This window comes from Apus apus, chromosome 1, assembly GCF_020740795.1.
Source record: "Apus apus isolate bApuApu2 chromosome 1, bApuApu2.pri.cur, whole genome shotgun sequence".
In the NCBI taxonomy this organism is placed as follows: Eukaryota; Metazoa; Chordata; class Aves; order Apodiformes; family Apodidae; genus Apus; species Apus apus.
The window spans coordinates 164,491,717-164,635,895 of NC_067282.1; the positions used below are offsets into that span (position 1 = coordinate 164,491,717).

Consider the following 144,179-nt stretch of genomic DNA (forward strand, 5'->3'; position numbering starts at 1 on the left):
CGCATGCAGGAGATGGCATCGATTGCCCTGTGATCTCACTGATCCATTGTGAAACCGTGTCCTGAGTGTCTGGGCTATTTTGATGATGTTGGCCTCAACAGCTTCCACTGGCTCACTTCCTCCCAGAGTCAGGGGTTTGGATTACCCAGCAATGCCAGCAGACCCTCCTTGCCAGTCATGTGATGTTTTTTTGGCACGGAAACTTTATTTGAATTGTATGTAAGCTGTGTGCAACACAAGGCCAGCCTCTGCTGACATATAAAGCCCAGCATTATTTTTGCAGTTCTTCTACACAATGTACTCTCTCTCAGTTTCCTAAATGTGTTTGAAAATCCTCTATATAGGTCATAAAGAAATATTTAAAGCTAGTAATAGAAAATCTGGTTTCATTTGGTTAGTTCTCTCTTCTTATAAATGAAACAACAAGGGATTTCTCACATAATTGTTTCTTTGGAAAGATGAACCTTTAAACAAGGGTTGTCAAAATATTGAGCTGACTTCTGTGTGGAATTTATTTTTCAGAAAAAGGAAAACACATTGTAAGGTGTTGAATATCAGTGGAATACAGTATTTATATATTTAACTAATACAGTATTCTTTTCTCCTAGGTATTTTAATACATGCCGTATCAAACATGTTGTTTACAATGGATTTTTGTTAAGTACAAGGTCCTTTTCATACAGACATTGGCTCTATTAACAAGGTTTCTTCAAGCTCATGTCCAAGTTTCAAATTCTTCTGGAATTGACACCAACTGTCCATTTTGACACTTGTTTATTCGTTTTCTCTCAATGGAGGCATTCTCCTTCTTTCAGCTGTTGTAGCAATTTTGTATTTCATAAAGTCTCCTTACAAGACCCTGCTGAATATTTTTCCTGGTTTTGGGGAAGAAGATAGTCCAAAGTATTTCCCAGCACCATTAAAGAAACATGCCATTTGTTCCAGTCACATTCAAAAAGAAAAGCTTCAGTCTGCAAGTTCATGTTTGTTTTTTTTAAATCAGAATCAATTACTTCTTTAGATCAAGACTTAATGGTCATGACAACTATCAATCCAAATCATGCTTCCCTTTGCTAACCTGAAGCAAAGTAGTCATACATGACCTGAATGATTTAGATGTCCCTTTGCTTTCAAGAGCTTGAATATCTGCTTGTTCATATGTGTGATAAAGGATGTGTGAATGTGATAGAACAGTGACCATAAGTTAGAAAAAAATGGCATCTTAAATAAATTAATTCTTGTAATTTTTCTGTTATTCCAGACAGAGACCCAAGAGGTTTTTTTCCCAAAGACTGAATCAGAAGGAAGATGCCTTTTGTGTCAAGTACCTGCTGTGCTCCTGGAGTGCCCATTTGGAACTTTTCCTAAAAGGTGAAATTCTCTGCAAATGCTCTCTCAGCTGGTGCCGTTCATACTGAGAGCCACTGCCTGCCACTAGTTCTTTGTTGTCAAGATGACAACAGGGATGGTGAAGACACACACATAGAGACATAGACAGACATACAGACATATAATAATCTGTCCAAAGCTACGCAAGATTAATTAAACTTTAACATAGAGGAAGATTTAAAGTGCTGATCTGGCCTCACCAAGGTATTACACCAAAGAAGAACATCACACAAATTGCAAATAATCAGTGTCTTTAGTGTTTAAGGTATAATGTCTAGATTGTAAAGGTGTATCTGTTTGCCTTACTATGTATAAGATTTTATCTAGTCGCAAGGTGGTAAGTGAAGGCTTCAATGACAATGTTAGCTCTAAATTTTCTAATTTACCTTTATCAGAGAAAAGTTGAGATTGAAATCCTACATATAAATGTCAGTCATCTTTGGGAATGTTTTCTGGACTCCCTGACTGGGACAGTGGCTTGTCAGATAACTATCCTGTTCTCAAAAGGGAGTAGGATTACATGCTAGGCAGCCAGTCACCTCAGGTCAATTCTTTGCCTGTGCCTGGAGTGCAGTATTGTTTTATTGCAGCTCATTTGAGAATTCTGTGCACAATATGCAACTCCAGATTTATATTGTGTGTATTGTCTAATATTTCAAAAGAATCAGTAGAATTGTGTAAGAAAAATCGTTAAATGGACCTACTGTGAATACCAAAGACTGGTTAAAAAAAGAGGCACACAACTGTTTTCTGCTTGATTCTGACAAGGGGATTACCAATGCATTAATAACATTAGAAGTGGGTAAATTTTATTTATCTGCAGTTATCCCTAGCTGGTGAGTACATGCAGACATCAGACTGGGGGAGAGACATACAGGTTTAATTTTTTTTTTTCCTTATGGCTTTATCAGTGGGGAAAAAAATCCTCTTCTCTGTCTACTCTGTCTGCCCATGCTCTACACTTGTGGTGTAAAATAATATTTGTTTATATATTTAAGATTAGCAAAATAATTTGCTAAATATAGTTCTTTTTGGTTCTTAACACTAACTTGAATCACAGAGAATGTTTCCTGCTGTCATGATAGGTGTTTTCTCTAGTTATGTTCTTCAGGTGAGCTAGGGACTTTTTACAGAAGAGCTTATTTACTTGTGTTCCTGCATGGATGGCAAGAATGCCCTGTATCTTGCAGCACTCAGCTCACAGGTTGTGTTACATTGATCCAAATATGTTCTGTGTGTTCTAGGACACGCTTCCTGCTTGGCAGACTTCATGGAATGCAACTGGGAATGGCAGAGCTTTAGTTGCATATTAGGTTTCCAGTATCCAAGTATGCTTTTTATATCATTCACAACTCCCATCTCCTGCAAAATATTTCAGGAACATCCTTGTAAAACTTCCTTCAGCTTATTATTGACTGTAAAGAGTACTGGAATGGTTTATTCATGATTACAGTGGATAGCTGGGTGCAGCTGTCATCCTGCAAAAAGATCACCCTGGTAACACCAATCAACAAGCAGAGTAAGATGATCCAAATATAACTGAACCGTAAATGTTGTCTTTCAACTGAAATACAGAGGCACAACTTCTTCATGACAAACTTTGCCTGATCATGTGGGATCTGTGAAATGTATCATAGACATTGTTATTTGGTGCTGAAAAACCATTGATTTTTTTAGTCTTGTTTACATAGTGGAATCTGAGAAAGGGCCCACATGATAAGGGAGCCGTGTGAATAAATAATTAAAATAAGTAATTAGTTCAGCATCATTTGGGAAAAGTTATTGAGAAAAGAGAATCACCATGCAAAGTATCAAACACTGGATCCATCTTCTTGTCTTCAACTGACACTGAACAATGACCAGTGCTAAAATTTATACTGTAATTCATTATAGCAGCAGGGGGAACTTCTGGATAGGAAGCCACTTTATCCTTACAATTGCATACAGTGCCTGTGCTGCAAAGACATGAAACTGACACGCCAGTTCAGGTCTGAGATCAGCAAAAAAAGTAGGTTTGGCTTTGTCTCATACCTCGTGACCACAGCCACAGAGAGGACAGGGCAGAAAATGTATTCTGGGCAAGAGCCAGTGCAAAATTGCAGCTGATATTCCATGATGTCATCTGGAAATCAACTCATAGGGAAAGGGATAGACAAAGGGTATGAAGTAAGACCACTACACACCTTACCCAATAATGATGTATGCCTGCAGTAGTGAATTCAAATGATCCATGTTGCTGTTTACAATTCCTTCTAATATAGTCACATACAGACAAGCAATCCAGCTTTAAAAAACAGAATCAAACATGAGGAACAGTGTTGGGAGGACTTGCCTTTTCACCACCATACTTTGATTCCTGACACAACAGTCATGGAAGAGTAGTGAAACAGTGGATCACCTTTCAGTACATTTTCTCTGACTCATTTCCTGAAAATCAACATTGGCAAAGGTACGTCCAACACTAAGTGTCAATGGCTTCCAGCTACAGTCTGCTGTGCTCAGTGCATTGCAGGTTTTGCAGCACCAAATGGGCATGTAGCTTAACTATAAAACACCCTTGAGCTCATTACTACCATATGGATATTCCCTAAACCAGATAGGTAACTGGATACTTTACATAGTTTTTAAAACAAAAATTAATTTGGATCTATTTTTATTGGTTCTTCATTTCCACAGGTAGACAGTGATCTTGTGTAAAGCTTAATATACTTGTCATACATACTCTGAAACAGGTATTTTTCAAGTTTGATTTTAACTTGCAGTCAACATATTTTCAGAAAAATCTCTTCTGTCCACAGAACTCACAGGGCTTTGTGTCCTGACTCTCTGCAAATTCATGACCACATCCAGGAGGCTTTGTATTTTCTGTAAGCAACCAGGAAAGCTCCCTGTCATGTTACCTTACTATGAAATGTGATCAACTCATGGCTCTTCACTGCTTTGTCTTAGCAACTGCGTATCAGCGTACTTTGCATTGCAGCAGTACATCAGTGGTACTACACAGATTAGTACACATTATTAATCTTTCACATAATGTTATGAAATGAAACTACTGAATAGCTCTCATGTATACAGTAAAAGCACATCTTTGAAAAGCACAATTATTTTATCACCTGCTTTAGCAGTATTAAAAAGCACTTTAACGTGAATATGAAGTTCAGCTGTCCTGTTCCTTTTGTAAAGAGATGTGTTTTTGAGGGCACTGACAGTAGCCTCTTCTAATGATATCTAACAGAACTGGCTATAAATATATAAAGACTGTTTCTTCTATGTATGGAGATACATCAGTCTCTATAGAAATTGCCCGCATATGTAATACCATATGACCTAATTTCAAGACAATCATAATAATCCTACAGAATCTGTATTCCTCTCCAGTTTTTATTGAGTTTCTAATTTTGATAGAGTACACTCTTGCTATGTTAGTAGCTCCATGAATCTGTAGAAGACTAAGTGTCTAAACTGAAAATTAAAATGGTGTGTCACTTTATATATATATACATATATATATACTTAAAAAAGCAACTGGACAAATTCTGCTTGCCTCCAGCTCTCCAGTTCTGTCAGTAGCACCACCACAGGTGTCATTGCATAGGGGAAGGAGGGCTGGAAGACAAGAGACCATGTGCAAATTCTTTCTTCAAGACTGAACAGAGGTCTGGGGGGGGTCTCTTGATACATAGGTGCTCCTGTATCCCTGTAAATCACTGGCAGACACACAAGAAGATCACTGAACTAATGCTGTATTTATACTGAAAACTAGTTCTTAGAGAAAATTTCCTGGAGAGACTTCTTTCCCTGACTATGTACCTTATGAGTTGTGTCCAGTTTACATAGAATATTGGCTTTTACCCTAAAGAAAATACAAACTGCATCAAGGCAGAATGTATCAGATTGCCTTCAGCCAGTTATACAATAAACTACTTGAATTACTTTTCAGTTTTTTGCTTTGTCTCTACAGGAAAGAGTGTCCCACTTTCAAGTATCTAAGTTATCAGACAAGCAGGCTACTGAATATAGTGTTTGACTGCAGGCGAGTCCCCTAAAGGAGGATGTAGGAATTTTATAAAAAGAAAAGACTTCAGCACATTTGTAATTTCTGGAGATCATCTGTAAGTTGCATAATGCTGCTTAGCTTTTTCCTCCGATTGCAAGAGCCACAGACAGACATTCCACCATAGTGGATATATGATTATACAAGACTATGACTCTATCATGGCAATTTATCACAGTGCTGCATGAACTGCTACCAAGTACAAATACAAATCATGAAAAACATCTGTAAGTCCCTATAAGCAATTTGTCAGAATACTTTAAAGTACATGTATAATAAATGAAGAACACATGTTTCATAGGAATGAAATGAAACTAGAGCTGTACCGAATGCTTTGCCAGAGACTTGAACAGCTGTGGACATCACCTCTTTCTCCCTCTATCCAGCTTTAAAAGGCATTGTTTTCTTTCTAGCTTGACAGGTGATGTTTACAATACCATCAGTCTTCCTGAAAGACAGATTGCCTGAAATATCTCTGTAGATCATTTCCATTGTCTTAAATGCTGTCTTTTGATTTTTATTTTAGATACTCAGCACTTTCTGCTAAATCACAAAGGGTCCTCACTGCACCATTCTTGCCAGCTTCTAAAAAGACATCAAAACACCGTCACTTACTTATAAAGAAGTATCAGGTTACATACTGTACAGCATTTTCTGTCTGGTAGCTACAGTTAAGAGATGGAAAGTTGCGTTCATTTAGTGTTCTGTGCAGAGTGTGCACACACACAAACACACCCACACATCTTTCAAGGTTCTAAAGAGGTCTGTCTTACTTCCCCAAGCCTGATGTCTCAACAAGCCTATGGATTTCTTCTGTCTAAACAGAATATAAAATGACACCTCCGAAGTCTCTTTGCTGTTATGTTTTGCATCTCAGATTAAGGTCATAGCTTTAGTATTATTCAGAATTGTACATTTCTTTACATAGAGAAAAACTTAGCAATCAACTCTTCCCTCCAATAATGTCAGTTTAATACTGTCATTCCACGTAAAACCAGGGCACACACTTTAATTATCTCTCTAGTGTTCCTACTCTACCAGTTTTTGCTTTGTTTCTCAGATAAGAGCTTCCTGCTTCTCTCATTCCTGTTTCAGATCTATTACCTATCATGATAATCAGTGTGAGTGGAAGATATATTTTTTTATTAAATCTCCAAATACCAGATCTCACATGTTTCAGTGTCTACAGTGATCTGCCAAACCTGAGGAAGGAGCAAAAACTTTTTTACTTGGCAACTCTGTTATAAAATATATTGCTATTACATTTTGAGTAACCCCTCAAAATACTGAACAGTGTTATATTCAAGAAATCTGAATGGATTAGAAACATTCTGTTATTCAAATCAATATAATATGCACAATAATGTATAACAAATTTATGTTTTATGTTGTTTCATCTGCTTGAAATGTAGCAGGAATGTAAAATGCTTTCTTCAGCACTGAACATGTGCAATAACCATTGCATATTTAAAAAAACAACCTGCTGATAATAAGATAGTTTAAATAGCCCCAAGTGTCCCTGTAGAGCTACTGTGTGCTGTGTAAAAGCTGAATAATCCTCCCCATGTCAGAAGGTGACTCTTCAGCTGTTCAGGATCATGAGGTGATATGCTACCACTTGTAAAAAAAGATTCAAAACACAAGAACATACAGTTAGGTAAAGATCACTGTGATGATATTGGAATTAATCTGCAAGAGGTGACAGCATTGAAATCAATCTAGCAAGAATGATTGAAGGAACTGTAGCTTTTACTTAAAACCAAAACACAAAGAACACAGCAAATTCACACCAAAAATAAGTTCAATGGGAATATGAAATTTTTACATAATATTTGGCTCATTTTTCTTCTTTTACAAAGATAACTGGGAAAAAAGGAATATGTTCAAACATACTTTCTATTTAAATACATACTGAATGCAGTATTCATCTAACTCCAGAAGTGCAGTCTGTGCAAAAGTACTCCAAATCAGTATTGCTCAGTGATCTAAATAAAATACTTTAACATATTTATGAAGGCACGTTGATAGAAGAAAAGATGTTTCAAGCATCTGTGTTTGTTTTAATAATCAAAATAGGGGAATTCGCTTTGGCCCCTGTGCTTAGAAAAATATGACTTTGACTTTCAAAACCTCAGTATCTTTAATATTTAGTATTTACATGGTGGTTTCTTCCCATTCAAGCTCTACATCACCTACAAAAGAAACAGACACATTACATTAACCTACCTTGTAAACAAAGAGTAACTAAGAGAAAATAACTGCTTTGGCTGAATTTAAAAGATCTTGTTGGGTAATCTTGAGCAATGATGATCACCATGAGGGAGACTAAAGGGCAGAAAAAAAGCTAGAAAATTACACTTCTGAAGCCAAAAAAATGCATGTCAAATATTTGTTTCTGCTTCTTAGTCTGGACAAGTCAAAGCACTTGCTATGCAAAAATAATATTTGAGACAATCTGTATCTCCTTACCTTCCATGGCATCCAGAGAGTCCATCTTTTGCAGTGCTGAATAATTTACAAAACATATGGGCTGGCTACTTCCTTTGCTTGCCAACAGATCCAATACACATTGATGCAAAAATATATATTGTGCCTGCAGGATTTGAATGTAAAGATGTTTGATTAAAAGAAAAATGTACTTCTAATAACAAAAAAGTTCTTGATTTTTTATATATAACATTTAGATGATCTCAAAGTAACTGCAGTTTAACCCAGAACTTCAATGATATCAAATATGCCTGATGTGATTTAATTAATTTAAGGCATAATGCCTTAAAATTTGTCAAAACATCTTAATTCTTATGCCCAATAAGATATCTAAAATTAGACTAATCCTAGCTGAGACTAACAGGCTTCCACAATTTTCTGTGAAGGTTTCTTGTCTGAAAAGTTGTTTCATTACTTTTTGCTGCTAGATTCAGGCTAAAGAAACTGAACCACACAAACGTAATATTTAGATAAGAAATTCTTCCTCTTTCTAGCATAGAGAAAACCAGCAGGGTGCACTCAAATGCAAAAGTTCAAGTAAGTCTGCATGTTCTAGGAGCATGCGGGATTGCTAAGAGCAAAAAAACACATTATTTTTAGTGATACTTAGATTGTAGCTTCATTTTTAACAGACTATAATGCAGAACGGGCAACTAAAGTTAATCTGACACTTCAAGGACATAAAGTAAATCTGGACAATGATTGCTGAAAAGAGAAAAATTAAATAAAAGCAATATAAGAAACAAATAAAGAATGAAATAAAAAAAATGAAAACAGATAGTACAAAATAAATGGATTAAACATATATTCACATAGGAGAAATACTGTGTGTGTAGATGCAGAAAATGAGCCAGGTCACAGTATCCCACATTTGTTTAGGTTGGAAGGGATCTCCTGCAGTCACCTAGTGCAACTCCCACTGCTCAAGCTGGAGTTAAAGCATGTTGCCCAGGATCTTGTCCAGATTGGGTTTGAACATCTCCACAGATGGAGATGACCAAAGTAACTTTAACTTCCTTGACTTTTGCATGGGTAAATAATTTAGTGTCATTTTTCTACTCAATAACTGCCATTTTGTTTAGAACTGCCATCCGTTTTCAATTTAAGTGTCTCAGATTTATAAGGTAATTTTGTTTCCATGGGTATGTTTTAGGGTCACAGCTCCAGAGCCATGGGTAATTAAAACAGAGTTTCACAGGCCCCTGAAGTACTGGGTACCAGTAGGTTTTTCAGCAGCTTGCTTACTGAAAGAATAGCACGGCATTACTTCAAACACCCCTTTGTACTTGGCTTGGTGAGATGATAAAACTTTCACAGATCCACTGGACAAATATGGATTTCTACAATGAAGGTCTTCCATTTCAGACGAGTTTAGATTGGTTATTCCAATACAGACTCTGAAAGCTTCATAATCTCTTGCATTCATACAGCTACTTGTAAGCATGCAGCAATGAAAATGTTTCTGTGTTTGCCTGGGAAGGGGGAAGCAGGATACCTGGGAATGTATGTATGACAAGTTATTTTCCCTGTTAGAGTGAGTGACATTCTTCATTATTTGAAAGTCTTTTTTATGGTTGGAAGTGGGAGAAAGAATTAAAAAGTTCACTAAAGATTAGGTTATGCCCTTTACCTGTAGTCCAGGAACAGGCTTTGGTAATGCACTGGCCACCAGGATATTGAAATTATATCTACATTAGGGAACGAAGCAGTTTCTGAGTATATTTCCAGCCAGTGGAACTTGATGAGCTGAACTACTACTACAAAATGTTTGGATAGTCCCTTGCATCATTTTGATCCACATGAACCAGCACTATCTCCAGTATTTTCCAAGGATGTTTCAGTAGTTACTGCAGACTATGGGTCACTCCCTGTAGGGAGCTTGTGACAGGAGTGGTAACTGCAGAGGTGTTTAATTGCACAGATGTGGGTCATTCTGTGCCCACAAGCTGCAGTAGCAGAAAGTGACTCTTGGCAAAAGGAAAACTATTTTGAAGTTATGATCAAGCAAAAAACCAAAACCAAACAGGTCTGAGAGCAACTGGGTGTTTGTTTTGTTTTGTGGTTTGTTTTTTTAAATATATTTTACTCACAGATTTATGGTTTCACTGAGGAATCTCTAAACTAAGTCTGGGGAAGGAATTGCTCCTCTCTGTATTTTCTGTGCAGCTCATATAAAATCTGAATTATAGACTACTAAACAGTATTTTACAACAGAACTGTCAGAATAGCTTGACTACTGAATCCCCTATAAAACTTTACAAGAATTGCTTCTCTTTGGGCAAGCTTTAGGGCTCATCTGCATTTTGTAGTCTTGCAAACACAAACTATAAATGGTCTGGACAACAAACACCCTATTTCAGGATTTTGCAATTAGCACAGGGAGCGATACTTGGTTTGTTTGGAAATCAGAACTAGGAGACCATCACCTTCTATTTGGCACATAATTTTCTTGCCTGTGCCAAAATATGCAAATGAAGAGGTATACAAAATAATAAACATTTTAAAAATGTTTATGATCTTATCAAATGTTTTGATGTTTTAAGATTTTATTTTGGGGGACCTCCCATAAAATTGTCTTCTAGACTTTGCTTTATTTACAGATGAGTCTATTTCTAGACAAAAGTATAAAACTACAAAAAAAAGTATTCCTAGAATTTGTCATCACAGGAAAGCCCTGGCAATTGTTTAGTTGCATTAAGACTTCAGAAGGAAAAAATGAAAGCAACTGGCAATTAGACAGCAGCTTATAGGAAGCAGCATGACACACTATCACCAGAATGTCTCACAAGGTCTTCTGAAGTGCAGTTTCTGAAGTTCACGTCTCTTTGTATGTTCTGACACACTTTTAATATACTCTGACATGACACAGAACAGCAGAATGGCATTCCTAAGGGAACAAGTGTCCTTACATTAAAATCAATTTAAATCGATCAGTTACGTGGAAGTTCATACTGAAACTGCTCACCCATACTAAGAAGTTGGTCAGTCATGCTGCAGACTCAGAGGCTTCAGCAGCAGCCTAGATCTGGCCTGCAGGAGGCTTATTCCAGAAACCTTATGCAAACACAGCTGGATTTCCTTTCTACTGGGCATTTAGGATCAGCTTTAAAAGGGGCTATTACTCCTTTGCATATACCCCGACCTCCAGATACAGCAGAGCTGTTCCTTGCCAGCAGGTCATCACTAATTTATACATACTCAATAAGACTGCCAGAAGTGTACTTTTGTAGACCCAAATCCCACTATCACATTGATTTTGCAAACTCTGAAGACTGTGCTTAACTCTGTTCATATGTGTCATTTGAAGCAATTTAAAAATAATTAAGGAATTAGTAATGAGGTAAAAGGTAAATGAATATTTAAAAGTTTGGAGGACCAGACTACCCATATATACACAAAAATATACAGTTAAGTAGTAAATAAAGTCAAAATAAATAATGCATGAGCAAATAAATTTTTTATTTAACACCTGTTAATCACCCAAAACTTGAAATTCACTTTCTCAGTGTCTGAGAAATTACTATTTAGGTTCTAAAACTGAATATCTCAGCACTCTTTTCAGCACTTGTCAAGACTTGTCTGGCCAAATATGCTTAAATAGATACAAAGCATACATTTGCACAATGCTTAAGATCCAAATAGAAGCAGGATCTGGCTGAAAATGTATTAGACAGCTGATTGTTATGAGCTTTCTAGTCTTGTTTTGTAGCAGATCAGATGATTAACTTTTTAACAACAGAAACATAGAATATACAAATATATATGACTTACCAGATTCTGTACCATACACATTCTTTCACTTCTTAACTCAGCTACAAGTCCATAGATATCCACAAAATCATGGTCATTTACATGTTGGGTTAAATGGTCAAGTGCAATATAAACACCTGTTCTTCCAACCCCAGCACTGCAAACATAACACACAAAATAAAATCATTTTTACGTTCTTCTTTTTTTAGGATAAAATATTTTCTTGGAATATTCTGGTTGAGTAATTGTTGTAAAAAGAAAACTTTGAAAAAAATCAGATATTTTCCAGTATTTATTTGTGTGTGTATCTATGTGTGTGCGTTTCTCCTTGGTGCATGGGATCAAGTAAAACCTGAATTTAAGCCATGTTCTGCTTTTGATTTTACAAATGAGCTGTAACTAAACCAAACCTGGATATGTGGAAAAGTGACCCTACAGCTTTTCTGTGAATTTTCTAGAGCTCAGTAATCCAAAGAAAAAAAAATAAAAATCATGAGATTTTGTGAAATCACACCTGGATTCTGTGATACTTTTGGTGTTTGAGTCAAAACATCATGAGATCCAGCAAAACATTTTAAAGGAAATACTTTTAAGAGGATGCGTGTGCACGACATGCTGGTAGCTAATACTGTTTTGTTTCAAGGTTTGAAAACAAACAGGATTTTCTCAAATTTCTATCAGACTTCTCTGATAAACGCAGAGTGTATCAGTGCAGATAATCAGGAAACGCATAGCAAAATTCTCTGCAAGACCAGAACCTGCAAGATCTAATGAGCAGAAAGTAATGAACAAGCTTCCTGGATATGAGAACACATACTGCTGCTTTACAACACCAGGAATTTTAAGCAGAGGTGGAGTATCTGGCCCATGCTGGGCCCTTTCTGTATCTATGTAGATAACGTAAAGGGGATGAGATTCGTTACAGAGGGGCCCCAGAGCACAAAAGTGCCCTCAGAACATGAAGACCATGTAGTTGTCTCCTGTAATAGTCTCTTTAGTCTCAGTAGAAGAGGGAAATGTCAAACTGTCAATGACAACAGTACCAAATAAAATGAGGATTTATCACCACGTTGTGTGTGGCACCTGTAGGACACTGAGGACAAATAAAAAGAACCCCCATGCATGATAACTGGACAATTAGGGAAGCGGTTTGTGGCATCAAATGCAGCTGTTCCTTCCACAGATTTCCAGTCTCACACCGAATGAGGATGACACAAAGAATCCATCACAGACCTCTGAATTCAGATCACTATTTTGGAGTGTGCCCACTCACTTGGTGGGAACACTCACCTGCATTTAAAATGCAGACACACACTTCACCTTCCTGAAGACTTTGCCTTCCCCACACATTTACTCTTTGATACAGGCTTTTCAGAGTGTTGAGTATGAAATCAGTGGGAACTATGACAGCTGAACACTCCTAACCACCAGACCATTTATTTAAGAGCATAAATATAGACTTTTAGCTGTTTACAGGCATCCAAACTTGAAATGTGGCATATGCAAACCCTTACTCCTATTTGTCATTCTCTGTGGCTCCCAAATAGTTTCTTCCTCCTGATAAGTGACACGTACATTTGAAATAGAATTTTTAATACTTACTTCTTAAGAAAAGCTATAATTGTAACAGAAGTAATTAAAACCAACACGTCAGTTGCTATTTCTCTTCTCACAAAAAAAGAGGAACACTGAGATAAAGTCAGCAATACCTTATGGTCATTGTTGAAGACACTATTTCCCTGACATCACCTCAGCAGTATTTCCAAGAACGGAAGAAGAGACACACTTTGGCATTTTACCTCCTAGAGAGGCCTCAGGAGCACTGCTGGAGAAACCCTCGCTGCTGCCCACACTAGAACCGTACCTGCGCACTCAGTTTTCATGGCTCTGTTGCTGGCAACTTCCCTGAGCGTTGATACACACTTGGCATTACAAGATGCTGAATAATGATTTGGTGGCTATTGCTTTACCTGCAGTGAACCACCATCGGTGTAGTATCATGTGATCGACTTGCACGGATAAGTTTCACAAAATGGATAATTGGTGCAGTAGTTTCGGGGACTCCATGTTCTGGCCAAGAAGTAAAGTTACACTGACGCACCATCATGCAGTCTCCATGCTGAAAAATAGAAAACAAGGCAGTTTTTGCAAAAGAAACGAGACAGAAGATCCAGTAAGCAACATGTAAATCTCTCAGCAATTTCATGTAAAAAAGAAAGGCAGAATAGCATAATAATTATAAGACGTATGAAGGGCGAATTTGTTGTGCATGGATCTAAAGGCAAGTTTTTGAAGAGATGGCATCAAATCCATATTTCAGGAAACAGTAATGATTTCAGCAGTCACTCTCCATTTGACTTCAGTCACTATTTCAGTGATACTGGTAGATCATGGGTTGAAGTTTCTATAGCTCATTTAGAGGTTCAGTGAACTGGGCAGACAAGTTTATTTATGGAGAAGCAACCATTCTAAGACTGATCTAATGCAGTCAGGGCAAACACATGTATGTTGGTAAACACAAATATATTTTCTAAGTGTCAGCAACAGCAACTCAAAGAAAAGACCAGCTTATGAGCTGATATCTAAATTAACTATGAAGGACATAAGAATAAAAGCACAGGATCATGCCAAAGACCTGCCTAGAGCAATATCCTGTTTCTAACAGTAGTCAAGGAAAAATCTTCGGAAAACTTATAAAACACAACAATGTATCTACAGTTCCACAGAATATCCTTAATAGTTTGTGACTTGTGAACTGTGTCAGAGATGGTATCTCAAAATTTAATAGTACTTCTCAGGATTTTCTTGTACTACTTTCTCCAGATTTTATGAAGCCCTGTAAGTTTTTAGAATTCACAGTATCATGCAGCAAGGACTACCAAAGTTTAATCAACTATTGTGCAATGAACCAGCTCCTTTTTTTTCTTTAATTTAGTTTGAACCTATTACTTTCTCTTTCATATTGCAAGAAACACTGAAAAACTGTGAACAATTATGTGTAGCAATGACTTTCAATCTATATTTTTAAAACTGATCAGCATAAAACCAAAAGACAAGAAACTCTGAATGCCATGTGGCAGTAACTGTGGATTATTTCTCCCACATATGCTTTTTATCTTTACTAGCAGATCATCAAGAATCCATCCGTTTGTGAATGGAAGAGGAAGTACAATCTTAAAGCCAGCAATATGGCACATTTAATGATATTTATAAAGGACATGGCTTCTCATGCAGTGTGGCTCAGCTACAATAAATGCATCATTTAGTCAATTCATCTTATGTTTTGTTTTCCTTTCAGTCTCATCCTGGTTAACACAACTGGTGTTGAATTTTGCTGTCATGCATTTTTACTCTAAATAGTCTCTTTTCTAGTCTTGTTTACTCTGTGTCTCCTTTTAGCTGAAAAAAAGTCTATCTTCTCTCAGCCTTTTTAGAATGTTGAATTATCCTGTGCAATGTGCACAACGTGTGCTTATAGGGTGACCACAGAGACAACTCGCTAACTGCTGTGTTCCTTTTGTCACAAGCACATGCCACAGGATGGTAATGCATGGATTGGGATTGCTGAGTTCAGGTCTTAGGATCTGGCTGCACTGCATACAACACAGGTCAGTGCTGGGAGTGCCAAAGAAGGCTGATATCAACTTGGGTCACTATGCCCAGATTGTTTTCTTAACCTACCTCCTGGCCTGACTAAAGGCTGGGGACTAATTTTTTCCAAAGAGTGGGAACTATAGTTGTGGATCATGACAAAGATGAATACCTATGCTGGACCCCCCACCCCCTCTCCCAGCGCAGAGTGGGAGTAATACTGATGATTCTCATTTATATTGGGTGAATCTCCTGGAGGTGGAGGCCGACATGGCTGGTGGTACAATGAAAAACAGCTGCACTACACTAGAGAATCTTGCCCTTTAATCTGAGAGGGACACATTCAAAGGGATTTGTCTGATCCCAGAATGGTTAGGATTACTCCTTTCTAGAAGAGACAACTGAGGTGTCCAAATAGAAACTTCACCTCCCACATGACCAGAGCTTCAGTAACCTTGATAGGCCCTTCATAGCATGTCAGCCACATATATGAGCTCTCTGTGACAGAAACTGGAGAAAATTCTCATGAAAAAAACCAAAGCAAAACCAAAACAAATAAACCAACCCAACAAAAAAAAAAACCCAACCCCCCAGAAAAACAACAAACCAGGAATAAAAACAAAATGCAGAAAACCCAGGTGGTACAATGCATTTGCATTAAAAGAATAAAAGAGTAATACTGAGGGTTAGTTGAGTGGGCTGGAGCACATCTGATGTTCTTTGAGGTGCTAGATGGGTTTTATTAAATCAGCTTCCAGTTCTGGCTTACCCTTTCAATTTTTAGATCTCTGATGGTCCAGTCTATTTGAATATCTTCCACCAGTTTAGTAATCACTATGTCCCCAAACACAGTAACTGGTTTATTATCTTCTGGCCAGTACTGATGACATCTTATCTGTAGGGAGATGATTACTAGATGATCACATTATAGTCTTGACAGAAACTACATACAGAATTTCCAGTGATACCAAATGCTGTTAATTGGCACACTGGTGACTTACCCGTCCTTTTTCAAAACATTGTGTAAGCATCACAAGTGTTTTTGCTCTTGTCTCCCACACCATCCTCCAGAAATCACCCACTGTTCCTGGTAATGGGCCCTGAGTTGCAATGAACTCATTTGGACATAAATAACCCTAAGAAAAAGAAAATAGTTAATATGTAATGTTTAGCAAGGAAAAAAAAAAAGAATTTGTATGTGACTTATAGTTGTGCCTGTAGCTACCATGTCTAAACAAACTGGTTAAGGCCTGGCTAATCACTGCATGGCACATGGCCTTGTAAACCTAAGAAGTGATGGCATTTTTTTCCACTGTGTAGATCAGTTATGAACTAATGATCTAATACGGTTTGGCAAATGCCATCCTATATAGAAATGCATTTAGCAGAGAAATTACAGAGACATCAGGTCAGTAATTCCCATTTAAATATATCAAAGCTTTCATATTAGCCTTACTTCAGATCCAGCCAGAGGCCACCATGAACAGTGTCAGGAAGTGGCCAACAAAGGAGAATTAAGTAGCACCAAGGAGCTGTGGAACCAGGGAAACAATGAAGGAGCAGTCTGAGAGTAGTGCAAGCTATATACACCGATGACCTTGTCCTTCCAGTCGTTGTCAGGATCTGCTGTACCTTAGGGATGGAACTTATTCAAATAAATGATCTCTGATAAAAGGTCTTTGAAAACCCTATTGTAGGTGTTGACTTTTATTTTAGTGTTGGCTTCTGCTTTTTAGTTAATTTACAAATTAATGTAAAATACGGGGAGAAGGAAGTTTGTTGAACACAATCTCTGTAACTGCTGCTAGTGCGTGGGTTCTCATGGATCTGTTTCTCCAAAGAAACCAAGCATTACCTTCCAGGAATTCTTACGTACATCAGAAAGTCTGAAATAACAACAACAGCAATAATAGCAATACATTTATGCTGTAGAGTTAGCAGCCTATAATATCACAGAGTTCTGTTTACTGCTCAAAGCAACTGACACAGTGGTTTATAGCACCACCGAAACTCCTTGTTGGAATTACAGCCCTATAATTCACATCTGCCTGTTACTTACTCCATCTATAATATATAGAACAGGTGGGAGTGAGAAATTAAGCTAATCCTCCCCAGTTTAAGAGTGAGGTGAGAAACTGTAATTCAGGGATGCAAAGCTCACGGTTCAGTAACTGACTTTTTCTTGTTTAACCAATGAAAATAAAAGTAGCAGCCAAGTTCCCATTTGTTAAAACTATATACAAAAACCTATCTTTCCTTCTCTTTATCTGTATGCATATGTATACACACCTAGATAAACAGGTATGTAAATACACACACACGCACATATGGTGTATTTACAGCTATGTGTGTTTACATATTTGCACATCCACAAACATGGAAAGTGAGAGCGTATAAAGGGGAAAGTTTTTAGCCCTGAGAAATTACATTATAGTTGTCTATTCACTGTTGAATGCTGACCTAAAGCGAGATGCCTTTATGCAGAAAAGACATGCAAAATCTCCCGCAGGGAACACTCTGCAGCTGGCTTTTGCTGAAGACTTTGGAAGCTGCTGTTAGTGTTCCCTGCCGAAGCCTTGGAATGTCAGCTAGTGACGGGAAAGTTAAAGACTAGGCCATGCTGTCTGGCCTCCTCAGTGGTTCTGTGCATAGTCCCAGCTGTCAGAACTAGGACATTCCATATAAAGGGGCGAGTAGCTTCTGCTAATGACAGAGGAAGATGCTCTCAGCTCTACTGCCTATTCTCTGAGAACAGTTACCTAGAAATAACCATTTCTCCTTGCCATTGTGGCATCTGTTTAGATGATAGGCTGCATGTCTTGCTATGTGTTTGAACAGTGCTTAGTGCAGATGAAGTCTTGATCTCATGTGAGATCACCAGCCACTGTTACAACAAATTATATGCATGATTTAAGTCACACTTTGACCTTCAACATGGATAAAAAATGAGATAAAAATATATATTAAGAATTTACTGAGAACACAATTAGAAATGGAAGGTCTAGGAAGAACGCTGAGGATGAGAAATACAGTATTAGTTTCTTCTTCAAGAAGCTTATTTGCATTTTCCTCCATCACAACTTACACAAAATAATAAGGGGCCTACCAATCCCACTCACCAAAATTATAAGCCATTTCTGTGAAACTTTTCAGCTCAATTACCTTTACATTGTCCTGTACATTCATATACAATAGCTTCAACTCCTGAACCAAGAGAACAAATAACACCAGTCTGAAAAATTGACCTCAGTGGGAGTTTCACTAGTGGTCTTTAATGATAATGGTATGACATGATTTATAGAAAGTAACTTGCTGGACACAGTTTTGATTATTACTGAAAATCATTGCTTAGCAATGAAAACAGCATAATTTATATTATTAACTAGTCAGGTTCCATGCCACAGGAGTCACTTGAACAATGCCATGGCAACAGTAGCTGTAGTCAATGAAAGAAAAATTAGAATCCCATTCTTCTTGCAAATTATTTTTTGACTCTGTCTTCTACTAGAAAAAAAATATAGTAAAAATATGAGAGACTTTCTACTTACAGACACATAGCTGGCATTAATGTAGTCAGATCCAGGAATACCAGCATCAGGCATCAGCTTTACTCTGTTGTTGTTGTCTATCATGGAAATAAAGTCTAGTTAACTAAAAAAATTGTTAAAAAACCACAGACACATCTAAGAAGTGTTCCTGAAGTGCTAAGAACTGTTTTTGTTGCTCATCTAACAATATATGACATAGTAGAACACTAAAAACAAAGTGAATTTAACCCATTTCCACTACTGTATGGTTATCCTTCAATGTTCCAGACATATTTAAATATAATACTTTTAAACTAAAACCATGAAAATGCTAAAACTTCCAACTTGATGTATGGGAGGGTCCTCTGCCTGAAGGTAGCTTTTGTACTTTAAGCCATGCTGTCCTAGCATGGACAACCTTCATGTGAATCAGACAGCAGGGTCAGGGGTCTGACTGTCTTTCCTATATGCTTGGTGCCCAGGTAACAGATTTGAGCCTGATCCTGATGCTTTTATATACTTTTATTTTTGTTACATAAGGTAAGCTCATTGTTACAGAAAAAAATAAATGATTGGGGGTTTCTGATTTGAGCCCATGGTGTCAATGCAGAAATTACAAAAAACAGGGAAGGTCATATATGAGTAAGTAAATACTGAAACCAAGCACTCCAAATTTTGATGTGTGGTCCTCAACTTAGCAAAAAAAAAAGATTAGAATACAAAGCTAAAGATTTATGAAATTCATCTGTTTATATTTCATTGTGTGTAATGAATATACACTTTTAGTGACTGTAACTTTGCGTTTGTCCTGAACAAGGCAGCAGATAGCAGGAACAGCTGCCCTGAAAAGTTAATAGCACAGAATGTAGCATTATTAACCAAGGAATGCCATGCTCCCCATCTCACATCACAGCTAATGCCTAAAATAATAATGACATTTCTTGTCTTATTAACTAAAAAATGAAGCAGTGTTGAGTACAGAGAGACAGACTCCTGTCTCCTGTGATAAAATCTAGCCTTGGCTTATATGTTATCATACAGTCACTCTGATCTTCTGTGGAACCTTTGCAGCACATGTAGACATATCCACAAGAAAGCATACCCATGCTCCTGAGATAGCTGAATGAACAAACATGTGGATTTTATATGTTTTAAAAAATTACTTTTCACTAAAGGGGAAAAAACCAAGGAAGAATGTTAAAGAGTTTGCTACCTGGCTTGAATTACAAAGCTAAAAAACCTACTGAGGCTACAATTTCTTGCACCTGCATACTAAAGCTTGTGAGAGCAAGTTGAAAGCTACTTGCAAATAAAACTGTCTTAAAAAACCACAGGGAAAAGACAGATTACTCGACAGAAAATTATTTCATAATATTGACACGAATGTACTGCCATTTCAAAGGCAGATCAAACAAAAAATACAGTTGCATTCCAAATATAGGCTGCACTATTGAAAGCAGAGAACAAAATAGAGGATTTCATTAGTGAACACACATACATGGCTTTATATTTGGGAAACGATTCTTAGACTTGTTCCAAGGCAGATCAGCATCAGTTGAAGCAAGGTCTTCAAGAAACTTGGGAAGTTCCTGTAATGGAACAAATGTATGTTGGCAAACCTTTGCATTTCACCTTCAATTAATACAAAAAATGACACTAATCATCCAGTAAGAGGAACAACTTAGCTCTGCAGCAGAGGGCATTTCTAAGAACAGCTGGAAGCATTACAGAGCATTCCACCTCACTGTCAAACCCCAGTTACACCAGCACTATGAGATGCAGCAGGGCAGACAATGCTGTCATGTTGAACAATTAAAGCTTACATGAACTTTCACCTTTACAAGGCTGGATAAAGTCAGCCCATCACCTTTTGCAGTTCTTTTCTGTCTTTTCATAGTCACAGGCTTGGTTACCATGCCCTACTGACTTAGCTTTACTCTACAATAATGCCTCTTCCTGACTCCTGTAGCTTGGGAAAGTTCTTGCCACAGCATGAGAACTGATGAGAATTTAATTAAGTTGAGACAACTGGCAATTAGCTATTGTTCATGGGACTGTGAAAGGGGTGGGAAGAGTTATTTTGGGTTGTACTGCAGTTTCATAACTGGTCACTAGTTCTGTTACTGAAGGGCAGAAGGTGGATAAATTGTTCATATTGAGGAACTTATTTGAGGGGTGTGTCTGTATATTTAAACAGGTAGAATTTCCAAAGCTGAGTAAAAGAGTGGAGGCAACATCACAACTTGTTAATGGAGAAAATTTATTAATGTGATTATCTCATAGTGGTGGTCAAGAGAATAGAAAACTCCGAAAAGCTGGAATTTACCCAGACTAAGTTAATGACCATATTAACTGTAAGGGATTTTCCCTTTGTTTGACAAATTTTATATGCAAGTTTGTTTCACCATTTAGCTAAGATACAAAGAGATCTACCTGTTGCTCTGAATGACAACGATAAAACATTTTGCTGTTTGTGCTGAGCAATCCCTTCAAATTTGTCCTTTAATATTAACAATTACTCTCTATATGGGCTACTTCCAAAATTGGGGCAGATAGCCCTACTATCAGATTAAATGTTAATTATTTTCAAGTGTTCTTCTGCCCAGTTATTTGAGACAGTTTGTCTTCTAGTAAAAAATTTAATAGACAACTATTAGCAAATAAATAAATGAAAGAGGTAATGAAAAACGGAAAAAAAATAGGAGTGTGTGTTATTCCAATGTTTTTCTTTCATTGCTATTTCAAATATTTTGTCGGCCATATTCGATGGGTTCAAATATAAAGAATAATTTAATATGAGCACTAGCAAAATGGGATAATTTACAAACTGATGCAATAAACCAAGTCAATGACATATTATTTTGTACAATGGATAATGCCTGACATATAAAAGAGAGCTCAAACCCCTTGAACTGTATAATATGCAATATTATCCCATGAGAAATTTGTTTCACCATCTGACAAAAATCCTATGGCCTGAAGCATGAGCACTGCTTCACTTCTATAATTACGTCCTTGATAATATGACTGCAGGAGCTTCTGAACAGGAAGGAAGAGACGTTTTCACTAGGAAAGCAAAAGACTTTCAGGCAAGGGATCTGACTTTTCTAGCTCTGACACATATTTCCTTGGGGAAGGAATTAGGGGAAGAATTGCAGAGAACAACTAGATGCTCATCTCCTTTTGATCCCATCCATGCCCTTCAAAATCTCTCTAAATATCTGTTTACTAGCGATGAGAAGTCTATTATTATGCCCCTTCTAAAAAGTTTCTGACTTAAAACCACCTTATAAAAATTGCTCACTTGACATTCACATCCATATGTTACAGAATTTAAAAACACGGTTAACATACATGAAATAAAAATGAAATGAAGAACTGTTATATCCTGTAGAAAAATATCTTTAAAGGCACTCATTATTTTAAAATCTTCTCTGTGAAGCAACCTCTGCCATACCCTAGGCACATTTCTTTTACCTAATCAGTTGCATCTGCCTTTTGTCTTGACAACATCTTAGAGAAGTAAAGCCTCAGTTCTGTAACTGAACCCATGGAAAGATCTCTGTTCTCAGACACAGCAGAGTGGCATCATTGCATTCCTGACAGGATTTTATAAGAACAGTAAAATAACAGCTAAGGGTTGAGATAAAACTTCTCTCATTCAGAAAGCTGAAACTCTCCCACAAAACTTCTGACTGAATTTTGCATGAAGAAAGAACACTGACAAAATGTCTTGGGATGCCACATCATGTGCATGACGTGAACTTCAACTTGCCTCATTTGCCTCACTCCTCTGAGTCTTCACTTGCCAGTTAACTCATATAGAAGCAGGACTGTTGTACAGTACTTGGCAGTAAAGAAGAAATAGAGAAGCAGATTATATTATTTTTGTAATGATGTTTTCATATCTGAACAAGAGCTCAAAAGCCTCGTACCAATCCTCTGCATCAGTATGGATTTCAGTCTGAATTGCTATTTTCAGAACTGCATAAAGACTATTTAGATTCCCAGATTCAATAACAAGCATTTGCAAACTCATAAAACGTTAAAATAATTAATTTGCTCTTTGTTTATTGTAGTACTTTTATGGTACTGTGGTGAGATTTGGAATTATTTCACTTCTTTAATTCATGAACAGAACTTACTGTAAAACACAGTAGTATTTCTGTTTCAGTAATTTGCCAGTTACTACAAAAACTGGATTTCCCAGCGGTACTCCACACAAATCATCTGGAAAGCTGGAAGTCTGAATATCAGCTAGGTGGAGCCCACCATCAATTACTGTCTCTCTCTACAGTTTCTTTAAACTTATTTTCTGACAAGACATGGATCCAGATCCCTTCCAAGGTGAAGATCTTGTCTTATGTTTACACACAGGCTATGTTCACATGTGGATTGAGACTGAACCCTGAAGATCTCCAGGCACAGCAGCTTCACCAATCCAGTAAACTGGGTAAGACCAGGAATGTCCCTGGATTCCAAGACCAAATGAAAGGGAAAGAGCCCCATTTATGCTAGAAAACTAGCAGAAACTGTAGACAACAAACTTGTTTGTTGTCTACAAACTGCCTATTGTATATGATGCCTAGACTACTTTACCTATCAAAACATATCTCAGAATTGTCCAGGAAGACTGCCAGCTGAAACAGTCAAAATTCCAGGCAAGGAATATACCAGCAGTGTAAATTATCATATCTCATGCCCAGTTCCTGGTATACTTGAACTTACAGAGACAACCAAAGAGCCCAGGCAAGCTCAGCACCATGCTTTTAGTTATATGCTTCATATGCAATGGTCCATGGGTTTGTTATCTTGAGCTCATCTCTCCCACACACATCATAGGAGCCTTGAGTCATTTATGTGACACTAAAATGATGAGTGTGGATGGAAACAATGCAGGTCATGAGGTCTGCTCATTTGTTGTGTGTGTTGCCTGTTTCTGTGCATTGTCATTTCTGATGTCATTTCAAGTGTGTCCTATTTTTCATCGGGTAGAACAGGTGCTACAGATACTATAGATACACTCTCAGTCAGGGACTGGACCTACCCTGCAATTCTGCCTGCCTTTGGACAAGTCTTCTGGGAAGATACCACTACACTCTGAAACAGAAGTTACAGCTCAGAGAGAAAAAAAAAAATATGGAAGCCCAAATGTCATATAAACCAGTTGATTATAGGTTGACTATCTGATTTACTGGAATGAGGCCTCAGCTACTTGTATTTCTCTAAATTTGAAATGAATTGCCAAGACTGTGATTCGATAAAACACTATTGTTTAAGTTTTAAGCCATTACAATGCTTTAAGACTTACCCAATGTGGGTCACACCTACAGAAATACTAGAAACTTTCCAGTGATGAACGCTAATATGTGGCAATGTTATTGCTAGTAAAACTTTTCATCTGTTCAGTCATGCATAATATAACTATAATCACTCTTGTTCAAGTGAAATAACAGTTCTGCTCTTGGAAAAAAAGTTCTTCTTACTTTTATTGCTCAGAGAATTTTATGGTGCTTTATATTATTAAATCCAGACCAATTTTACCTAAGGAGCATAACAAAAAAGCTGTAGGAAATATCATTAATCTTTTCACACTTCTGTTGGTTTTCCCTCAGAGACTGAAATATTATAATCTAGCAGAAGAAAAGCCAATTGTTGAGTCTTCATTTTTGTTAATCCAACTGCTAAGCAATTCATGGTAAATCTATGACACCAAAATAATGCAGTCACTGGAGACTGACAAATTATTTTTGTGAGGGCAAATGACTGTACTAAAATTCTAATTATAAAGATTCTGAAATAACAAGAAGAGGAACTATTGTTGAGAAAAAAATATGATAGCCGTAGAAATGTTACCTAATGAAAATAGTGAAAACTTTGAGATTTAAATTTGAAAGAATATATGCATTATATTATATGTAATGTATATTTTGAAAGCTGGTCTCCTTTCAGAAAGCAAGACAGGCTTGCTGTGTCCACCTACTCCCATAAGGAGATGGAGGCTACTCACATGCAGGCTATTCTCAAGAGCATGACAAGTATGGCCTATTATTTGTAGAGGAACAAAAAGCAAAGCAGCATACACAAACTTTATACTTTCTGCACTGAAACCTACAAAACAAAAAAATTTCTGAGTTCTATGGCAGTATGACTGGGGCCTGAACATTTCACAGAATAAATGAAAGCTCTGTTTTTGGGGTCATCTTCACCTAGGAAAACAAACTTATTTAAAGCAGTTAATATACCTATATATATGTTATAAAATATTTCTTAAAAAAATGTTTTCAGGTGAACTACATATGCATTGCTACAAATGTAAAAGCACAAATGTTATGGTGTTCTTGCAAAGATCAGAGTCTAAAGAAGATCATCTTCTGCTGACACTTACTTGAATAATTCTGATCAGGTTGCAGTGTAGACTGCAGAATCCAAATCAGTGTAACATTACTTTCTAAACAATCAACCTGGTAATTGGGTATTGATTATCAAGGCCAGAGTCCTTCACGGCCTTGCCTGCTTAAAATGGACATGAAATGTGACACATGAAACGACCGAAGGTCTTGCGATGTTGTGACAACTGCTAGCAACATACCGAAAATTCTTCCTGAAACTTTAGGTTGTTGTTTGTGCAAAGCTCTTCAACGTGTTGTAGGAAGGATTTCTTGCTTATTGGCCTAGAAGTAATGACAGAAGAATTAGAAGCCTACAGGGAATTTCTTTTTCATCCTTTTTCTTCTAATACAACTGCAGTTTATTAATAAACAATGCTTTTCAGTTCAATGGAACTGATACTTATAGGCAGAAGGTTAGAAATTGCTGACAGCATGCTTATTTGATTTGTTTTCAGTCACTTAAAATAGAAGCATTTTCTCACCTTGCTGTTCCCCCTCACTGAATTTTTAATGTTGCTAGTATTAGCAGTACTGTAGGGTAGGATTGTTTTTATAGGTAATGGCATTCCAAGGTGAAGTTTTGACATTAATGGAAATTATTGTAAAGCTATCATTACATTCCAAAGTACGTAATACTGCTTTGTTATACAGAAAACATTTTAGACATTGCAAAGTTTTAGATGTATAAAATACTGCAGTGACCTCATTCTCATAATGACATGGTTTTTAAACCCTGAGGAGTTTAAATATCCCTGAATTACTTCCCAAGCTAAAACACAGACATGCAGGCTTCACCCCAGAGAGAGAGAAAGCATTTCTCCAGTTACCATGCAATTAGTCATGCTTTTATGATTTATACGCAGCTTGGAGGTTTTTTTCTAATAAACATAGAGGAGGGAACCACACATTGAGACTCACCGATGACCACAATACAAAAATCTTTAGTCAACTTACTTGAGGGATTTTCTATAACTAAGTAACCTGCAACAGAGATTTTTGTTAAATGTAGCAAGCTGAGAGTTACTCAATATTGTGCATGTTAATAGGTTTTAAGAGGAAATACTTAAATAACTAAAGAAGTAAATTTATTTATCTCAGGGATAGAAATATTATGATATGTCAGATATCTTGGGTAATTTAGTCTTGCTTAGTTTTTATTTCAGGTATTGGCAGATATGTGTATGGTAGCTCCAGTTTCTATCATTCTCTTCAGATAATTTTACAGTGCTCTGGGCTCATATGGCCCCGGGAAATCCATACTTCCAGCACACCACTTCATACACATTGACAGGCTTTATTTTACACTATGTACTCGATATCATTCTATGGGCCATTTCAGAGCATAAGGATAGGATTCATCTGACTGAATACAGACACTGAGCTAGGCACTCAAGGTTCCTTCTAGAATCAATGAAGTGAAATACACGTGACTTCATCTCATTATAAGCAGATATCTAAATTAAGTCACAGGTGAATCATGCTATTGGTGTGCCTGCTTTCATGCTCATTTTTACATATTCACTGCTCCTTCTGCATCATCAGCCTGGTGATTTTAGAAACTGTGCTACATATTAAATCTTTAACTCGATCCATCAGCAGGTTTCATAAGTTACATGAGTGTCTATACTGAGGGGACTTTCAGATGACCTTGAAACTTGGTTGTCATCATCATCATCACATCTGAACTAATTTTAAGAACATCTCAGCATTATGGATTTATAAACCAAACTGTGGGCAATCACAAAGCTTGTCTAAAAGACCAAGCCAGAAAGTTTGAAGTAATACAGTTTAAAAGATAACTTGCATCTTCAAAAAAGCTCTAAGTATGCCTTTTATGTGTCAGTCTCTCAAAAAATCATACATTCTTGCATATAAATATTACAAAAACCATTCTATAATACAAATCTCTACTGCTGCCATAATTATAGTAGATTACATTAAAAGTTGCTTTAAAAGTAGTTTGGTTTATGAAATTATTATTATTTAAATTTTAAATTAGATTTTAAAATTAGATTAATAAAATTGTTGAATCACTTATTATTAAGCAACAGAGAAGCTGTTCAAAGCTACTGAAGCTGTCTGTGGTACATACTTTGTTATAACAATTCTCTTCAAACAAAGCAAGATGGCTAGGAAAGCCTTGGGTCAGTCTCACTGGAGTAAAAGCAAGTGTAAGAATTCACAGAAAAAGGCTCAGATACAAAGTGCTTACAGGACAACTGAAGGAGAGCTTTAGAATGAAAATGAAAGCAATAAAATGACAAAGCATGCAACTCCCTTTATTCAGAATGGTTAAGACATCTAGCCAATGCTTATTGCATCACTTATGTTGTTTGCATTACACGGCAGATGAAACCACCTTCTAGAAATATTGACATTATAGAGCTAAAGTTTCCTGAAGAAAAAGTATTAATAGCTGTGCCGAAGTGCTGCATGGGAATATATTTGTCTTTGACCAGAAAGCAAACTTCTTTAGGCCTTTTTAAAGCACTCTGCAAATAAATTACACTTTTTTTCCCCTCTGAATTCACCTGTCTTCACCATAGAACAACAGCAAAAAAGTCATTGCTCAGTTGACATCACAGTCATCTTTTGAATACTGTTGGTTTTCCTCCTTTCAAACTGATAGCAATTAGGGGCTTACTGCACCTAATTTGTGGTAAGCAAATGCAGTTTGGTCATTAGGAAATAAAAAGTATATTCATGCTGCACATAAGCAACCTGGGCATGTCATTTAGTGCTTCAGTGCTGAAGGCATGTGGATCCAAAAGCAAAGAACATAGGAGACAAGTAGCACCATTAACATAACCTAACTCAACAAGACTTTCTTTTGCTTACTTTCTCTCAAAGCAGGGAAGTACTGAAATAGCTCAGGAAATTAACTAATCAGTTATATATGCTGCTTTCTAGTTAATTTTGAATATTAATAACAGGTGATTGTTTTAAAGGGATAAATCATATATGACTTTCACAAGCAGTAAATATTTTTAAAGAAGTAAGGCATGCCCAGATTGACACTTTAACCTATCTGTGGGCATTTAACTGAAGAAGTTGATTTTTTGAACTACTGAACTCTCGTACTTCTGCTGGTAGCAAGTGCACATTGCAATGACCTGGCAGCTCAGAAAATGCAATTTATTTTAGATGCTTATATTAGAATTAATGTTTGACTTGAAGACCGTGGTAAAGATGTTGGCTTTTGTGTGTAAGAAACTTCAGAAGGGATGAATTTTGTATGCTTACTAAAGACTTCCAGCTATACTCAGTTTCAGCATCCTCAGGTTTCAAAAATTAGCCTTTTTTCCAAGTCTCTTGACTTGGAATATGTAATAATAATCTTACAGTATTTATCAATGAACAAAGACTCATCTACCTGTAATCTTGTTTTTCATACTTCCCAGTCTTTTTCATAAAACATAAGAATATTGATATCACTAGATCTTGATGTGCATAAATTACAATTAAACCATGAAGTTGCAAATTTCCCTATTTCAGCTGGACAATTCCAGATTCCCACTTGTCTGACTTTGAAACTAGGAAAGAAAAACATTCTCTACGATAAAGAATGCTTTATTGCTTTAAATCTGATTTTCTTTTAAAACAGTGTATTGTTTCATGTGTGGGATTTTTTTTGAAGTCTATCAAAAATCTGAATCCCACTCAGATTACTTATGATAGAGCTAGAAAGAAGCCATTTATTTGTGTTGGCAGTGGTAACTGAAGACCATATTGTCACACAGACTCGGCTTTCTCTCTGGGTCAAACATCTGAAATCCATAGGGAATTAAAACTTTGTCCAAATAGAAAACAACAGAAATGAGTATGTAGGCAAAAGGCTTAGCTCATAAGCACCATTGACACTTCCTAGGAACAATGAAGGAATTAATTTTTTGCAAGTTAATTGAAAGCAATATGGAGCTTAACCCTTTCTAAATATTGAAGGCTAAGGAAAGAGAACACATGGTCATTTTTTCCATTGTATCAGGACATGTACATTCATAAACCTTGTACTCCTGGGATACAAAGCTCAGAAAGCCTGTTCCTGATTGCTGATTAAGAAATGGAAACCTGTTGAAGAAAAAGGCAGGGCAGGAGTCATGCCTATCTCCACTCAAATAAAGGAGAAACAGGCTGGTCTAGAGCATGTAATGTGTGTGCAAAATTGTTGCCTTGAATAAAGACAACTACCAAATGCACAACATATAGGAAAGGTGAGATCAGACAATAATTTTATATACAATGCTTTTCTATACAGAAAATGCTTTTCCTGGTATTTGCAAGGGTTACAGTTTCTGTAATTCAGATGTGTGATCTGTGCCACACTGGCTTGGCTACCTGTCTCACGCAGAATGAAACAAGAGCCTCAAAGTATCCACCACAAGGTGCAACTTCTCAAGGAAAGATTTTAAGAAACTGGGACCTACATGGCTTTATCCTTGCTGCAGAAACCACTGCAATAGTAGGGTGTCAGAGAAATTGTCTCCTAGGTGAGCACCTGGAACAGAAGGGAGAGTTACCTGTCTCTCACCAAATGTGGTGTGCCCTGAAAATTTAGTGATGAAATCTGTTCACAGCAGATGAATGTCTGCTTTAATAAAAGACTTGCCAAACACCACAAACATGTTACAAAAAAGTATTTATGAGAGGCCCTAATACAAGTGTATTCAATGTGCTTTAATGAACCAATGCTTAATCCAGTTTAGACTGATGGACTAAATCTGTTTTAAGCAAGAGTTAGTTTTTTTTCTGTTATTACCTGTCTCATACCACCTTCACTGTCATGCAGATCAAATTACAAGATTTAAAGTTAGCATTTTGGTTCATAAAGCAGATCTCATTTTCCACTCAATTCAGTAGGACTTATCTCCCAGCATTCCCTCTGAAACTACATCCCAATTACTAATTACCTAACAAAGACCTGCTGAGAGATGATGTGTATGTATTAGCTAGTATTAATAGTTTTCAGACACTGAAGTTTTTCAAGTAATTTTTTTTTTCTGATGACCATTATGTTAAAAAATTATCACTGAGAACTGGGATTTGCCATGAATTTCCTAATTTGAAAAAAATGTTGACTCCAAGAAAAGTTTCAAAGTTAGCAAAATGGGATACTTGGTATTTTTAAATGTGATTTTTTTTCTGTTTAAACTGACTTCTGTAATGTAAAGTTCATACTAAAAACATTAACCAAAATATGTGAAATAAAATGTTTTTATTAACATATACTGAACATTTTACTGAGTGTTGGTTCCTTAAACTTTTCAAGCTTTTGATTTTTTGATCTGCTGAGAATGATATAAAAACATTTCCAGTCATATTCTTGCAGAACAGAAAAACCTTTTTCTGCTTCTTTTTATTTTTCATGTGCTACCAGCTGCACAAATTTTCTGAGAATATGAGCCAAGATCATAGGCCACGATCCACTAAGTATGAGACAATGTCTGAGAGACACTCAAGAGAGATCTCATGGAGTAGTCTAGAGTATCTTGATTCTGTGGATGAACTGTGTCAGCTGCAAGTCCGTGCCTTTACTGATTTATAGTAGCTAACATGATAAATAATACACTGGCTGAGAAATGACAAAACACCTGGTTTCCAAGGCATCTTCTCAAAATGAGCACTAAACAGGATGATTAGTAGGTACAGAAAAAAATCTATACTGCTCTTTTATCACTTAGAGTTTTCACACAAACGCCACATCACCCTAATCACCTAATTTTACGAAGTAAAATTTACTTTTACAAAGTAAAATTAGTTGGACCAGATTTCAGCTGATTTACTGCAATTCTAGAAATAAGACAAGCCAGCCTGGAAAAGGACTCTGCCCATCTATGTACTCCTCATAGAACTGTGAGATGCCACAAACTGAAATAAGCGTTCTGCAACACAGCAAACTTAGCAAACACAGCTGAGATAGCTAACTAAATGCAGCCAACATATGGCAGTAGGTTATGCAGATGCAGTGGTGCACAGTCCAATTTCAAACGCACGGTAAATCTGTGAAGGTTACACTGTAGTCATCAGCATGTACTACAGTGATTTAACATACTAACATGTCACTGCTTTAACCACAAATCATAGGAAAGATAAGGAGAACACAAGAACTGGGACTGTGATTGACTTCTACAGCTATTCCCCACAGGCAACATGTACAAGAGTTCTTTCATGGTGCAACTGTTGAAGTCTGAAAACAGGCAGCAAAAATATTTTATACGTTAGGTTTTGCAGTAAGCTGCCTTGGTGCTTGCTGCCATGCTTCTGCCAGCTTCTTGATACAACTCCTTACCAGGAAGGATGTATCTATGTGAAAGACAGCACTAGAGACAACTAAAATGTCTCTTTTGGTCACTGACATTGCCAGAACAGAATCTTACACATACTGAAACATTCTTTAAAGCTTAAAAAAAAAAAGCCGTAATAAAATAAAACGTTATAAGCAGATAAAGAATATCCTGCCCCTCACTGCTATATGCACGTTATCTAGTATCTAGTCAGCACATTTACTGACTTCCAGTTGAAAAGACTGCATGAATCCTGTCCTCAGGAACTCCCAGGTAGTGCCTGCACTTCAAACTTCAACAGTTTCTTGTAATGCTCAACAAAGGACTTAGGCAAGGAGCCTACTGCAGCTTCACTGCAGCTACTGTTTGAAAAATAATAATCCGAAATTTAACAGCTGCATCATATACCTTACAAGAATGGCAGAAGAAGCCTTTCCTTTTGGCCATTAAAATAGTGGGAAAGGAGGAAAGAAAAAAATACAGAGGGAAAGACAAAGCAAATGGCAAACCAAAAAGTGAGACTGACTCATTAAACTAAGGCTGATGTCAGTAAAACAGCTGAGGCACTGCTTGGTAAAGGCCTTGCTCTGCATAATTCACATCATGAAGTGCACTTCAGTAAGAAATATTATAGTTTGCAGTCACCGTATATAGTTTGAAACTGTACAAATCCAAACTACAAATAATTTAGACAGAAAAGAGGCAGAATAGTAGTCTGCAAACTGATAAAGGATTTGTGGATATTTGTGTGGATATATTGCTGAGATTGTAGTGGCATAGTACAAAGTTAGCAGTACATAGTACATAGTACAAAACAGCTGCAGTGCAGTAAGTACAAAAACAGCTGAGAAAAAAAGATAGCTTCTCTTAACTACATACATTCTAACTGCCAAAGAAAAGAAACAGCATGTTCCTTATGTCACATTTGCATCATGTTGCTTCTAGGATAGGTTGTATATATATCAGTGCTATATTGTCATAATATGCTAACATATATATGTAAAATTTGTCCTGATATAGTTCAAAATAGCTGTGGAACTGTTGTATCTTAACATTAGGGACAAAAACTCCCCATGATTTCATGATGACAAATAACACTGCTTGTCAGTAGTATAACTGCAAAGATTGATGGTTCATTTTGATCATTCAATACAGTATAGTAGCACACAAGTTAAAGAGAACAGAATGGAAAACACACCATGTTGCTTTAATAATACAAAAACTTACTGGATGACAAATATCTCCTTGCGTCTAAAGAAAAATGAAGAGCATCTGGAAGTAAAATCCATTAGCACTTTAGTATATAAACAAAATCAGTACTATTCTTATTCAGCTAACAGTTTGGAAACAAGGCTATTTTGAAGATCCATCAAGATCATTTATAGGAGTCACAGCTATCACAGTGCACTGGCAATGGTTCTGCCTTCAGGGAATGTTTTCTGCTGTTCTTAGCAGGTACTAAACAAATGCTGTCTGAATGATATGTGCCTCACACAGAACATACCACATCCACTACATCAATCATTTCCAGATGATTCATAGTATGTTTTCTCATCTGTTAGAAGCAGCCGTTCCTGTGTGCACTATTTTGAACAGGTTTGTACATGCAATCGACTTACTCTGTGCCACACACATAGAAGACACATACACATTCAAACAAAATAGGTCAACAGCTACAACCTTTCATCTTCCAGCTATTCCTAGTCTGCAACAGTAGGATGCCTGACTGCTAGGGCAAAACTATTTTAGGCTTCTCATCTTTAAGGAGACTGCCTACCACAGTGTTTTATCTGACACAGCAGGGAAAATACAGGTAGGTAAAGAATGTTGACCAAGCACTTCTAACTCAGCTGGATGTCATATATTATTGAGAATCATCATTATATTTATTTCCTGAATAATATCCATATTTCTGGCAGTTGGAAGGAACACTTCTCCTTCTGATAAATATATGTGACAAAATTCTTTGTTGGACAGAAAACATGAATAGGCTGGCATTGCTGTGTACAGCTTAAAGGAGCAGATGTCAGGATAGCCAGTGTGATGAGCTCCACAGAAACCCAGATGCCATGCGAATCCCTTTCTGAAAAAATGCTTTTTAAATGTCAATTAAACAATGACAGATTTGTCTTCAAATTAGCTGACTAGGACTTCTGGGAGTTTAACTCCTTCAATATGCTTATGCAGTTTTGAAGTCTACAAAAACTGCAGGCCATCAAAAAACCTCAGAAATTCTACATGTTTAAAAATATGTAGCCCTTTTTTTGCTAACACAATTAAACAGTGATTTGCACTTAGATCTTTATCTTGTTGCAAAAAGAGCTGAAGATTAAGTGATTTTCTAAAAGCCAGTGAGAAGTGTCTTGAGGATGGAGGTCATTCTTTGAAAGAGGATCTCAGTGACCTGTGTAAATAAGAGCACCACAAACACTTCCAAACAAGCAAAGGTCAGAAAGGGGTCATGGCTACAACCCCTTTGGACTACTGTTTTGCCTGAGGAGTACGCTTACCGTGTAAATCTCTCATCCTTCAGCTCCAGGTCTGCCACTGTGATCAACTGATCCAGTTTAAACTTAGTGTCAATAATTTCAGCATCTCGTGGAGAGTACGTGCCCCCCTCTTTTTGCTTTTGACGAATTCTAAACAGAAGATAATAGTGAAAATAAACACACAAACTATTTAAGGATGCGTATGTCAATACTTTCTTTAGACAGCCTGAAACTGAAAGAAGGTTGCAGGGAATCCTTCCTTGGCCTTTATTCTTCTCTCCCTTCCAACAATATAATTTAATCAAATATGGCAGTTACATTGTCTAGAATTCACGTGGAAAGAATCTAGCCTATATACTCTTCTAGTTTTCCTACATTAATTCTTTGGCAATGTCTGAATGATGCAGCTGAGGCAGAACAGAACTTCCAATGAATGAGCAAACTAACAACATATATGCAGTACTCAGTCTGCTTCTTCACATGGACATTTTGGCCACAATTTGAACTGGAAGTCAATTTCCCTTTCATATATGAGACTGCACTGTAGTTAACGTATAGCTTTATTAGCAAGACAAAACCTAGAATTTTGAGTATTTGGTTCATGTCATGCTGTCAATAGGGTTAGCCATCATACTAACTTCAGCCAGCTGACATTCTGATCTGTATCCCCAACTCAATAGAGAAGTGGCTCTGAAAGGGTAAGATAGGCCACTGCTCTGATTTACCCTCTGGAGAAGTTGTCTTTCCTCCATCTATGGAGGTTACCTGCACTAGACTAAATCCTTTGTGAGTCCCTCCCCAGGCTTCTACTGAAAGACAAAAAAAACCCCAACACAACAATGTATTTTGAAATTACAGATCTGTAGAACTGTTTCAATTCTTCTTTAGTTGAGCACTTTTTGAGTGCTTGCAAACATGGTATGCCAAAGATACATAAATCTCACCTTGCAAAAGCATAGACTGCAGCCACCAGAAGAATAACTGAAAGTATACACAAAGTAACAGCAAGGATAACTTCTACGGATCTTCCTGACGCTCCTTCACCTGCAACAGAAAGTGGAAATTCAGCATTTCATAGATTCATTATAATTTTTACATTTCTGACAGGGTGGAACTAGGGAGCAATGTGAGACAGACACTTCTATCTCTGTACAACTGCATCTCTTTTGTCAAAAAGCTGCTTAGGAAAGAAAAAGAAAAGAAAACCTGAAACAATGTATTTAAAGGTTCCTAAGCATTGCTGATCTATGTAAAAGATAATGCTAGTAGAACACATACATGGCTATTTGTGCTGCAATCCCCTGGAGCTTTTCAGTTTCACCTGCTAAACAGGTTAAGGTAGATCTACACTGCAGTAACATCAGTCTGAACACTAGATTGAGCTGAGCTCCTGCTTCAGCCTCTGTGCAGCCAAGAACAGACAGACTGCTCTAACAGCTGGGAGTAATCAGACTGCAGAGGTGGAAAAGGAAGAGCCACAACTAGGAAGCTATGAGGTTTGCAGCCGTCACTCACAGGCACAAAAAAAAAAAAAAAAGAATATGCTTTTTTGAAGATAATTCCCTAAGGGTGCTGAAGGAACTCATCTAAGTGATCTGATCTGAACTTTTTGGATTAATCTGCCTCACTGATCATTAACTCCTGCTCTTTATTTATGTGGGAATTGGTGATATTGATGGGAATAACCACCACGTTATTTTGACCTGGCCTTTATGATGAAAAGGCATTCTAATCAGTCCTTACAGGTGACAATGAAGGCTCACTCAGAGATTGACAAACCATTTAGATCTATAGTTTCTAGACCTCTTTTTTAAGCTCTTTGGTGCTAAATTTCTGAGATTCATGTAATCTCCCAACCTTCCTCATAATTCTGCCCTGTTTCAAAATCCTCGACCTCTTTTTTCCTTAGACACTCAGTGAAAATAAGAAAAGCAAGGGATTGCTACTACTAGTATTGTTCACCTATGCTGACACTCATCCCAACTCGTAGAGATGATTGTGGGTGAGGGAAAAGAGACAAAACAGAAGATATCATGTGGTATAACTCTGAGGTGCTGTAACTCAATACAAGATGATAAAAAACTGCAATAATAGAATATCACACGGCAGGTTTCTGTGCAAAAGCCAGTGTCACGAAACCCCATTCCAATTAGTTCCTGTGTCATCAGCTTTGCATTTCACATGGAAAAAAGTCTGCACTTAGACAGGACCACCAGCTGCCCCACAGTGATTTGCTGAACCACCTATGGGAGTTTATGAAAAGGTTGTAAGCTGCCTTGATGTGTTAGAAGTTTAAACAGTATTTGTCACCACATCTTAATTATCTCCTGGAAAAATTCTGACCTTTCACGCTAGTGTAGATGTTACTTTTGCAATGTCAATCATGGTTTATGAGGAAGAAACTCCACTTCTTTAGCTGAAGAAGAGAGTTGTGGTACTCCAAGTATGGTTGAGTGGGAGCACCATATTAAAATGTACCCTTTACTATAATTAAAAAATCATTATTGCAGCTTTTTCTGCAATTCCAGTGTTTTCTGCTTCTGTGTTCCTCCCTAGCATAATTCCTATTGTTTAACAAGAGCATTTGATGTCTGCCACTGGAAACTCTTTCATAGGTTTTCTATTTTTCTGCTTCAAACATATTTAACACACAGTAATTGATCACACAGATATAAGGTTAGCTGTTTTTCCAGATCAAAGACTACCTATTCTATAAGCAGACTTAGAAACCAAAATAATGTAGGGTTCTTCAAATGTCATGAGTACCTCTGCCAAAATTCTAGAGCAAGTCTGAAGTTCACATAAGCAAAGCATGTTCTATGAGGAATCACTTGAGTAAGGTTCCTCAGGTTAAGTGTCAAAAGAAATTGTGTTTGACAACATCTAATTCTGTTACTCCCTGAAGATGACATTGGAAATGGCATTGCCAGTGCTTTATCTTCAAGGCCATTCAACTGCAGTGCCTGCATCACTTGTGATAAATCAATTTAATGTTGATTTCACAACACTTGTAAGAAAGCATACGAGGATTTTCAGTTATGTGTTCCACTTAAGTTTCATTTCTGGTCAGACAGGCTCTGAAAATCAGAAGTTAAGGCCAGACAAGAGCTTGCTGTAGTGCCCATTTTAAAAGCAGAGCTTGCTGTTAAACTTTAGCACAGAAGGCAGTCGATGGGCATGGGGTGCCACAGATATCTGAGAAATCTATCAGGTCTATTTTTTTCCCATTCAAAACACAAACAGAACTTGCTTCTTTATGATCTACACCAAAGGAGAAAGCTTCACAAGTTTTCAGTAACAATAGAGAAGCGAATGAATTGCACCATCTCCCTGCCATTGAAGCATGATTCTTTTAAGCATTGCAGATTTTTCTGCTAGTAAGGAGAAAGTTGCCCAGAGGACTGGATACAGTCAGACTAATTTCCAGTAGACTTGTTTTCCCTGATTGGACACACTGTCATTCACCACTTCATTAACTTAGAACTTTAAAACTCAGAACCTATAAAAGCAACTTCTGTGTTGCACTTCCCAAAACATTCAGGGCTCAAGAAAGAGTGCCAGACCCTTTCAGAATATTCAGGTAGTTGAATTAGCATTTCAGGATCTTCAGCATCAGATCATGTAACAAATTTCTAACATGGATTAGATGAATAAGGGAGCTCATATCACAGATGATGAATGCCAAATGAAAAATATGTGCCCACTAAAATTCTTCTGGGTACTCATCCAGTTGTCTTGGGATCTCTTTTCAGAAAGTCAGGGCTAATGCTTAGCTAAGTAAGTTTTAGTTTACCAATATACTAAAAGAACTTACAGATCTTACTGTGATATGCTACGAGTCTTCATTCCCAATTTTGGGGGTAGATCAACACTGCCATGGAGGAATTTATGCTGGATTTGAGATCCTGTAACAGCTGGCTTATTAGCCAGTGATATCAGATGGATTCTATTAGACAATATTAATTTAATAATTAATATGGAGCTTTGTTTGCATCTAAAGGATGAAGGGCTAAAGGGTCATGTCCTCAGATAAGCTGCCACTGGAAGGAATGATCTGCAGCCACAATGTTTCCTATACTAGACCTTTAAGATCATTTGGTCTAACTGTTAAACTAACACTGTTGAGCCCACCACTGAACCATGTCCCTGAGCACCCATCTACATGTCTTTTAAATACCTTCAGGGATGGTGACTGCACCACTTCCCTGGGCAGCCTGTTCCAGTGCTTGACAACCCCTTCATTGAAGAAATTTTTCTTGATATGGAATCTAAATGTTCCCTGGAGCAACTTGAGGCCATTTCCTCTTATCCTATGGCTTGTTACCTGGGAGAAGAGACTAACATCCACCTCACTACAACCTCCTTTCAGGTAGGTTGTAGTGGTAGACGTTTCGATAAGGTCTCCCCTCAGCCTTCTTTTCTTCAGACTAAACAACCCCAGTTCCCTCAGATGCTCCTCATAAGACTTGTGCTTTAGACCCTTTGCTAGTTTTGCTGCCCTTCTCTGGACATGCTCCAGCATCTCAATGTCCTTCTTGAAGTGAGAGGCCCAAAAGTGAACACAATACTTGAGGTGCAGCCTCAGCAGTGCCACGTCCAGGGGTACAATCACTTCTCTACTCCTATTGGCCACACTACTCCTGATACAAGCCAGGATGCTGCTGGCCTTCTTGGCCACCTTGGCACAGCACTGGCTCATATTCACGTAGCTGTTGACCAACACCCCAAGGTGCTCTTCCTCTGGGCAGCTTTCCAGCCACTCTTCTTCAAGCAGGGGAAACGTTTTGCATGAGGTTGCTGTGATCTAAGTGCAGGACCCAGCACTCAGCCTTGTTGAACCTCATGCAATTGGCTTTGGCCCATGGATCCAGCCTGTCCAGTTTTTTATGCAGTGAAGAGCATACAATACTAGCTCTACATCCAATATATAGGGAAATGGCACAAACAGTGTAGCTTCTGGCAGTTCACCAAACAAGATGAGCCATCCTGGCAAAATTATATTTTTATTGATATAACTGAGTATCTGCTAACAAAGTTTGTCAATGCTGCTTCTTCATTTAACAGTCCAGGCTGAGGTAACACCTGTTGACAACCCCAAATGGACATACAAAGGAATGGATATGTTTCCTCAGTCATTCTGGTTAAGATAGGCCCAATGAAAATAGAGTTTCTTCATTTCAGGGAAAAGAACCATACAAAAAGAAAAGTGGACTTGTCTAGACTCTTTGGAAATAGAGAAATACTTTAGTATACAAAAAGAAACATGGACTTGTATATATTTTTGGAAATAGAGAAATACTTTAGTAAATGATACTCTCCTTACCTAACGTTTTGACAGGATCAGAATAATCAGAATCTGTAAATTGTCCTTTAATGTTAGTTGCTCTGAACTTAAACCTGTGAAAAGGAACCAAGAAAACTAATGAAATAAAAGTTAATATTTTTAAAAAAATATTATTTCCCTTAGAAACTAAAAACTATTGTTCCGTTTCAGTAGAATATAAGCTGGAATAATTTGTCACTTACTAAAGTGATGTTATGACACACGTCAAGGACTTAGTGTCAATATCTTAAATATCTAATCAAACTGTATTAATAATTTACCTTGAATTTAGGCTTATTTAAGAACTCTCTAAGAAGCTTTTGCTACCTGAAACATTTTTTTAAAATTCATCTCACAAATTTGTGCTCAGTCAACAAATTTAAGATTAGAGACACATGAAGATAATTTCAATTGCCACCCTTTTATAATTGAACTACAGATTTTGTATGTCTGTATAAATGTATATTTCATGTAAATCTCTCTGTTGAACAAAGACAAACGTACTTACAGATACTGCTTTCTTGGTTTTAGTGGGCCATTACATATTTTGTCTTGACCTCCTGGTATCATACATGTAGTATCAGAACCTATGACATATATCTCTTCTTTGCCACTGAGATCTTCTTTTCCTTCTATACACGGTGGGTTTGGAAAGCCTTCATTCGTAAAATAAGGCCTCGGTCTGTTGAAGTAGGCATCATGCCACTTGGTAACATTCCCCTCATGCTGAGCTATTGTCAAGAAAAGAAATTATCAGAAACAACACACATTTTAAACAGATTGCAATTAAAGAAGTTAAACAGAAATTTAATCCTTGAAGAGCTTAGCATGCTATTGGTGCCATTTAAACAGCTAAGTCTGTAACTGTCTTTGCACTTGAACCCGAATGTCCTCAATTACCCAAGCTATCTATATTTTGTTGACTCAGCATAAGTCAACTGAATCACAACTAGAAAATTTCAGGGGCAGCCTCTCACATAAGCTCTGCCTGTAGAGGATGTCACTTGTGCAAGCCACTTGACTTTGAAACTGATCACAGCGAGCAAAGACACTAAAAAGTGTTTACTATAAAGACAGCAAGACTGTTTCATAAATGAAATTACTACATTTCCATAAGTGGACAGTACGCAGCAACTCAGGAAAAAAATCTTCAAAATGTTGCTTAACACAGTATTTGTAGATCAGTTCAAGGGAATCTTCAAAGCAACAGATATGAAGAAAATGTCTGTAGTATTAGTTCTACAATGTAAAATTCAGAGAAAGGTAAGAGAATTAATGTGAATTCACTTAATGTGAATGCTTTACTTTTTTACTTGGAAAGCAAGCAAAAGAAGGGAATTAGATACTTGGAATTTTTCCTTCTTAGCTAAATCAAGCCTGACCATATGATGTCCTAACATGAAACTCCCACTCATGTTGGTAGGCAATTACTCAAAAGAGTGTCATGGAGCTGTTCATGTGAGTAAACGTTCATCAGTCCATACAAGAGAATACACATTCTAACTCACAGTCTACAGAAGGGATTTATATAAATCCTTCTGCCCCTGTTATGAAATGGAAATATCAACTGCACATGACCACATTCTTTTACAGGCAACACTAATGGCAACAGAAGAACAGCCTTGCAAAAAATAAGTTTCAAATTTATTTACCTTTCACAAAATGTGTTTCTTTTTAAGGAAATAGGAAATAAAGAAATGGAATTATAACAACAGGGCCAGAATAATATTGGTGACTTCAAAAAGCATGGATGACTCTTCTTTGGCAAGTGTTCCCAAAATCCAGTATCCAGCCCACAGGTATTGTGAAAGATACTTCACTCTTTGTACTGTTCCCATAGCAAAAGGGACTTTGATAGCTATTTCTGAATGTGTAGTTACCTCCAGCTTCCACAACAAGAACTTGTATCTTCTTGATAGGGCCGTGATCATCACTGTAATAACATATTGGCATTCTGATTGTAATTGTTGTAGCTGTGACGAGTACCGCCCCATTGGTATCATAAACTGGTGCTGGTTTCTTTTTAGGCCGTGGTGGTTCTGGTTTTAAACAAAGATATACAATAGAGCTTTGTTTTAAAATGTTTTAACTACAAGTACTTTGTTCAGGCACATAGCTCTGTTATGCCAGACAAATCTTCAGCTTATTTTCAGGGGAAACTTAATGTTCTACTTAATGCCTTTAGCCTCTAAAAACTGCACTCTAATAAATGCCTCTGCATATCAGTTTTCAATTAAAAGAGAAAACAATTTAAAAACTGAGCCTTAGATTTTTAAATTAATTTCAATAAATGACTGTATTTATTTCCACAACTGTGACCTGTATATTTAAATATATCTCTGTGATATTCATTGAAGCTGTTCATTGATGGTAACTAAAATACCAAGGCTGATATGATTACTTCACTGAGAGCATACATGGTTTACAGCATCATTCAGACACAAACAGCAAATGATCAGAGATACGCAGCAAAACTGAGCACTGCAATTCAAGGCTATCAGTCATGTGTTTCTATTCCTACATTTTGTGGCCTCTAAACAAGAGACAAAGGCACACAGCTGTGTACTCACAGGTAGAACAGCAATTTCTTCAGGATTTATAGAGATTTCAGCTAAAGGGCAATGTATGAGACATACCTTTGATATCCATGGTTATTTTCAATTGAATTTTTGGCCCTGCACCAGCACCATTAATTGCGTACACCTTAAAAAAATAAACGCTTGTTTTAATGAGTATTTGCAATAGCTTCAGGTTGGCCAAACTAGATATATTTGAAGGAATGGTGAATGCTGGAGCACTCCTTTTGTCATTCACACTTTGCTAGAATCTACTTCGTATTTCTTTACAAACCTAAGCACAGTAACACTTCATCTCTTGTAATATAGAACTTACACAAAGGAGAAAACCAAGCCCCAGTTATGTTGCCTCCCCTCACGTTCCAGTCTCTGATTATTTGACAGGACTTCGTGCACATACTTCTAGCAACGTCCCCTTGCTGAACTGGACCTTTTATCTGAGCCAAATGATCAATGCAAATAGTGGAATTGAGAGAGATTAAGTCTTGTACCTGTGAGGATGTGTAACAGGCTGCTTTGCTTGCACATGAAAGAGTACAAAGCTAATCATCAGTGATGTGTCCTGCTCCCACTCACTCCACCCTCTTCATTGCTCCCTTCATTCCTAAGACTTGTCTCTCTTCATAACCCAGCTAACATTCTCAGCATGAAAACCTCATATTCAGCCTAGGTTTGTGTTCCCTCTTCAGACTAATGTTTTACTCATATAAAAGAAAAAGTCCAAAGAAAAAGCATCAGTTCTTACGCTGACATTATAGGTATGTCCTCCTTTTAGCCCCTCTATCATGGCAGTGACTGACTGATCTGTTTTATCAATGACACTAAGGTTGTGGATCTGGATGGCAGCGGGATTATCTTCATTGTAAAACATAGCTTGATACACCTGAATATTTCCATTTGGTTCAGATGGTGGCACAAATGTTACTTGGAACTTTGTTACTTCATCAGGTATCTTCTGAAACGTTATGTTGTTGGGTGGATCTTCAGGCACTGAAATAAATATTTCAATGATCCACTTAATCAGTGTACTACTATTACAATAAAACCTGAAAAATTACAAATTATATTTTTTGCATATCAGTATTATTTCATGGGTATTTTCAGTTTATATTTAAAAATGCTCAAATACCTATTGCATATGTAAATATCTAAAAAGACATTAAAAAGTTAAATATTTTGTGACTTCCCAATCTTAATTACAGTATTTAATCCTACAAATATTAAGAAAAAAAAACAACTAGGTAACCCTCAGTAGCCTCTACGGAGATAAGTTTCTTCTGATTTTCTACTCTGAAAGCCTGAAGGCACCATTATACTTTGAAAAATATTCAGGGTAAACAAATCCTTGCACGAGTTGACAAGCAAGAAGCAAGTGTTAGTCTTGAGTATCCCTTTCTGAAAGCTCTCTGTCAACAGCAAGCTCACTCCCATCATATAAACAAATCACTGTGGTCCTAGGAGTCTTTGCTTCTCACAGCTAACTCTAGGCCCAGACACAAACACAAGATTCATTTTTCCCAAAGACATTTTGCCAAACGCTTGTTCCAGTAGCTTATTCTCCAGACAGCAAAGGTATAAATCATTTTCCTGAGGTCCCTATCTGAAAGAAAAGGCTACAACATTCTTTCCAGGCAGCTAAACATTTATTGCTCTACCTGAGCAGACAAGTATGCAGCATGACCTCTAAACAGTGATATCAAACAACTGAAGGTAAACACATTCTTTCAGCCAAGGATTTAGATGCAGATATCATACCTTCCAGGTTTTTTACGCCAGCCAACAAATGCTTACTCAGGCTTCTCTGAAGCCTGGGTAGACTGGTCCTAACTCAGCCATATGCTAAACTGTACAAACCAGGTGAGACCAGATGAGATGGAAAAAATTAACTGGTCCTCTCTAAGTTTGCTGCACCTCCTAATGTAACACATTTCTACATAAGAGAAAGGGCTACCAAAACAGATAGCACACAAGACAGATCCAGCTGCCACCTAATTTAATCTTCATTCTTTTTTCCACAGTAAAAGATTATTTCAGCTTTCAGGGATAGAAACAGGTCATGCAATTCTTACCATTTAACATATTAAAGACATTATATCTCTCTCTATACATATATATCTACACACACTTTCATATCATATCACATCACTAGGGACAGTGGATTTTTATACATCAAAGGAAAGATAAATGATAATCACTGTGCAGTATGTTTAAATCTGAAATTAACCTGAGTATATAGCTAAAAGAGCTGACCTGCAGCTAACCTCACTAGAGATAAGGCAACTGTAGCTTATGCACAGTTAATAATTAGTTTGAATGAAACAGAACTTCAATATCTTTTCAGCAAATTTTTTTTTGTTGGTTTGTTTGTTTAAATATCCTTAGTGAACAATTCAAAACCAGCAAAGAGCAGACAGAGCATAATCAGGAACTATGTATCTAAAGCTAGGACTCTATCTTCTCCACATACATTTGTTTCTATTGTCCTAAGCAAATCCTATCAACATTTTTCTCTAACGTAGCTGCTCAATGTCCTGACGTCCTTCATACGGTTCCTCAGTCTCATTTTTCAGTTTTACTTCTCTGAATAATTTAATAGTACCAGCAACTTTTGTCACTTTAGTATCTACCTCACTGAGTTGAGCACAGATCCCTGTGGGCCTTCACTAGGAACCTCCTTCCACTGAGAATACAGAGACTGCATCCTCAAGTCCGTACAGGTGCCATTTATAAATGGTAGGATTCACTTTGCTTAGTTTTTGTATGTTTAAATTTTGCATCAAAACTAAGGATGTTGTACTGACTTTTCAATAGGCACCTCCACTGGGGAGGGTCATCCCTTCCTAATACAGTTATCTTACATACACATCCTAATACAGATAGGACCTCTCTTCATTGACTATAGAAGCACTCTAGACAGCTGTGTTCTAGGCATCCATATTTTACATGAAGCAAGTTAAGATCTCTGCATCATTAAAGGTAAATATTAGTAATTCTTGTCACCATTACTTTTTTTTTTTTTTACTGTCACCTTCTTAAATATTAAAGAAAAAATGTTGTGAGAACAAATCTGCATTGGAACTGCACCATGTGTTCAAAGCTCTTATTTCTCAGATGAAGGGAAGGCTGCAAAGTTTGATACATACAGAGAAAAATACAAACCTGCTTCAAAAGTGGAGACAATGACTGGAGAACTAGCCTTGCCTTCAATGAGTGCAGCATTGACATCTCCCGTAAAGGCAATGATTACCACAGAATACCTTGTAAATGCTTTTAAATCAGAAATTTCTAAGACTTTATCCTCATCATTTGTCTTCAAAAATTGAGCTTCATAATTGTCATTATCTACCTGTAAGATAATAATTAAAAAACCCACCATGATTACAAGACTTGAAACAGCCAAATGCAGGACATTATTGTAGGAACACCTTATTTAAGTTTTATTTTTCCACTTTTCTAACAACTTACATAGAAGGCTTCACAAGAAGTCTCTAGCTAGCAAGAGCAGATACCTCCTCAAGGGAGCTCCTCACCCTTGTGTTGCCCCTTTAGCACTATGAGATTAAGGAAATGGGCTGTTTGCTTGGTGCTGTCCTTCATCAAGCAAACATGAACTGATTGGTAGACACTGCAGTAACCTGAAATGGGAGTCAAACTAGGCAGGGAGTCAAACTAGGCAGGGAGTCAAACTAGGCAGAGATCCAGAAGATGAGCAGCTATACAGCAGAAAATTGTTCTGAATTAAAAAAGAAAAAAAAAAAAAAAGGAAAAAAAAAATTTGGCAGCAATATGTAATGTTGATATGACTGCAGAAAAGTGCAGTTCCTCTTGGGATATATTAACAGAAGCATTACTTATAAGACAGTGGGGAGGGTGTCATTCTCTCACGAGAAAAGCTGGAAAGCAGAAGCAATTTGAGCACAATCTAGAAAAGGGAGGGTGGTGGAAGACAGAGTAACAGCTTCAAAAATACAAAAGGTTGCTACTAAATTGAAGATAATCCATTGTTTCTAGTGTTCATGAAAACTCAAATAGAAATTTTGTTTGCACCAAAAAAATATTAGAATTAACTATTACAAAACCTGTAATGTTATACCTAAATATGTAACCAAAACTGTGACAATAAATAATATTGCAAGCTAGAACAATCTATGGAGGTTTGCTGAGCAATTTTCAGCACTGGACTTTTTTAAGAACAGGATAATTAATTACTTGTGAGGAAGACTCTAGGTACACTTTTTCTCTGTTACAGCAGGATATGGACTGGATTACTTATCGGGATCCCTCATCCCTACATCTTAAATAATCTGTAATTTTATAGAAAAATCTACAGTGTTGAGCTCTATATCCAATTAATAAATTCTAATGTTAGCTTAAAAAAGGAGAAAAATGAAAAAATGAGAGCTTTCTAGTCTTTGATCAAGTATCATTTACAAGATTATTCTTATGTCTATTCCCACTACTTCATTTAATGATGTTTTCATGATTGTTTCTTCAGTGTGTAATTTGAAAAGAGGATTAAGTAGCTGTACAGTAGTTTTCCCACTGGATGAAATCTGTATTAAATGCAGCTGCTAAAACATAAGGACAGTTCAAGCATACCTTTTATTTGACAGATACTCATCTATCCCCACTGAGAATTAACCTGAACTAAACTTTCTGATGGACTAAACAGACATTCACTTCCTGGGATGGCCATGTAAAGCTGAAACACTTTTTCCTGTCTGACTATCAAAAATCTGGCATATAAATATTTATACAACAGCTAAAATACAATGACAGCACCACATCATCAAATTTATTTCTGTTCCTCCTGAAGTGTAACAGTTCAGTTCCATCTGCCTTTTACTAATTTTCAGTAGTATTTTATTCAGGACTACTTCTATTATAACAGACAGCAAGACAAACTAAAATAAGACTTGGATAAAATAACGAGGGAGTGCTTTTTAGTTTTCCTGATTTATAAAACTGCAAGGATCAACCTAGCAATTTAAACAGAATACTAATACATTCACTAATAATTACTAATTATTACCTTTTATGAATAAACACATAACAGAGTAGAAACCTGAAATGTTGCTGATATTCTGTTGATGTTCTGACTATTTTTATAAATTCTTAAAGATACCCACTTAAGAACTAAAATGTGTGAAGTTATACATACAGGAAATTCATGGAATTTGGAGACTTTGTAAAAATTTTCCCAGTAGGACAATAAAATAGATACTCAAATTTTCACTGAAAAAGATTGTGACAGCTTTATTGGCCTGTAAGAAAGAATAGATTTGTCTACTAATATGATTATCTACAGAACTGACCCCTGTAGTTACTGATCATTAGATAGACAACATCTGATTACAAGGAATCCCTAAACATAAAGCTAGCTGTCTGAAACATATTTGAAAAAAACAACCAAGCACTTGGTAAAAAGAAAACAAAAGCCCTCCAAACTGACCATTTAAAGTAGGTTTTTAAGTTCCTTCTGCATGCTGGCAGGCTCACATGAAACATTCATCTTACTTTAGGAATTTTACCACAACTTATATTAACAAGGTATTTATAACATTTTCATAGTGTAGAATCAGATTACACCTTGTTTATAATTTAGGAACAATGAGAAAGAGGAGAGATTGTTTAGATAAAAATTAATTAAATATTACACACAAAAACCCCAATAAATCAACTTTGAAAATGGAATTTGGAAGTTTTATCAAAATAATGAAAATAATTCTTTTCAGTTGATGCACTGTAACACTGCTTAGTCAAAGTGACAGGAACTTCCCATGATGAAAAATCTCTGATTTTAGTAAAGGAGAAGTAAACATTGTGTAGTTTCTCGTGACCTATCCAATAGGCCAGGGAACTATTCCTTCCCTCTTAGTATTCCCCTTGTTGGTGTACATCCTTCATCCTGCCAGGCTACTGCTTTCCTAAGTGTGTTCAGAACTGAACAGATCACACCCTACATATTGTTATAGTGAAGTTAGAGAAAGGGAAAACAGCAGGACTACACATGACTCTCTTTTGAGGAGAGAGTTTTTAATGAGGAACTAAAAAATATTTGCTACTTCTTTACTGATCTTAGAAACTTTGACTGCACAAAAATCTCAGAATTAATATTTTAGCATATCCGTAATTCTTATGACCAATTCAGACACACTGAAAACATGCGCATATAGTGCATCTCTTACCAGAATACTGAAATAACTTTACACAGAAAGCCTTTAAATAGCTTGAAGTAGTCTTTAATTTTTTCCTATTCTCTAGCAGATTGATTCAGGATTTTTGAAGCTGCAAACAGCAAGTTTTCCTGGGTAAAGTCTGGTAAACTGCTTCCCATTTTCACCAATAATCCTGTCTGCATAATTTCTGGAAGAACATGGAACACATATCCTACTTAAAGCTTCCCATGTGGTCAGACTTAGAAAGTTTCATATCTTGCCACAGGGCAGGAAATTAGGTTTATTAATGGTTGTTTTAAGGAGGATTGTAAGGGTAGTAGAGGATGAAAAGAGAAAGGGCACTAGAGCTTTTCTCTTATGTCAGCCTTTTTTTGCTTATAAAGATCAAGGAGAAAGAAGGGTTATTGCTGTGCTACCAAAATACAGCTAATCTGATGGACAGAGCATCAAGTGGAAATCTAGTTTGACTTTAAAGTTTAACCTCTGATGCACTGTGTAACTTTGTACAAGTCACTTCCTTTTGCTAGGCTCTCCCCTCTCATTTGTAAAATCATGATAATGAACTTTTCCTTCCTTCAAAGAAAAAACAGAAAAAAGTAATTATTATTTTAACTGGTAAACAGCATTGCTATTGTCAGAAGGAGGTGCACCTCTGCAAAGCTCAGCTACAATTTTCCTGTATACATAGAATCACCAAGGTTGGAAAAGACTTTCAAGATCATCAAGTATAACACATTATTACAGTATTACAGCTACACTTTCTTCACGGCCTCTTACTAGCACACATTTTTTAATACCAAGTGATTAAGAAATTCATAAATGTACAATTAATTCTTATGTGGAGTTTATGTGGAAAAAGACACAGTCATACAGCTTTTCAATCCAGTTTGTGTCCTGTCATGTCTATCAGAACATCTGCTGTGTTATTTATATCACATCTGTATTACTACCAACTATAAAACAGTTGCCTTACTGAGGTGATGTCTATGAGGTAGCACGTTGGTCCAGTAATGATAACAGGTTCACTCCAGCTGATATTGATACTGTGAGGAGATGTAGCTAAAACAGTCACATTTTCTGGAGGACCGTCTGGAGCTGTAGAGAAAAATATGCATGTGAATCACAGCCGAAGAAGTTCACAAGTAACCCAATAAATGTAGTGGCCAGTAGAGATTATTTTTCAATTTGAAAGTAAAAGGTTTTCACACATTTAACATTATGGACTGCCTAAATATTTTTCCTTTTTTTCTTTCTCATATATAAAGCAAGCAGTGTGATTTAGAAACCCACCTTTCATTACAATTACTGCAACTTTTCTAGGCTATGAGCTGCCTACAAGTTCATCTTAAATTGAAATTATGGGTGGTTTAAATTAGAAGTTATTTATATGCATTTTACATGACAAGTAAAATATATACAACCATTTAGACAAATAGACAAGCATAATATATTTATGTCAAATGAATCATTCAAAGAATAAGAAATTGTGAAAACACAAGGTCTTCTGCATGCTAGAAAAATTTTTTAGCAGTGCTGGAAAGTACTAATACAAATAATTTTATACATAAAAAATATTTTCTAGGTTTCATTTCAACTTACTCTTGACACATTGAGAAACTCTGGAAAACACACACAAAACAGTGATATGAATCGTAAGCTAGCAAGAATATTCACATTAAGAAATGGGATTTTCCTAAAATTTCCTTTTGTCAAGGTGATATGTGGATTAACCTAGTTAATTCTTATACATGAATAAGACATATGTTATCAAGTATTAATGTAATAATAAGAACAACACAGCAGTTCTCAGTAAGTGGCATTACTTTTTCATAATGACCATGGTAAATTTAATGAAAACAAAATTTGGAATAGAAGTGATAACAGATTTGTAGGTAATGTCAGAACTTGGATCCATGGTACCTTTTTTTTGGCCTGCTACAAAAAAAAGACAACTGTAATACATATCGGTGAACAGCCTGTTATAGAAGCAACAACAGATTTGTACATGTTTCTAAAATTTCATTTCATGATGCCTTTTTTTTTTCCATCTACCACCAAAAAATAGAGCTATGATTAACACATACCACTGAGCAGTTAAAAAAATTATAAAAGCAACCCTATCTATCCTAATCGAAGATGCAGTCTCTTCCCACAAATATGATTAATCCATTAATATGTATTTTTTTCTCCATTAATCACTAGGTACTAGGGCTTAATGAGGAAAACTGGAGTGCACAAAAGGCTACTTACTTTTATAGGTAGCAAAAAAATTAGGAACAGGAAAACAGCAGGGAATGAAGTACATAGCTATTGAAATTATGTGTGAAAAATTAATGAGGAGAAATTGTAAAATTTTGTACTGTGAAGGTGAAAATATTGCACTGTGGCTGCAGAATAAAACAGGAAGATCTGGGAGTTTATAAGGTGCTATGAAGAGTTTTAGGGTGTTGGATATAGGAGGTAGATTGCTGTGCTGGGATTAGCAGGAATATACTAAAATTTGTAGGCAGGATCAAATTCAACCATTGGAAACAGTCCCCAGAAACACCAAACAGCATGGAACAACTGAATGAAGAATTTAACTGAATGAACTATAAAAGTACATGAAGGGTGGTGCAAGGGGAGACTGCTCAGAGGAGGCTGCTGTCAGGTCAGGTGTTAGAACAGACAAAACTAAATACAAGGGCAAACATATTGCACTAGAATTATCGCAAATTGAGTTTATTTTGCAAGTAATGCATATCAGACTTGTTGCTGACAGAGTGTCCTTTAGTTAAAACAATGCTCTCAGTATCTATGGCAGTGGTATTACCTTTATTGCCAGCTGAAATTTCTGAAAAACAGTATAAAATTATATACATATAGAGCTTCTGGAGCCTTAGGGTCCAAACTAACCAAATTTCCAAAGACAATTTTCCATTACTTTTTTATAACATTAACATTATATAATGACAGTGTGAAATAATTTAAAGCATGATCTTTTTATTTTGATAAATTCTTAGATCTTTGCAAGAAAAATCTAATGGAATATGTTGTATTTAAGATAACTATCTAAAATATATCTAAGCATTCATACCTGGTTTACTTTAATCATGAAAAGCACAATATCAGACATTAACCAAATGATACTGAAATTCAGAAATGTTTTCTGAAATAACCTGTATAATTAGAAAGAAAACTAGAAAATGAAATGTTTCAAACATGTCCCGTTTCTTAGGAGAAACATCTTTTTAAAAACTGTTTTTGCTTCAGTGGGTAACTGCCACATTCTGATTTAGGTTTGTGAAATGAATCTAGTCAATACGAGGCCATGATATCACTATACCCTTTCTCTTATAAATCACAGCAATTTACTCAGTAGAAATGACCTAGTCTTATTCTCTCATTCCCCCATAATCCAATCACTTCCTCTCATAAGCACTTTTCTCCTGGTTTTCACAATAATGCATTTTCTGTAACTAATAACCATCATTTCCTGATTATCATGCTTCTATCCTTGCACAGGAATGTGGGTCTTATGGAGGTCAGGGTCATCTTTCCCATCCATCTGTGTCCTGATGCTAAGGCAGCAGTTAAGTGTGTTAGTCTGAAGATCAGTCTGGATAGCCCATTATTTAGCATAATCCTCAAAAATAAGACTGAATACTCCAGTCTTCTAATAGAAATTCAAGCTTGCCAGTTTGGTTAAGACCAGCTCTTCTTTTCTTTTTTCCCCACAAAAATTAAGTGTGAGGTTTAGTTACTTAATTTTATAATCACTTAGATTGCTTTTACTTGTACTTTAACATTCATATATTATAGCAGGCCTTAATTCTTTTTCAATGTTTAGTTCCGAGAGAAAGGAACAAAGAAAAACAAGTTCCCTCAGGCAAAACCTGCCAGAAGAGAGGGCATACAACATGAGATGAAATCTCATTGCTTTTCACCACACAGAGACATTTCCTTAAGTATACCAAGCAACTGGGTATCAGCAGGGATTGGGAAAGAAGGTGCTGAAAAGAGAAGCATAACCCTCTGCCCCATGCATCTATGTCCTAGACTCCATGGGACATTTGAACATCTGGGATTTTCCTTTGTATCTCAGTATATCCTGGCATTAGGAGACTTGGCAGTTTACCAAAATGCATTGCATTGTGTGACTGTACAGGATCCAAAATAAGGTCAGTGGTCTCACTGCCATTAATTTTCCACATAACACTGACCTTCCAAAGTGATTATTCTCTCAGAAAGCACAAGTCTGGCCAATCTAATTCTCCTTAAAACAGTGAAAGTGAAACTTGGGGTAAGTGCAGATGTGAGGGAACACAGTTTCCCCCAGCTATGGAAAACACTTCTTGCCCTTTCCCTTACTGTGACAAACCACTGTGATCTTCTGTGCTGGTAACTATATAAATCTATGTTATGTTGAAAGTATTTCATTTTGAGGAGCAGATTTGGCTCTTGAGTAATCCATCAGCTAAGTAATAACAGTGCCATCAAACTATTTTATGAGACAGTAGAACAACTCCTGTGAGGATAACCTGCAAGACAGAAGGCTGAATAGTTTATCTGTGTGATGTGAGAACTGGACTGTACTGAACGATCGATACAATCTTCCACGGATTAACACTATAATCACTTTCAGTGCAGAACGCAGCCATTTTGTTTTGTCTGAAACTTTCAGATGAGTTAAAAAACCTTAAAAAGAATTCCTATAGCCTTTAAATTTATCTTCATAATGAACAACTGAAATAAATACCTAAGATCCTTATCTTAGTCACTGGATATTCAGAATACTTATGCATTTCTGCTTTTGTACAACAGTCAAATCCTCAGTAATTGCAAATAATAGTTAGGGTTTCTGTTATGTAATTTTTGCTGTTGTTAATGTTTCATCTATTTATATTCTGGGAATGGATTCTAACAGTTTTCAGCTTGAATGCTTTAACTTCCTGAAGATGAGTATAATAATTATAGCCTCTTCATCAGATGCAAGAGAAACACGCATTTCGGAGAACCCGAATATATCTGTAGAAAAATAATTTCACTATTATTTCACAACCAAGGTAACTTTTCCTTTGACAGAAAAATGTCTTACAGAGGCACTTCTTGAAAACCAGAAACAGTGGCTAACTTCTGCCCTCAGTCTTCAAACACAACACCCATTGATTTTATGGGCTAAGTACTCAGACTATTTTACATAGCAGCTAAGTACCCTTAAGCCCTAACAGACCATGTATATTGGCTGTGCACCAGCAGGCTAATCCAGAGGATGCTTGGCCCAGTCCACGAGGGTAAGGAAAGGGGGATTGACACCTGTTCTCTGGATCCTCTCTGTGAGGCTGCCCAGAGTGTCAGGTCAGTTTCTGGTACACCCTCTATTTCTCTTCCCTGCTACAGGCAGTACTCTTTGTGAAAGAAAGAAGGGAACTAAGGTTTTTTTAGTCTGTTTAACTGTTTTTCTAAACACTAGTCTTTGACAAGTGTGAGGTCAGGGAGATAGAGACCTGCTCTTCCTCACAATCAGCCACTGCTCAGGGCAGCGCCCAGCACTGCTGAAGCAGATGGGAGCTGCCAGCTGGCTACCCAGCTGTGACATGTCACCTTCCTCATTTTTTCCCTCCTCAGCTGATTGCCATTACCCCAGGAAAAAGACAGCACCCAGCCATGATGCCTGGAACAGTGCCCATGACTTCCTTGACTCCAGGGTAGTGAGTTTTATAGGCAGCTCATCTCTTGATGTGTCAGTGCTTTAGCTCCTAGGAAATTTGCTGCTGCCCAGTGCCCTCACCACAGACACAGGCCAACAGCCAGACACTTGGGCTGGAAGAAATGGTGGAACTTTTTTAACTTTTACCCCACCACCGTTTTTTAAGTGGGCTAATAGAACACACAGAGGACCTGCTGCTAAGAACAACACTGTGTTGGTATGGAAGGGGCTTGTGCAGTCTACTGAGACTTTTATACTTTTAACTATTCTCATTGAGACTGATAAGAAACTAGGTCTCACTTAAATCAAATTACCACTCCTAGATAGGATCCTTATTTTATGTGATTATATGTGTTTTCATTATCTGCCTCTCTGTCCAGTTTAAAGCCCTAACTTTCCTAAACTCAGCAACAATTGCTTGAAGATAGGTATTTGTATATGTATATGTCAGCAGCTGAGATCTATCCATTTAACAGTAAGAAATCTCCCCAGGGCTGTTGGCTCAAGAATTGCATTACTTCTGTTAGCTATTTTCTGCTCTATCTGGGGTTATATTGTTTCCTGATTATTTATTTATTTATTTTTACAGGCATGGCATCCCTGTTAAAATCAGTGAACAAAGAGAGCCCATGCACTGCAGCTGAATCTGATTCCAGAACTTCTCAGTCCAAAGGAGTGCTTCTGTGTTTTACACGCAAAACGGGCTGTTGTGATGTTCACTATCACAGTGTCCAAATTTTTTAGCCCTTTGGGGCAAATTTCTTATCTACAAATAAAGATGACAACATTTCCTTACCCAGTAGAAAAATTGCAAGGCGTTTAAGGATAGATGGCTGTGTTACTGGACAGAGAGTGCACAGATACTATGAGAAGTGTTCTTTAAAAGCCTCCTGGATCCACAGGAGTGTGAAAACATGAATGGAACAAAAAAAGTATGTGAGCCATTTAATAGTCCTTGGTACACAGCTGCTTAAGTCCTTGGTATCTCTATTACAATTTCTTGGGAAGCGGAAAGGAGTGAAGGAGCTGTGATTTAATCAGGTCACTTGTGGTGGTTCTCTACATGAGCCAGAGGCCGGATCTCAGATGTGCTCTGACCTGGGTTGGCTGTGGACTGGAAGGGAAGGTCATATGTCAACATGACAACTTCCTAAATAATTTATGTTTCATGTCCCCTTCTCTCAAATATCTAGTGATGATTTATCTGTGACAACTAACTCTTCTCCTACTTGGAAACTGAAATCCTCAGCTGAGGCATGACAGTCCTGGAGGTGTTACATGGCTACTCTGATTTGTAATCTCTTCAGGTGGATATGGTACTGGACAGAAATCTGTATACCTCTGAAACTATTGCTTAAATTCTTTGCCAGGAACATACAGCAGAATTTCTTGTGACATAAGAGAACAGGCTTTTAGTCAAAGAATTGAAAACAGACTGCTTCTCATTGACACATTCCATATGTAGAGATAGACTGAAAAAGGTTTATCAACCCAAAGTAGCAAAATTCAGACTTCTCAATTCCACATGTAGACTAGGGCTGAGGAATGAAATTGCTGTTGGGTAAGGTGTAAATATAACAGACCATCCAAAAGGCATTAAAATCTGAAGTAGTGTCAAATACAGGTAACTACTACATGATTTATATAAAGATATTTTATATGTGAAGAGTTGCAACAAATCTTTATTAACTTCACCAATATTGTAGGTCTCTGAAGAAGTAACTTTTACCAAGTGTTCTTGCTTATTTAGGTGAACATCACATTTTTATAACATTATGACACACGGAAAACATCCTTACTTACAGCCAGGAAGTGTCTGCGTAGAAATCCAAGGTGAAGAACTGCCATAACCAACATTTGTACTGGCAGCAACTGCAAATCTGTACCATCTGTATTTTTTCAGTCCATACACTGTCTCTTCTATCCGGTCATCAACCACATTTTCATATAAATATTGATGCATCTCATATTCAATACATTCCTTAGCTTCCCAGCCACTGCAGTGGATGGACTGTAGCTGTGTAGTAATTTTGTAGTTTTGAAAGTTGCCAAGGATGGATTTCGGTGATCTCCAATTCAAGGTCACACTTGTTGACTGCACATTGGAAAAGACAATATCCCTGGGAGCACTAGGAACTACAAAGTAAAAAACCTGTAAGATATCTTCATTTGAATGTGAATGCAACTATAACCCTTTTATCCAGTGTTGAAAAAACATTTTAAAAAGCATGTCTGAAGACCAAGATTCATTTTTATATAGTTAATGAGGAGTAATTACATTGGTGTAAATCACACCATTCATATATAGGTGGTGTGTGTTTGCTATAGCTTTTGAAATAAAGAAAAATACTTCAAGGTGTGGCATGTAGGGGCAGCTCTGAGAGGTGTGACATTGCTGTTGCTACATTCAGGGCTGTCTCAACTCAAGGAGGGAGTATCAAGCAAATGTATTTTTGGCCTATCCATAGCACCCTCTACTGCTGTTGCTAACTGGGATTCCTCACCTCTTACTTAGAAATACTCATCTGTCTCCCTCTCTCTCGGTAGCATATGAAATCCTGAAGCAACACCGCAAGGTTTCATAAGTGTCCTGTTTCAGCTTCTAAATGGAAAGTATCAATACATGCAACATGTTTGTCTATCTTCATGTAAGTGCTTTACAAGCTGTTCCGTAAACAACAAATTAAAAGAACAGGAAAAGCTAAACAAAGAAAAAAAAAAAGAAACTTCCTATAAACTGTGCTTCCATGTATTTATATACATAAATACACGAGGGTATACATGTTGTACTTCTGTGCATGGAGACAGAAGTAGTGCATAGATGTACACATACACATGCACACACATGTATCTGTATCTATTTTAAGCCATCAGTGTACAACCAGCTCTCACAGATTGGATGCAACATATGGTTTTGTGCTATTCCATACAGTAAGACAATATTATCTCTAAGACTTTGTAAGGTAATACTAATACTCTCTGTGGCAAAAACTGCAGAAAAATCAGCTCAGAAATAATTTTGTGCACTTAGCTTTAAAGAGTGCTTTAGAGTCTTTGGGGGGAAGAAGTATTGCTGCTGAAAGAAAAACACATGATACATCCTCAAACTGAAACTGAAGAAGCACCAAGGCTTACATAAAGAATAAAAGGATCCCAGACCAACGTTATTGGGGAAGAAAGAGAAATCCCTCTTTTTCTTTCCAGCCTTGTGGGAATATCTGATCTCTGCTTTCATCTGCAACAATTTGTTTATAAAAATAATCATAAAAGAACAAGCTGAATCCTCTCCACTAAATATGAATGTTTAACAAGAAACGTAAATTCTGAGTCAAATCAAGCAGTGATGATGAAAAGGTGGAGGAATTAAAATCCTTTTAAATGAGCCCAAAGCAGGAGAGGGGCCAGGCACAGGAATTGTGGGCACTTCCCCTGTCCTCTCTCAGCTCTCACGCACTTTTACACAACCTTGCAGCACACAGCAGTCCCATGTGCTCCCACCCTGCTACACACTCAGCAGACACAGAACAAGAGCAAATGGTCTAAGAAAAAAAAAATCTTCACTAGATTTTGAACTTTCATCATCCAACCTATCAAAGTTGTTTTGCTCTGTTGTTATTAGCGTGAAAAGAAGAAAACTACAGGGAGTAGTAAATAAAAACAGAAAGGCGGCAATGTTCTTGCTTGATTACAGTCTTTGGAGGTGCAATACTCAGTTTGTCCACTTTCAAAAAAATAAATACTGCAATATTTTTATAAAAGCTCTGTAAACAGTATTTGCGACTTGCATTAACTATAAGAAAGTGCTTAGTTTGACCATTAGCGAATGGAAAATAAAGGCAGAGAAATGTTCAATGTTTACTATAAAAAAATCTGTATTTTTCCTTTAAAAATCCCCTACTCTGTTTTAATGCAAATTATTAATACCTGCAAAGATACTGCAAAGAATATTAATCTTACACACTCTATTTTGACGATGATAAAACGCGGGATAGCATGGATAAAACTACTACCCAGTCTCACTCTGAACTTTAATTGAAGTATTTTTAAGACCAAGCTGACTGGTGCGGTCGATATGCCAGAGGGACAGGTTGTTATCTAGAAGGACCTGGACAAGGAGTGGGCTCATGTGAACCTCATGAAGTTAATAAGGCCAAGTGCAAGGTCCTGCACCTGGGTAGGAGGAATCCTCATTTTCAACACAGGCTGGGGGATGATGTGATAGAGAGCAGCCCTGCAGAAAGGGACTTGGGGGTACTAGTGTACGAAAAGTTGGACATGAGCAAACAATGTGCAGTGACATCCCAGAGGGCCATTTGCATCCTGGGCTGCATCAAAAGAAGTGTGGCCAGCAGGTCAAGGCAGGTGATTCTGCCCCTCTACTCAGCTCTCATAGGACCCCACCTGGAGAGCTGTGTCCAGCTCCAGAGTCCTCAACATAAGAGGAACATGGACCTGTTGGAATGAGTCCAGAGAAGGGCACAAAAATGGTCAGAGGGCTGGAGCACCCCTCCTACAAAGACAGGCTGAGAGAGCTGGGGTTGTTCAGCCTGGAGAGGAGAAGGCTCCAGGGAGACGTTATAGTGGCCTTCCAGTACCTGAAGGGGCTACAGGAAAGCTAGGGAGGGACTGTTCACAAGGGTGTGTAGTGACAGGATGGGGGGCAATGGTCTTAAACTAGAGCAGGGTAGATTTAAATCAGACATTAGGAAGTTCTTTACAATGAGGGTGGTGAAGCACTGCAACAGGTTGCCCAGAGAGGTGGTGGAGGCCCCATCCCTGGAAATACTCAGGATCTAGTTAAAAAGGTCCCTGCACACTGCAGGGGGGCTGGACTAGATGACCTTTAAAAGTCCCTTCCAACCCCACACATTCAATGATTCTATGAAGATATATTCCAGGAATTAAAAAATTAAAGAGTCAGCAATTCCAAAGTCATCAGAACAAATACAAATTAAAAGAATTTAAGAAAACCAAATTCTCCTCCTTCTCACTCCAAGCAGATTAATCTTTTTTAGATAATGAATATGACCTCAGCTTCCCAGGCACACAACTCCAGGAATTCTTGCTGCAACAGGAAAAACCAGCATTGGCAGGTCTGGAATTGAAGTATGAAAGTACACAACATGGAGATGGAAGCAACTGGCTTTAATGCCTCTGAGTCTACCTTACTAACTTCATCTGCTGAAAACTGATTATTGGACTATACTCAAATCTAAATGAAAGACTTGATCAAAAACTGAAGCAGGGGCTTGGAATAAAGTAGATAGTAACTGGTTGCTTGCTTAGTACCAAGAGGGAGGTGGAATATATACCTTCCCTTGCTCAAATGTGCAGCTGGTAGAGCCATGGCTGGCACAACTGCTGTCTCTGTGCCTCAAACAAGGCAGGCTAAAGAGGCCAACCACAGGCAGAAAGATATGTGCCCATGTTCTAGTCAGCATGGTGGGCTTTACTTCTCAAGCAGAGTACCCTGTTTCCCCAGTTTCATCAAAAAGAACTGTAAGCTGGCAATATGGCAGTAAAGATGGAAAAGATGCTTGGCAGTTTCACAGAACTAGAAATTATATCAGAAAAAGTAACAGTGGATCTGATTTATGGGCTTTCAAACAGAACAACAAAAGTATAATAAAACCAGAATCTGTGAGTCTCCTTGTATTGGGGGAAAGATATAAGCTCCCACAGGGAGGGGGGAAGAACAGGGTGCAGGAAAATGATGTTTCTCTCCTCATCTGTTCCCTAGAAAAGTGTATTTTTTCCCTCTAACCAAAGAGGGAACCCATGCACATTACTCTCACAAGGCTGGAGACAGTCTCTGTGATCATCCTGGTCAGTAATGTTACATCAAAACCATCATTTTGAAAGAAAAGCGTGCAGATACCAAGACAACAGGCAGATTAGACAAGTACTACTTCTTTCCCGCAAAGCTTTTACTTCTGTTTTATGTCACCATGTTTTCAGTTTAGTAAGACCCATATATGCAAAATATTTCTATCCTACAAAAGAAAGGGTCAGTCGGCAGAAGATGTAGAAAAATTTTCTCCATCAGCACCTACACAGATATTTAAAATTGAAACAAAGCTTTAAACATTTGTTGGTTTAAAATCTCGTCCATTTTATTCATTGCTTGCATAGTCAAATAAAGTATAAATGTAATCTCTCATTAGAAAAAATGAGATCATATCAAAATCCAGAGCAAATGAGAGGTTTGCTCTGAGGGCCACAGCGAGGAGCAGTGACACCCAGTGGCACCGTGTCCCTTGCACTTGATGATTGTGTTCAATGAGACGACTTCAAGACAACTATGCTATTGGGTTACAGATACAAAGAGGATTACAATTACTCTAGCATGGAGAATCAGATTTCCATTCCTTAAGAATGAGTAAAATTCCCCAAACTTTTTCTGTCCACAGATGGTACCAATTTGAACAAACCATGCCATGCTTCCTAGAATAATCATGCAGCTTGTTTAAATTTTCTAAACATGACTCGACTATGATGAAGAGATCACTGTTCATAGTAAAAAAAAAAAAAAAAAAAAAAAAATTGAAGCAAAAAATTGCATCTTTGTAAAATATTCTTTCAGATTAAATTGGAACTGTAAGAAAGATTTACTAATCTGCTCTCACACACTGCTGCTTTGATACGTGCCTAACAGGAACTTTATTATTATTCTTGGTTTCCAGAGAGGTGCACTTTCTGGAAAAGGCATGAAGAAGGCTATGCCTGTGTTAGTGTAGAACATTAATTGTCTAATACTATGCTCTGATTAGCTAGCTGGCATTCTAGTGCTAATCCCATATTCAAATTTCCCAGGAATCATGGGTAGAACCCCTTAAGTCTCATATCTGACAGTCTTTATTGAATTGTATTGCATTTGGTATCATTCAGCTAGCTCTGGGAGTAGGGAGTTTTTCAAAGTCTGAAATTTTTAGTGCAATGTACTCTACTGTTTTCCATGTAAAAGCTTTTAATCCAGCTTCTGAAAGCCAGCCAGGGAGCTGGCAGAGAGGCTGGCCGTGAAATACTGATGAGTTCAATTTCTGAACTGGAGGAGGAATGAGGTATTTTCAGGTTCATCCACCATTTTTCACATGATGGCCAAACTCCAATGAAAAGTGCCTGAAGTAAAATCCACATGGGATTTTAAGCTCCTAAAAGCCTATTTACGTGCCTGAACTCCCACTGAAGTTGACAGGAAGCTGAGCACCTAAATAGAAGTTACTTTCATAGATCTTGGCCCTAATTTTATATGCTCGTCTGGCTGCTATGATAATTGGCCCTTTCCAAAGCTAGTGGTCTGCTCTGAGATTAAGTTTTCATTTAAGAACCAAATGAAAGGACATTCCTGGTAGAAAAAGCATGAGGATTGTGCAAAGACTTCAATCAAGTTGAACTGGGCCAGTGGAACTGGGTTAAATCAATAGAAATACTTGGTAGGAAATATCTTACTTGCAATGCAAAGATAGCCTAAGGGCAGCAAAGGACACACATTAAAAAAAACCTACTGAGAAAAGTTATGGCTTTCTGTGAAGACTTCTGTGGAAAGCAGTGACTACAGCTGCGCGGGCAGGGAACAGAAGATGGTAATGTGATACAGCATAGTTCCTAACAAAGTTAATAAAAAAAAGTCTGCCTACAGAACAGCTGCTTGTAGCTGGAGTTTGGATTAAAAGAACAGCGGCAGCCCAGAAGTCTGTTGGGTGGTATTAAGAGCATCAATAGGGGGAAAGTGAAGAACAAAGTAGAACAGAGAGGAGTGGGCACACAAGTCTTCAGAAAATGGAGGTATCTAGAAATAAAATGAATATTCTGAATTTATTATCTCTTTCAAGATATTTTTGAAATCTTAGTTACCCAAAGGAGTTCCCTGGGTTAAGCTGATATCCCTTACCACACTAGATAATACTCTAGCACAGACTGCTAATCTTACTTAGGGAGACTCATCATAATATAAAGTCCTACTCAGTACGAACAAAGACATCACAAATAGGTCCCAAATGATTTTACTAATATAAAAATGTAAAAACTGTAGACTATTTTTCCCATGACTTGGGACTGATACTATCAGACATGCTCTAAAGGAAATTGCACAGTTGAGAAAACATCTTTAAAAAGCCTCCTCGGACAGTGTCTCTTAGTCCTTAGCACTAGAACATTCAGTATCTATGGGATCTAAGCATGGAAAAATCAAATCCTACAAATCTAAAGAGAATTGCACACCTTGAAGTTAAGCTTACAAAAGTAGTGAAAAGCTGTTAGCATTCCAGTCTGAAATGAAATAAGAATGCTCAGCTTTCCAATAAATGGGACCACTGCCTACTTCTCAGCAGAAAATTTACTTGATCTGGAAATGCTTTCAGTGTCAGCTTTGTATGTATGTCACCACCATTTCTTATACATTAATCTAGAGTTATCCTAGTCCTTAAAAAATATTTATTTCATCCTACACTATACGATTCTTCTATTTTTATCTACCTGCTCATAAAAATAGCATCAATGCAATTTCATTGGCAGCAACGAAGTGATCATTGGATTTGTCTAGTGAAGATCTGCCATAAACATCAGAGCTATTAACTGACATTTGGACATACCAAATAATCAGAAAATCTAAAAAAAAAAAAAAGAAAGAAAAAAAAGAAAAAAAAGAAAAAAGAAAAAAAAAGTCCAAATTACATTAAGAAAATAGAAATCTGGCAAAAAAAAAAAAATGGTAAAAGAAAAAAGAAAGTGCTTCAAGGTGTTTTAGTCATTATTAACTCTGCAATTTTTGGATGCTCTTACTTTAATACGCTTTGGAAACACAGACTTGTGAACAGTTGTTCACCTGAAGATGTGAAACACCCTGCTCTTATCTGTCGTAGTGACAGGTACACCAGATCTCTTCCATTTCCAGTGCTGTGGCTCTACAGCAGGTTGATTCCTCTGGATAACCAGGCCAACACACTGCACTGCACAGCCCCTGCTTAGTGCCCTAAGGATGGCTTCAGGGTATGGCCCTAAATATTTCTTCCAGTGCACTATGGTCATCTGTAGTTCTCTTCACCAGTTAATGAGGAAATTCATATAATGCCAACTCATAGAGCTGCCATGAGCAGCCATGACCTAAGAAAATTATTTGTTGTGAAGGAAACAGAATGTTTCCTTGGGTGTGAAGACTTTAAGCCCATGCTGTGTTGTGCTCCCTGCAAGCCTCAATAGAAAAGAAGGCCATTTTCCCATAGGCTCCTCCATCCTGGAGGTACAAACCCAGAATTTTTAAAGGTTCTCCTGTTCAGAGATCAAAAATATTTTGTTCACAAGTAACAACAGATTATGACAATTTGCCACTTCCACACTGAAAGACCTAAGAAACATTCCAATTACCAATCCTTTCAGACACTACTCTCCCTCATGCACAAGACATACTTCTGTGTATAGCTACAGAATCATGAGGGTTGGGAAGGACCTCTACAGATCATCTAGTTCAAACCCCTGCTAAAGCAGGATTGCCTGGAGCAAGTTGATGCATTAATAACTGCTGTCTTTGGTAAATTCATGTCCCATCTTACATCTTTCCCTTAAAAGAAGAAAAAAAAAACCCACGTTTTCCTTGGTGTACGTTGTATTTTCCTGCAGCTTTTGTAGGGGTAATTTGATCCTGGCTTAGCCCAGGGGAGGCTGCTGAGGCTGGGAGCAAAGGGGGAAAGCAGAGCGGGAGCAGCAGAGCAGAGAGGCCACAGGGAGCAGGGAGAACAGTCTGAGCCCACCCATCAGTTCACTAACTACAAGTTAGTATTGGCCAGCAAAATCAAGATCAAATTATGTTTCCTGGACAAAGTACTAGACATATGTCTTTAAAATATAAGTTATGAAGGAATCTCTGTTTAGTAGAAAACAAATGGTAAGACCTATCACTGCAGTATAATGGGGGCCTCAGCTTGTTCCAAGACTCAGTGCTCAGTTATAATATTAAGTAGGGCTAGCAGTAAGGAAGGAAAGACTACTGTGCCTGTCTTAATACTATAATCAATATGATTAATATTTCCAGAGAAGAATAAAAAAGTTTATGAAGAAAAATCCTACTTTAAAAAATTGAAAGCAGCAGAACATTTCTTTGATTATTCATGCTCTGAAACCTCCAGGTAGCTTTTTAATGGTTTTATTTTTTTTCTTAACTGAATTACTATTACACTTATCTCAGAATTGTGAATTAACTGAATCTTCACAACTTTAGTGTGTCTTCTGGAGAAGTTTCCAGCCATTTTATGGCTCTTTCTCCTTTCTCAAAGCTCACTTAATGAAATTTCATTTTAATATGTGCATTTTCTTGAAAGTAATCCAAAGATAGCCATTCAGTCATAAAATCCTAACACATTTATGCATGCATACTTGCTGTATTATCTTTCATACCCTGCATAATATATTTAAACACGAAGTAATATTACCGCTACAAACTCGACAATTTTTATAACATACTGCAAGCTGGCAGAGCTACTAATCTTCCTATAAATTTAGTCTTCATGATTCATGTTTAATTGTACCTGGATACAAACAAATTTTATCTTTAAAAAAAGGCAAATAATCTTGCTAGGAATGTAAAGGTCAAAAACTATGCAGTGAGACACTGAGCCAAATTCGATTTCACTTTATGTCAGAAATAAATGCATTGTCAGTGACTCAGTGCTGGCTACATATTCTGTGACTAATCTTAGACCACCATAAATAAGAAGCTGACAACAGCTATAAAACTGTTTCCATTCCTAACCATGAATCTCCAATTCCTGGTACCCGGTCACCACAAAACAATTCATGCAAACACATAGTTAAGGAAATGTCCTAATAGTAACTAGTTTGTTGTAAATATGACTAAGCAACAACATGGATGCCTATGCTATATCAGCAAGAAAGGGTCTGTACAGTGTTTGTAGCAAAAAACCCACCATCTGTAGTACCATAAATCCTTCACTTAGGAAAACTCCCAGTGATAAGACGCATAAGCCCTATGTTGCTACAAAGTAAAATATGTTTTTTTCCTCCTGCTAGAAAACCCCATGTAACACAGATTATGACACACGAGCAGCCTCTCTTTCAAGCCCAGGCTTAATACCACAGGCACAGCTTCTCCAGGCTTTCCTCAAACACTAAATGGTAGCCAACACCAACTTTCTCAGAAATCCCAACAATTAACTTTCCCAGGTGCCAGGCTTCTTCAACACTGCTAGAAACCCTTCCCATGTCCTCCAGTAAGTGAAATGCCTGTGATACCTAATGAAGCCTCCTGATCTCCTATGTACCTGAGGATAACATGCCATCTGTTAAGACCCAAAACCTCCTAGAAACCTCCAAAAACCTTCAGGTTTTGGATGAGTACAGTTCTAATTGTGCATAGGCTGTCTGCACACCCATCTCCAGTTTCAGTTTCACTCGAGCTCTGAGCCAGGGCTGGCTGTTCACCAGCCCTGATTTAAAAGAGAGGGTGGAGAGTTACAACTGTAGTTAACAAGTATACTTAGATGCATGCTCACATGCATCCACACTCAGCACAGTAGGCATCACTACACTATTTCCAGCAAACACTGTTAGATACCAGTATGCTTATCTCTAATATTCAAACAAGGCTTCCTTCAGAAGTGGATTTTGAACTCTGTCAATGGACACAAGTTTCTGCACAAACCAAAGGTGAATGACCCAGGTAGAATTCTTAAATTACCACGGACCCAGTGTGGGAAACTGTTCTTCCCCACGTAAGTCTAAACAAAAACAGAGAGGACCAACAGGGATCAGAAAATGGCAGGATTTGTAGGAGGGCTGTTGTTGATCAACAAGTCAAATCAGAAATTACATTGTTAGCAGAAACAGCTATGAATATGCCACCTCGTTACTCAAACAGGGGATATAGCCTGGCTTTAGTGGGATGGACTGTATTATGATGAGGGGCAGTCATCAAAGTACAATGCAGGCTTTTTTCACAATGTTGGCCTCATTATGCCAGCAAGGGGCTGCTCTGCTTGTCCTCATTTGGAGCTCAGTCATTTGACCTGGAACCAATAGAGCAGTAGTTCAGCTGATGATACAGACGTGGTCCAGATTCACTCAGACATACACATCCACAAGTCACATTTTAAGAAGTGTGGAAATCAAAATTCAGAGTGGGGCACTAAGGCTCTGTGGATAGGAGAGATCCAAAGCTGAATCTAAGTGTAGGCAGCTCAGGAAGCTACCAACAGAAGTCTAAGCATAATACAGGTAAGTCTGATCTCCTCCAAATTTAAATGTCAGATTCAAGTCTGCATATTAGAGCTGCCCTCCTACACTTGTCATCCAGAACCTAAACCCCATCACTGACCTAGGCTCTTCTATCTATTATTTGACAGAACTGAGCAGAAATCATTCTTTCAGTTAAAGTATGTAGGTGAATGAATGCTGCCACTCATCTTTTAAGTTATGGAATAACTTAGTAATTAAAGTATTATGATAGTTATGTTTTGTTCCTAAACATTAGGAGATATAGTAGAGCCCTCCCCATCCCATCCCTAAATTCCCCAATGATCCAGCTGTTCTGAATTAAAAGACCTCCTCAACTCCACTGCATGCAATTGATGTCACTGAAGAAGAAATAGCAATAGGAAATAAATGCAGTAATTGCTCCTGTAACTCAGTGGGAAGGTGAAGTCTTGTTCTGGATGCTACTTGTTGAACAGTATTTTTTATTAATAAACTGAATTATCACTTAAGAAGAAAAAAAGCAAGTGAAACAATTCCAAGAGTAGAAATTGCCCCTAACTGGGAAAGAGAACTGAAACACGAATTTGCTTTCTGGAATGGGCATTGGGCTTCTTTCCAGTTCCAGTTCAGAAGCTAGGCACATAGCTATTTACACAGAAGCAAGATTGTACTTTGCACAGAATTTCATCTCCAAGTGAAGATAGAAGTTTCAGGTGCCAGATGAAAGCACAGCCAGGATTAGGTGAACTCTGAAGTGTGCAAGGAAGATAGATTTTAGGTGACAATTTTTTATTTCAATGCCAACAAACCTACCTATATTATTCTTTGGATTTAGCTCACGATTTTCTTTGTTGTTAAAAAATCCTGTTCATCAAGAGTTCTGACAACAGTCTGCTTGAAGAAGTTAAATGCTCCTTAATTGCACAAATTTTGAACAACTTAATGGTTCTCAGCACAGAAAAGGTACTCTCTCTGTGCTTTTTTAAATGGCAATTAATTCCATTCACATTACCAAGAATATTTCAAAACAGGAGAAAGAAGAAATCCTGTTTCTCCTCATCCACTATTAGCATGAAGTTTAAACAACAGGATTTAGTTGCCTGAATTGAAGAAGGTATTTCAGGCTTACTTGTTTCTTAGTCATCACTTAAATTAAACAAAATAATTGACTTGAGCAATTTGTTACCTTTTTCTGGAAGTGTACTGGAATTGCATATCTGTTCTTCTCCATCACCAGCAGATGTTGCAGCTTTTATTTTAAATTGGTAAGTATTATTGGAAAGTAGGTTTCTAAAGGTATACCGCGTATCGTAAGATGAAAAATTTGTAGAATTTCCTTCAACTGTTATGATGTAATGAGTAATTACACCATGGGGTGAAGCAGGAGGGTCCCACTGCACTAGGATCGATTGCCAACTTGTTGCAATACAGTGAACATTCTGGACAGCATCTGGCACTTAAAAGATACATATGCACCAATGATTAACATTTCCATACAATCAAAATGGTAATCACAGAACAATATAGCAAGCCTCAAACATACCAGGGGCAGAAAAATTGATACTGTAAAAGTAACACATTGAGACAACAAAAACACTTCTTTGTCCTCATTAGATGGTTAATTTCCAACTACTATGAACATGACTGATTCTGGTACTTGAGACAGAACAGGCCTTCTGTCTGGCTTATTGCTAGTTGCGTGCTCCGATTTTATTTTCACATCTGCTCGTATTTTACCCATGTTTTTTTAATCGAAGTGTAGTAAAACACACACAGCAGTGTGAAACCCATATACATACTCCATCACAGTATCAACTGCAGCAGTTTCTTATTTATGTTATGCTTTGTTTCTTTCAGGCACTGTATCCTATCTCTGTCATTTCAGCAGAGGCATGACCTGCACAGAAGTCACTGGACAGGTTTCAGAGCTGTCAAATCAATGCTATTACATTACTGTTCCCCACCTCCTTGCAGGTTCCAGCAGGAGAAATTTTTTTAAATGCTCATAAAAATTTATTAAAAGGTAGCAAAGTTTATACTCATGCTGAAAATAGAGCAATTATCTGTGAACAATTGGTTAAATAGAACAATGAAGTAAAATATCTCAGAAAGGGCTAAAGTGTTGGCTGTACCAGCTAAAAGAAAATTAATACATATGAGGGATGCTGCAACCTACTTCCTCTGCTAAAACTTGTCCAGGAATCTGTAAAATAGTGAAAAGACTATCAGTGAGGTACCAGAAATAGAGGGAAACGTGTTCATTATCGCTGCACACAGGTGAACAAACCTCTTTCAAATTAGTAGTTTTCACAGTTCAAAGATTTTTTTATTATTACTTTTTTTTTAAAGCAGCATCTGCAGAAGAAAGAAAATTACCTGGCACTTTTAATAAAGACTACGGACAGAATTCTTAGGTTAGCTCAATGAGGAACTGATCTAGCAGTTGCCCAAAATTTGGAATGGAGGGAAAGGAAACAATACTGCAACTTGCTGGCCAGAAAATCTTGGAAAAAGATGTAAAATGACTGGATGACACTCCAATAACTCTCCAGCAGTGCTGAAGAAAGTACCAGGAGCATGGAATGTCAATTATGAAATGAGACAACTGGCGGATGACGATGGCTGTTGGGCCAGACAACCTCCAGCTGCAGGGATCCAACAGCCAACCTGAACCAATTAAGTGATGGTTACAGTAACGGTGTAATTTTTACCAGAACCCCTGTTTTATCAGCTCTGGAAAGAATACTTCACTGGAATTGTAGTCACCATCTGGGATCTTCTGACACCTCATCTGCTCTCTTTGCTGCCAGTATAAAGCAACCTGGGAGTTCAGACACAACTCCCTAACCCATCCTAGTCCCCTGGCACTGACTGACCTTACAAAACACATGAGCCTGGGGACTGCTTTGACCTGGCAGAGGAGCAACAGTTTTGCACAAAGGCCAGTTTCACAAACCCACAGAGCTCCTTGGCTCTCATTAGTGAATGCTGAATATTCACTTTCATGTGATACAATTTTTCATTTTGAAACAACCTGCAACTTCAAAAGACATGTAGAAGGCCAAAGACAAAAATGAACATAATTAACTAAGTAAGCAATCTTTGTTGTGTAGTCCTCCCCAGCTGTCAAGAAGAATAAGATCTAACAAATTAGGGTATTTAGTTAGTGGGTAGCTTCCTTTCCTAAAATAAATTACAAAATGTTTAAAAATGTTACTTATTTAATACAATTTCCAGTTAATTTGCCAACCTTATGTCCTGCTGCTTTTGATACTGCTGAAGTTTCAGTTATTTTCACAGGGATCTGAATTATCGCTTTGATCTGCAAAGACTGGTATCTATCTGATTTTCCTCCCTTTATCTGTGATGCTATTAAAAGACTTATAGTAGCCATATAAGCCTTTCATTTCAGATGAGGACATTTCTAATTCTACACTTCCGACATGGAACTTCAAACCCAGCCTATCCGGTACAACAGGAATGTGAATTGGGAGTTCCACAGGCAGAAGACAATGAGATAGTGTTATGTTACATTCTCTTTGGAGGTAAGAGGAAGACTGCTGTTCAGCCATACAAGGAAAATACATACAAACAGAACTTAGAAAGGGTCACGTCTAACCTGATTCCATTGTTGTAAACTGGACAGCATTACTGAACTGATTGCCATTCCCAAGCTTGGTAAACGCAGAGACACTGATAAAATAGGGGCTGAATGGATCTAATCCAACAAGGTTTGCCTCATGGTATGAACCTGAAATATTCTTAAGGAAGAAAAATTTGTTAGTATGCAGTTGATCTGTGTAAACAATGTGGGCCTCACCATGAACCCACTGAAATTAATAGAAGTTTTAGAGACATAGTCTTGCCTCCTCTACTCTGAGTAGCTTTCAGTCAGTTGTCCCTGAGCTCAACGAAAAAGAATGCAGGGTCAAATTCTTCCTTTCCCTTCCCCTCTCCCTCTTTCCCTGTGGCTTATGAGGAAGATATGCCAAAGGATGGTATAATAATTACCATGGAGTTGTTGAACAAATTAACTCCATTTATGTCTTTTTTTACCAATACTGACAACTTTTGTCACCTCCACACCACCACATCAACTCCCTCTCACCTTCTACTTCCTTACTACACCTCTGCAGTGGAAGAATTCATGGGCTATAGCTTCCAACTTCTTTTGCTTTACCTGAGCCAGACACACAGACTCAAGTCAAGCTTCAAAAAAAAGCTAAAAAGCACAGTTCAGTTCCTAATAGCTGTTTTTTCCAGACCAAGGCATATTTTGTGCAAATGTTGAGAGGACTAAAGCAGCAGCAGGGTAAGAGCTGGATTTCAGCAAGAACACCTGCTGAGCATCTTGTGGGATCCATGTTATCTGATAATTATGGTGCCTCACTATAATATTTTCATGTAAATTGTTCTGGCTGGCTGGCTGCCACAATATAAATCTAATTTCTTGCCTATATAACATTACAAAATATGAAGAAACATAGGGCACGGAAGACGCATTCAAGGGCTCTGGCCAGTTTCCATAGTCTAACTGGGTTTTTGTCTGCCTCAGATGGACAATGGAGGATAATCTTTGGTGGCCTCCAAGAGCACCCAAAGAGTGTGTTTCCAAAGGCAGCTGTTGCAGAAGCCACTCTTCCATATGTGCATTGTGCTCCCCCTCTTCCCAAGATTTTGGAAGAAAGTGGGGTGATAACAGCACTATGTTCCACAATGGGAAAAAACAGCAGTCCCACACCTATTGTACAATACATGTCTCAAACACATCCTTCACTGCAACAATGCCTTTTTCCTGCAGCTTTTTACAAGTATCTCAGGTGAACAATATAGTTCCTAAATTATATTGTTTCTAAACCTGAGATACAATCCTGACCTCAGCTTGCTACCGTTACAGTTCATGGTACATTTCTTGATGCAGTCAGATTTAAGCAGATACAAATCCCTTGATAATTTTTTTTATATAATTTTATAGCATCTATTCAGATAAAATTTATTCCATTCCATTACTCTGCAAAAAGAATAAAAAAACCTAGTTTTAATAATTTATCAAGATGACTAGGAATGTTTGTATTTCTTCTTGATTCTTGAAAGTCTGCAGATACTAAATAGCTAAACAAAGGTAGCCACAAAACAAGTCTGCCATTTTCTAACACCAAATTTACACTGAAATATGAACTAAAGATTAATAAAGTTCATCATTAATGGAATATTAGAAGCTCACAGCAAACTAAAATTAAAAAAAAATAAATTAATATCTAATTTTAAAAACTGAACTACAGCCACAGTGGGAGGGTAAGTAAACTGTCTTAACAAACAAGAATTTAGGAGAGCTTCATAATTCTAGGAGCATAACAAACATTTAAAATATGTCATATATTTTGTTCCTAAAGTTTGAAAAAAGTATTTATTTGCCCTCCTTGCCCCCAAATTAAACACTTAATTTTAAACATACCTGATAAAACAGTTTTTCAGTGTTATTTTGATAAATCTTGAAACTGTATCTCATAATAACACCATTTGGCTGAGGACTGGGATCCCATTTTAGCCACACAGAATCCGCAGTGTAGTTGGTAATGGTCAAATTCTGGGGTGGAGCCAATGGCACTGCAAAAGAGAAATGCACTTGAGTTCCAAAATACATATAACCCAGGGAAAACAAAACACTTTGGAGAAGCAGGAGAACATATGTAAGATTGTCACCATTTTAACTGAACTTAACAGAACAGTACTTCATTGTTATTTTAATATTTTTCTCTTTTTTTGGCATGAAACAAATACCATTAATTGGAAATATGTTTATTCATCAAGGGATCTTCTTAGAGAGCTAAGAAATCTATTAATCACTTAAGCATCCTCACTGTCAGAACTAAGGCATTCAACAGAAGTTGTATTACATATATTACTGAAATGCGATATATGTCACTTCCCACATCATATATTGGGTGCAAGATATGTAATTTACCATGCAGGTGAGAGGAAGTCCATGAAAAGGAGCCCTGAGAATATGTAAGAAATATTTATATGTTTTATAATTTTTCAACTTGGGGGGATGAAGAGAGAGGTATTTTTGATTGCTTCGAAATCCCAGACACTTGGCAAACCGTAGCATATACCAAACGCAAAAGACATTTCTCTTTGGAGTTACTTTTTTGATAACATGACCTGCTCTTGCACACTGAAGAGAAATCAGAAAAGACTCCCCTTGAAGTGCTTCCTTCCTCTGAAAGCTCTTCATGCACACACCAATGGGAAATTAATACTCCACCTCACTTTTCTCAGGTCTGATGTTCAGATCTTAGAGAGATGCAGTAACACAGGGCCAAAATTTCAAAGTTACTTACAAATGAATTTGCTCACCTGACTCATGTATGTAGAATGGAAGCATGGCAGATGGACCAAGTCCTTTTATTGTTCTTGCAGCCACATAAGTGTTATATAATGTGAATGGCAGGAGGTCTTCCAAGATCATAAAATTATTGATGGTAAAGAATGAGTTATTCTTTTCTGGCCCAAATAAACTTAAATCATAACTTATTATAATACCACTTGGCTTAACAGGAGGGTCCCATGAAAGCAAAACTGAGGTTGTTGAAATATTGGAAAATGTTTTGATTATAGGTGCTGATTCTGGGACTAAAGGAAGAAATAAGAAAGGGAAAAAAAAAGGAAAACCTCAGAAAATATCAGTTACAATGAAAACTGTCTTAGCGATCCGTTAAAGTTGTGCTTTGAGTGGAAAATTCTATTTCATGGTCTCAACACAGAAATACATAGCAGTTGTTTGTGTCATTGTATAACAAACAAGCTTTAAGTAACAAGGAAGAAACAAACTTTTTTTTTTCTTTTAAACAGCTATTTGTTAGGGGTTTCTTCTATATTTCCTTAGCAATTAATAAAATATACTTCTTACCATCTTCATCCGTTCTTATATGCAGACTTAGAGCATGCAGCTCAGAAAATCCTTTATCCGTGGCTGGTGTGATTTTCAGAATGTAATCAGTGTATTTCTCCAGATTGTCAAAAATTATGCTTGTGTTGTAGGTAAGGAAAGACAATATCTCATTGGTTCCCAGTTGCAATGAACTTAGTGAAACATGAAAGAAGACCAAGCCATTTGGCTGGGATGGTGGAAGCCAGCTTACATTTACAGAAGAGGAGGAAATGTTTTGATAGACCAGATTTTCAACAGCACCATCTGGGACTATGAGAGATAATAAGCAAAAAATAAATGCATAGATTACAGTAATAAAGAATCCAAAACCAAAACAGAAACAAATGCCAAAGTATGATTAGTTTGCAAATCTCTTTTTTAACATTTTGTACCATTTAAAAAACATTTTTCGCTATCAGAAGCAAAATATTTTGAAGGCATATGTGAATAATCATCACATTTAATTTATTAATAAATTACTCCTAATTATGGTTAAAGAAAGTATTTTTATTCCTTCTATCTAAAGAAGCTTGTGAACTAAGTTCTTAGCATTACAAAGCAGAAACTCAGATCAAATGTCTTCCTTGAGAAGAGAAATACTGTAGCACTGAAAACAGTACTTACTGCATTTTTTTAAACTTTGCCATCGTAACAGTAAAGTCATGAGTAAGTTAGAGATTATTTAATAAGTAGAAGCACTGATATACAATGGACATTTAAAAAGTTATTAACTTACTATCTTGATCTGTATACACATCTATTATTTCACTGGTTTTGTTTCCATCTCCAAGAGCTGTGCTTGCAGTTAACCATAGAGTATAATGGCTGTATTTTGCCAGGTCATCTAGAACTGCAGACTGGGGCATATTGACCTCGCTGTCATTATTATAACTTGTGAAATTCTAAAGGGAAAAAAAAATAGTGTTGTAATCGAAAATGTTATTTATTAATCACCACTGTCAAGATTAACTTTCCTGAGATTTTTATACCAGTACCTGAACACATAGCTTTGCCTACAGTCACTAGTGCTCAGGGAACATAAGTAAACAGTTTGTTTGGCAATGAAAACATAAGCCTTTGTTTTGTCTGCAGAACAGAAACTGCATCAGTCAAAACAGTAAGAAATTCCACCTTAATATATTACTTTCTTTGAAACGTAGATGGAAGTTCACACTTCTTCACATAACTAACTGAAAAATGCTGGGAAGAGCTTTGCCTTCCACTTGAGTAGGGTAAAATACGGGAACCAGAGGACCAAATTCTAAGGTATTTAATTAAACTTTCTGATGCTCAAGCACAATATGACAGAAAATACCATCTGACTCAGAAGCATCATTCTGCTACCCTCCCGTTGCTATTATTATTACATATTGTAATTATCAATAATCAGTAATTTATAATAATAGCTAACAATAAGATTTTTTTAAAGGATCTTATATAATACTCTGAGTTTTTAAGTTAAAAATATCAAAAGTACCACATTCAGTTTTGATTTTACATTTCATGCATGAGATGTTATTGGTATGAACAGCTGAAAATCTGGCTCTTAGTCTAAAAAGCATACCTTTAAAATTTAGTCAGCTGTTTGGCAGTTAAGGACTCAGTGAAGCAACATAAACACCACAACAGGCTTTTTGGTGCTTCAATAAAAACTGTTTAAAGAGGTAGTCTCCTTACTATGAAGAACCCAAGGACTGAGAACTACCTCAAACTTCTGATACAACAAAATACTAGAAAAGAATGAACACATAATTAAGAGTAAGGGTGAGCAGGAAGAACTGTGTGGGTACAAACTGAGCAAAGATAAAACTTGCACTAATTGTACCCTTAGGATAAAACGCTATAGGAAGTTTTACAAGTAATTGTGGCTGCAGATGAAAGCAAACAGCTTAGGATCTCTGGCTACAGCTGAAGAAATTCTTCCTTCTGTCCCCTTCTTCATCCATACATGAAAGAAGTTTTGACATAGCAAAGTATCAGATTATTAAAAGCAGGCAAGTGTAAGCAATACACACAGGCCATGAAAGTGTCAGCAGAAAGTAGTATCTTCTTCACCTCAGGAAGCATAAAGCTGTAATTAGTTGTATACAGATAACACAGTCCTGCTGTTCTCCACTGTTAACCTTTTCTTCTTCTTCCTCTTCCATCTTTAGGTTCATTGTCTTGCACTGGTGTCTTAAATTAGAGTATCATACACTTGAGTCTGGTATTAGTTTGAGAGTGGTGACACTGACAGCTACTTTAAGCCACCCATCAAGGAGTGTAATGCACATTATTCCAGTACCAACCTAAGTGAAGACATTTCCTTTTTGTGTGCTGTACCATTCTGAGGCCATCTTCTAAAAAACTTGCAGTGTATTTTAGGGAAGTTCCCCTTTTATCCTTATTTTGGCAATAATGGTGAAAGAAAATTATTGTTAAGATGGCATATTGCTTGCAACATTTATCTGCATCCAAGGGGCAGACCAAGCCAAATTTCACTCTGTATCCAGTCATATTCACTTAGGTTGGCTTGAAGTAGAGGACTTAAATGATTTGGGGTCTAGTATTCAGTCTCTAGAAGGGGAGTGGGTTTTTTTTCTCTACATAGCTCCTGGTTCCCCTGTCTGGTATGGCAGCACAGCACAGCAGCCATCTGTACTGAAATTCCTACACTGGAGAACCTTCTTCAAGCATTCCTTTATATTTGTAATTAGCACCTTTCCCACATTCATAATAATCAAAACACAAGTCTAGAGAGATTGAACCAAAGAGTTTATTCAAGTCAGTATCTCTTACAAATCAGTATTCAGTAACGAGACAATTACTTCCATAGATCTGTTGACTTCTTTACTTGGTAAGACTGAGAAGGTGGGCGCTATGATTTCTTCAAGCTTCACATAAGGAAACTACAGAGCAAAATTTGCAAAGCTGTTACTGCAAACAGCAAAAGCTCAAACTGTAGGAATCCAGCAGTGTCACAGAGAAGTGATGTGAACAAGGTAAAACACCATGTCATGTGTATAAGAAGTGCCCTTTGTCAGAACACGTGCTGTACCTCTATTGCACCGGGGCAGAGTAGCGAACAAAAATCACGAAGTAGCATTTTCCCTAGACCTATAGCAGCAGAAGATGAAAGGATAAAGCTGAACTTCAACCCAGCTTAGTGCAAGCAATGTTTCCTTTTATTTGGCTACCAGTCATTCCTCTCTATGTGACACTTCTTCTTTTACATATTGTCAGCATCCCCACAGAAACAGCCCACTCATCTACTAAAATCCTCAGATCTAATCTCCATCACTAAATTTTTCCTCCTGCTGTTCTGTTTCTGAATCCTAGGTCTGAGCATCCCAGGACTTCTGACTGGACAGCCACAGTGTGGTTTTTCATGTACACCTGTAAAGTAAAGAGACGATACATTATTTTTCTGCCCTATGAAGGTATATAACTGAGTGGTTTTATTTTATTTTTAAAGGAAAACTATTTTTCCTGCAAGTTTCTGCATTGTATCAAAGAATAAACTGCATTCTTTATCTCAGGTCTTACACTTATTTCCTTCTCAATAAAATGCTTTACTCTGCAGCTATTGATTTACTGTTCATAACACTGCTATTCATAATCAATGCTTTATATTAATTAGGTTTTATTATGCCTGAAGTGTTTGAGAACATGAGAACGGTAGCAACAGAATAGTAGTTGTTTTAGTATGACTTTTGATTACAAGAGCAATGCAAGATGTTAAGTAGCATGAGATTCTTCAGTTGCGTTGCTTTTCAGGCACCTAGAAGGTATGCTTTAAGACTTGAACCTAAGTCATGACAGAGAAGCAGATGAAAGACTGGCAGAGAATGGCTGCCTACAGAAGTGTGTCTGGAGAAGGTCAGGTTGCCAGAAATGCGAAAAGGCCATCTACTTTTTTAATTCTCCTGTATCATTTCCCAAACTGAAAATACAGTTTGGATAAACACAAGCAGTATGGTGACCTAGATGCAGAATACTGCAGTCAAGGATCGTTTCTTCTATCTGTGTGCAATACAACAGATCCTGCAACTACATGGTTACACTTCTGTTACAGACAGTTGCAAGCTGTATGTGTACATACACTTGTACAGGTGACAACTGTCTATATGTGTCATATATATACACATATCAGGCTGGCTTTCACACATGCATTTATACATTGTAAAAAGACTAATACAAAATATGTGACAGAAGGGAGCAGGGGAGAGTTGTTTTCTCCTGTTTGAAATTTGTCTTGCACCTACAGGAATGCCAAGGTACAGAACAGGAGTTCAATGTAGATGCCATAGTTGCCATGCCAAACAGTGACCAGAGAGGCATGTGAAGGACAGAGGGAGTTAAGGGAAGCAGACAGATTAGGAGTGGATCATGATTTGAGAGATGAATGGTGATCTCCCATGGCCAGAGAAAGACAGATGCATCAGCAGCTGAAACCTATCTTCTTATAGCTTTCTGTAGATGGATGGGTTAAAAATCCAAGCTGAAAGGGCAAAAATGGGAGTTTCCACACATAGAAGTGGAGCTACTGTCAGCGCTTTTCTGCCATCCACTACATAATATGCCAAAGCAGCAATAACTTCCACCAACAGCACCATCCTGTCCTTTCCCAACTACATCACATGATAATCCAACTGGATCCTCACCTTGCTGGGCCAATGCTACCTTGCTCCATCTTCCCTATCTTGCTCCTTCATTTCCAGAGTCCTGGGCACATCCAGAAGGATTATAATGTATCAGGTTCACTTTACTCATTCACCTCAGAGTTCCACCTCCTAAAGGCAGGAATAGCCCAAGTCCATAGTCCTCCTCTAAAACTGAGTTGTCCAAGAACTAGATAAATGCAGACACTCTTCATAGGGTGGGTTGGTTCAGGTAATCCACTGCTGTAAAGGTTTCTCCAGGGATTTGTCAGGCTAAGAAAAATGCTGTTGGTGTAGCAGGATGTGTAAGCAGATTTTAATCTCATCAGAATGCAAATTCATGGCAGGGTCCTGCTTGCATCTGAAACTATGCAGACACAGCCTGGCAACGACACTGCTTCACAGAAGATAGAGAATTGTATACACTGAAGTATGTTAGCAACTTTTCAGTCACAGGTATTTGTATGCATACCTCACACTAGACATATCTTGAGCATAAAGTTAAGCAGTAGAGGTTAATTTTTCATACATTAGTTTCTTCATGAATTTACATTTCTTTCTTTTGTTTCACATACCAAACCCTGTAAACAAAACCCTGTAAAGGAAGCTCATTTCTTCTCATTATATTTCTGTATCATAATATATTCTTAGAAAAGAGGACAGAAAAGCTATACATAAAATTAATAAATGTGGTGCGTTTTTAGGGATGAAAGCAGCATCAAAAAGAACCAAAATGGAAATGTGTGGATCACAAAAAAATTATAAATAAAATTTGTCTTTTATGCTTTAACTTAGGAATCTCAGTATCTTTGTTTCAATATACTGAACAGTAATTTCCTTTTGAGAGCAATAAAAACATGAAATAATGTATTAATTATTTTGACATTATCTTCTTATTTTCAGTACTATAAAAAAAAGCATTAAAAAGTAAAAAAAAAGAACTTCTACAGAAATTTAAGTTAGATTGAAATAGACTTAAGGGTGTACAACGAATATAATGGGTCTTGTGCTTATCTGCCTACATATGTTATGCTTATATGTGTATTACATGCATGTGTGTGTATATACAAGTACACATAAAGTTTTTAATATGGAATATTCCATAAAACCTATTTGCTTTAATACTTAATGACACAAATGTCCAATGAGATGCCCAATGCAACACATACGATCAACAGATGTGCCTTGAACTTTTTGACCTGCCTCGTGAGAAAGGAAACATGAAAAAAATATTTATAACTATAAAATGTATTTAATCTTTAATGGATTATTAAAAACTTCATTGGATTCTACAAAAGAAGAATATAAAAATAAGCTTACCTGAATGAATATTCCTGAATTATTTTTTAAATAAACTGAGTAGTACAGTATATTTCCATTAGGCTTTTGAGGAGGAGACCAGAATAACCATATTGATGTGGAAGTACGGTTTCTGTACTCAACATCTTTTGGTGGATCACTTGGTGCTGGAAAAAAGTGTAAGCATATCTAACTCAAGGTTTTGTACATTTTAGTGCCCAAGAAACATCCACTATAAATTTGACAACATCCCATGTCAAATTAAATCTATTTCTGAGTATCTGAGAAACTGATTCATGAAATGATGAAATAAAATAATAGATGCGAATAATTTTTTTAAACCCTGCTTTTTGTCAGACCCATTTATGTTTAGCTGCATTTTTAAACAGATAGTCTTTCTTACAGAATTTGTCCTGTACTTACTAGTTTGGGCACATGGAAAGTCTAATTTGCAGACATGGAACTTGGCTGAGTTAGGCCTCTATCCTCCATATATAGTTAATAGGAAAAAAGAAGCATTGCTGATGCTAAACAGAATTTAGGCTCTCAACTCATGCAGGTAAACCAGATACTTAAGCTTGGACAGTATGATCAGTTCAGCTTTCTCCTCTTTCCTCAGCCTATTAAATGTGCAGGAAGGATTCTGTAAGTCTTCTTCAATTAGCCTCTCCTCCTATACTGTAATGAATAGCAGCATGTGGCCCTTCTCAGTAGCACAGTGATGTAGGAGATTCAAATTCTGTTCCTTAAGTCAGCTTAAGAGAATTTAAATCCATTTCTTACCATCCAAGAAAGTGTTCTACCCAATATGCAGCAGAGTACTTAACACTGTAAATTATCTCTCTTGCTTTGTGCGGTGCTATTTGTGTAAAACACTAAAATATTAATTGAAGGGAGAACTTCAGGATCAGTTTCTAAAAATCCTGCCCTAAAAAGTTTGTTTCCATAACAGTTTCAATAGCAAAAAGACCTAAAAAACCAACCAACCAAAAACCTACAACCAGATTTAGACAATATTCTGAGGGAGGGCTTGGATGGATGCTCATCCTGCCAGTGACTGTGTGCTGGGAAGTAATTTTAACTATGCAGGATGATTCTGAAATATACCGACATACTATCCATTTTGGAACTGATTATAGCAATATAATTGATGGGAAAACCAGAAACAATAATTAAGCTAAGTGACTTTCAAAGAACAGTATATAGTATGATTATTTGTAAAAGTCATCTACCATGCTGGAAGTATGAAATAACTAAATTAGAACAGATAAATCAGTATACAGTTATAGATTTCATTTTCTAATTAAAAACATTTCAGACTTGTGAGAAAGACTCTTAAAGAGTATTTTCCCTATCAGAAGTTGTGGCACAGCAAGATGAAGCAAAGAGCTATTAAAATATAGTTGATTTAATTTATTTTGGAATTTAAGTTATTTTAATCTTGCCTATCTTGAAGAGAAATACAAAGTTCTGCTCAGTAAACTACCAGAAATACTCATCATTATTTTACAGAGCCACAGATAGGTGTACGCAAAAAGACAGAGACATACAGAAACAGGGAGAATGTCTCGACTAGTCAAATGCCACTTCTACTTCAGTAGCTTCATTAACTTAAATGAGCCTGACGGAAATTTAAGGCTGAATGAAATTCAAGATTCATACTATGTATATAAGCTTACCTCCTTCAGAAGTTCTGAATGTTATAGTATCACTTTTTATGTTGCCATCTCCAAATCGTGTACTTGCAGTTAGGTAAGCATTATACTCATAGTTATTTTCCAGGTCTGAGAACTGCAGTGATGTTTCTGTTACATTAACACTCATTTTGGACATTTTATTCCTAAAGAAAAAGCATTTTATTAATTATATATACACCCCATTTCTGTATGTATACAACTGTGGCATGTGATATAAAATTGAAAAATGCAATATTGTGGCAAATACAAACACATTAGGCTTTAAAAAATGTCAGGGATTTTTTTGTCTTTTATGTTGAAAAGCTCACTTTTGTACTGCTGCATCACAACAGGGCTGTTAATTTTGCTTAAAAAAAACCCACAACAACAAACCCCAAAGAAATATATTTGTAAATTGCATTAGTAAAGACAATTATTATACGGGGTATCTAGAAAGAGCATGTCCATCTAGTAACTGCTATCAAATGGTTATGTGGTACCCTTGGGAAGGACACAGTAGGGCATAACTAAACTGTCTCCCTGGACAGGAATAGCGAAATATAAAAAGATTACAGCAGGGTGCATGCCCTACTGTGACTCTGTGAAATTGGTCAGAAGGCTGAAGTTATAAATGGAATAATAGAAGATGATATGGAACAGGAATTAGCTGGTGCTGAGTTAATTCTGGTGGAATGTAGCAGGGGATCAGAATGGAACTCTAGTCAGGTCAAAACCCGCCTAGAAAGACTGCAAGATGTAACATTAATAAAACGTTAGTGTTAGGATAGGTATGAAATTATTATCAGAAAGTAAAAGAAGACGTAGAAATAACTAACTTGAATTTTAAAAGTCTGTTGTTCCTCATGAATTAACTTAATCTTTTATGAAAAAAATAAAAAAAAATCAAGGAAAAAGGCTAGTTAACATTCCATTCCTGCAAAGATTTCTGTATTATTGAGTGCCCTTTGCCTTTGGTGGGATTTCATTCAGGGATGATAATTTGACAAGTAAAATGGAGTATGCTGCTCCAGAAGTCAGTGTAGAGATTTTAAAAATCAAGAGAATGAATTCTAATTTAAAAAAAAAAATAAAAAAAAAAAAGAAAGAATGCTTAAAAATAATTAGATGGGCTGATTTTCATCCTTGGATAAATGAATGTCCCATTAGCACAGATCACCACCTGATACTCCTGAAATAGAGTTACATTAACAACGAGTTGGAATGAGAATACCTGAGAATGAAAGAACTAAACTCTCCCTAGCCCTCTCAGACTTTGAGTGGAATGTCTCTTGATGTGGGAAATGCTCTTGGTAACAGAGGAATTTAACAGCATTTACATTTTCCCCAAACTTCTGACATTTTGAAAAGTCAGTAAAGAGATACAAAAGGCTGCAGCTGCATTATCATATTCTAGACAAAGACAATACATCTTTTCTTGGATCTTTGCCCAATATATTCTTAGTATGGAAAAACATAGTGGGTTATAATTTAAGTAAGAAGAAAATCCACAGCTAAGTGCTGCAAACACTTCTACTCTGAGTAATTCATTCCTATAACATATTATTTGCCAAAAAATGCTTTCACAATCAGGCACAGTTAGGAAGAAGAACAAAAGCCTGGGGTGTTTCAAGAAAAGTTGATTTTCTGCTTAAAAAAAAACCCTGAGATTGCAATAAAAATAATAAGAAAATACTGAACAAAGTGAGTGCAGACTTTAAGACAATGAGAAAAAATACCTAACAGAATAAACTCGGGCAAGGAATTTTAATGAACAATAATATTAGGTTTTAAATGAGAACTTTCAGAAACCCAGACAAAAGAGGTACTAAAAACTGCAGGCTTTCACTTGACAAAGACAGGCAACATATTTTCTTAAAAATCTGTTCCTCAAAGTAGATCTAGTAATAGTCAGTAATTATCTCACAAAATTTGCTGAACGAGGCGATGTCAAAAGACAGTAACTACATAAAAGTTCAGCAATTATATTAATATGCTTTAACACTCTAGAATTGCAGACTCGGGGAGTAGGAGTTTGTAGACTCAAGGCATGCAGAAAGTCGCTTGGCTACCTGCTAGCGCCCAAAATCACCTTGTCCTGTGACAAAGTCCATGAAAGGTAACAATGCGAACATTACAAATATTACCCTTTCTGTTCTACTTGTGGATTCTTGTTCCAAATCTATTCAAGAAAGTGTTCCAAATTCTCTACAACTGTTGCAATATATTTAAAAGAAGGAACTTTTCTTTAACATCTGTACTAAGCTTCCTCTTTCTGCTTTATTGAGACGCTCTCAGATTAACCTTCTCCTCTAAAATATACTGAATGCCTCCTAAAAGCAGCAACTATGGTACAGAAATTTGCCTCGTCAAATCTCATCCTGCAAGGCATTTTATGAAATTCCATAGCCAATTCTGTTAAATGCTTAAAATTACCCTCCTTCCCCACTCCCCCTCAAAAAAAACCACTCAAAAACAACACTTGCAAGAAGGGTGAAGTTGTGGCCTCTTTGAAGGCGACAGGAGTTTTTCCTTGCCTCAAGATGACATCTAATGCCTCTCTAATTTTAGATATGGCACAGTAAGGATAGATAAGACAGAGCAAGGAGAATATGGAAGGAAAGCAGCCAAGGCTCACTGCAGAAAGTTATGTTGCTGCTTAATTCAAACATTCAGAAAGCTGGATTAATTAACAGCTTTAAGAAAATAATTCTTACTAATTAATTTGTCATAGTAACAAAAGCAGTAAGCTTTAAGGCAATATAAGGGTGAAAAGTTGTATAACCTCAAGTCTGAGCACAGCCTGTATCAAAACCATAATTCTTATCACCAAGTGACTCCTTCCTAGCTAGAGGACAGTCCTTATTTAATGTTTTTTGCAGTTAAAGAGCACAAAACCTTGCCAATACAGGAGAAGTAACAAGACAAGCCAAAATTCACTTTTTTGGAAGAAAGAGTTCACTCCTGTTCACTTTATCACTAACTTCACTAGAAGCTATAATTTTAAAAAACATCAGTAGGAACTGAGGCTACACTCTACCCCAAAACTGTCAGGTAACATTAAAATAATGAATATAAGCTCAACAGTAGTATGTTCCTTATGACTGCTGATTTGTACATCTGGTTCACATCTCTTAAGGTGCACATTAGGCATTTGCTTCCTGCACCTTAGTAATGGTAATAAAATGGTGAAGCATAAATGAAATATATTAAAAGTGATCAATAAAAAAAATATTTTCAGTCCCAGTAGGAGTTACACACAGATCTTTGACAAGATGCCATGTCACTAGACCAAACTATGTTATCCAGATAATAGGAAAGAAGCTGTAAGTTTTAAAGTGACAAAACGTCGTTTTAAAGGTGAAAAAAGATCCCAGGAAAGGATGACAGGATATAAAAAAATACAGGAAAAGATGAAAAAACCCAAACACAATAAATGAAAAATATCTCTTAAAAACCCCTTGTTTACTATGCATATAATAAATGCAAAATAAAACAATAGGCATAACTGATAGCACATACAAAGACTCTTATGATTGCTCTTACACATTTTCTACTAAAGAAAGCAACATTTCTCTATTTTAAGCCTATTTCAAATGTCCTTGACAATTTAGCAGAGGTTTGTGCCCTGCCTTACAACAGACCTAATCAGAGCATAATGAAAATACATCACCATGCTCCAATCTAAATTTGAATTTATTTTTCATAACATCACATCTGGAAAAATGTTGAAAATGCTTACAAGACTTAATATCCCAATTTTCAGCTACTGCATTAAATTTGAATTTGTATACACAAAAGGCTAGTATTTTAAGTGTTGGATGAATATTCGTTCTCCAGAAGTGTGTAATCAACACATTGTGTAAGAAAAACCTAACATTCCAGATAGGTTACAGATTAATATTTATCCTCAGAACTACTTCCAGAAAATCTTACCAGACGTAAACTGTGTAATAGAGGATAATTCCATTTGGCTCCAGCGGAGGTTTCCATGACAACTTCACAGTGACACCCAACAACTGTTTTACAGAGAGGGATTCTGGAGGAGAACTTGGAGCTATAAAACAAGAGAACAGGAGACACAACAACATCTTGTTAAACACCTACGATCAATGGGATGCACAGCATCCTTCAATAGGTTTGTAATTATTTGTGATGGAAAGGGAACTTTGTACTACACCGGTACAGTATCCATCAACTAATGTTAAGACACAGCTTCTTTTCCTTTTTCCGACAGATGATAAAAGAAGATTTTGCATGGTGGTGTTAGAACATCTGTTTCTGTGATTCAATGGAAAAAGTACTTCATGAGAAAACAGAGCAATGGGAAGGTCACACTGATTCACCTACTGTCCAAGTACATTGCTGTAATTTTTTTTCCCATTCTAATAAAAGCAAGAGCTTTATAGGTATGAACACATGTAAAATATAGCAAAATAGTTCCCCTAGGGAAAAAGAGGTGCTGTAAAGAGTTACATAAAGCAACGAAAGTTGGAAAAAAGGGTAAGCATGGCATTGAGAGATGATAAAAATGTGGGATACTGGGAAGCAGTAAGATCTATTCACTCCATCAAATAAGGACCACATTCATACATTTAATATGTCATGAGGGCAAATATAGAGAGTCATTGCCTGAGACCCTTAAAATTAATTTTAAGATGAACTCTACATGACACCATATCACAACTGTGTAGGGAAACAACGTAAGTAAATTAAAATGTTAGACCCTGTTTGATTTCATTCTGAAGTTCATATAAATATTGCTGATGAAAAATACACCCATGTATGCACAAGTGACACTCCTTTGTATGAGCACGTTATTGAGTAGTAAATCTTTTTCTTCATCTTGATTCATGGATATATGTAAAGCTATGAAGTAATATTAGAATTACTTTTGTTTTTCTCAAATTAAACCAAAGAGCATCATGCACTAAAAATTCAGGTCATAGCTGTAGTCATGCATGAAAATTGAGAATATGAGCATAGCTATTAGCAAATCTAGGAAACATTTGGTCTGAACCTTGGAACACTGTGTTCCTGTGAATAAAGAACATGTGGTGTATTATAAACATTGTTGTTTTTCAGTTGTTCCTTCTTTCACTGCCTCAAAAGTTGGCATAAAGGTTTTAGAACTCTGTATGTTTAAGAAAAAATATTTTTCATGGACAAAGGTTCACTGACTTCAGTGAATGTCTGTATTCACTAGCGAAAAATGGTGACAGCTGTATTTAGTGTTTTACTCATTATATTATCCTCAGAGGCTATATAATAAAAGATCTGTCATACTGTGAATGCCATGTCATTTGGGCACGCCTAGGTCATTCTACAGTTCTTATTCAGTGGATATTTTTTGCTTAAGATAGAATTTACATTGCTTTAAATAAAAATACTCAAATTAGCTGTTCCCAGTGTGCTCCAGCGATACTACTCTTCAGCAAAGGTTTATTACTGACAGTGTGAATCTAAGCCCACTAACATCCCGAAGATTTGCAAAGACTCATTATCATTAAAAGCTGATCTCAGAAAGTCAGCACTCCATAAGACATGAAAAGAGACTTGAGAACGGCTGGTAGGATTTTTGCATCAATGCCACTTTAGCCTAGGTTCCCTGAGAATTTCTCCCTAAGGTTCCTCCAAAATGTGATTCACAGAAGCTAAGTTAAGATTCTGGTTTTATTTTTTTTTCAGGATTCCCCTTCCAGAAACTTCAGAGGGGACCAATGGTAACTTCCTAAAACCAAGCTGGGTACAAACAGTATTTTAAGGTTCCTCTGCTGATATGTGACCTACTTTACTAATTAGAAGAGGATGCAATGACTGTTTTTGACCACAAGCCTGCAAGTGCAGAACACTACTCTGTTCAATCATAACATTAACAATTTTACACCTACCTACCATAGAATCACAGAATGGCAACGTTTGGAAGGGACCTTAAAGATCATCTAGTTCTGACCCCCTGCATGGGCAGGGACACCTCCCACTAGACCAGGATGCTCAAAGCCCTGTCAAACCTGGCCTCACACACTTCCAGGGATAGGGCATCCACAGCCTTTCCAGGAGGTGGTTGTGTATATGTATGTGCATGTATCTGTATATGCATCTGTTTAGAAGAATAAAAAAATCTCCAAACAAAAGAACCAGAAACGCTCTTGGACCATTCAAGCTGCCTTTTGGTGGCTTCCCCTTTCTACAGCTCTCACATGACTGCAGAACCAAACACAATATTTAATTCTATCATGTGGTGTATTATATGAAAATAATATTAGTAAATTAAGCTACTTCAAATTCATAAGATATTGGCAAGACCAAATGTCCAGGCACAACAATTGTGCCATTTCATGTAGCTTGTACTGATAAATATATTAAATAACAGATAGATAGACAGACAGATAGATATGTATGTATGTCTGTGCATAGATACAGATATCAATACAGAGATATAATTGCAAAAATGCTATAAAACCTACATGTCTGACATGAAGTGCAAGGTTAGTTAAAGACTACAGGCAGACAATTGAGACACTGCAACTTCTGACTTACCATCTTCATCCGTCAGTATAAGCAGAGGTGCACTACGAAGACCCTCCCCCATTGCAGTACTAGCAGACACTTCTACAGTATATTCAGTATATTTCTTTAAATCTAAATAAAGAAGAATTCAGCAAATTAACCATACAGTGGGCCAAATTAGGGTTTTTAATGTATTTTAATGCAATTTTGAAGTGCTGAATAGGCCCATCACTTACACGGTTCTGCGTGTTTAGAGACTGAAATAAGCATTAGGAAAACCTGAACACAAAGTATTCTTGTGGTCAAGGGGCAAAGCTCTAATTACTAGTTTATACTTCATATTCCTAGAATGCTTTACAGTTTGCCCTTGGCTGTACTCTGAAAACTGGTTAAGGTACTGAACTCCCAGCATGGACTATTGTGTCGTGCCTCAGTAATAATGACAGAGCATAGAAAAAGATGCAAAGGAGAGTGGAAAGGGAAGTATTAATTTTTATCCAGAATAAGATCAGAAAGATATGTAGGTGACTTTCGTGTTTACTTTGTTATAATGACAGATGTGCAAAGAAGTCTACTGAAGTTCCTTGTACTTTCAACATTTAAAATACAATGAGATGTATGTTAGATGCTGCACCGGTTGTGGCCCACTCCACCACATTACTGCAGGACACAACACGCTGCTTCTCAGGACAGGCAGTATATAACTTCATGAAAGGACAAGAAGGATCACGTCTAACCAATAAACTAATTGATCTGCATCAGTCTGATGAACCCTCCTCAGGGCAATTTGCCGTAAATTCCCAATCATTATATACTGGCCTGTAACACGTAGTGTCAGAAGAGTAGTGTTAATGACTCTTTCCTCAGTTCCATTAGTCATCTTGAGATATATTGTGTAGGTCTGTATTATTCCATTGGGAATGGATGGTGGGAAAAATGATATTTCTATTTCCATGGATGAGATGTTCCTATATGTTATGTTTTCTGGTGCAGAATCAGGAACTAGGAAACAAAATTTAAACTCTTAGAAAAGACTCCAGTCAGTTTCCTTGCACTGTTAAACATTTTCTTAAACTGGCTTAAATGAAACATTGTAAATATTTTTATCCCTCTTTTTGGTACAGGCTAAATTTTAAAAGAGGCTGAATTGGAAGATCAAAACCGCATGACAGATGCACACTGTAACAAGGTATGGGTTATTCTTAAAAAAAAAATAAATTTGTGGAAATCATAGCATCATAGAATGGCTTGGGTTGGAAGGGACCTTAAAGATCATCTCGTTCCAACCCACTGCCATGGGCAGGGACACCTCCCACTAGATCGAGTTATTCAAAGCCCTGTCCAACCTGGCCTTGAACACTGCCAGGGAGGGAGCATCCACAACTTCTCTGGCCAACCTTTTACAGTGTCTCACCACCCTCACATTAAAGAATTTATTCCTGTCTAACCTAAATCTACCCTCTTCCAGTTTGAAACCATTACTCCTTGTCCTATCACTACAAGTTCTTGTAAAAAGCCCCACTCCAGCTTTCTTGTAGGCACCCTTCAGATACTGGAAGGCCACTGGTCTCCCTGGACCCTTCTCTACTTCAGGCTGAGCAACCCCAACTGTCTCAGCCTGTCTTCATAGGAGAGGTGCTTCAGCCCTCCGATCATCTTTGTGACCTTCCTCTGGACTCACTGTCCTTCTGTTGTGGACCCCAGGAATGGACAGAGTATTCTAGGGGGGTGTCTCACAAGAGTGGAGTAGATGGGGAGAACCACCCCCTGGTCATGCTTCTTTTGATGCAGCCCAGGACACAGCTGGCTTCAGGGTTGCAAGTGCATATTGCTGGCTCATGTTGAGCTTTTCATTAGCCAATACCCCCAAGTCCTTCTCCTCAGGGCTGTTTTCAATCCATTACTCACCCAGCCTGTATTTGTGCTTGGGATTGCCCCAACCCATGTGCAGGACTTCACACTTGGCCATGTTGAAAGTCATGAGGTTTGCATGGGCCCACCTCTCAAGTTGTCAAGGTCACTTTGGATGGCATCCCTTCCCTTCAGAGTGTCAACCACGCCACACAGCTTGGTGTGGTCAGCAACCTTACTGAAGATGCTTTCAATCCGATTGCCCATGTTGCCAACAAAGATGTTAAACAGCACCAGTGCCAGTACCAACCCCTGAAGAACGCCACTTGTCACTGATCTCCACTTGGACACAGAGCCATTGACAGCAACTCAACTCTTTGAGGGCAACCACCCAACCAGTTCCTTATCCACCAAGTAGTCCATTTGTCAAGTCCATATCTCTCCAATATAGAGACATGGATGTAATGCAGGACAGCATTGAACACTGCACAAGTTCAGGTAGATGACATCAACTGGTCTTCCCTTATGCACCAACACTGAAACCCTGTTACAGAAGGCCATCAAATCTGTCAGGCAGGATTTTCCCCTAGTGAAGGGGGGCCTCTCTCCAACCACCTCCTTATTTTCCATGTGACTTAGCATAGTTTCCAGGATGCTCTGCTTCACGATCGTGTCAGGCACAGAGGTGAGACTGGCCTGCAGTTCCCTGGGTTACCTTAATTTACCACTGAAATCAGCTTAACATGCCAGATAAAAAATCTGGAGCATGTTTCTAAACTTTCTTTCTAACACCTGTAACTATCCTCCAAGTTAGCTGTTCTTAGGAGACTTTAATTCACACTTTGTATCAGCAACCTGCATATTCTTGCTTTTCCCTAGATGATGTATACAAATTGTAAGAACACTTGTATGGAAAACCAAAGGGAGCCTAACATATTGCTGTAAAGACCCTGAGAGCATTCCCTTTCCTGAAGGTTTGGCTCTTGGGGCTCAGGGCCAGCTTAGCTATACTGTAGTCAAGGACTGCCTTTTCCTTGTTGGTGGCACACTCCCAGGCAATGCTGCAGTGAGGCTGCAGCCAGCATTGACCATTGGTCTCTCTGGGAGCTGTTTGCAGCTGGGGCTCTCATGCTTTGTCCCTGTCTGAGCTACAACTCCTGCTGCATCACTGCTATTGCTGTGCTTGGCCATGCACCCACTGATCTAGTCTCTGACTTGCGGCCTGATGTCACAGCCTGACCTCAGCTTGGCCCCACCACTACAGACCTGCCCAACTGTCCTTGGGTTTTGTCTGACCTGCTCAGTGTCACTGGGCCTGCCAACTCACTTTTCTGGCTCAGCCTCAGACCTGCCTCATCTCCATGGAGTGTCTGTACTCTGGGCTGCCCCTGGCTGCTTCCTCTGCTGGGGGTTGGTGAGACAAGTCCTGGCTTATGAGGCCTCTACCCTGCTTACCTAAGGATCTCCTCAGCTCTTGGCTCCCTGTCCCACTATGGAGCAGCTGCCCCTTGCTGTGTCATGACAATTGATTTTGGTGTGCATGTGTCTGTCTTTCCCCAAACAATTACACAAGTATGTTTTCCATTATCAAAAATCGGTCAGATAGCATGATATATCTTATTCCAGAAAATCACAACCATACAATGGCAGCACAATTTTTCCAAAAGGTCAAGTAAGGCATAGATATGCTTTAGGATGCCCTATACATTCTTAGAAACGCACTGACATCTGATGAAACTCCACACTCAAAAGTATAAATAATTTCCGCTTAAGCAATAACCGGAAAGGGAATAAATGCCATGAAAGGCAGTGAAATCAGCCCACAATTCTGCCTAATTTCATTGCCTAATAATACCATGGCAGAATGGTAATAGAAAACTCCCAAGAGCTCTTCAAACACACTAGCCCATTAATAGGTTGTGTTCCACTCAAAATGCTCTATTATCCAGATCCTGCCTTGGTTTTATTCTTCTCATCACAAAGATGTTTTTGCAGTTTCTCATCTCTATCACAGAATTCAATTTTTTGTTTTGAGCATCAGGAGAGTTAGTCACTGAGAAATATCTAAGTGCCTTAAAATACAACTGAGATAAAAGATGGGTATCTGAGTTAAAGAGAGCAATAAAAAATGTGATGCCTGAGGGCATTGTATCAGTTGTGTAGGTGCCTACATACTTATGGTATCTGACAAAAATAAATCCTCAAAAGTAGTGTAATGTCTTGGCAGAGCTAGCCTCGTGCTTCTATTACAAGTACTGTTTCATGCAACCTAAAAATTAGATGTCTGTGTCCCTGTTCCTTAAGAGCTTGACTTGTTAGGCAGGCCTGGACCATAACAATTTCACACAGGAGAAGTCTACTTTCATTTCAGAAACAGGAAGGAGAAGGAGCTTATAGTGATTCCACTACGTCTTAATCCAGGAGCCAGAGCATCTCCCTGCCCCTTCTGAGAGACATCAGAATGTGCCTATCATTCCTTAATTAAAAAAAAATAATATTGATGAACAGAGCATGTTTCATTCCAGGGCTGGCTCTAGGTATAGATAAAGTAGTCAGTTGTTTAAGGTAATAAATTCATGAAGACAGCAAAAGGTCTCCAAGAACAGATGATCATCATACCAGTACTACCTGTATATGGCTGAGTCCTAAAGGAAACTAACCTCCATGTTTGTCTACCCAGCCACATATCATTCCTGAGTCTACAGCATCTCTTCCTCCACGTAAACCATTATCCTCAGTTTTTTCTCCAGTACCTCTCCTGTTTCGCACCACTAAAAAATTCATGACCATCTACCTGTATTTTATATCCCTTTCCCTACATTGTCCTACCTTACACCTACTTAGTTATTTCAAGTCTCTTCCTATGCCTTGTTACAGCTCTTTAATGCTCATTCTTTCCAATCCTTACTTCTAAATTTACTTTCCTTTCTTGGAAAAACTTCACTTGCTCTAATCCTCTGCTATTTTGTTTATCTCTACCTTCTCCAAAATATTTTTAGTAACATAAACAACTTCATCTGCTATACAATAGCACCTTATCTGAGAATTCTGGGAGTTTTTAAGCCATCGGGATTGAATTCTTACCAAATTTCAGTTCATAACTTGAATTCCAAGTCTCACTCCCTTTTTGAAACCCTCCCTTTCCTACAATTTTCCTGCAAGACACAAGGAATCTTCAAGGAAAAATAGTAGAATACATTAAGTTCATCAGGCACAAAACTTCCCACTGTTTTCTTTCCTTCTTAATTTTCCTTATTATTTCCTTACTTTTGTTTTCTAAATAAAAGAGAAAACAGGGCTCAAACTTACTCATTTGCAAAACAAGCACACACTTTTCATATTTATTAAACCAATCTCCTACAGTGACAATAAAATATCACTGTAAAGCAGCTGATTCTGGAAAAATTACATTTTTCTACTCACCAGCTTCAGAAGTTCTCACCAGAATTGGGAAAGATGACTGATTCCCATGGCCAAGTCTGGTGAATGCCCTTACAGAGATGTTGTAAAGAGTATATGGCTTCATTTCACTTAGTGATATACTTGTAGATGAGGCATTTTTCACATATAAATCATTGGAATCACTGTACAGAACTTCATAGTGAGTTATGAGACCATTAGGCTGCTCAGGTGGTAACCATCTCAGGTTTATTTCTGTTGCATTTATATTTATTATTTCTATATTTTTAGGTGGGGAGTCTGGTTCTGCAATCAAAGAGAAAAAAACGGCTTCTGAGACTTTAATTTAATTGAATATAGGACTGATCTCGTAAACCTACTGGATTCTAACATATAGATAACCTGAAAGTTACTGTAGCAATATGGATAGCTAACTTGTACCAAAAGGGCTACACTCTCTTCCTCGCAAAGCTTTACCACATTGTATCTCAGCTAATTTCAGTATTTCTTCTGTTTCATTAATAGAATTAGGCACCTTTTGAATCCCAGACACTAGCTTTTCTGGAATTTCTTTCCCCATTCACTCACAACTCTATCCAAAACTGCATCTATTAAGAAAAAATATCTTCTGCCTACTGCTCTCATGCAGCCTGATCCTTCAGATCCTCTCACTGGCTTCCTGGATTTCAAGTCCTTTAAATTTGTCTGACTGTTGTATTACTGCTTTCTTCTTAAATAACCATCCTTCTTACTTCACTCCAGCACCCATTGAACTGGGAAAGGAACTGTACACACTGTAACTAAATTCCCTTTAGTTTACTGATACAGCTGCTAATTGATGACCACGAAGACCCCAGTATAAATCTTACATGCACTGGTGTCAAGGCCATGCCCAAAACAAGTTCAGCTCTGGGGTACCATGTTGGCTAAATCTACTGGCAACACATGATTCCATGTGGCTCCAGTGAGCTAATAATGTGTGGAACTGTTGAAGGACTGAGTGGGCTGCACTTATGAATAAAATCAGCTCTCAATGTCAACTCTGATTTCTCTGAAGTCTTCATCTTTTCACCCATGAAAAAAATGGTCTATAAGATTTTAAAGAGTGTGATAAGAACCCAAGATTATGCAATTCCTTTTGTGTTCAACAATCTATACACAGATATTTCAGAATTAATCTTAAATTTTATTTAGCTGAAAAGTCTAACAAACCATTTTCATTCCTGATTTCTGAGCCCCTGAATGGAAAGTGTTGACTGTAACAGACCACTACTCTGGGTGGCAGCACAGACCACAGGGTTAATTCCTATATGAAGAAGTTTAATTTTCAGTTGAAATGCTTTTTGCAATTCATCTGGATTGGAGCAATATTTGAATGCCACAGTCTAGTATCTTCCATCCTAACATAAGTTACTTATCTTTCATTTTGAGGTATCTCTCCTTCCAAATAATCAAAAGTCACTACTCCTAGATTGGCTAAAGTTAGGAGACGTGAATCTCAACTTGAATTATCTCACGAAAACTAAAGAACAAGAATAACAACAGAAATTATCCAGAGCCTTGTAAGAAGGTAGATATTATTGGTGGCTTTCTCACCTAGACTTGTGGCCATCTCTTAGCAATTCAGCTGTTGGCCTGAAATTCCATGCTCAGAGGCAGGGAATTCTAAGCTTTCAGAGAAAAAGATATTTAGGTAGGTAATTTTCTATTCTTGTGATATGCCTTTCCTCTCCAAAAAAAGAAACCTAACACCATAGAAGCATGCAACTTTTAAAAAAAAAAAAAATTACGAGCACTTTAGTTTCACTGTTCAATTTGATCTTTTGGTTGGTTATTCCAATCATCTAAGCTTCAAAAATCTCCAGAATTTTTCATCCTGCAATCCTTTGCTCTCTTTTATTCCCACTTCATTGTTGTTCCTGTATTGTAGCATATTTCGCAATAAAAGAGATAAATGACAACTGGACAATTACTTTCTCTATTACTTTGGTAAAAACTGGAAACAAATTTCTGAAACCACTGATAATAAAAACTTGACATAAATTATAAAATATTAAGGTTTAATATTCATAACTCTGCTCTGTAAATCAAAACCCAGAGCTCCCTTTGCAAAGGCAAAATTCAGGTCCTGACTCTGTACCTTCATGGGTGGAGACTGCCTTGCAGGCAAGCAAGGCAGATCCAGAAATCTTCTTAAGGTAGCATTAAACCCTACATTAAAACTATTGATCAGTCTTAAAATTGATAAAGCCCCACATCTGTATATATATATATAAAAAAACCTGCTTATATCATTCAGTATAAAAAACTTCACTTTATCAGCAGCTCTGCTTATAGACAGCAATATGGCTACTGAATTGTTGAAAGCTGCCATTTCCAGATGCTTCAAAACTATCCTAATTTCCATATGATAACATAAACAAAAAAGATAAGCTGGAGACCCAAAGATAACTGATTATGGCTTAGACAGGGTCTAGGAACACACTGTTTTCAACAAAGGAACCTCAGCTCTGCAGCTTTCTTCCCATTTCTCTTTCAGAGTCGAAATTAGTTGATTATTGGTCATGCTACAGCTTTCACCATTATTTCCAGCACCTACCCTAAATAGGGCTAAATGAAGTCACTGACTGAGAGAAGCCTAATAATTTCAACATTGATTTTATGTGTACCCTTTCTTCCCCCCCTTATGTATGCTCCTAGTCTTCTGAAGAAGCACAAACTTCAATACAGAAACCAAATCATCATTGCAAACAATGTATTTACCATCTTCAAGGGTTCTCACAAAAACATCATTCACTTCAGACAAAGCACTTTCTCCAATTGCTGTTGAGGCTGCGACTCTCATTTTATAACTTGTATACTTTTTTAAACCTAAAAAGATTAAATAAAAAAATCTTCACTGTTGATTTCTTAAACATATTTTCCCCTCACAGCTACTTATAAAACTATAGAAATGGTTACTGTTCTTACATGTTTTGATGTACATTTGTCATCTAAAAGATAGAATATGTATAATACCATTTATCTGGGGAGAGCCAAACAGGAAGTCAGTCGAATCAATAGATTTTGAAATAAGTCAACCAGCTTCAGCCCTGTAAATAGCTTTAAGAATTTATTTGTCAAAACAAAGGATGTGTACATGTACATTCAAATATGTGGTTTTATTCTATACACATTACACAGATTATCATAAATAAATGCCTGAAACCCCATGCAGAAGAAGGCATTTTCTGCAATTATAAACATTGTCACCGTAAAGGAAGAAAATTATTATTAATGTCAGACAAATACCCGAAATAAAACTGAAGTCTGAAAAAGAATTTACAATTTAGGAACATTTTTCTACATGTAGGGAAGATGCTGAGGAAAAATTCCACGAAGAAATCAGTTTCACAAATTACGACTCAGTATATTTCACAAACTAGTACTTGGCACATTTCCCAAATCACTACCAGTCTTACCTAGTCCTCTCCTCCCTCCTCACATTCCCTACGTACCTCTCCACAGCAGACAAGTCTGGCAGTAGTGTCCCAACCTTGCTTTTACATGTGGTTTGTTGTGTATCTGTGGATGAGGGAGATTTGGCCCACCTACCTTGCAAATGGCTACAACACATAGAGCTGGAAAAATAATAATTGTATAACATATTTGCAATTTTTTTTCAATCAATTGACATTGTACCTGTCATAAGTAAGCTGTTGTTTGAAGTTTTTGTGTGGAATGCTCTTTTTGTATCCAGTTCCATTGCATACACAGTATAATAAATTATTTTCCCATTGGGATTTGCTGGAGGATCCCAATATAGCAAGACAGACGAGGAACTAATATTCTTGTAAGATATATTTTGTACTGAGCTTGGAACTTTAATGGAAACAGAAGAAAATAAAAATAAGCAAATAAATTATTAAAAACCATTAAAATGTCCATTGAAAGAAGTAATGTATGTTAACTCATATCAGAGTCACAACATTTTACCTTGTTCACGTGTCCTGGCAGTGAGAACTGATGGTGGCCCTTCGCCAACAGCAGTGAAAGCAGACACACTGATTGTGTAGTCTGTGAAAGGTGCAAGACCCTTTATAACATATGACAGTTCTTCAGCCAAAATGTCAATGGCATACTGATTACCTGTGTTTAAATGGAGAAAAATAGTTACTTACTCATAAACTCTTCTTTTTTTTTTTCCTTTTGCATTTTATTTTATTGCAAAAGAATTAACTCTCACGAGAATTATGAAATTGTAAGGAAACGTTTACACCCTGTGTCTTAAGTCTATCGAAGAGGAAAGACTATTAAAGGTTCAATTTTATATGTACAACCCTCTCTGCTTTTCAGAGGCCTTGCCTGAAGCAAAGAGTTCAGAAAGTATGAATAATGGATAAATTGGCCTAGGAGGAAGAATGAAGGAGTGAGAACTAAAAATATTAGGTTTATACTAACAGCTGTCTCAAAAAAAAATTGAGAGAAATCTCTTAGACACTCAGAAAAGGCTTGTAGAGGACCTAGTCTCCCCAATGACTTAAGAACCATGGCTCCTAAGTTATTGGGGCTTTTGGTTTTCTTTTGGTTTTATTTGGTTTTTTTGATTGAGAAGGAGAAATTCCCTCTTCCTTACCCTCCTAACAGTACTAAAATAACTATATTTGAAACTACTCCCTTCATACTGGAATTTTTTAGCAGAGGAGTTGTGGTCAGCAGAATGAAGAAGATATACGTATGGCCAGAAAGAATTTCTGGTATTATCTGCAATAAAGTTCTAAGTCAGTAGCAACCCACTGTGCTAGTCAAAATCACCTGTTACAAAGCTGCCACCATGCCACTGCAACATAAAAAAGTGTGGGTGCTTCACATAACTGAGTATCAGCCTCAGAGTCTTCTAAGAACAGCATTAAAACAGAGGCATATTAAAATCAGCAGGTCCTATTGAAAATTTGGCCACTACCAACTTTAGCCACTATAATAACTACTATAAAATTATAATCACTTGCTAGACTGCAACACACACTGTCTGAAATCAAGTTTTCAGCAACACAGACATCTTTTAGCAACTCAGTACTTCAGGCTGAATAAGGCTGTAAAAATAAGATTCACATTTAAGGCACGGAATGTTTCTTTGTATGACAAAGAAGATTCATCAGGACTGATACAGCACAGAAAAGACCCACTGCAGTTCAAAAATAATTGATTTAATTTGGGTCTTAGATATTGGTGTATATGGAGGAATTCAGCGACTTTCATTAAAAAAAATTAAAAAAGTAAAAGCTTTACTTTCTGGCTACTGTTCAAAACTCTCACTGTAAAAATTGAAAGTGCTATTTTAAGTTCCTGCCTGTCAGCTGAGGCCTGCTTAATGACTTGTAAATATCCATACTTGGTAAAGAAACACTGGTCCATTGATAATACAGAACAAGTGCACACACTAATGACATCACCATGTCATGGGGTCATCTCCACCTGTTTGTCACCCATATAGCAAAGTTGTAACTTTTTGACCTATTTACCTTCACTGACATTTGAAAACCTATTAGTCAAAAGGCTTACAGAAATCAAGGTCTCTGAAGGGCTTGGAAATATGTTAATCCCTGACAATCACACCTGCTTTGGCAACTGTAATAACTGATTGTCTATGCAGCTTGGCTGATGGCTTTTGGGTGCTCCTTTCACTAGGAAGGAGGTCATCTGGGTGACAAGGGGCTAGTTCCTGCCTGTGTGGCATTCCCATTTGCTACAGAACATTATTTGGTAGTAAAAAAATCTGACTCCAGCAGATGACCCATTCATAATTTGCTTAAACCATGTGCTAAAGATCGTATCTGGGACACTGAAGTGGGTCCTTCAGAACAAAGGAGTAGATAGAAAAATATTGTAAAATATCTTACCCAAAGCAGAATGTAATTCTGCAGCTCCATTTCTAGCAGGCAAGTTATCACCAGATACACTTGTAAAGACTACTGGAGAAGCTGTCTGAATGCTGGAAAACATTTCAGCTGAACCTTCATATAATTCATTGGCTGCTTCCACTGAATTCCAAGTGGGAGAAGGTTCGATGTTTTCATTTATCATGTATGGATCCAAAGAATCAATCAAATACTAAAAATTAGGAATATAAAAATAAAACACAAACCTCACCATCACTATGTTATTTAATTAAATATATGTATAATATATACTGTTTGTATATTTTTGCATAGATATACACACAATATATAAATGCTAGCATTAAAAACATTATCTTTCATTACAACCATAACTAACTTTGCAAAATAAAGTACTTCTCATTAAAAAGCTCAGCTGCCAGCAGACTACAACCTTTTATTCATATTTAATATTTAAACAAACACCACATTCTTTTTTAATTTCTTAAAATACACGTTTTATAGCAAAATGACAATTTTAGAGCAATGCCTTTAATGCTATATCCTTGGAGTTATATTGAATAGACATGTGTTTGAACTTGGAAGATTCCATTCAAAATCAGCATGTTTTGAAACAGAGTTGCAGGCACTGAAAATGAGGGCTTCAGATGCCCCCACTAGACTCTGAAGAAAGGCAGTAACAGTTTGGCTAGATCACTAAAAGGGAATAAGAGGAGAGTGAGAAAAACAAAAGCTAGTTAAATAAAGGAGAGAAGGAAAATAAGGGGGTACATATGTGAACAGGGAGAGTGAAAGGGAGGCAAGTGATATAGAGGTCTATAGGATAGAAGGGGCAAAAGACAAATGTTGGAAAGGGATGGCAATAGATATAAAGGGGAGCAAGAACTACAAAGAGAGTAACAACAAAAGCAGAAGAGAAAACAGAGAGAGGCTGGAGCAGAGGTACAAAATGGTGTGTAAGCACTAGATCATTGTGCCCCTTCAGAATCTGGGACTGAATCCAGGACTGCAGTCTCTCTAAATCGTTCTGCTGTTATCTGTGACCACTCCCCACTCACACACATGGGCCATTTCACTGCCAGGAAGACATGCTTTTGCAGTGGTGTAACTAATACACATTAGCTCTCTCCCTACAGATCCTGGCTGGAGAAAGGGCAAAGCAGCTTTTTTACTGTTGTAACTAAGGGGGATTTACTAAGGCAGAGATATAGCATCAAACCTCACCTAAGTACCAACAGGTAAAAACTATATATGCCTCATCTTCACCAACATTTTATAGCAAAATAGTAACCCATGTGGAAATACATTTTTCTTCTGAGGCTTTTCCACTTATAAGATAGTTAACCACTTATAAGATAGCTTTTAATTGCTACTAGTTATTGAGTACTGTTAGCTCTGTGAATCCAGCAGTTCAAATCTGTAGATGCTCTAAGCTTGGGTAATGAGGTTCTAAATAAAGTAACATTTGTTATCATTTGGTTTGGTTTTTAATTAGAAAATTACATTCAGTAAACTATAATAAAGCAGCAATGATGCTAAACTAAGAACTAAAAAATCCCATCATTAAAAAATGTCTGTGCAGACAATTTTCATTTTTTCTGTGTCTGTACTATGATACCATCTTTAATTATAGAGTTATATACTTTAATTTTCCAAGACTGCCTGCTTGTTTTGATCAATGGATCCTCATCCTCCCTGTTTTTCCCCCTTACTCCTTATTTAATGTTTGCCTCCAGGCCTCTATTTAATGTTTATCATTTAACTTGAAAGCAAACTCCTTCATTGAGCTCTACATCAAAACCTTAGATTTTGTATCAGATCCAGAAGAAAGACATCATTGTCTAAAAAAAAAAAAAAAAAAAAAAATTATTCAAACTTCAGGCTCCTATGTTCAAAATTAAGACCAAAAAGCTCTACCTCAGAAAGCATTCAATCCTGAGCTAAACGTTTGCTAGAGATCTACAGTTCTGTGCTGCATGTTCAGAGTACGTAGAGCACATCAGCACCCAAATTCCAGAAGCTAGACTGACCGACAGCATAGATCCCCTAAAAGATTTGATCTGATACATGTGCACAGATACCCTCAATATATGACCACAGCATGGAGTCCAGGATGTGGTATCAGATATGTAAAGCCAAGGACACAAATGGAGGCAGAACCCTTGAGCAGCCTTGAGAGCCTTATGTTGAGTTCACTTCTCCTTACGATTTATACCCACATTTTCTAGGAGTCTGCAGAGTGGCTATGGATCTAGGCACCTACATCTGTACTCTTCCTGCTAGACTACCCTGTGCTGCAAAAAACTCAGAGGCTAGGAAAGATACCCTGTCTTCAGTAGCTAAGGAAGTCTGGATCATTTGGCCAGAAGTAGCATTATTGGAATGTCTTTAACATCCAGGCAGAGAAAGAGGGTGAAGTGAGGAAAGTGGCTTTTTAAAAGCATTGGCAACTCATCTGTGGTGGCTAATTCCACATGCTGTACCTATCAGATAAGGCAGAGAAGCAAATTTAATTTAGCAAAGAAAGCTGTATTAAAAAAACAACACCTGGTTACCTTATTTTTTCCTTCAAGAATAGTGTTTTCCAGAGTTACTTCTGTTTCCTGCACACGTACTTTAACTCTGTACTGGGTAATGATTCCATTTGGTTGTTGTGGCTTTCTCCAAACAATTTTTATATATGTGGCTTCCACTTCTGCTAGATGCAATTCTGATACAGCACCTGGGACTAAATATTTAAGAAGAAATTTGATTTAATCAAAGAATTAATTGATTGTTACAAGCCTTTTCAGCACTGTGTGCATTTAATCAAATTTCATATCCTTATTTTTGGAGTTGCTCCTGTGCAGGCAGACAGTTACTTCACATGTGTTTTTTTTGGTAAACAAGTCATAATTCTAGAAATATGAACACAGTTTTTTAGACATATATTACATATGTATGTATACGGTTCACTATATGGAACATCAAGTATATTGAAAATGAAAGCTTAATCCTAAATTTACCAAAACCACACAAGAATGAAGTAAAAAACTGGAAAAAAAAAAAAGAGTAATGAATGAGATAAACCTTTCTCATTTAAGTTTTACAGATGGTATTTGTTCAATTTCTCCTTTAACTATGCAGTAATAATGATACTGTACTTCACATAAGACTGGTAGAAATCAGAAAACTTTATAGAATATAATTATATTCATATTTTATAAAAAAAATATGTTTTCCTAATATGTCACAGAAAAAGACAAATCTGAAATTACGTGCATAATGAAGGTTTGTAGATTTGGTGGTAAAATGAGACATTCTACATCATTCTAAAAGAAAAAAATATCAGCACCAAAACCCCTCTGGCATCTGTCAGGTAGTTCAGAAAGAAAATGAGCATAATTGTACTGATGCACCCCAACTCTGAAAATTGTGAGAGCTGACAAAAGCAGATACTTTGGATACTTCAGGAAATAATAAGAAAAATAAGGATATGTGTTCCTGCTGCTTTTACCCCTTGATAGCAAGCACAGCAACAATCACTGATTGAGAGGTTACCTACATTTTTGCTGTGTGGCACAAACATAACAAAAATAACCATCTCGAAACTGCCTATTACACACTGATTCTCAATTTTTTTCTGGTTGCATTCTCAAATGCAGACCAATAATCCTGCACAATCTCACACACATGTAAGATAAAATTGCACTTCTACTGAGTAAAGGACTCTCACCTGGTTACTGGACTATTGGGAGCAAAATTCCCAAACAACAGAGTAGATTGCTCAAGGGCAGAATCAACCACTTGTTTGCCCCCAGGACAAGATCTCGATGTTGGGTCTGCCTCAGAGTTATGGTTCCTGGCAAAGGTGGCTTCATTAGATCCTAGCATGGGTCCTCGGATTTGGTGAAAATTAGTCAAATGAGATGTTTAATAAGCAACACTGGAGGCTGAGCAAATCAGCCGCGGAAGGGGAAGCCTGTGCTGTTCTTTCTCTTCCACTTGCTGCCATCTAATGGGAAAGGGAGGGGCCTGCAACTTCATTACTGTATAAATTAGTACTTTAATTCTGGTAGAAACTACATTTCTTTCACACCCTCAGAAGGCTTCGGCTAGAAAGCAAATTTAGTGGCAGTGTATGAACTTGGAAAAAAATGGAAAAATCTACATACTAATTTTTCAGCTAATTGTTTTCATTATCTTATTATCCCTCTCCTCAGACTCGTAGAACACATCTATCCTTTCCTTTGCAAAGTTACCTAAAACACTTTGAAGGGAAAACTGAAATCAGTTATCATATACAATGCATCTACTTCACTTCTTTATGCTCACTTACCATCTGCAGGAGTGAAAACTGTCAAGTTAGTCTTTGGTCCCACCCCAGCACTTGTCTCAGCACCAACATAAACGTCGTATGTTGTAAACGGCACAAGGTTACTAAACACAAACTTAAGATCTTTTGTGCTGTTATCCAGAATATGACCTGGAATGAAAAATTGAGAGATTCTAGCTCAAAAACAAAAACAGTCCATAATTTGCTTATACTAAATATAACTGCTTTCCAGGTTAATGAACAATGAAAAGCCAAATTTATTTGTGAAAAAGCTAGCTTGGCATCAACCTCACTGAAAATAATAGTGAGTGCCTGAAAAAGTTCCCCAAAAACATCTCAAGAAGATATGAGTTTTAAAAGGTGGGGATTTTTTTGTTTATAAATTAATTTCTATTGTTTTTTCTGTGTGATCCCATAAAAAGCATTGGTGTACAGCTCATTTACTTCTTACTTAACTACATGCAGACATTTAACATTCTTTAAACACATGTGCCTCAGTTGAAAAAAAAAATACAGAAACACCAAAACAGACTCATAAATTTGATTGTATACTATAAAAGGGTGAAAATCCTCCTGAAACCTTTAACAGAAAGAAAAAAGAGTAAAGGTAAGGTACAGAATGATCTGCATATATAAGCACCGTAATTCAGCTGCAAGCTTAGTCTGTAACCTCCTTTGAAGAGGAAAGCTGGTGTCTTCCATTAAGAATATCTAATGTGAATTTCATTGTGTATTCTTCCTCACAATGGGCAGACTTTTCCCTTAAAAGTGATCTAAAAGCTATTAATAAGTCAAATAGTGAAAAGGATACATAGCACTGCTTTCAAATATTCATTCTTGCCTGGCAAGGACACTAAGAATGCAGTGTAAGGAAAGAATTACTAAAACAAAAAAGGAATAAAAACACCAATTCAGACTTACCAGGTGGTCCATACAGCTCAACTCTGTAACTAAACTTTCCTGTTACTATGTTTGGTGGGTCCCACATGACTGAGAATGACTTTGCTGTAATGTTGCTCTTAGCAAAATTTTGTGGCGGATCTTCTGGAACTTAAACAATATTGGAAAAAGTCTTTGAACATAAAATAATTTATATTAGGATTTCCAAGAACCATATATCAGACAATTCATTTAAACATAAACTTTAAATACGCTGAAGGGAAGCTACATTAAAAGCACATCTCATTAAAATTACTTATTTTTATTTATATATTTTTTTTAAGTAATGCTTGCAAAAGGTACCAAGGCAGCTGCTGGTATGGAAATACTCTTTAAAAAGACAAAGGTGGCAGGGATTCTACCAAGTTTAGCATGGACTTCATCATATCAGTTACACACAGATGATGCTCAGAAATAGAGAGGTCACACTGGGTACATTTTTCTTCCTTGAATATTTTTTTTTATATGGACGATACTTTATATTGAAGATTTCTGACAAGACTTATGATATATTTTACTATCCAAAAAGGTAAGCCTGGAACCAATTAACCTTGCATACTTGAGTAGTTTTCTTTTTTTGTGAAACTTTTCACATAAATTGAGTCCCATACTAAAGTGACTTTGGAATCTGATCCCTGTCCTTTCTATAGTATACCTTATTGCATTGGTAAGTTAATGAGAGATGGCTATTAGTGGATTTTTTTACATACATACAGAGGAAAACAAACCTGATTTAAAAAAACGCTGCTTATCCAAGAAAACTTACCCAAGGAAACTGATGGATATAAATTTCTATGAAAATCAGGTTTTAAGGGGGGAGGAGGTTTTACAATCATTGTAAAACACTCCTAAATCATAGTTTTACTATATAGGTTATAGAGATCAGTACAAACTTTAGCATGCAAAAATGTCTTTCCCACTGAAGCAAATGAAAAATAAGAAAATAAAAATGATGAAGCAAAAAGTCTATTAATTCATCATGCCTGGCTAAGAAACCAACCAACACTACCGCCAGCTTCTGAATAGGTTCCTTGGCATGCAGGACTCACAGGGAAGCCCTTTAACAAGCACCTGAATACTTGCACGGTGAATAAACGTGGATTCAGAAGGTAGATGTGCAGGTGTGATGCTAAGAGGAAGGACCTGCTGAGGTCAGGGGGGCAGACTGTGGGTGTGCTGGTGTCTCTGGGCATACCACACATTCACCCACTCTGACAAGTAAGCCAGCCTCCCTTTTCTCAGATCATGGATGAGCCCTGGCTGTAAAGGCACCTGGTAGGTAAGGACTGAAGTATCTTTCAAACAGCTGACACCTTTCTATCTATTTGGCAGAACTAAACCCCACTGCATAAGCTTTTCATCACTTTCCAGGGTTTTCTTAATACCAGTGCACCTATCTATCCTAGGATATTAACAGGGTGAAAAATATCCTAAAAAATAGCTCTGAGATTGTTAGAACAGAAATGATTCAACACTTCATTTACTCTAGTACAGCGAACTAAGGGTATTTTAATTCTAGTGCTATGAATTCTGGATGTATGAAAGGGGAATCCAGTAACATCAAACTGTGTCAGGCAAAAAAATGATAACAGAATCACAGAATCATTCTGCTTGGAAAAGACCTTTAAGATCATCGAGTCTAATCGTAACCTAACTCTACCAACCACTAACTGAACTCTACCAAATTCAATGCTTAAACCATGTCCCTAAACACCACATCTACATGGCCTTCAAAGACCTCCAGGGATGGTGATTCAGCCACCGCCCTGGGCAGCAGCCTATTCCAGTTTCCCTTTCAGTTAAGTTTCTTCTAGTATCTAATCTAAACCTCCCATGGCACAACTTGAGCCCATTTCCCCTTGTACTAGCAGAGAGGCAGGACAACATTCCTCTAGAACACCTTTTTGGTATCGCTCAATTAATAATGTTGCTCACTACCTACGTAAGCCATTATAAAACTCCTGCTCCTAAACAACCTTCTTTTCCAATGCTAACCTCTCAGTGCATTGCAGGTAATCCAAAATCAAGTTTCCTAGTATTTAAAGACTTCTTCAGCAATGGCCACCTTTCTGCAACAGGTCCAGATCAAGGAACCACAGGACAGGAGTTTTCTTTATACTGCTTATTCTTCCACAAAGGCAAAGAAGCTTTAAGTGCATTGCTATATACACAATACACATACTTTTTTAATACCAGGACTGACACTATTTCCCTTCATCTGTATGTTTAATTCTCCTTCATTTGTGCCATTAATTGCAGTTCTTATATTATCCTCAGTTTTTAATAAAATTTGATCTGTCCTGAGCATAGTTCAGTATCTTTGGCTTTCCATAATAAGTGAACTCCCACCCACTGTACATTATTACATACATTAAAAGTTATATACATTTTCAGTTAATTGCATCAGGTAGAATTAATTCATCACATAAATACAAGAGTATTAGACAGATTAAGACTGAAGTATCTTGCAACTGATACACTGAAGTTGTCATAGACATTTGAGAACTTTATTTCCATTTGAAAGCAGTATATACCTGATTCTGGTGTCCGGACAATTGCACTGTCAATGTAACCTGCTTCAGTGGTAACTGCAGAGACTTCAAAAAGGTAAGTGGTATATGGCCTGAGGTTAGTTATAACATAACTAATTGGTTCATTCCAAACAGAGCTCATTTGACTTGCTGCTTCTGTACTTGGTGTAACTGTAGTTCGTGAAGGAATTGTGGATTTGCCAAAAGTAGTGGAAGGAGTGGTAGTACTCCACAAAAATGATTCACTGTTATCCTATAAAGACAAAATATGAAATATGAGAAGCTGAATCTATTACCTGTAACTGTAAATACACATATATCAAAAATAGGCAGGCCACCTTTAAACAAAATCACCTCAAATGGTTCTCCTTTTTGTATTTCAATATCCAAATTTAGGTTATCATACATCCTGTTAGTGGCAGTATTATAATTTCCTGCCTTATCCCAAAAGATCTCAAATTTGACTAACAGAAGCAACTTTCTAAGCTTCATTTAATTATTTCCTGATTCCATTTTCAGCATTCAGACTCTTTTTTAAAAGAAAGTCCCCTAGTGATGTTCTTCTATCATCTTACATGTTTGTATGTACCTATGTATATACAAACATATCCAAATATAATGGATAAAACCAGACAGGGTTTCCCTAATCCCTATTGTCAGGAGACACCTCTGAAAAAGTGCTAAACATCAGAATAACCAACGCTTATGGTTCAGTAGGTGGCAGTCTCTTTTCTCTGCTCAATTACATCAGCCTGATGTTTAGAACGTTCACAATGCTAATGTGAACTTTCAAATAAAATCTACAAGTATAGTCCTGATAGTTTTCATTATTTAAAACTGCACTTTTAATTAAAGTACTAACCCTAGCATCCTGGGAAAATAATTAAAAAAAAAAAAAGTTAGGCAACTTGACATCTGAGTAATCACAACACTCTATTCAGAATACAGAGGAAAAGAATAAACACTGAAAAGAGGACTTTTCTTCGAGAAATTCTGAAAGGTGTACATTGGTTATTGGTCTGAATCCAACGAACAGTCAAAATTCAGAAACTCCTCAATGAATACTTATTTTAAGAACAACTCAGACTACATACATTTATTTGACAAATCACTGCTAATCATGGCTCTTTTTATTTCAGTATGGAAAGTATTTAAATAATGTTGAAATATGATACACAGAATAAAACATACATTTAAAATATAAAAAGCATTATCATACTACATATAAAAATAGGATATTAACTTTACTATATGTCTGCACTGACCCAAAACCCCACCAATTCTTGTTTTTTTTTAACAAAATGATGAAAGAAAAAACAACAACAAAATAAAAAAATCAAAAGCAAGAAAAATTCAAAATAATTAATTTCATTATTTTATGTTAGAAGGATATCAAACTGACCCTTTCTTCACATTTTTACTTTGATTAAACTGTGCCTTTCAAGCAACTATTTTAAACAGGAAGGGTTTTTATAAACCATTATATCCTGACATGGACTTAAGTTTGTAAAATATTCGGGATTGTTCTGAAAATCAAGCCTCCACATTTTTATGCCTCAAAATTAAAACATAAATCTATATCCTGTGCCTGAGACCATTTATAATTTAAAAGGTTTATAGCACTTACATCACATTCTGGTAACCTCCCAGACAGAAGGTCCTCTACTTTAACCAAGACATCTTTCACTACAATTCCACTTCTTGCATGCTTCACACTAATCTTGAAACTAGTTATCTTTCCATTTGGTTGTCGAGGGAGAAACCAGATCAGATTTACAGCTGAATAATTTAAGGCTTCAACTGTGAGATTCACTACTTTACCTGGAGCTTAAAAATAAAACAAACAAAAGCAGTGAGACATACTTTACTTCTCAGCACTGTAATGTCATTTCTAGCTTCCCAACCCTTCCCAACAAATAAAGAACAACCATTTACAAACACACGTAAAGTAGCTGATATGCCACCTTTTCCAATCTACTTTAACTAAGAAATGCAATCATTTCAGTCTCATAATAATACAGTAATTGGTTTGGTCAAGTTAAAAATATTCATCCTAGAAGCAGCTCATCCACTGTGTCAGAAGTAGCAAATTTTGGACCTTTTTTTGTTTGTTAACAGCATATGACAGCACTGTTTTATTTCACTTCACCTTTGTCATCTTTTTTAGCTCAATGTAGAGTCTAGGTAGCTTTAAATAACTCAGTTTAATTTGAGTATTGACTACTACTGTAGAAATGGTGTTCTCTGTATCAGTGAGTTTCATTTTCTCAGAGCATCTGTATTAATCACAGCACAAAGGAACTGGGATGCAGAATCTAGACAAGATTTTCCATGCTATCCGAACTTTGCTGTCCATTAGAGCAGTGTGTTTCCCTCTTAGTCCTGTGTGCATGGGACGGTCAGTACCAGCTCCTCCAATGGCCAGGTTTAGCACTACAGAGACCTGAGTTCTGCTGCCTTAGAAGTATACAATTGTCCACAACTGTATATCTTCTACAGGTTAAATAAGACAGGTCCTCCAAGCCTCATATTCAGCTCTTGTTTAGGCCCTGCTGAATCTTTTGCAGACCCTTCACCTCCATCTCACTCCTCCAAAACTACAGCCTTTATATAATTGTATTTTCTGGATAACTTTTCTACTTCAAACTGTATCTCTTCATGTTGATCAAGATGTTGGGGTTTCTTTAACCAACAAAGGAAGAGTTAAAAAAAAAAAAAAAGTTGAGACGTTAAAAGCATAAATGTAGTATCAGTGACATCAAACTCTCACCTAGAATTTGAAGAAACCTTCCAGTGACATTTATAATAAGGGATTACAGCTGTAATAAATATGTAAGCAGAAATGTATCAAAAAGTAAAGAACTAATTTTCTCATGCTGAGAAATGTTGATGCCTCTGTCAAACATAAGTTCAAAAAGTCTCAAGAAAATAATGTTTTCTACCAGCAGTAACATACGAGTAATTGTTAAAAACAATGATTTTGCATAACTCCACATGGCAAGTTTACTACCCCTTCTCATATTTGGTTTCTTAGATCATTGTCTTATCCCAGAAGTCTGATACAGAGTGATTATTTCCTTCCATCAACTGGGATGTGGCACTCTGTGGTTTGCACAGCTACAGAAACCAACCAGGAGTCCTGAACAGAGGGATGGTCACTGCCATGGCAGTACAAATTCTATGTTCCACTAAGACTTGTTCACCCCAACGTAACTAGCCTGGTGCCAGGTCATCCATCAAGGCTGAACTGCTCCTGGAGCATGAACAAGACTTCAAACATTAAATTAATACAGATTGTACAAATGCAGACTGTAATTATATTTTTTTAATCTTCAAAGCCATCAAGTCAATTTTTCCTTTCAGCCATTTTTATCTTTTTGTTTCTGTGTTTTGTTTCTTTTTTTTTTCTCTTTTTTTTTTTTTTTTTTTTTTTTTTTATTAAGAAGTAAAAACTTAGTAAAACACATTCTGTGCTGGGCTTTGTAGAGAAAGCACTTTACTCCAGCACTAAGCAAAAAGAGCTTGGAATAAGTAGGAAACGCAAGAGCTGATTCCTCAAAAGAGTCTGTCTCCTAGTACTGCTGCAGACAGGTCCACTTGATAGGCAACTCTACCATCCTGTGACCCTGCATTCTGGAAGCAGCCTACCTAGAAACTGGCATAGGAAAACCCCAACAGAAACTTACTTTGCATATGACAAACCCTAATACATGCACAACCTAAATGCTGTTACTAGTAAACAGGAAAAAACACTATTTTCCCACTGAGTGAGAAAATAAGGAAAGAATTAGGTTTTTGTTCTAACTGCATCAGAATTTTTTCAAGCATAAAATGTGTCATGGATACTTTATTTGAACAAATTAGAGCAGCTTTAAAATAATTAACAGCTTTAGCAAAATTACCACTTTCTGCAGTCTGAAAAAGAAAAGGATCACTAAATACTCCAACACCAGCACTGTTCTCACCAGCCACCTATAGAAAAAAAAAAGCCACATTAGAGAATCTATAGGATATAGTTTCAGGGACTATGAATATCTTAAAGATACACAGAAATTCAGCTTCTGGCTTCTAAACTATAAATATACAAATCAACATGTCTTTTATAGCTATTGTTTAATTTACAGTCAACAGTTAAATGTGAAAAAATAAAATTGGAAAGTTATGAGAGTAAGAAACAAAGAAAAACACACGTGAATGTCCCCACTTCAAAAGTGCTGAGTCCCTATTTTATGCTGAAGTCAACGGCAAGTACAACACCAGCATCACTCCTTTTCCTTACTACCATTCACTTAAACCAGCTTCCAAATTCCTATTTCACTCATACTGTAACTTAATAGAGTAAAAAGGAAAATAGGTTCCCTTTTATTTCTTGGAAACCCTCAGAGCAGAAACCCAAGGAAAGCATGCCTTTTGGCAGAAAGACGGGAACTGCGGATGCACTTTATGGTGGATGTGCCTCAATGCTCATGATCACAGCAGAGTTTTCCAGCAGAAGGGCAGTACTGGTAGAATTTATGGAGATAAACACAACAATGATGCTATTTGCTCTACGAAATAGGACCTACTGATAATTCAATGCCATGATGGGCCAGGCAAATGAAGTCTGACTCTGTATTTTGAAAAGAAATTACAGAGACAACAAAAGGTAAAACATGAGAAAAATTCCATCAGTGATTGTGAGAGGTCTGTGAAGAAAGCAGCAAAGTGAAAAGTTCTCCAGCAAGGTTAATGTTGGCAGAGCCATCCTCTCCCATTAGTGTCAAGGAACAAAGGTTACAGCAGAGGTACTGAGGGAGCAGACAGTGCAGCCTGTGGGGAAAGCAGGGTGAAAAGGGGCAGATGAGAAAAACTGTGTGGAAGTGACAGACAGCATGCAGGGGTTAATGCAGGGAAAAGAGAGTGGAAGGAGCCAGCAGGTCAGAAAGGAAAACTGTTCTAACCACTTCTCAGGACTAAACTATGCATCTTTCAGAAGACTGTTTAAACAAAAGCACTAAGCTATGGCAGATAAACTACAACAAATTAAAATGGGGTAACATGGAAGACTTAATCTAGGATGTAAAGTGACACATAGGCCTATGATCACTTCCCAAGGCAATGCATGCTCTGCTTGGTGGAGGACAATGTGTATCAGTGGCCAGCTCCTTTCTCAGCCATACAAACACACCCTCTCCATGCATGCACACCTCATGACTCCAGCCAACCTACTTCTGTGTTACAGAGAGAATGGTCTGGAATGTCCTTAAGCATTGATGAAATCTACAGTACTTGCAATAGCTGAGGAAATTATCTGGAGATATTCAGCAGATTGACAGGCAATCAGAAAATTTTAACAGTATTAAAATTACATTATAGAAATCTAAGGGTATGTTCTCACCTGAACACTGATTTTTTGTTACCTCATCTCAAAGTAGGTATTGAAGAAAGGGTCCAGAAAGAAAAACTAGCGTTAAAGCAGATGCAGAAACTCTCATGTCATAGGTGTAGTTTCAAGAGAACTTAAAGGTACTATGACACAAGTATGCAAAAACTTGCATGGTAAACATGTCAGCTACACACACGTATTGGCTTTGAAATGAAATCAAAATAAATGCTTAGACAATGTACTGATAGCTTCTAGGCATCACTGCCACAAACAACCATTATAGAAAAAACCTTGGAAATATTTAAAAAGGACAAGTTTACTACGCAGATAGCAAAGTTCAAGTACCTACAGTTCATTATTTGGTCGGTGTATTAATTTTTATGCTTTGAAGTATAATGTTGTCACTAACTTTTTAAGTTTATAAGAAAATCTTAGTCATTATCAATGATCAAGTGTCCAAAATGATTCAGAGTTCTCCAACATTTCACAAATTATCACTTTTAGCTGCAATTTCTGTAAAATATTTTTTCATTACATGTACAGAAATTAAGACTGAGCTGTTTTAAACATACTGGAAATCCATATTCAAAGTTTATAAGCTTTGTTGAACTGTACTCTCACACTATTTCTCAAAAATAACTTAACAATAGCACCAAGCCAGGTACCCTAAAACAATAAAGAATTGTCATCTATGCAAAAATCAAGAGCTACTTTTAAATGACACAATAGACTGCAAAACTTAACTGAAGAACCACAAGAAATTGCTCAAGAGATGAAAAACATGTCATGTTTCTTTTTGGCCACATCTGTGAGGTAGAGAAAAATGTTTCCACCTGAGTGGTTACTGAACCCGTGAGGTTGCTCGTAGGTCAGGCGGTCAGGGCGCCCACCAAAGCAGTAGGTAACGAAACAGCCCTCAGCCTGCAACAGACTTTTATTCACTCACGAGAAAAGCCATGTGGTCCCTGCTGGACAGAGGTTGTTGGGTCACAAGTCACTTTCCTGACACAAATTCTGCTCTAAGATCAATGTTTGAGGCATCAGCAATGGGAAGGGTTGGCTCCCATATACACCAACAGAAAGCAAATGATTGCTAAATACAACATATGATTTGAAAGGTCCCACGGTTTTAACAGGGAAGATTCATATATGGAGCTGAGAATGGAATTTGCAAAACCTTTAACAGCAAATCCCACACAAGTGCTACTGAGGTAGTCAGAATTGCAAACTGAATTCTCTTAATAAAATAATTTGTCTGAGGACATTAATTTGCTTAGAGTCTAAGTAACAATACTTTTCTGAAATAGTAGCTGAACGTTTTTGTGTTACTGCTTTTTTTCCCTTTTTTTTTTAAACAGCTGGCTGAAGGCAAGAGATCAAAGGATAAACATTTCTGCAGCTGTGGATATACTGGCTTTTATCAGCATGGTCATCACAACTAGATTCACAGCGAGGAACTTTCCCACAATGACAGGCATTACTGCTTTTTACTTTCTCACACACATACACCACCTTTACAAAGAATCAGTACACAGCCCTGTTCCTAGTCTGGTGAAATTCAATTTTTTTTTTTATAGCTTTGCACTGTATGAACTGACATGACCTGGAATGAAGCAAATCAAACACATTATTTAGTTTCATTCTTGACATTGAAAAAAAGCATTTCTCCAAGGTTGTTAGGAAGGAGTAAGCCAAGTGAAGAACTGCTTGGCAAATATTGCCAAGAGGACAGCAGTTCATTTCTGTTTACCTGAAGTCAGTTATTATTGAAGAGTTCAGTGACAGATCAGGAATGTCTAATCTCCATATAAACTAATTCCATACATAGAAGTCATGAAAATACATGTACCGATTTTGGCAGCAGATACTCACTGTGAATATCTGGGCAATAAAATCTATGGGAAGGGAATGGAAAAGTATAACATTTCTATTTCAGGAGGTAACACTAGGTAAAACTCCCAGGCTTAGGGAAACCAGGCTAAGGTGTTTACAAGCTACATCTAAACAAATATTCAGGTGAGCAAACTCCTGTTTCAACTAATTAAGTTTAAAAGAAAAGCAAGAAGGATGTACCTACATGCTTTTCTGGATCTGGCTGAGATGATTGAGAAATCTACGTGTAACATCAAAAGTGCACCAGTGACTTGAAAAATTACATCTCAATGAAGATGAAGAAGGATTTAGATGCTTGTGAAAATTCTTTGAAAATGCTTGTTTACTTTCTACCACATAATGCCATATGTCAATAAGAATATCAATAGAAGAAACCACAGTTTAATACAATTATGGTTGGAAATTATTTAAAGTAGATTTAAAACCCACCACTGAAAACAAATACCTGACTAACATGTTTTCTTATACGGCAACAGTATTTAGCAAGATAATTCAGAAAACAGTATGTGCACCTACCATAAACTCACACAATGTACAATGAATCAGAATTCAAAATGCTAAAGGGCATCTGTAAAGCTTTTACCGTAATTTCATAAGTTGTTCCAGGGTTAAGATTGGTGAGAAGAACTTCCAAACTATCTGGCTTTGTCGTGACCTGTGTATAAGCTGTTTGCATCCATGGGCACACCTCTTTGTATTTAACAATATAGGAAAGAATTCTCCCATTTGGATGCAGTGGTGTATTCCATGACAGCAGAATCCCAGCAGACCCCACTCGTTCACCTGCAAGGAATACAGGGGGACCAGGATCTAAAAAAAAAAAAAAAAAAAAAAAGTAATTGTTTTATAAATATACACACAAATGCACACATATAAAACAATTTTTAGTTAAGTTTCCAGATAACAGAGACGCCTTCACAGTTTCTGTAATGAAATTAAACCGCCTGCCAGCAGAAACCAGTAGAACTACTTAATGTATTGCTACATAAAGTTTTGTTGTTTTTTGTTTTTTTTTCTGGAGTCCTGTTACAAAAATGATTACAGGAATTTTGGAACACCAGGAACATTCCTCTATAAGAATGTAAAAAAATGTAATATTGAAGATCTTCATGGACAAAACACAGCTTCATGCCAATTTAACATTTGAAATATTCTAGCCTGTTTAATTTCAGCTCCACTCCTTAAAAACATTCAAAACCAAACTGAACTCTCTTACAAAACACGTCTGATACAGCTACATTTTTCTAAAACATCTCGGAAACCTACCACTATACACATAAACTGGGGTATGGATATTAACATATGACAGAATAGCAAATTTTTCAAAAGCTGAGAGAGAAACTCTCATGCTCTCATAGAACACATCAGATTCAGTATATTTTTTATGGTTAAAGAAGATGAAAAATTCTAAAACTGATCGTAATTTCCCAGATACTACTATGCATGCATATAACAAATAAAGCCTAGTTAAAAATAAATCAACAAAATTTCATCCATCATTTTTAACTCACTTGTCACATTTGTTGTCACTGTTCTACTCGCAGGTGAACTGTACAGTGAAGAAGAAACTGTGGAAACTGTAACATTGTATGTTGTTCCAGGAATAGTATTAGAAAAATCAGCCTGAAATAGGACATAGATTTATTGAAGTCTTTTATCAAGAATCATGAAAATTAAAAAACACCCAAAACAAACCAAATACAAAAGTTTAAGCATTGTATTAATGAAAGGGATCTGTTAATAAGCTTTTAGACATACAACAGTATGTATAACAGAAAAAATAGTAGTTCAAATGCTAGCTCCTATACAGTATTTTGCCATCTTACTTAAAAGTATCCATAAGATTTGTATAACATTCAATATTAAAGAACAACAAAATTAACTATTCATTTTATCACAGTCACCTATCAGTTAATCTATAGAGGTTTTTCTGTATCACCATTGCTATCAAAGGACATATGAAGCATTATTAAATTTCTTTTTGAAAGAATCAACACAAAAGTAGCCTGAACAACTTACAAGTTTCTAACCCTTAGGCTAGCCCATCTTCTGAAATAAAAATAATTAACAACTTTTTAGTAAGCATTTTTATAAAATACCTGTATCTTTGCAGTTCCAATAAAAAACAAAAGTGAAACAACCAGCACAATCATTATTTCAGTTATTATTCTTATATTTTCCAGAGAGCAGAATCAAAAAGTGCTCCTACTTCTTTTTGATGGCTTAGCAGTGAAATGTTGCCTGCATTAATGATTTAAGCACAGATCTTCCTGGCAAGTACACAATTAATGAGTCTGTATTACTCAATAGCTCTGCCCTTCCTTTGTTAAATTATTAATGAACCCTTGGATGACTGGCTGTATCCTTCTAGCAGGCTTTTAAAGAAGTAAAATTCACTACCTGCTGTTAGGTAAATAAGTCTAGATGCTGAAACTTGCTCTCACCGTTTTTTCATTAATACTCTCATATTTGCTTTAAATAGCTAGGGAGGCAAGCTTGAATTCCTGATCAGCACAACACATAAGGAAAAGCAGGCCGTGCAAGTCCTGTAATAAAAGCACATACTTGATACTCCCTAACTCCAAGATCTAGGATAACAACAGAACCATGATCAGGAATAAGATCCACATTAAATCTGTCTACGTGTCCATACGGTAGCCTCCAATACAGTGAAAAGGAATTAGATGAAATGTTGAAGAGTTTAAGTTCTTCTGGCTTTGCAGGTTCTGAAAGACAGTTGTGGAATAAAATACATTAACTTAAATAACGCCCATTACAAATATACTAGTAGTTACAACTGAATATAAAAGCACCCAAGAGCAGTTTACTTTCTACGTGAAGTCTAATTGTTAATTAGCCTGGATAGAGCAGTATATTATACTGTAGTTGTTATACTACCTCTGAGACTTGGTTGATAATCTCACAGCCACACTGTGCAGACAGCCCCATTCACAGAGAGCAAGCTCAAGTACCTCTGCCCAGTCTGGGCATTTCTGCTCTCCTCAACCTCAAGAGTTAGCTTGTCATAACTACTGCTACTGTTGAAATTCAAGATACAGCTGGTGTTTATTAACTCTGTGGTTGTCAACTCTTGTATATTTTTCATGTATTTGGAATCCCAGCAATTCCATGAAGCCTAGTTAGTTAAGTCCCCAAAATGTGGAGGTTTTACTCTTTTTATTAAAGGCAGGTTTCTAACTACTCCTGTCATGCCATCTCACCTTCTTCTGCCTTTAAATCTGTATCATCCACTCTAATAATGAACCGGATTTTAACTTGTTAGCTTCTAATAATATAAATGTTGTAAATTATACAATATTATCTACCTATAACACTGTATAATTTATCCACCTATGCAATCCATAGCCACGTGCATCTGTCTCCCTTCTACTTTAGAAAGTACCCAAAGGTCACAACCGTCCCTGTGCTTATCTCACAGAGTAAGCCCAGTCAGTGATGCTCTTCATCATATTTGAGTTTTGCCACTACCCTTGCATTCAGTCCTCTGACCCTCTTACTTAACATGGTTCTTCAGAATCCAAATTAAATCTTCTAGTACTGTTTATTCCCTAATACCATACTACTCAGTCTGAACATCATATAAATTCTACCTCAAAAGAGCTTCACCTCTTTCTTATTTACTGTAAATCTGTTTAGATTATGTATCTTTCTTGAATTCTTTACAATGACTATGCAAAGTCTTGAAATATTTCTATATGCAAATGTTACCTTTACATTTTATATTCAGGCTGTCCTATATATATCATTTTTAACTTATTGCTTTATTTTAATACTAACAGAACAAAGCCAAAACCAAACATGGAGGCACACAATGCTCTTCCAACTATTATCCCATCACAAAGAATTACCCTTCCCTTTGATGCTGAAATAAAGCTGCAGTTCTTCCCTTCTGCAGATTTAATCACATCATCAGGGAACGCATATGTGAGTGTGGTTCACTTGAGCCTCATTGCACCTGCTCTTTCATGGTGCTCTCCATTTCATGCACATACACTTCTTACCAGCAGTGCTCAGCACATTTATATAAAGTATATAGCCAGTATATTTGTTTAAGGCATATTCAGAACAATTTGCTGTAAATTTCACAATTTCACCTACAGAAATACTATTTAATGTCTTCAATATAGATCCTGAATGCGTGGACTGAAAATTAGTTGAGTAGATCATGAATATGGAGCACAAAATACAACAGCATGTTAAATTTTCAAAAAAATTAACCATTATAAACCAGCAGGTTCAGCATCACAATATCAACCCAACTGAACTAAGTAAAAGAAGGGACAATTAGGTCACCCAAACTGATTTAAATCCTCCCTGCATTAGGAAAAAATATTATTTGCAATTGAAGTATTATAGCATTGTGGTCTTACTTCAGACTTTTTAAAAGAGATACAAGAATTTTTTTCTTATTAATTTTACCCTTAAGACTTTACCTCAAAAGAAATGTAGGGATTTTCACCCCTATGTCACTTTATTTTAAAGGCTCTCTTTGACCTCTTGCTTCAGTCTGCCCTACTAAGGCAGAACAGTTTGTCAAGCACTGATGCCAAAATCAGACATACAAATGTCATGACATTTGGCCAAAGTAGTCAATCAGTGACAACTTACAACACTTCTCAGGTCTCTCTCATGACACCAGGTCATTGTCACAAAACCCCTATAAAAATTAGTATAAGAAAGTAGTAAAAGAAATTGCTTGAGATATTCTAGTGCGTCTTGCTGCTCTTTAAATTTCACTTGTATTTTTCATTATTACATTACAGAAAACTGAAGACATGCATCAAGACTGAGGTTTTACCCCACTAATTTTTAACCACAAATCGAAGAAACAGTCCTTGAATGGAGTGGTTTATGGTCTAAAGCCTGAACTCAAGAAATATTTGTAAACATGTTTAACTTCACTTACTACAAAAACCTATGAAATGAGAGAAGGCAAAACTCAGCTCATGCACAATGCTTCACAGGATAAGGCCTGAAAAATAATGAAAATACTAAAAAATGGTCAAAAGAAATGCAGCACAGCTAGAGAAACTATGCTTCTGGTAGTGTTTTGCTAGATGAAGGTAGAATAGGGTGTAAGTAATGCATGTCCACAACCACAGCAAACAATTACATACAAGATCTCTCGAAATTTCAATGTTGTTCTACAAAGTGAGATGAAAAAAAGCTAAACCTACACTGTTACTGATAGCTAGCATTTACTGGCAAGGAGATAAAGCAGGAAACTATACAGACCTGTTACAATTTTAATGAAAGCAGAAGCTCCTTCAATATTTCCTCTTAGTCTTTGCAGTGTGAAATTATAAATGCCCCCAGCAGCCAGGTCTGTAACAATGAAGTCAGTCCGTGTTCCTGGAATCCTGAACTTCTTCATAAATGTGCTGTTTGATAAAGATGCTTTATAAGAAGTGAAGTTAGTCCTGGTTGGATTCCACATTAAAGTTGCAGAGGAAGTATTTACCATTTTTAATGCTAGACCACATATGCCAGCCGGTTCTACAGAAAAAAATATTCAGATTAATAAAGAAAAAAACCAACATAGTCCTTAAAATATAAACAGAATGAGAATCTGGTGACACAGAATGAGAATTAACACCTTGTAAACACAAGTAGGTATTTTATTCAGTTAAAAGGTTTCTAAAAATACATCATAGGCCACATAATTCTAGAAAACTGTTCATCTGTATCTTAGGGACACAGAAAATTATATAGTCTCAGTGATTATCCCCTTCTGCCTTTTAAATACTCCTTTGGTTATATTTAGTTATAAATAGCACCTCCATTAATCTGTGCAACACAGCTGCAGTTCACAAAGAAAAATGTTTCTAGTCCTCCTAAAAAATTAATATTCCAGATTATTGATTTATCTTGCTTAAAGCTTTCTGCAAAATACTAATTAGCATATTGCCATTAAGGGCTGGATTACTCAGCAAGAAAAAGTCCCTAAAGATTTGCCATTAAAATGACAAAGTAATCTCTCCATAATCTAGCCATTAACTGGACTCAACCACAATACTCTGGAAAATATTTGTTTGAGGATAGAAAGGACCTTCAGGATCATGATGATGAACATGCTGCACTTTTCATTAACAAGAATCTGCTGGACTAGATCTGGATTTTTGTCAGAGATTCACTCATCTTTGAATAACTAAATGCAGAGCCTCTTTGCCTGTTAACTGGGTTAAGGAATTATAGTCCAAACCAGCCACAGAAAATTAATCAAAGAAGGGAGGAGGTCTAACACATGCATGTGTATAAATCTAGGAGTTGGTTTATCTTCTGATTACACTAAGCTACTCTTTATCTGCTCTGGCAGTCCAGAGTCCAGTATAAATCCATTCCTTTAAATCTCTGTCACAAACAAACTCTCCTCCTTTTATGTTGTATTACAGAAGCATTGGAAATTCCTCTCAGTCTTGTAAACATTCAGTGGTCTTGCACAGGTGCAATCCTCCAATCTCAGACCATGGGCTAATATGCAGAAAGAATTATAAACAAACTGCAAGATAATTCTTAACATATAGGATGCTACACTGGCAAGATCTTATTTTGATAGAGATGAAATAATTTTGTGATTCCACCTCTTTTTTCAAACAGGTATCTGCAACTATGTCCAGACTTCTTAACTTCAACCCAGTGAGTTACATAGAAGGCTGCCATTTAAAGAACTACCAGAAGAGGAACTGCAACTTGCTCCCTCAAATTTTTATTTTGAGCTGTGTGTACCTTTTCAGCCACTAACATACAAGGATTTAAATGTCTCTGAACATATATGCATTTTTAAAAAATTATTTAAAAGTTATAAGGTATTTCCTTACTTGTGATGACTTTTTTCTCCACAGCCACAGAGGAATCCAGGCCTCTAACTGTTCTTAACTGAAACAAGTATTCTGTCCCAGGGTTCAGACTTTTCACCACAGCTCTGCTGTCATAAATGGTTTTGGTAAGAAGCTTTTCCTTATTCAACAGACAATATGAAAGCTATGGAAAAAATGTAATTACTTATATCAGACTATTTATTTTCATAAAACTAATTTTCAGAGATTCGAACTACCTGTTTATATAAAAATATTTACAATATTTTCCACATTAAAAAAAAAATAAATCAAGAATATGGCTTAAGATTTATATCATGTTCCACAAGGTTGATTCACAACTTATTTGAAGATGCCTTAACAGCCCAATGGTGAAAGAAGTTACTTTAATCTTTAAAAGTACATGGAGGAAGGGAAGCTGTCATGGCTTAGAGGTGACCTGGTTTTGCTCTTGGAGAAAAGGTAAAGTGTGCTCTGACTGGTCAGTCACACAGCTGTACTGATGAGCTGTACAACTATCCCAAGATAGAAAGAATGAGAACAGCCAAGCGGTGGAAGAATAGCCTGAGGATTAATCAACAGGATGAGATAATTTTTTCTTATTCTAAAATGGAAACACTTTCAAAATTTCTTTACTTTTCTGGCCAACAAGAAACAAAAAAACAAAACAAACAAACAGAACAAAACAAACCACAACAAAACCCACTAACTAACAAAATTAAACAAAACCAACCAACAAAACACCCATGCACTACTGTTCCAAGGTGAGATACTGAAAAGTCCCACGGAATCAGCCACTCAACTTTGCTCATTAGTATCCCTTGAAAGTTGACTTAGAGCCACTGCAGAGAATAAAAGTGCTGGAGATACTAAGTAATTGACATTTGAGTACTTAACTCCTACAGGCTGTGAGAATTACTCCTGACCTCCCAGACAACTCTACGGTGAGAAAACAAATCCCTGTGATAGTCCTTCCTATGGACATAGAAAACTGTCCCTGCAGATAATTTTGTAACAGCACTAGGGAAAGGCAAGGTGCACTGTGTCTGCTCTGCAGGGGTGGGCTCTAGACAAACATCTCCAGCATGCACTCATGGGTTTCTCAGATGTGGCAGTTCTGAGAGATCAAGCAGGTTTGCATCAGTATGTCCTATCTTGCCACCCATTATTTCCTCCAACAGAAGAGGGATATTCTACACATGGCAGTGACCTGAAAGTATTTTGGTTGAGCTGCTATTCATTTGGGGAGGACTGATCCAATTCCCACCTGTATATTTTACCAGCACAGTGCCTGCTAATACACACTAAATCTTGGAGACTGTCATCACCTTATTAGAATTACAGCACTGCAAAATGCTAGAAGCATAGCTATAGATTAAAGATTTACATCTAGTATAAATAGGCTAGGAAAGTACCTTTTGTGCACTCTTTGCTCTACAAAGTACAATATATTGCATAGAAAGTTGGTGAGCTGGGATAATTAATTTTAAATGGTTAGTAAAATGATCCCTTTTATGCAGGTGCACCGTACTAAGCAACCAGTCTACTGAAGCCTTTCTCATTAAAGATTTAAAGATAAGCTCATTTATTCAGACAAAGCACTGTCTAATGTGGCTGCTTGCTCTATGAGATGCTGAACAATAACACTGTGCCATAAAGATGAATATTGCAGATGACAATTACTTTCCACAGGATGGTAAAAATAACCTGACAACATACAAAAGTATATGTGAACTAGTTCAAAACATGAACAGAACCAAATTTAATTTTAAAATTTCTAAAAATACTGCAGGCTACATCAACAAATTGTGATATGGTAGGTAAAAGGGCAACTCTTATTCATTTAGATCAATGCAACTTTACAATAATGAAGAGAAGAAATGTCAAGAAACGATACCAAGAATACTCAGATTTCAAGTTACAGGTAAGGATATATTTGAAGTTACAGGGAAGGAGGAGGGAAAGAATTGGACACTGTAACACTGAGATATGGACTGTGTAAGACTGCTGAAGCAAAGTACTTTGTCTCATGGAAGTTCTACATAAGAAAGCATATCCTAGTCAAGTAAGTGAACCATACAAGTTGTACTGCCCACATGACCATGTTCATCCAGTGACTGCAAAATGCAAAGAATAATAAAAGCCAGACTGCAAAAGGCAGGATACCAAAGAAAGACTTATGAATGTTGGAGTGAAACATGATCCACAAAGTATTTAGATGTCAGAGTGGATGATTTCTGACCAGAGAGCTTAAAGAACAGAAATAACTCTAGATTTTGTACTAATCAATGCAAAGCACACAGTTCAAACTATAAATGCAGAAGAGCCACTCTGTGATACTAACCATAAAATGTTAGTACTCAGTTTCTTTGTAAGAATAAAAATAAAGTCCAGCATAGTGACATTTAATTGCAAAAGGCAAAATACTTTCAAATTATGATACAAATTAAAAGGAAATTATGAGGAGCACCCAAAAGTGTCATGGCATAAAAAACCACTGAAATGCAACTTCAGTAAAAAAACACCACTCATAAAAGTTGGTAGATGGAATGTAGAAATAGCAAAATCACTGGAACAGTAAACAGGATTACTTTAAGGAAATATATCCTTAAAAAATTGAGAAGCCACTAGCTGACCAAAGTGCAAAGGAAGTAGAGACAAGCCTGTATGAAAAATAGTAACTGAATTATTTGTTTGTTTCAATGGTTAAGGATGTTCCCACACCAGAATCATTATTAATGAACTATGAATTTTGAGTTGAACATCTCAAATTGAAATGTCCACTGAATAGTTGGGGTTTTTTTTTTAAGTCTGACAGTAGTCAAAGAGGTAGACAGCATGTTATTGCGTAGGAATAGGAAGGAAAACAGAAAACACTATTAACCTTTTGGTAACTCCATTATGCACTGACATCCTAGGTGAATACCCAATCTCAAGGGTATCAAAGACTTAGAAAAATTAAAGAAAAAAACAGTAAGAGATGTGAACAGTTTCCACATAAGAATGCTGCACAAAAAACAACTGAGAAATTAAAGCTTATAAAATCATGAAAGGTATGGGTATGATGAGTAGGGAAGTACTAGCTATTTCTAATACCACAAGAACCTAAATACCAGGTTTAATAAAAAAAAGTCACTTTTTCTTTTGTATGTCCAGTTCCAACCTATCACTCAGGAAATCCATGACTGTTTAGTGCCCAAGGATGAAAGGGCATGGGAGGTATCAAATGCTTACAGTGTTGTCTTGTAAATTGTTGCATTTTAAAAACCCAGAAGTTTTATTGTGAGACTTTTCTTAATAAAACATTTAGATCCTTCCATATAGAATATTGTGTTTTGTTTTTTCTTTGTTTTGCAGTTCAATAAAATTAATTTGTATTACAAATTTGGAAAGCTAAGAAAAAAAGATTACATTGACCTATAACCATCTTTTCTATTGCACATTAGCAGAAAACCCAGTTTTTTAAAGCTTTTAAAAGCATAATTTTATAATATATTTTTTAAAAAAATACAGAATATGAAGTATGTATTTAACTGATTTTATCCCATAGCAGTATTTCCTGCCCATGCTTATGTGGGTTATAGAGAAAAATATTTTATTGTTGGGTTTGCAGTACACATAGGATGATGATTGCATTGCAAAATTCAAAAAGAAAAAAAAATATTAAAAAAAAGATGTAAAGGATTGCATTGATTTCTTCCCATTCTTATCTCACCTGAAACATATCAAATCCTCCTCTTGGTAGTTTCCAAGAAAAATATACTGTGTTTTCTTCTTGCCCAAACACCTGTAAATCTGCTGGCGGGTCAGGATCTGAGATAAAAAAAGGTGTGGATGCAAAATTTAATATAAAGATCATCTATATTAATTTGAAGGAAATTAACATCTATAGAACACACTGCTGTAACTCATTATTTTATAGTGTAGAAACAGATTTCAATTTGTACTTCAGAAGAATATAAAATAATTAAATTCACCTCTACACATTAGCAATTGAATCAGAAATAAAATCAATTTTTGTAAATGTTTATGGAAACGTTGTATCATCCCAATATTAATCCTGATTCAGTTACTGGCAGAATTTCATTAACTACAGAGGAAACTTCTCTGTGTTTTAAAAGCTTTTATTTACTTAGTAACTTTCAAGGATTTTCAGAAAGAAAGACATATACATTAATCCAACCACTGTTAAGAGGCATTGATTTAGTAAGCAATAGTGTTTCATAGACAATACATTAAAATGTAACTACTCTAATTATCTGATATAACGAAAATTATTAATAAAACATGAACCTACAGGTGCTAATCTTGAGAACGATGGGGTGACTTCTTTTTAATCCATTAGTTGTCACAACAGTGATTAAGAAATCAGTGCCTGGCAGAAGACTCTCAAATTTGTACATTCTACAAAGATTTAAAAAGAGATTGTGTTCTTTAGGATTTTAAAAATACATTTAACCTCATATGCTAATTCTTTATAGCATTATGGATATAATTTACACATAATGTGTGTATATGTGTGTATATACTGTCAGTCAGAAATGACTTTAGTATGATAAATCTTAAATAGGATGCATTACACTATGGTTCACAGCAAGTTCAAGTACTAGTAAGTCTCAAAAGATTAAATTAAACACCCAGAATGACACACAGGTTCTACAGGTGCCCACTCCTGTGCAGTATTTTTTTTGCTCTCCTTTGCACAAACACATCATATGAGACTTGTAACTTGTCAAAAAAATTATTTCTTAAAATGATCTTTTTCACATGAGTATAGTAATGTGTATCATTTAAAACATCAAATACACATCATGTTTAAGTAACACTGCAGGCTATTTTTAATATACAGTGAAACATTTGTTTTGAGTTCATGTGAGTTATTAAAAAAAAAAATCCTCATACCTTACACTGGAAGGCAACATTTTCTCCTCATCAAAGACCTTACTGTTTATTGAAATTACATATCCATCAAACTTATTTTGGGCTGGTGGCCAGGAAACAGTTATGGATTCAGAGTCTCTGCTATAGTTCAGATATTTAACTGCGCTTGGTACTGTGTGACAATAAAAAAAAAGCATCACTTTAAAAATATTTTTTTATATACACTACTTTATGACAGGACTCATAACCTCAGAATGCCATGAAAACTCCAGAAAAATTATGTCATGTCCTTGCTTATCTCAAGGACTCACAGACTAATACCACTGTGGTAACATGTATCAGGACTTCCATCATCCACAAGATCCACAGCCAAACTGCCTGCTGCTCTGTAGTGCAACTTTGTGCAGTTCTGACATCCCTGATGTGGTGTTGCTCAAAAATGGATGATTCCTCAATAAAAGAATTACCAGCAGAAGAGGTAATGTACTGGGCCAAGAACAAAGCCCCCACTAGAACAGTATCTTGTATTCAACAGAGGTCAAAAGCGTATGTCTACAGAAAAGCAAAACTTGCAGGGAGTGATAATCCCCTTCAGTAATCTCCCAGACTGCAGTTTGCAGCCCCAGGATTTACTAAATCAAAGTTGACCTGTGTGAATGTAGTAAACCTCAGCAAATTTGTCTTTTATGAATGTCTTCATTCTCCACTTGAATCTACAACCACAATTATCATACAAAATCTCATGTGGCCAGAAGTTCTGTAACTTATCTGTAAATTTAGTAAACAACCATTTCCTTTTGCCTGTTTCCTACTTGATTTCTTCTACCTTCGAATTCTTAGTTCTTGTAAAGGAAATGTCAGTGTCTTATAATTTCTTATTTGCTCCACAATTACTTCACCAAATCACAGAATATTAGGGGTTGGAAGGGACCTCCGAAGATCCTAAAGTCCAACCCCCCTGCCAGAGCAGGACCAAAAAAAACTAGGGCAGATCACTCAGAAAGGCATCCAGACAGGTCTTGAAAGTCTCCAGGGAAGGAGACTCCACAACCTCTCTAGGGATCCTGTTCCAGTGCTCTGTAACCCACACAGTAAAGAAGTTCTTCCTCAGGTTGAGGCGGAACTTCCTGTGCTCGAGTTTGAATCCATGGCCCCTCGTCCTATCACAAGGCACAAGTGAAAAGAGCTTGTCCCTGCCTTCTTGACACCCCACCCTCATGTATTTGTAGACGTTCATTAGATCCCCCCTCACTCTTCTCCTCTCTAGACTGAAAAGCCCCAGGTCTCTTAGCCTTTCCTCATAAGGCAGGTGTTCCAGCCCCTTATCATCCTTGTAGCCCTTCTCCATGACTCATCCTCTCGCAAATTATTGTACATTACACTTTTCTTCCTGTATCAGTTTTAGCTCAGTAGTTCTTTAAACGCAAAACATTAGGTATCTTTGATCATGCTTGCTGCCCTCCTATCAACCTTTTCGACTGCATCTACTATGCTATAGTTTTTCACATTAGGGACCTGCTAGAGGAAAATGCAACATGCCAGAATCAACACCCTGAGAGGCCATGTCCCCAGGTCCAAACAGCTGGAAGGCTGAAGATGCATTCCCAGCAGGCACATGCACACAGAGCACACATACACACCACACAGACACATGGTTAGCCAGACAGAAGCGCAGAGCACTCGCACAAACACAGAGAGCACCAGCCACCTCATCCTGCTCCCCTCTCCAGCTGAGAATGGAGGTCCGCTAGTGATACTACTTACACACATATGTACAAGGGGGATCTCCCAAGCAGATGTGATCAGCCACTCACTCTGCCCAGCAGATTCCCCTAGATCCCAGTCTCCTCAGTTGCTGGCACAAGTGCAGAGCTGGCCAAGACTTCCCAGGTCCCAACCAGTGACCGCCCTGTGCTGTTGCTCTCAAAGATACACAGATGGTCTCACATCCAGAGCTGGCCCACTCACCCCCTTGCTCCCAGGCCACTTCACTAAGCTACCAGCTCAACCAGCTGGATCTCACTAGTAGGCTCACACAGCCATACTTGCTCTAGATGCTGCACTACAGACACAAAGGCTCTTTGACTCAGTGTCTGACTCCAGTTGCTGCATTCATGCTCCTGTACACACCACACGTACACACACACAGAATGGGAAGAAGTTAAAAAGGGTTTTAATTATGTAGGACAAATTGTGCTGATCGGGTGCAGGGCACAGTCAGACAAATACACTTATCTTCACTGAATTGCACTTGACATTTTAACACCCAGCCACTGAAGCTTATATGATATTTTCCACACTTACCTAGTTCTCATCCTTACTATGCTGAGTAAGTTTACATAAGCAAATTCTGTCCTCTCTGCTCACTTTTCTAGATCATGAATGTGTTAGACAGAACAGGTCCCAGAAGTTGTCTGACAACCTCCCTCCACTGTGAAAACAACTTTTATCTTCTACTCCCCATTCATAGGTCAATTTAAAAGACTGGCTGCTTTTTCAAGAGCCACAGTAAGGGAATCTCACTGACAGGTTTTTGGAAATCCACACAGCATGTATCAGTGGTATCTCCTTTATCATGCGTTTGATGACTACTTGAAAGAATCCAAAGATGTTTTTGAGGCACACCTCTCCTATACTAGCAAGATCCTTCTTCTGCTTCTGAACTGTAAGATACTATGTAGTTTATTGTCAGCTCTAACTTCTCAACCAAAAAGCAATGCAATACTGTATATACCTCTACAGTGAAGACAGCATCAGAACCACTGCAGAATTACTCTGCTAGCCAAGAACAGTGAGACTGCTAGTCTGGTTTAGGTTTTATCTAGAAACAATGACCAAAACTGTTTTCTCTCTACACCATAAATCTCTACACGAAAAAACTGAAGGTATCACCTTCCCCTGGAGCAGGATATCTCAACATCCATGGCAATGTATATTACTGGAGAAAGCAGCTCAGATACTCTGAAGTCTATTTTAATATAGCTTCATTGGTATAAGAACGTCACATCTATTGAAAGAAGCAACAATAGTGAATTGATATGACCCTGAAATTATTATCTTAAGACAGTATGTGAAGGATACTGGCCAGAGTACTTACTTTCTGGTGATATCTGAATAAAGTTACTCACAGTGCCATTAAAAAAAAGTAACTTATTCGTGTTACAAGTGAAAGTCTGATACAGACAGATCATTCCAAAAGTGAAAGAACCCTTCAGAATGAACATATGAGCTGGAGTGAGAAAGAGAAGCAGAAAAATCTGACTTCAAGGGATCTTAAATTATAACGGAAAAGAGTAACAATGAACACATAATTTGAAAAAGTATAATGGAATAAAGCCACCAGCAGCTAGTAGAGGAACTAGAATAGAATAGAACTATGCTGCTGAGAATCAAATATTCTAACCCAAAGTAAAACTGAATGTAGAAAAGTCCAAATTTAGGCCTGATTTAAGGGCAGGACAATGAGATAACACAGTAAAACTAATTTAGTTCTGAACACCTAAGTGTGTTCAAACTCAGCACTGAAGTACCAAACATTCAAGAGAAGTCTGAGAAAAAAGATTGTGTTTTCTGAAATGTTGGTAGCCAAACAGTGTGTATTACAAAGTTGACACTAGTAGTTCATTGTACACTGTAACTATATTCAAATTCTTAAAGGACACAGTCAAGGAATATGGAAAATATCACTGAAAAAGAATGAGAAAATTAGTAAGATGACTGAATTACTTTTCTCTAATTGAAACAAAAATAAAATTCAAGAAGGAAGCAAGACGTGCAGATGTACTAAAACTGCTGAATTCGACAATGTGGTCTCACCTGTCTCTATTTCCTTTGTCACAAAAATACTGTCTCTGAAACCTTCCTTTTCTGTTCGAACTGTGAAGTTGTACAGCTTACCAGGAGTAAGGTTGGAAAATGTTGCTGTTTCTTGCTTGACCTTCTGGACCTAGAAAACCAAGAACAGCCTTCACAGAACTGCTTGCAAGATTTACTTACGTAAATGGATCCTCCACCTATTTTAATGGAAAATACAGCTTTTAATTCAACCTCTGATTCCTTAATAGAAGACTTCAAAAAATAACTGCACTGCCTATACACAAGTGCTCTTTAATAAAAAACCTACCCTGAAAGCACTGGCACAGTTTGTACACGTAACTTCGTATTGCTGAAAACCTCCGTCAGCGCGGTCCCAAGCAAGCTCTATTGAAGTGTCCGTAACGGCACTTTCTCGTACATTGAGGGGAGCTGCCAGACCTGCAGAAGGACACAGAGCACATCAATGTTCAATCCAAGACTGTCCAATCCAACTCGTTTGAAAGGTTAAGACAATCAGTACCAGATTCAAACAAATAAGAGGGCAAAATCTGATCTCAGGCATGTCAACACACAGAGATTCCAAAACAGAAAAAAAAAAAAAAAAAAAGAGAAAGAACAAAGAGATAAAATTGCCTCTATTTAAAGGCAATTGCTTGCTAGTTTATCTTAAAATGACACGGTGCTGAACGTGCATTTCTCGCTGTGGATAGAGCTGGCACTCCAATGTGGGAAAGTTCTCCAAGAAGGAAGTTAATCCCTCCAACACAACCACCACAGGGCTCAGCATGTACCTGAATTTTGTCAAGTAGCTCAGCAAAACTGGGTAGACCAGGCAAGACAAACAGCTTATCCCTAACTAGTATAGCCTTATATGATAAAATTCAGATCACATTACAGAGGAGCTTCCACTCTTCTCTCCACCTCTTTTATCCCCACCGCAGCTGTTTCTGGCTTTAATGTACCAAAATTTAGATCTTTTCTAAGAAAAACTGTACACATGTGACGGGTCAGTAGTTTGGGTTTTTTCTTCCAAGTTTTTGGGGCCCGAGAAGAGACTGACTAAAACTAGGTTTTCTAAGGCAGTTTCACTCTACATTTAGGAAATGCTTTCATAAGATTGATCAAAGACCAAGTTCTTACTGAAACTATTTTAAGAAAGATCAGCTTTCAAGGTTTTCACTGTTCAGGGAAGAAGTTTTCTGTCTTGCTTATTCTCCTTTCTTCTTATCCTATCTTAACTATACCATTTCTACTCCGATAGAAAGAGAGGTGAAAAGAATTTCAAAGGAAAATTATCAAAGAGGAAAATAAAAACTTCTGGAAGAATAATTATAATAAAAAATAGGAATGTAAAAACCTCAGAATTTCTGCAGGTATTTTTAAGCAATTTTTAAGTTCTTATTAAAACTCCTTTTTCAAAGGCTTTGCTAGGAGTCCCCTACCCATAATACTCTTTAAAATGTCTTTGTTATTCAATCTGTTATCTTGAAAAATTGTAATCTCAATGCTTAAAGCTTATTTGCTTAAAGATGCATCAGGAGGAATAAACTTAATAATTTCAAGACACATAATTCCATTGATACTCACTTTGCCTAATATACATGGTCAAAATATGTCTTGTTTCCCACAAGGACAACCATTTAATATAGCCTAAACTCCTAAAATACTTGCTGGGCATTTTACAGACTTCATATAAAAAACACAATTGATAAAGTTTAGAAATTATAAGGGATCATTATAGTCTTGTTTAAAAAACAGCTAGTGATAGTATAATTAATAACTGCTAAAACAGCTGTATCAAGGTGATTTTTCAAAACCCGTCTTTTCTACTGCACTGAAATGAAGCTAGCGTTTACAAATCAAAATTTAACATGGTGCAATTGAATAGAAGGAAATTTAACATACTCACACGTTTTTACACCAGACACACGGTAAAATGAGCTCAACATTTTTCCACTTTTTGTGGAGACACAGAAATCATATTCTGTTCCTGGAGTAAGGTTTTCAATTGTTATTTTACCATCACTTTTTAAGAGGAATGTTGTGTTAGGTCCTCCTTTACTTGTAACATATATGCCATCAAATACTCCAGTATCAGGCATGCGAACAAATAATGCCACAGCACTGCTATAAAGCACATAAGGAATTACAATTTGAACAGGTTTGGGCTCTAAAAGAAGAAGAAAAAAATTGCCACATTAAATCACCTGAAAATAAATTCAATGAAAACCACACAATAAATCTCAAGAAACTGCCCGAAAAAATATGCTTGCCCAGTGCAAACTAATAGCTACCATAATAAAACAAGTCATTACTCAGAAATAATGATCTTTTCAGGTATTTATTACTGGAGTCATGAAGCATTTGACAAACCATCTATGAATCAAACAACTTAGGCTTCCAAAGGTATCAATGAATTATCTTTTGAACCGCAATTGCACCAACAAGGTACATCAGGATAGCTGAGAAAATATACAGAAATGTACACATGGACAGGGAGAAAAGCATGGAGAATGAGAGCCATTTGATGGATGTAATATTGACGTGTTTAGTTTTCTTCCTTACAGCTGGCTCTGAAAGCTGTGAAAAATCCTATCTAGAATTTTCTGTCATCTGTGTCTTGAATGAGGTATTAAACCTAATCCTATATAAAAAATTCTGAAAATTACTAAGCCCACTAACCTTCAAAATACTGTAATCATTTAGACAAAAATTACAATGCAGCATTTCATATATCTATAAGCTGACAGCTGCAACCTTCACGTGAATCCTGTCCGTTCCTTTCACATATGCAAAAAAATTATATTGTGCCAAAAGCATTTCAACATCTTGGTAAACCAAGCCCTTTTGATAAACCATTTAAAACTTCTACCTTTCCATTACTGAAGTCCCTTCCCAGCATTTTCCCCTCTCAGGAACAGAAGGGTAATTTCTGCCTCACAGTTCACAGAACAACTAATGTATCTCCAAAACCAAACAGTGCTTTTCAACTATTCCACTATTTTGCTATTTCACTGCAAATCAATGGTTTGCCCAATTTCTTCTGTTAGTGGGAAGAGGATTCCAAACTGTGGTCCTCATCACAGCTATCAGTACATTTCCCAAGGCTGCACCCTCTTTGAAAGTTACCAGCATCTGCTTTGCTGTTAACAATCAGGATTGCTCCAGTACATTTCACACTCTAGTTTCAATCCATTGTATTATGCAAATTGAGTTGATGTACCAAATCTGTCAGAGTATAGTAACAAAAATATGTGTTACTGTCTGCAGTTTCACAGACTCCAGAGTATTCAGAGACGACTTACTTAGAGTGCATTGAATGGTCTTCAGTTCACTCATATTTCCATTATTCACACTTGCCACTGCTATTTCATAAGTCATCCCAGGAATTAGGAGATCAATCTTAAATTCTTCTGTATTGTTTAGTAAAAACTTCTTAGTTTCACCTATGTCTGCATGAGGTTTCACCTGAATGTAGGATTCATGACCCTCTTGTGGCAGCTTCCAGTGAAGGATTACACTCTCTTCATGTACATCTTCTGGGTGAATATAAACAGCTGTAGGTGGACTGACAGCTTGGTCAAAGAAAAAACATGTCAGCATAAAACAACAGATCAAACTTACTATCAATTTACAATCACTTCCCAATGATGCTTTTTGGTTTATTTTTTTCTTATAAAAATGTCATTATTTTAAAACCATTAATTAATTTAATTACTTCTTGAAACATTTTGTAGACAACTTCCTCTTATGGGCAGATTCTGCTTTCTGGTAACATGTGGGGACTTAGTTTACAAGCATATTCAGTTCCATTGAATATATACTGAGTAACAAGGATGATACAATCTCAGTCACAGTTATCTATTATTATTTAAAAAAATAATGTTTCTTCCCCTATATAATTTCAGACATTATGGCACTATTTCTATTTTGATAAAATTAAATTTAAAAAAACATATTTATCAAACAGTATGTTGGTACTTTAGCACATATGAATGTACTGTAAGAAAGTAATTGAATTTAAAAAAAAAAAAAAGGGAATAGGTACGTTCACTCTTTTGGAAGGCTGGAATCAGTAAGAAGAGATAATAGAGAATATAATTCCCCTGTCTTTCCACCAATCCATTCTAACGAACTGCAATCTGTACATGGCCTTAAAAATACTGCTGTGCTTTGTATTTTCAATTTAAACTCTTGCTAGTGAAATAAAACCTCCAGAAAATGGATACATCACCTGTTGTGATCAATATAGGCTTCTCATGGCAGCTCAGAGTTCCTCTTTCTGCTACATTCTGTATATAAGCCTGATACTGATGATAAGATTTTACATTTCTTACTACTATTGAAGTATGGCTTTTTTCAACTGGTAGTTGTTCCCAAATGTTGGTTTCAGTATCCAAAATGTTGACCAGGTAGTAATGAAAAGAAGCACTGGATGAATGTTGTGGAGACTTCCACTTTAAGTGTACTTCTGCAGATGAAACATATGTAGCCTCTAAGTTCTGGGGGTGCAGTGGTCCTATGAAATAAGATTAGGAATAGAAAGAGGGTAATAGCTTGTGATACCTTTTACGAGTAACTAACTTTTTATACAAATACATCCTAAAAGCTAACAGGACACACTTACCTACATAAATGTGAAATAGTATTAGAAGAAATCAAACAGCAACTTTGACTTTATAACTAATATTGATACACGGGAATATTCTTACTACCTAATGGAGGTTTTCTGAATCATCCTAATATACTCCTTAAAACACGAATATCTTTCCTCTTTTACATAGGCAATTTGCATTACAAGGTCTTGTATCCAGAAAGCAAACCATGAGATTAGAGAGCAGAGAAGCTGCCAGGGGTAGGAGACGGGATGACTTTGAAATGCATGAAAGCAGCTCAGGGGAAGAAGTGAACTGTACAAAATATACTTGTGGATAAAAGGCTTGGTTCTTCACCCTAAAGAAAAACCTGTCCTGTGTTCTGACTTTAAGAAAATGGACTTGTGTCTCATATTTGGACTGCCTTGCCAGAAATGCTAAAAATGTTGAGCCACAATGTTTGCTTAAACTTTTGCAAATTTGAGTATTTCCCCAGTCCCACAGAACAGGAACCTGAAAAAATTTGTACCTAAAATTTTCTTTATGAAGTAATTTTTCCTTGAGGACATCCATTTGATCACCTTTAGATACAAAGATATTTCTCATCTCTACCAACTGGCAGGTTTCATTCAGCTTAATTCAGCTTAATTCAACTGGATTTTACTAAAACGCAAGTTAATCATTTCTCAAATTTTTCTCACACCATACAGCATCTTGCAGGGGAGCAAAACACAATGCATTTTAAAATCATGAACCTTGTCTTAATCCTTACTGCAGATATAGGGATATCTCTGTTTATTCCAACAAAGTCTCTGACTTCAGATTGGAATGTATGCTTCTGAATTTCATCAGCATAGCCAAAAATACCTTACTGCTCCTCTGGCATCCAGCTTTCTCTTTGGACATCAGTAGGAATTCCATGAATATAATTATGGTAAGGTTAAGCTTTTAAAATGTACTTCACAAAACCAGAATTTGTAGTTGGCTTTCTGCTTGTGGCCACTGAAATCTACTTTTTCCTATCAATAGCAATAACGCATTTTAGCACAAAAGCAAAATGAAAATGTTGGAGTCCAGTATGTCAACTGGTCAATCTTGGGTTCAGAACTAATGTTCAGTTATTTGTATTTTCAGACAAAGTATCAACAAAAAATAGCATAATTAAAGTAAAAATATAAGAAGTGTATGATTATCTGCTTATTACTACTATTTATTTTTAACTTACTTGTTTCTACCTTCAAAATTGGACTTAAGATAGTCTGTGCCCCTTCTGGATTCCTTGCTGCTAATACAAAACTATAGCAAAGGCCAGGAGACAACTGGACAATTTTTGTTTGAGTTGCGTTCACAGGCAAGTTCAGAATGTCTTGTTTCCGCTGATCAAAATAGTACTTAATTGTAAGTGCAAAGCCTGACTTAAGCCACATGTCCACATCACTCCACATAAATACAGCTTCAGTTGTCTTGACATCATGCACATTAAATGTGAAGTTTTCTGGTACCAGAGGTACTGAAAAAGAAGACCAATAATGAAAAGATCAATGAAAATCATGAAAACCTGTTGTTTTATTGTTTGGGTTTTTTTTTAATATGTGCACCTTCAAAGATAAACATAATCAGGGGAAGGGTTTTAAAAATAAATGCAAAAGATTGGAAGAAATATAGTTACATTCATATTCACAAACATATGGTAGGTGTATATAGCAGAAAAATCCTGTGAAGAAATAGCCTGGAGCAGTGGGATCTCTCTGAAGGGCATAGCAGTCAGTTTCGTTTTCTGGTATCATTGACAAGGTTGAGATACCAGCCTGTAGAAGATAAGGAGATCCATCTGTCCACACAGGCTGCCCTTCTTCCTACATCGAAAAAAAAGGAAATAAAAACCCCATGTATTTTTACATTATACTGAGGAATTATTAAGGTTTTTGTCATTGCAAGCATATCTCCTAAACATCTAGAATTTACTAACTTCATTGACACAAATTAATTACATAGGAACCTTTTGAATGAAGTACATATTTCAGTGTAAAATTCTATCCCTTCTATAACAATAGATTACAAGGTAATAATATAATAAAAGCCACATAAGGCTAATGCAGTGTTTGACCGTTACAAACAACCCTTTAAAAATCTCTACTAATGAAATAATCTAATAATCATACACAAATAAATTTTCTAAAAATGTTTGTGCACTTAAAAAATAATAATTCCATCAAAAATATTCATAAATTCAGTCTGATAGCAAAAACCAGTTTCACTGAAAAAAATCCAGGGCTAGATTCACAGCCAGATGAGGAAGTGCTGCCTCTTCCCTTTTCCCTAGCGGGCAGTAGCTCGCTCACTCACTCACTCACTCACTCACTCACTCACTCACTCACTCACTCACTCACAACCGACTCCCAGGTTTCTAATCTTTGAAGTGCTTTCAGTTTTTTCAGCAAAACCCTACAAATACTAGACTAGGGCAACGAGATGGTTTGAAGGAAGTTGCTTGCAGAACAGCACTGCAACGCAGACCCCTCTAGGGGGAGACAAGTTTTCGGTCTGCACTGCACTAACCTATACTTAAAATATACAGGGACTAATTAAAAACCCAACACATTTATACATTAAATTGGGGCACTCGAGAGAGATTTACAAACATAAGGGCTTTCAGGCATAGCAAGTATGTGGTCCTACAACCTAAGTAAATGTTTTAAGTACTGTCATGGAGAAAAGTTGAGGTACCATCATAATTTTCACTGCTTTTTCCATATTCAAAAGGAGGGAGGAGAAAAAAAAAAAAATTTCCATTTCTCTGAGAAATCAACAAAAAATCAGGTCTGTTAAGACTAAGGCTATTTTTTCAATTTCATTACCAATACCATTGGTCTTTCATTTTCCCAAAAGAGCAAAGATTTGTAACAGAATGAAACAGTTCAGCCTGACTTTGAGAAGGACTTGTGTGTCTAGCCTGCCATTTCAAAAATACTATATAAATCATTGCACGTATTTGTCTTATACTGGTCTCCCCAGGCATCAGAGTTAACTACAAGTACAGGAAGCCACAATATACAACTGTGATACCACCTCTGTAGCAAGGCTTGTAAGATAAACCTCAGTAAACAGTCTTTGACTACCTTTTCCACTTCTGAAGACCTGTGCAGAGCATCAGGACAGATGTGAGGGTAACACCAAAGTGCTCCATTCATCCTTACCCAGCGCACTGACCTACATCTCCAGGGTCTCTGTTGCCTTTCACAAGAACGCTCACCCTTGTCAGGAAGGGTTTGAATGCAGATACAGCTCAAAATAGAGTTAAAGAAGGAAAAACAGTGTCACAGGGCTTGGCAGTTTTCCTAAGGCTGCCAAAATCTTCTGAGTAGGTTATAGTCCCCACTTACATTTAATTTCATAGAATATTTCAAGTCCCATGGGTACTGGGAGAAAAAAACTTGATAAGAGAAATTTAATTCCCTAATGGTTCAAATATGAAAGAGAAAGCAAAAATAACTGAATCTGTATTTTTTTCATCTCAGACTTTAAACAAGTCCTGCAATTTCCAGCATATGTCCCATAGTCTTGGAACTCCTGGGTTAAGTACAATTTGGGGTAAGAACAATTTGGGGTAAGTATAATTTGGAGTTCTTATGAGAGCAAGTGACAACAACGACACTTAGAAGGGCTCTAACATGTTCAGACAGTACCTTAATACTCTAATTAAAAGCAAACATTTAGGAAGTAAGTGCTTTAAAAACAAGCATTTTTTAATTATCCCTCGCTACTCTTAAAACAATGTACTTGTCTACTTCATTTAACTGACTAGACTCCCACAAACATAAAATGTAAGTAATGATTAACAGTTGACTGTCAAATTCCAAACAGGCAATTAACTATTTTCTGTGTAATCAGTTTTAAAATAAAAAAAAAACACCACACTTTCTAGCACTCTTTCCAATCTGAAAAAATATTATGCTTTCATGGGATAGCTGTTTCTAGCAGACTCATTACAAAGACAAAGCTATTTCTAAAATACCTAATTGGTTATGATTAATATCACTATGGTGTAAAAAGTAGTATTAAAAACTCAGGCACAGAACAATATTATATTTAAAATTCATATATTACTGATGCTTTACTAACCAGGAAGGTCAGAATACTTCTCTAACCACAAATACAGACAGGTTTGGGTTTTTTTCAGTTTGTGTATCTCACTCTGATTTGTTTATGTAGCCCCATTCAGTTATTTAACAGTCTGCAAAAAAAAGTTTTTTTTTACTCCCCTTCACAGCAATTATTTTAAAATTAATTTGCCCAAAACAATATTAAATTTCTATTTCAGAGTATATTTTCCAAACCGAAAAATGGTGGCTTTCTCCCACCAACCAAGTTTTTATTAAGTCTCATCACAAGAAGACTGGATCCAACATTTTTGGCAGGGTACCTCCATCTTTCTGTGAGCTTTCCCAATACTTTCATTTATCTCTATAGCTGCTCCCAAATCACACACCACATTACAGCGAGTCATTTCATAACAGCAATGCCATAATTATATCCCTAATATGAGGAATAAGAAACTTTTTACAATACTTTGCTCCATTCCCTTCTTCCTTTGGACTATCCTCCATCCATCCATTCATCCATCCATTCATCTAGACCTTGCTAAGATCAACACTCAAAATTTCAGACTTGCATTCGAACTGAGGTGGCCAACTGCAAACTCTGATATCCACAACAACATATAGATAGAATAGTATTTTAAATCTGGTAAAGCAGCACCACCTACAGGCAAAAAAGTATCCTGGTGAAGTGCTCAGAAAAGAAGAAAAATTAATCAGGTTATGTATAAACTCCCTTTTTTCCCCAGCTGTGTCCTGCTACATACTTTCAGTATTTCTAAAAAGGAAGAAATAGTTATTCTTCTTAGAACTATGACCAACTACACAAAAATCTCTTACGTTGCAGTTATATTGCATAGTAGTTTTTATTCCAAAGAATAAAAACTCCCTATTGGGCTCTGTATTCCAAAATTCTCCTGCCTCCATGTATGGAACAGCAAAGAAGATAAAACTGACTGACCTTTAGGTCATTAAGACCCGTCCACAACATGATTATTTGACTCATTGTCTGGAGATAAGACAAAATAAAACCAAGTTCTTCTTCACTCCCTATGTCAAGAAGATGTGTCCCTCGTGAAGACATTTCACAGATTTGTTGTGCCACCTTCCATGGTTTGCTCTCCTTAGCCATTCGATAGCAGCTGCTTTGGAATGCCACCCACCCTTGGGAACAGGTGCCTATCAGTGAACAGGGATAGGACTGTAAAGATATTCTGTATCATTTACAGACAGTGGTACAGGTTTTTTTATGACTACACAGACATTTTGATGATGAGAGCATTTAATTATTCATTACTGCAACCCCCAAAAAACATCAGTGAATACTCAATTTTCCTTCCAAATCCTGAGTATCTTAAAAAACCTGATGAATGGAATTAAAGAGTATCAACTACAGCCACTGAAAAAACAAATCTATTAATTTTTATCCTACTCCAGGACAAAAACAATTCTTTATGCTTCATTTCTGATGTTTGATTTTTTAAACTTTTAAATTTAAGTGAACAAATAATTTTTTAATAGCTTCCTGAGTTCAGGAAAATAATTATTTCCCTGAATTTCAGCCTATATAATCCTTTGTTTTGTGCTCCTAATGTTAAAGATTTTAAGTTGCATTATCAGAGTTCCACATTTAAAGGAATGAAGATAGACAATCATGTCATAACATCCTCAGAATTCTGCCTCTTTGAGAGCATTTCCAATAAAAAAGTGCAGCTAGGTTAGTCACTCGGCAGTACAAAACCATCGCTTTACATGCTGGCAAAAGAGTGTTCCAAATCGTACCAAATTAAAGAATTCCCTTGCCTTTTCATTTCAACTATATGGCAAATTCAAGCCATACACTCAACTAATTACAATGCTAAACTTGAACATTAACTTGATGAAATATCAGACTGCAAAAAATGTAGTTAAATTAAAATATTTGCACCAAAAATTTGAATTATTGCTCCTAAAAATACTAAGAAACATTAATTAGAAATAACTGATGTAATCAACATTCAATTTATCTCAGCTTTCTAGAAGTGAAACAATCCACATCTATTAAAATTGCAAAATGGAATACAGGTTTTTTACAATTTACTCTTACCACTTCTAGAAAATTTATACCTGTTTCAGCTTGAACATCCAGTGATTGAGACACATTCATAAATTCCAAACGTAATTGTTCAAATACAAACTTAAATGTATATAAGGTGGCAGGTGTCAAATTACTCCATACAAAGAATCCATTGGGGTTTTTTATTATCTGAGAAGTATCATTCAGTGAAACTGAAACTGAAAATTCTTTGGTCATTGTACTCCAATTAAGAGACACTGTAGTAGCTGTCACAAATGTTTTGATGTCCTTTTCTGAAATTCCACCTAGAAGAAAAAATAAATACTGTCTTTACCACAACAGAAAAACTAGGTCAAAGTTTTATTGCATTGGTTCTTTCTTTTAAGAAGTGATGAGGGATACACACAGTCAGAAAGAAAGGTAGTGTGAAACAGAAAATGTCTTACTGAGCAATTAAGCTCTTTTTTATTGTTGTGGTCTGTAAACTTATGTCTGAAGCAACCAGAAATAAAAGTTAGGTGCACAATTTAAGAAGTGTTTAACTGCAAAAGTACATACTTCACTAGAATACCAGTTAAGAGATATCAAGTACAGTAACATGTAAGTAGCGTGAGCATGAATTATTTCTTGTAGCTTGCTAAACATATTAATTTTCAGCAGAGTCTATGGCTGCTGCAATGTTTTCAGCTTAAGGTTTATTTTTCCCTCTAATATTTGTATTCAGATCCTAGACTGTATGCCAATGCTAGTATGAACTTGTAATGTGTACAAAGGTAAGGCTATAAACTAATTTAAAGCAATTAACAACATTAAAATTAGAAAGCCCTTCAGTTCTAGTAATAGGTGGGACATGTGGCCCTGAACATATTTACAGCTATAAGTGATACTTCTACAAGTTCAGTGGCTAGACTCACAAATTCTTATACTAAAAATCTGCCCTATTTAATCACAATACTAAGATCTTCAAGATAGTCATTAACCTTTTTTAAAGAGGGACTGTCATGAAGCAGAAATTAAAATATTTTACCAATACATATGATTTAGATAAGACAAATAATCACAACCCTGTGTTGATAATGAAGTTGTCAGGCTATAAGTAACTTTCTCAGTGGTCCTCTTTTATAAATCCCTTCTAGAATTACCGTAGCATAGCAAAGTCTGCAACATTCAAAAATCTCCCAAACTTTTACATCAGTCCCATACTGCAGAATTGTTACACTAACCAAATGAGTTATATAAAATTATTCCTTCTGCTCTACATGGTTGAAAATATGTATCGATGTGAAGTTTTAAAATATATGAGTAAGCTGAGCATTTCAACCCCTACTTCATTAAACTTCAGTATTAGACTAATTATAAAATAGCATAATATTTTTGTGCTCCCCTACTTACGTGTCTTAAATGATTTTACACTTATGATTCGGCCGTTTTTTAGGGATTCTATTGTAATATCATACTTCTTATTTTCCTCAAGCAGAATTGCAGTACTGACAGGCTTCTGTTCAACTTTGGAAATGTTTTTTACATTCTGCAAGTTAAAAGAATTTCTGGATATAGTGAAAGTAATAAAAATACAATTAATAAGTTATCTACAAAGTTTTTAAAAGAGTAGCTTATATTGCAGTGTGTCAAACTTAAGGCTGCAGTTAAACTGCAAAATACCAAATGCATTTAAAACAAAACCTTTTAGAAATAAAACTATTAATGAACACCTTCATACTAAAATCCCCGTATTTTCTTCAAGTTCCAGAACATTCTGTGCTCAAAATAAGAACAATGCTTTCCCACAGAGATCTGAGGGTAGTGTCTGTCCCTCTCCAGAAGTAAGACTCCTCCTTCAAACCACAGTACCCTGAAAACTTGCATATCCCTAACTTTGAACATATGCCTATTTATACATATTCAACCAGGATAGCATATCCAAGGGTCTTTTAAGTCCCACTGGCTTCAATAGGGCAACAGTGAATATAAGTGACACGACTTAAGAATCCAGTACAATTTTTCCAAACTTTCTCTTTATTTGCTATTTCACGTTGTTAAGTTTTAAAAGACAAACACATAATGCTATTAACTACTGGTCCCTACATCTTACATACATTTGGAACTACTTATTTCTTTGATGAAATTTACTTTTTGACTGAAAGCATCTTCTCGCTGGTATGTTACAATATAATAGTCTGGATCCTCTCCTTCGGGCAATTCAGTCCACTCCATCAAAACTATTCTAGCAGGATTTTTAACTTGATCACAGTCTAGACTCTCTGAACCCTGTAACAGAAACATACATCAATGCAACTTAATAGAAAATGAAAGAAATGTACCACTAATTAAATAATTACGTACTGTCATTTTCATCTACTTTTACCAGAACTTCTCAGCTAGCAACAGTTTTTATATGGACCAGTATTAACAGCCCCACGGTGTGACACAGAGAGGCTTCATAATTTGTCACAAGTTCATCAGGTACAGGTTCTATTTCTCTTTCTCTCTCCAGAGGTGGCCAAACCAAGTCAGCTGACCCAAACACGTCCTACTAGGAAAACAGAAATTTTCAGAAACAAGGTCAGAGCTTTCACTTCCAATGTACACATGGCAATCACAATTAGCAGTCAGTCAGGAACTGGAGGTCTCCGTCCTATTCTTACATTACATGGCAAAGACTTGGGTGGCATCACTTCCACAACTCCCAAAAACTTCAGAATAAGAAACAGCAACGTTCCAGAGGTAAAGAAATAATGTAATTATTAAACACCTCCCTACCAAACCAATTTAGACATGGTAGTATAAACATTGTTCAGTGTTTCAACTTCTAACAGAGGTCAGCTCATACTAGATGTAAGTCTTCTGTATTTTTGACTCTACCTTTTCAGTAACATTACCTGCCTTCAAGGGACTTCAGCTTAGCTCTTTAGAGAAGCAGGTTCCTTTTGTGTTTGAATTTCCTTTGGAACCAGAAATATACGGACTCTTTCTCTCAAACAGGATATAAACCTGAATCACACCCCTAAAATTCAGAGCAACAGGCGCATGTGATGCCAATCCCTAGACAAAACTTATTAAAAGATTGCAGTGCTGTCTTTTAAGTTCCATTTTTATTTTCCTTACGAATTGAGTTGACAAATTAATGCCATGCATAGCAATGAACTCAAAATGTAGTTAAAAGAACCAAAACAACAAACCAAACCAAAAATCAAACAGGAATCCTAGTACACTAAAATAGAAGTTAGGATTTTTTTTATTTTATTAGTGTTGTCCTGTAAAGCAACCTACCACACACACCAAAAAAACCCCAAAACAAAACACACACAAAAAATAAACAAAACAAAAAGCAAACCCACTAAGCTATTCTATTTTTTAATGCGACACACTCTGGGACTCAGTTTGGTTTAAGGTAACTTCCTTTAACTACTGAGAAACTATCAGAACTATAAATCTATCAAGATCTTATTGTTCAGAGTTTAGATAGTATTTTTTTAAGTATAAACTTCATGAAGTTTAAAAAGCCTTTAACCTCTATAAGCCCTTTATAAGAAGGTACATGCCACTTCTTGGAAGCCCCTGAATTGACACACTGAACTAATACTGATGACATACACAAAAATGTTCAAGGAACACTTTTCCAGGAAAAGTATCAGGCTTTTCATAGATGCATGTATAACTGGCTTGCGCTCCCTGTAAACAATCTAGTCCAGACAATACAAAGGGTAGGAAAATCTGCTTTTAAAGATAATTTAAAAATGTAGTTTTGCTAACGACTGCATATACCAGTTTTTAAATTTTTTCCACCATCAGCAATGTTGTATACCACTATAAATAAATACATCTGGACCTAAGAACAAGAATTAAATCTGCAAGTATACACATAAATTTTATCATACTTGTATCTGACAAGAGGGATTGAGAATGTCCCTTTTTGTTGCCAGCAAATTGGTCGCACTTTTTAGGTTCTTACCTCAAGACTGCAGCAGTTTAAAAAAAAATATAGTAAATTGACCTGAAAATATAGTAAATTGATCTGAAAAGGTTCAGATCTGTCTTCAGGCTAGCTACACACCAGCCAGGAGACCTAAACAACAAAGACTTCCTGACTTCTACTATTGACTACTTCTCAACATGTGATTCAAGTAGGCTTGAAAAAGCCTGGAAAAGGGGCACTTAAGGGGAAATACAACAGGGGTCTATAAAATCTTAAGTAGTTAGAAGAAGTGAGCAGAGATTTTTCATTTTCTCTTCAAGTACAAGAACTGTGAAGGATGACACGTAGCTGATATGCTCCAGATTCAAAGCAAACAAAACAAGGCAGCTCTTCACAAAACAAGTAGTTTATGTGACAAAGCTTAAAACAAGTACTCAAAGTTCTGCTGGGCTTCAGATAAGGCCAGACAAGCCCTGAAGCTCATGAAATTAATTGCAACTACATCCACCTCAAGAAGTCCTTAAGCTGCAAATGGTGGGAAACTAACACAGTGTAGGTAATTTTCATATTATGCTATTCTTACAGTCATCTCCAAGAATCTGCTTTTTGCCACTGCTGGAGGGACGATACTGAACTCACTGAAGTTTTAATTTTACCCCATACCACCATCCTTTGGAGCCAGGCACCCTCAACTACTCTGCAACTGTCAGGAAGCTTCCCTAAGGCAAATCACAGGCTGCAGCATGATGCCTTCCACAAAAAGCACTTGTTCTCAAAATCAAAATTGGCCAGGCCAACAAGATACTGTCTGGATATTCTCAAGGAA

The 144,179-nt window shown here is 36.8% G+C and overlaps 1 protein-coding gene across 1 annotated transcript; it reads right to left on the reverse strand.

The window, feature by feature from the left end:
• Positions 1-6,694: 6,694 nt before the first annotated feature.
• PTPRQ (protein tyrosine phosphatase receptor type Q) lies at positions 6,695-115,309 on the reverse strand. Its single transcript, XM_051621759.1, has 45 exons — positions 115,256-115,309; positions 114,668-114,779; positions 113,740-113,966; positions 109,801-109,870; positions 107,526-107,725; positions 105,902-106,151; positions 103,350-103,478; positions 102,432-102,578; positions 100,669-100,841; positions 98,117-98,327; positions 96,213-96,365; positions 95,919-96,098; positions 95,001-95,108; positions 92,262-92,543; positions 87,807-87,989; positions 87,018-87,119; positions 84,414-84,534; positions 80,484-80,644; positions 78,826-78,971; positions 73,602-73,767; positions 72,845-73,135; positions 72,292-72,567; positions 71,387-71,538; positions 69,551-69,692; positions 67,118-67,387; positions 55,531-55,863; positions 49,012-49,133; positions 45,019-45,205; positions 42,605-42,849; positions 41,920-41,986; positions 41,164-41,322; positions 39,792-40,014; positions 39,284-39,357; positions 34,905-35,004; positions 33,982-34,110; positions 26,145-26,171; positions 25,391-25,472; positions 20,297-20,387; positions 18,820-18,896; positions 16,273-16,407; positions 16,041-16,166; positions 13,651-13,799; positions 11,702-11,837; positions 7,913-8,036; positions 6,695-7,635 (listed from the first exon to the last, which is right to left on the reverse strand). The coding sequence occupies exons 1-45, from the start codon at positions 115,307-115,309 to the stop codon at positions 7,598-7,600; spliced, it is 6,930 nt and encodes a 2,309-aa protein (XP_051477719.1). The 3' UTR covers positions 6,695-7,597.
• Positions 115,310-144,179: the final 28,870 nt, after the last annotated feature.

Bases quoted from the DNA above. Each gene is read 5' to 3' on its own strand.
- PTPRQ (XM_051621759.1), bottom strand. From the start codon at position 115,309: ATGATTGTGCTGGTTGTTTCACTTTTGTTTTTTATTGGAACTGCAAAG. The intron at 87,120-87,806 runs GCCAGTATATAA...TTCTTTATTTAG, and splicing joins TCTGACACTACGTGTTACAG to ATTTAAAGAAATATACTGAA. The intron at 78,972-80,483 runs GTAAGCTTATAT...ACTTTTTTCCAG, and splicing joins ATTCAGAACTTCTGAAGGAG to CACCAAGTGATCCACCAAAA.